At 34.2% G+C, this 130,023-nt stretch overlaps 1 protein-coding gene across 6 annotated transcripts; it reads left to right on the top strand.

The window, feature by feature from the left end:
* The first annotated feature begins 16,753 nt into the window (after positions 1-16,753).
* On the top strand, positions 16,754-80,133 carry LOC149569855 (protein EMBRYO SAC DEVELOPMENT ARREST 30-like). Of its 6 annotated transcripts, none has more exons than XM_089822567.1 (12): positions 16,754-17,002; positions 17,304-17,370; positions 18,034-18,220; positions 18,333-18,417; positions 21,734-21,804; positions 21,916-22,004; positions 22,109-22,352; positions 70,289-70,401; positions 72,699-72,789; positions 74,824-74,952; positions 78,176-78,729; positions 78,889-80,133. In XM_089822567.1, the coding sequence occupies exons 3-12, from the start codon at positions 18,038-18,040 to the stop codon at positions 79,466-79,468; spliced, it is 2,139 nt and encodes a 712-aa protein (XP_089678693.1). In that variant the 5' UTR covers positions 16,754-17,002; positions 17,304-17,370; positions 18,034-18,037; the 3' UTR covers positions 79,469-80,133. The 6 variants fall into 6 exon arrangements, with proteins under 6 accessions (XP_089678693.1, XP_089678692.1, XP_089678697.1 ...); XM_089822566.1 differs by having other exon boundaries at positions 16,756-17,002; positions 17,997-18,220; XM_089822571.1 differs by having other exon boundaries at positions 16,980-17,002; positions 17,304-17,499.
* Positions 80,134-130,023: the final 49,890 nt, after the last annotated feature.

The raw sequence follows: 130,023 nt of genomic DNA, 5'->3' as shown, positions 1-130,023 counted from the left end.
AAGCACAACGTTCCACAAATCTAGTGGCTATGCTTGAAAGGCAAAAGGAATGCCTAAAAAGTGGAAAAAATCCCTATGTGTGACCCATTTCCATTCAAACTGGTTAAGCCAAGGTGGAGTTGGCAAAAAAGACTAGTGATAACAGAGCTTTATGCCAATGAATAGCAAAGCCAGAGGCTTGACAAAAAGTGTTAAGTCAATGCAAGACATTATTAATGTTTTCTTCATCCTTCAAAAGAGTGAGAAAAGAATCATCAACAAAATGACCATTGACCAACTCGGAAGAGAATTTTGGTAAAGAAATGCCACAAACCAAACTTGAAGACATGGAGTGGGCTAGCAAGTAACCAAACCCTTTAGTAGCAAGAATATATAATGTCAAAGCCAAAGGGAAACCTTGTCTAATGGAACAAAAAAGCCCAAAGGCGTCAGATTGGGAGTTATTGATAGTAATGCAAGCATGAGCATCTCCAAAGAGTATCTCCACAAACTGTAAAAAATTGGGACCAAAACCAAGAGCCTGGAGCATAGCCAAAATGAAAGGCCATTCAATCTAATCATAGACTTTAGCAAAATCTATTTTCAAAAAAAAAGACGACTGATTGGACTTGTGAGCCCGCTCCATACCTTCCCAGACAACAATGATGTTGTCAAGAATATACTTGGATTTGATAAAGCCAGTTTGCTTGGGCTGCACAATTAAAAGAAGGAGATGGAAAATTTTAAGAGAAATTGCCTTAGAAATAATCTTATAGGACACATTAAGAAGGGTAATGGGCCACCAATTAAAAATATCCTTAGGATCGGTAGCTGTAGGTATGAATTTGATGCGTCCTTTGTTGATAATAGCTCCTATGCTTTTAGAATGATAGGCTTCAAGATAAACTTTGTGTAGATCGGGACCAATATACTCCCAGAGGTGTTTGTAAAATTCACAAGGAAACCCATCACAACAGGGGGACTTGTCATCAGCCATGGAGAAAACCATCTCTTTAAGGTCTCGAAGGGTAAGAAGTTGCTCACAGAAAGCACCTTGCACAATTGCTAGGCAGTTTGGAGTAACATAAATACACTTTTTGAGGGTTTCCTCTCAAGCAACCAAATTTCCTTGTGAAGCATACATGTTTTCATAGTGATGAACAAAAGCTTGCAAGATGTTAGGAAGACTGGAGAGAACAAAAGTGCCTTGTTTGATTTTTTTAATCCCAAAATTGGTATGATGGGCTTGGAGCTTGAAAGAACTCCTTTGAAGCTTTATCACCAACCTCCAACCAATGGAGGTGAGCTTTGATTTGGGCCCCTCGAGCAACATAATTATTTGCAACTTGTTTGTCATGGCACAGTTTGGCAAGTTGAATTTGCAAATCAACATCAAAAGGGTTAAGGGTGAGAGCCTCATAAGCTTTCTTGAGAGCAATGGTAGTGGATTCATTAGACCACCTTTTGAAAACTACCAATTACCACCCATAGATGTGTAGAAAGTGAGCGGTTTTGGTAATGACATCATTCCAACATTGAATTCACCCTGTCTGGGAATGCGAACGGGGTTCCAAATTCCAAACACGTAGGATATGAGAAATAGTGGAAGCATGCATCAACACTAATATATTGAGGAAAAAAGAGTTAAGATTATTTTGATTAATATTTATGATTATATATTTTTTCTTTTATTAATTATGATTGAGTAGGTTTCAATATTAAATCTAGTTTCTAAAATTCAAGACGGATAAATGTTAAATAAAAAAATCAAATGTGTCTTACAATGCAAATTAAATTAAAAAGATTATGATTGCATTTGTTAAAAGTAAATGAATAATTTTTTTTTTTTTTTTAAATGTAATATCTTTAATTATTTGTCATCAACATAATATAGTTGTTAATTCATTTCCTAAAATCTTGTCGAAGAAAATGAGTTATCGAGCTATCATCCAAAAAAAGGGGTCCTATAAGACAATCAAAACAACCAATCAAATTGGTGAAAATTAATTTTTGGAATAATTAAAATTCATCATCAATAAATTAAAAAACTTTAGAAACATATCAATTACATAAAATTGTCATTATATGTAATATGTTCATAGTTATATTTTTGTAATAAGCATCATAACATACATGACTATTACATGTGAGGCCTCACCTTGACCCATCATAGCTTAGCTGATACACTTATTTTGGATACATTATGATGTGATACCTCAAGGCATTATGTTGAATGGATTAGACCTTTATCAGTATTATCATGCCATGAGATGATTACTTTAGTATGATGTGATTATGATGTTATGAGGTTGTAGGCATATGCATGCAATATGATGATTATTTCAGTATTTTTATTTTAATTGATGAATATGTTATGTTATTTCAATTATGTGTATCAGGTGCATGAATGGAAAAATTATAAAGATGAGAAAATAGAATATTCAGTCAATTGATTATGCAATTTGACACACACACACACACACACACACACACACACACACACACACACACACACACACACACACACACATGTGATTTTTATTGAGCTAATGATGTTCAAATTGAGTGTGTAGGAAATTACCATGGAAATTTTTGTAGAATTAGTAACCAACCATACATTTGCAAACTGTAAAAGCCAAGGTTGAATCTAATGAAGAGATTCAAACCTCATTGTTAAGTGACTTATTTTGTAATTGTAAATTGTATGTATGTACTAGGTGAATTCACTATTAATTAGTGACATGTCAATATTGTGTAATGTTATTTTACAGTGTCACTTGACACTTGTCATGTGTATGTGTAACAACATGTCTACTAAGGTAAGCAATGTAACCCTAAACCTAATTAATCTATATGAACTAATTAAACCCCCTTTGATTGGGAGATATTTGTGAAGTCCCACTAATTAGGTTAATTGAATTCAAATTTTGGTAGTCACTTGTAGAGGCCAAAAAGGGGTTCTAGAAGCCAATTTTAATGAAAACCAAGTACCCATATGGTGGGGGTTGGGTTGGGCACCTTTTTAACACTTCTAGAACCTCCTATTGACTTTTATGACCCTCAAAATATCCCATTTTCCTTTGGTTGCGAAAATTGAGCAACTTCATGATACTTTCCAATCCTTACTCTTGCCAAAAGATTTGCATTTATGGTAGGATTGAGTTGGGAACTAAGAGACTTAGGGTCAATTATGAATTTATTTCCATTTTAGGTGGTTGAGTTTTAGAACTTATTTAGAGGCCCTTTAAGGAGTTGGAGGGTGTTCACCTACTCTCTACTTTTAGAGATGTTGGGGTTTTGGATTGAAGGAAGCAAAGGAAGGATTGTGCTCTTCTCAAGTACCATTATACTATAACACTTGTGAAGGTTGGTCTCCACCAATGCCATGTAACTTTTTTTTCTTCTTGCAAATAGATTAGTATGTATTTTCATTCTCTTGCATTTGTGATCAATGTATTTTGTGTTGTTTCTATGTAAGAGGATGGGATTTGATTTTGAATTCATGTTATCATGTTCTTCTTAATTTGAATAAAGGGTGTATGGCATTACTCACTCTTTTGGGTAAGGGAAGAAGCAGCCAATATGAGGGAAGGTGTAATGGACACCCTAGAAATGCCCAAGAACTAAACCAATTGCTGAAAGAAATCATAATGGCTTTACATAGATTTAAACCACATAACATGAACAAAAAGGAATTCATGCAAACTAAAAATTGAACTACTGTTGAAATAATATTAGTTCTCAAACTAATAAAATTAAATACATAGCAACTCACTAATTACTCCAAAATCATCAAATACATAACAAACTGTTCAACTCACTAATTACACTCAATCTGCTTGTTAATGAGTTGATAGAAATGTATTCCAAAGGCCAAACCTCAAGGGAATGATATATAGAATTTCACAAGAGAGGATGGACATCCTTTAATGCCAAGAACAAAACTGTAGATCCAAGTTCCTATCAAATGCAATTCACCATCATCCAATGCTAAACAATGAAGCTCCCACCTCTATTTATACTTTTCCTTCACCCTTCTAGAAGGAAATAAAATATTAATTAATTGCATTTACTAAAAGCTTCCCCCTTCCAATAATTAATGCATTCTCTAAAAACTCCTCCCTTGCAATACAATAATCAATTGTGCTTCTAGAAAATTAATTTACTAGAGGCTTCCCCCTTTCCAATAATTAATTCATTGTCTAGAAGCTTCTCCTTACAATACAATAATTAATTAAATTAATTAAATATAAAGTCACCTTTTAATTTTAATTTATTTAATGAATTTATAAGAAATCAATTTAATCAATTTCCCCTTATTTTTCAACTTAGTCTTTGGAGAACATGAAGGCTAAGAACTCTACTTAGTTGCTAAAAAGATGGGGACATTACAGTCCGCCCTCCTTGAAATTACTTATCCTCAAGCAATTCAACAACACAATGAACTCCAACCTCCACCTGGATCCCAAATGAAGTAGCATGTGACATCCTTGTGGACATTAAACCAATTGCAAATCAACATCATTAGGACCAACCACATGTTCTACAGCCTAGCACCCAAAACTTGTGCTGATGATGTAGAAGTCAAGATGTAATTAGAAGGAAACTTCGTAGAAGATCTATGAAATCTCTTCTTCTTTATATCCACCCACATAATATATATTGGACTGGAATCTTGATCATCACCAACATGCATTGAAAAAGATGTAGCTATGGGCGAACCATATGCATTCTTGCTAATTTTATCAACAATAGGTGTAGCCGCATCGAAATATATGGACATAGGAACACCACTAACTATTGCAACAAAAAACTAAACCGAGTCTATGGTTGATGAAAACTCATAATCAACATGTGCGCCATCAATATAACACACATCAACCACTGCATGCATACTGCTAAACTCCTCATTGGATGGTTCAACTGACACTGAAGTGGCTATTGATATGACAATATCCTCGCATTCTCCTTATCCCACTCTTGTTGCATCACCATCCCTTGATAAAGCTTCATATCTGGACTCCTGACTCTGTACACATGACTCAACGCCAGATTTTGAATCAATAATACTAGAGTGTAAACCCACATCTACTGACTCTACTAAAGTGCCCACATCACCAACATCATAGCTGGGTGGCTCTATACGTGTATCAATCCCACCTAAGGAATCAACTACCACCTGTACTAGAGCAACATACAAATCATCAATATTGATGCCCATCTGTCTAGCCATAAGTTGCAACATCATACCCATTTTCCTATTTTGCTCTTGTTGCAAATGTTGCCCTTCTTCTAATGTACCCAGTAACTGTCTGAGCATTTTGTCAAACACTTTTTCCTCTATCCAACTATTCCAAATTCCCTATAAGACCTCCATAGGATGGCAGAACTTATAGCTCTGATACCACTATAATGAGCACCCTAGAAATGCCCAAGAACTAAACCAATTACTGAAAGATATTGTAATGTCTTTGCATAGATTTAAACCACATAACATGAACAAAAATGAATTCACACAAACTAAAAATTGAACTACTGTTGAAATAATATTAGTTCTCAAACTAATAAAATTAAATACATAGCAACTCACTAATTACTCCAGCATCATCAAATACATAACAAACTATTCAACTCACTAATTACACTCAATTTGCCTATTAATGAGTTGATAGCAATGTATTCCAAAGGCCAAACCTCAAAAGAATGATGTCTAGAATGTCACAAGAGAGAATGGACATCCTCTAATGCCAAGAATAGAACTATAGATCCAAGTTCCTATCAAATGCAATTCACCATCATCCAATGCTAAACAATGAAGCTCCCACCTCTATTTATACTTTTTCTTGACTCTTCTAGAAGGAAATAAAATATTAATTATTGCATTTACTAGAAGCTTCCCCCTTCCAATAATTAATGCATTCTCTAGAAACTCCTCCCTTGCAATACAATAATCAATTGTGCTTCTAGAAAATTAAATTACTAGAGGCTTCCCCCTTTCCAATAATTAATACACTGTCTAGAAGCTTCTCCTTACAATACAATAATTAATTAAATTAATTAAATATAAAGTCACCTTTTAATTTTAATTTATTTAATGACTTTATAAGAAATTAATTTAATCAATTTCCCCTTATTTTTCCACTTAGCCTTTGGAGAATGTGAAAGCTAAGAACTCTACTTAGTTGCTAAAAAGATGGGGACATTACAGAAGGGGTTAGTTGTACACCATGATAGTTTAGAGTCTCTTCTCATGTTGAGAAGAGGGAAGAAATGCAAGGTGTATGGGCCCTTCCATGCCAATGCCATTGATCTTGCTTTGGGGGGATAAGCAGGAGAAAGTATGGAAAGTTTATGTGAATTTATAACCTTAGAAAAGGCATGTGTATTGTATGTTTTACATTGAGCAATCTCCTACTTGGTAGTCCACCTTCACCCCTATGTTAGGGGTTTGATGTGAATCCAATTGTGTGAGCCTTGGATGGGTGTTTTTGTGTTGTGTTTCATGTTGTGAGATCTGAATTGATTGTCACCCGTTGGTTGCTAGTTCTCCTAGCTTATTGGGTGGTCTCTTTTGAGACCTAGGATGGGAGGTGAGCACTCCATGGTTATTATTGTATGTTTTTGTAGATTTTGCATTTGCCTTATGATGGAGCCATTTGGAATTAGAGCATTGAAGGTGTTCTTGATGTCATAGTGTTGGAGATTTATCCATTGTATGCCATCTATTGTATTATGCATTCACATTGAAGATGAATTTGTAAGGAATGGATGAAATGTTGTAAACTCTAATATTGAAAATATAAATGTAGTTATTGTATGAAAATGAGAAAGTTATGTGATCAAATTTCATTGGATTGTAAATCGTATCTTACTTTAAAATGTATTGCTTTGCAAAAAGTTCAAGTTGGGTACTCTCTATTTCCTTCTTTGAAATCTTGGTTCAAAAACAATGTGATCAAAAGTTCATGTTATAAGATCTTGATGTAGGAATTATTTCAATTATAGTTGCAATAAGTTATCCCTAGGATCATTAGTTCAATACAATGTTCAATATTTATACATTAAATCCAATATTGCACCTTAAACTCTATCTGGGGAAATCATGATAGTTCAATGGGTTATTAACCATATTGCAAAACAAATGAAAAATTACCTATTATCAATACTCAAATAAACAATCCACTTAAGGAAATACATAAAACAATAATCCATAATACTACCACTAAAATCCAAGGAAAGAAACACCTACTAAGAAGGAGGGGCAAATAAAAATACAACCCTATGTATTTGAAAGAGCTAAAAAGGTTCTCTGAAAAGTGTATGGGAAACTTTTTAATTCTCATTTGTGACAGATAATATTATTTCAATATTCCCCTTATTAAAAGTGTCATTGGAATAATAAATCCATCATATTATCCTTTGTTAGTGTAAATCCAAATGTTAAGTAAAGGGGGGATCATAAAATTTAATACACCAATTATATTTTAAAAGTAAGTGAAGGGGTGAAAGAGACACCTCATGGGCCCTACCCCTATCTTACTAGACTGCTCTTAAAACCCCCTAAGTAAACACATGAGGTGGCATGCCTTTTTTTTTACCAAAAAGAGAAAACTCCAACTTGTAACATATTCCACTTTCCAACATATTCCACCTTTAACGTTTTTGAGGGAGCCCTCCCCATTAGGTTGCCCACCCTCCTTGTCCTTGCATGCAGACCCGTTGATGTCACCCTCCCACTTCCCTCCACCCCATCCTCCAAGGAAAGTACAAATGCATGGGAATTGGGTAAGAGCACGAGTCAACAAGTTGCAGTTATTTCAAAAGGTTAGTCACACATTCTCCCAATGCACATAACTTCCTCCTCCCATCTAATTTGGCATATTCACCTTGGGCAATGTAGTGCAAACATGGGGTAGAGTGCCCTTCATGAGTGTGACATATTTTTACTTGCTTTGGTCGCTCCACTTTATGTGGAATGTTGGGATTCGTTGGGGGGGGGGGGGGGGGAGACAAGTGGACTAGGGTAGAAGGTTAGGTTAGGTGAAGGCTTTCAGGTAGATTAGGATAAAGTAATTGGGGTTAGAGTATAGCTTAGTTATTAAATAAGTTTTGGTTAATTAGTAGTTATGTTTAGTAAAATTTGCATTTGATTTGGGGTATTTTTTAAATTCATATTGACTATGTTAGTTGATGGGAAAGACTAATCTCCACACAAAATGCACTAAAGACAAAATGAAGTCAATTGTTTTTTTCCATATTCATGAAAACATAGTGATTTTTTTATAATTCTTTTGTTGTTTTTTACTACAAACTATGTAGATCATGAAGATTAAATACTATTTTTTTTAGAAAAATCCATGGTGCTTTCAATTTTTTGAAAATTGGTCAATTGTACAGTTTGTAGGGAGGATATCGTGTCCTTAGTTGATTAGGTAAGTAATGTGTGAGGCCTCGCCCTGACCCTTCGTGGCCTTAGTTGTTACTTTATCTTTTTGTTACTCATGATTCGAGATGTCGAGACATTATCTGATGCTTAGAACATATTATATTATTTCATGTTGTGTGATGATATTTTCAGATATTTGAATTCGTCATTTAATGTTTTATGTATATGTACGTCGATGAAATTAGTAAAAGTAGGATTGATACTTTGATTTAAGAGATTTTAAATGATTAAGAATTAACTAGGATGCAAGAAACCCTGATTTATGTATGTTTTAATTTATGTGATTCCTGATACGTATATATATATACATATGTACATATGATTTTTGGGACTACTGATGTGTGCAATGAGTGTGCAGAGATTTTAACTGAGGAAACTGACAGAGGAACAAAACTAATCTCTATATGCTAATTTTGGAAACCTTGTTGTTCGTAATTCAAGTATTGTACTGTGAGATGTATGTATTTTATTTCTGTGTTCAGTGAATGTTAATGTTCGTAACTATGTTCTTTTAAGTGTCGCTTGACACTCGTGAATTGTTTATGTTCTTCAGTGTGCTGATTAGGGTTAGTTGTGTAACCTTTGGACTCAAGTTGGTTTAAGTTAGTGTTAGTTTGTTAATTGGTTCTTAATTGAGGTTAGTCATCTCTAATCCAGATTAGTGCTTAATTTGCCTTGTTAGAGTTGTTAGTTGGTCCTAATTATTTACCTAACTTTTGTTTGGCTCTAAACCCTTTTCCTAGACTTTAAAACATAAAAATTTTATACCCAAAGGGTATGGGTATGGGTTAGGGGTCTTTTCCAACCCCTAAGCCCCTTTTATTGACTTTTGAGGTCACTCAAAAAGTCTCTTTTTGCCTTTGTGCGAAAATTGACCATGGTTCCATGAGATGCCTCACCCCACCTCCTTTTAGTGTCTAACCATAGTGAGGGTAGAGTTAGGAGTTTCTAGAATTGCAAGTGGGTGGGAGAAGATATTGATCCTTTTGGGTGGTTGAGTTGAGGCTTCTTTAGAGGCCTTTTTTGGTCTAGTTGGGGTTGTTACCCAATCTCTACATTTAGAGAGGAGTTCTTGAAGGTTGAAGCAAGGAAAGGGAGACTCTACTCAAACTTGTTCATTGCCATTACCTCTTTGTGAAGGTTGGAATTCTCATCTCCCTTGTTCAGATTTCTTTCTAGTTTCATGCTTATGCTACCTTGTTGTTGTTTGAATGTTTGTATGGTTGTGGGTATGTTGGGAAGATTTGAAAACCATGGTATTTTGGATGATTTCCTTTCATGTTTATGTTTGCAATTTTGAGATTTTTCTTGCATGGGTATTTTGGTATTACTCACCCTTGGAGAGGGCAGAAGTGACCAATTTTGGGAAAGGTCTGTTTAGTCGAACTCCAACCGGTGTAGAGTCTCTTCTCAGGATGAGAAGAGGGAGAAAGGGTAGGGTGTTATGGGCCCCTACCTGTCAGCACAAACCTGGTATGATTATGGTATGTTAAAATGGAAGAACGAAGGTTCTTGGTTTATAGCCCCGATTGGGCATCTGTTTGGTGTTGTGCTTGACTTCTCCTGGTTGGAAGAATCCACCTTTCCCTAGTGTTGATTCGTTGCGAATCCTATAGTGAAAACCTTGTATAATTATGCATACTTGATTTGTTTCTTGGTCATGCTTGTTATCACCTGATCAGATTTTGTTTCCACCCTCGGTTCTTGAAATGTGCTGTAGAAATCGTCATGAATCCCTTGATGAAGGTCATGAAGAAAATTCAAGTAAATTGTTGAAATTTGAGATTGAAATCCTATGTTATTTGTATCTCAAAACTTTGATTGGATTGGCAACGAAGCCGAGTTTTCTTCCTGATTCTTTCCTGGCTGAGCCTTTGAATCAGGTTTGCCAATAAAATTGGTGTTTGAGTATAATTGGTTATCATGTAATTTATTCGTGATTTAAATTTAGATGGATGAATCTAAAAAAAAAAAGATAAGATGGAATTGATGATGTTCAATTTGGTAAAATTTCAAGATTTCCTTTATGTTGGAAACGAAAATTATATCATGGTTATAGATTCAGTTTAATTGAGCAAAATTTTCTTAGTTTTTCCTTATATGATAAATACGAAAATTTATGTTAAGGAAAGAAAAATGATTATAGTTAATAGTTCTATTTAAGATGTTTAGGAGATAAAATTAATCATGTATTTTTAAGACATAAACTATTGTATCAATGTTTAAAGCTATTCAAAAAATTACACCATGAAAAAAATATACTTGCCTTGTAATTTCTATACTTAGAAAAATTTTCATCAAAAAAAATGTGCATTGCAAGAAAGTAAAACTCTCTGCCTTTTGTATGGAAAAAGGAATTAAATGGATTTGAACAACAGAAAATATTCTTTAAATGATCCTTTTTATTTAAATTTTGAAATAAAACAAATAGAGTAAAAACATTGATATGCTTGTTAAACTTACAAAGAAGATATTTAAATATATCTAAATATCCTACCCATAAACCTTTAACAATAAATAACCTCCCCCTCTTACTTTTCCCTATGTGACAGCACTCAATAATTAGAGTTGAATTTACAACTTAAGTCCTTGTCTACCTATACCAAGACGTCAGATTTTCATGTATGGGAGTTGGAGTTTCTTAAAAAATGAAATATATATAATGAAATAAAGGGGTGAATGCTGTCTTGGTTAGCGCTTAACTTTAAAACCAAACCATTGCAATAAATGGCATCCTTTGTTTTGCTGATGGAAGTACCTATCTTCTAGGCGGCTAGGAGTTTCCTTGGGGCAACAAGTCAAGCAAATTTTATTGACTTGACATGACAACCCTCTTCCATATGTATGGGGTAGAGGAATGGTTGAAAAGACATTGCAAATCATATAAAAATCTGCCATCTCACATACCCACGTTGGGATATAAGAATATGTTAAAGGAAAACTTTAATGTTTTAAAAATATTCATCCTTTCAAAAAGCTGAGTTAACTTGCTGATTGCAATTTCTTTGGAATACGTCCACTAGGAATGACATGGCTTTGTTTTGGGGTTAGTGGTAGGTTTAGTTGTTAGTATATATGTTAGTAAATTTTATTAAGTTTTTAAGTGTAGTTTGTGTATGTTTTAGTTATTAGTTTTAAATTTAAGTTAGTTTTTTTTAGTTTAGTGTAGTTAAAATGTAAGTTTAGTTAGTTTGATATTAATGTTAATTTATTTATATTTGAAGATTATTTAATTTTGATTTTAAGGTTAGTGGAATAGTTTAAAGTTATTTAGTTTATTGATGTTATAAAATGTTAGTATAGTTAAGTTTTGCTTTTTTTTAGTTTATGTTTATAAATAAATTTATGTTTTAAATATGATAATGTTTTTTTTTGTAGTTGTTATTTTAGAGGTTTGTAATAAGTAAATGTGTTTAGATATTAATTTAGATTTGATATTAATTTAAGTAAGTAATAAAGTTAGTATATGTTAAAAAGTATCGGTAGTTAGTAATGTTAGAATTTAGTTTTAGTTTTAGTTTGATTAAGTGTAGACTTAGTTAGTATAGTTTTAATTAATTTAGTGGTTTAATTATTTTAGAAAGTTCTAATTTAATGATTAGTTAAATTTAGTTAACGTTATGAGTTAGTAAGTATTTAATTTAAGTTATTTCGATTTTCATTTTGTTTTGTCAAGATTAGTTATTCATTGTGTTGTTTAATTGTTATTTGTTTTAGGTTAATTGTTTTAAATTTTATTATATATATTTAGTCAGGATTGTTTACTATTAAGTTAGTTTTAAATTTTATCAGTTAGAATTTTGTAAGTTGTGATGATAGTTAAATTAATATAGTTTCTAAGTTAGTCTTACATTGATAATAAAATTTAAATTTTGAGTATTAAGTAGTTTTATTTTTAAAGGTTAATTGGCTATTTAAATCAAGCTTAAATGTAGATTTTATTTGATTAGATATTTTCAGATTAATCTTAACTCGAACTCTTTTAGGATGTTATTTAAATAACTTTCATATCTTGTTGTGTAGTTAATAAAATAACGTGATTTATGTTTATAACATTTTAATAACGAAAATTCAATCTTATCGATGTTTTCCTCCACAAGAGTTATAAACTTATGTTGTAATGAAGTGAATCTTTTCTTGTTATGTGATCGCAAACTTATCAACTTGAGCATTATAATAATTATTATTTAAAAAAAATAAAAAATAATTGTGTGTTTTTGCCCAAGGTTTGGGCATGACATAATGTTACTTTAGTTAGTAACTATTGGGTTAGTTTTAGGCAAGAGCCTACAACACAACGATAACTTGTGAGCCTCTCACGTGGGAGGTCTTGAGTTTGAATTCGCTTAACACATAAAAATAATAAATAACAATAATTAATCTTATACTTTTCATTACCTCAACTTATACTTATGCATGCATTGATCATTCGATATCTTAAACATATGCATATTGCTATCCTAGGTCAAAATAACTTTGTAGAAATGTAAACATGCAATACACAAAATCAATCACATATTTTGACACAAGGGTTTTACGTGGAAACCCAATTTGGGAAAAAACACTAGTAACATGCTACCAATTTTCACTCTTCTAAAGTAAGCTCTGTGAGGAGCCAACCTTGTTAAAAGTTACAATGCACACTATTGAATGTGACGTGGTTAAAGGATTTCAATCACCCTATTAGGAGTGAGTCTTGTTAGAGGACTTTAGAAAATTCCATTAGAATGTCACCATGTTAAAGGATTTACTAATGACTGTTAGGTCAACCTTAGTCCAAAGGATTTATCCTGACTAATACAATTGTTAGAGAGTAACTTTGACATGACTTGATCTGATAACAATAACAACTCACTTGTAGATTATAGATCTTACATTCAATCCTCCATTCTGCTTGGCATTCATCCTCTTCATCTCTGATAGCTTATTCACCCTTCAAGCATTCATCACCTTAAGCCTTTTTTCTTTGTATGCCAATTGCATCTACTCTTTTATTCAACCACCATAGAAGCAACACCCTAGACTTCTTATCTTTATCAGATTCTCACACATGACACCAATTGCTTCTGGCCTGCTATCTCCTTATGTAGAGAATTTAGGTCTTTTGCCACTTAACCACAAGTGTCCATTCTAGGGTTAGGTCAGATTCATTGAATCTAGCCATCTTTCCATTTTGTTCCCTTCTAGAAACTTCCTCTTCAATCCTCTTTGAATTCACCTCAAAATAGTTTACCTTGAATTTTGTGCCACCAACTCATCTTAGTTATCTTCCATATGCTTCACACAATTCAAGAAATCAAATTTGTCAGCTCAGATTCGTTAAATCTTTGATCCAACTCATTTTACTAGCACTCGGCAATAACACTTTGTTTTCTCGGCAAACATTGTCTTCTGATACCCTATCAACACTTGGTTGCTCAACATCTACTAAGTCTTTACTAGTGTCTAACACATACTAACTTTCTTCACTTGGTTTCAACTATTTTTTTGCTCAACTTGTATTAACTTTGCTCAGGTTCCACTATATGCTTAGTCAGGCTTGATAGACACATTTCTTTACTTAGCCTTCTTCTAGTATTTGCTCAAGTATCCTTTCATTATAACCTTAAGTAGATAAACAATACCTTATATCATCAATGTCTTGCTTGGTCTTAGTGCTCCTTTTGTAGACCAAATAACTCAACCTTTCTCTATGTTCTCTTGTTATCCTTTCTTTTCAAATCCTCTTCATCAATCAAACAATGATAGCATTTAGACTAAAGTAAGCAATTATTTTACCTACAAGTAAGAGGTTTGACATCAGTGACAAAATAATGATTGTTCCATGATAGGTTTCACTGATCTTCTTTACTTCAACAATCTCCTTTCAACATATTATGGGAAACTATACTATTTGATTCAGGAAACCATTTTAGCAATGTTAAAATGATTTTATGTATTTATTCAGGGGTTTAATTATTCAAAATATTAAGGTTATAGGTTTTGAAGGGCTATCAAAGGAGTCTCGTTTAAACAACTTGATAGTGGTTTAGGATTGTCTTGCAAGGTAAAATGTATGTCCTAATTGATGTAATAACGAATATTTAATGTTTTGATTTAGTTCTACATGGTTAGGTTATAATCAAGATGAAGTGTTGAGGTATTGCTAGGTCAACCTATAAATGCAATTTAGTACAACTATGGGTTTAACTTATAAAATAAATTTGACTACAAAGGTATACAATCAATCTAATCTAACTTATGTCCTCAACAAAAGTTCTCTGACCATTATGCTACATCTAAACACAAAACTATAGGTTAATCAACTGACTTATTTGACCCGACCTAGGTGTTGCTGTAGCTTTAGAACCTAGGGTTTTAGACCCATGCAGTAGGATGGAATATCGACTCTGCATCCTCCTGTGATATAACTGAACTAAACTATGTACCTAGACCTTGTAAACCAAAAACTAATTTTACCATGCTATCACCCCTCTGTAATGTACTCAATGATGGTTTACATTTTTATGTATTTACTTAGTCGAATCTACCTTTAATTTTTTTTTTCTTTTTTGTATATTTTTGCTCTAGCTTTGGGCATGACATCATAACATTCATGAAATTAATTTTAGGTTAAAAATTTGCAATATCCTTCTATTAGTAGTAGTTAGGAATAAATTCAATGTAAGATGTTCATATTTGTAGTTTTGGAATGAGCATTAAAAAAATATACACAAAATTCTAGGCTAAAAATTTGCAATATACTATTATTAGTAATAATATATATTAAAATATTCATAGTTATAGTTTTGTAAGGAGAATAAAAATATACATGAAATTTTAGGCTAAAAATTTGAAATATGGTAGCCTTCGAAAAGTGTCCCTATAACAAAAATTGCTTTCAACCAATGAAATCACAAATAAATATTTTTTTTCTATTTTGAAAATTTCAAAAATAGAAATTTAAACTTTATTAAGCTTAGAGTTATTTTGAAATATAGAGAAATCAGATGTTGTGATATTGCTATCAGGATTTAACTTGTGTGATTTTGAGTCAAACCCATTGACCTATGCTTCATGAGTAGTGATTCAACATGAATCCATCTCTCATGAGTATAAATGGAACGCTTAGCACTCATTGGATCTAGGTGATGCTCACAAGGGTGAAGCACTAGAACACTGGCACTCATTGAAATATAGAGAAATCAATAGATTGAAGTAAAGCTTTACTACAACTAAACCCAAAAATAAAAAATAAGCTCACACATATAACGACACTCAAACAAGTATATAAATATGTAAATATACATATATTTGTATATATGTATCTAATTTTGTTTTGTTTGAAAAGTTACATTACATTATTATATATTGTAAAAATCTAATATTTTATATATATGTATATTTTTTAAAAATCATTTAAAAAAATCATTTAATTTATGAATAAAATAAAAAATATGACTATTTATAAGTTTTATTTGTATTTATAATAAAATGTACATCGAATACCCTAATGCCACATAATACAATAAAGTCTCTTACAACTTATTTATGTTTTTAAATTTCTCTCCAATCAATAAATCCTCCCAATTCAACGTTTCTTAATTGAACACTTTTGTTGATCAATAGAGCTATTCATTCCATACTACCATTTTAGTTACATTTCTTAAAACAATTTTTCATATCGTATTACCCCTTATAGTTACATCTCTTACCACTATTCAATGTAAAATAATAATATTTTTTTGAAAGATATTGATGAAATATTCACTTAATTGAAAAATAAATAAAAAATAGAGATCACATATAATTCTTATTTTATTATTATTTAAAATGAAATGTACGTCTGGATACGCCATAGGGAAGCCTCCCATAACTGCATCCATTTTCGAAGCTTCATGTCTAGTTAAAGCCACTAGTAACCAATGAATTCCCCAAAACAACCTTTTTTTTCGGTCCAACCAAGTTAAATTACTAATAAAAAAAATTGTTACACTCCCCGTTTGATTTTCCACATGCCATGATACTTTGATCGAGTGGGATGTTCTCCATTTATAACATTTTTTCGAAAAACTACGTCTTACGAGTGTCCGCCGTTCAGTTTTACACCGTTTTGATCTCATATAACTATTTATGAAAATGACCTCATTCATTTTTTAAACGGATTTCCCTCGACATTATCTTCTGATTGGCTCATAAATGTAAATTACTCGTTTTCCTCTGTTCAAATCTGAACACTTGACTGTATTTTCAAAGCTGGCGGACTTTTTCCAACAACCATGGCAGAATTTTATGTCGGGAAGTGTACTGCAAAACTACAAAAAACATCTTTTGAACACTCTTTACAATACCCTTTCTTTCGTTTGTCATAACTTTGAAACTTGTTATACTGTTTTCTGTTCCCTACAAACGCGTCATATTTTTCACTAATTTCCTGTAACCATGTGGATTTCTGCACTCATCAAAACTGTTCAGGCCTACCACCTACCCAAACCTAGTTTCAATCAATCAAACTGCTCAATGTACTTGAACCCAGATCAATTATTAAGGAATTCATGCTACTTTCTCTACAAGCAATCAAAGCTTTCCAGAGCCTCGGTCAGTGCTTCTTGTGAAAACACTATATTTCTTACCAGTTTGCTTTTAGGTATTAATGTTTTAGATTTCTAGATAGCGCCATTAATGGAACATATGCAGATATAGTCAGTTTTATACAGCAGATTTTAGGTCAGTGCTTCTTGTGAAAAAAAGAATCGTAGTTCTTAGCACTGGTTTGCTTTTAGATTTGTGTGTTTCAGATTTCCAGAGGATCATATTTATGGAAAAGATTCAGATGCAGAGTTCTTTTTGTACTACAATTCAATTCTTAGCAGTTTGCTTTTACATTTTAATGTTTTAGATTTCAAGAGGACAACATTTATGGAAGATATACAGATGTAGAGTTCTTTGTGTACAGCAGTTTAAAGGTCAGTGCCTTTTGTGAATAAATCTTATTTTGAGCGTTCGCATTTACATTTTAATGTTTCAAATTCGAAGAGAACAGCATTTATGGAAGATATACAGACGCTGAGTTCCTTTTGTACAGCAGTTTAAAGGTCAGTGCCTGTTGTGAATAAATCTTATTTCTTAGCGGTTTGCTTTTACATTTTAGATACTGATAGGACAACACTCATGGAAAATATACAACTGTAGAGATCTTTTTGTACTGCAGTTTAAAGGTCTGGAAAATCTCATTTCTTAGCAGTAAGCTTTTAGATTATAATGATTTGCGATTTTAAGAGGATAGCATTTATAGAAATGTATAGTTGTGGAGTTACTTTTGTTCAAGCTAATGTTTTGGTTTCTTGCTTCTAAACGGGGTCGTTAGTTTTGGTTATGTTTAAAGTCCCCAAATCATTAGATACCAATGCTCAATTTTTAGTTCTTGGGTTTTTATTATTTTGTAATGTTTTATAATCCACACTTTTTTGAAAGGCAAATGGGCTTTTTCCTGTTTCAATATTGTCGCTGGTATGATGCATTATTTTCAGTTTTAAACTAAGTGGTTGGTGGGTTGTTTTATAATGTATAAATTTTTATTTTGTGATCCCAGATGTCCACATCAAGTCTGTGTCATATCTGTTTTGCAGAGGCATGTTGTTTAAAGCTAAAAGGAAGTGGGCAGCTACTGTTGGGCTTCTGCTATCACTGCCTTCTCTTGTCACGCATCTCTTTCTGTTTGCAAGATACTCTAGCAGAGAACTTCTTGATGACAGACCCATTGTGGAAATTCTCCGGTGGCATCCCCATTTCGATACTGTGAACTTACCTCAAGGAGTAAGAATCAAATTCTATTTTTCCTGCTTTCACTGTATAAGTACACCTCGGCATGAGCATTATGAAACTCTTGTGAATATTGCATTAATTTATATGTCTAATATCAATGTAGAGTTTCAAGTACAGAAAGCTATGGGGTCCAGTCAAATCTTTTGAGTCATTATATCCATATGCAAAACCAAGAGGTCAATTTCCTGGTAAGATTTTTCATTATTTCATGTTATAATCTAAATTAATTCAAGTGCAGTTTTGGTTCAGTTTTTAGATGGTAGAACTTGGGTATTGGGATTTAGATATGCAATCTACTTGGGACTGCACTATAACCACAATACACTCTAGACTATCACTAGAAATGCAATCTCATGGTTTTTTTTGTTTGCACTTCTTACAATAGCACACTGTACTGGACTATCACCAATGCACATTTAAATTATTTTGCAACTGACAATAATAACAGACTTTAATACCATATCAATAATTTTTAAAATTTGAGACTTTTTTGAACAGTAAAATTATAAATCTACATTCTCACTGTTCGTATTATATGGTACATGACAATATCATTAGCTATGAATCTGAATTATTATATATTTATTGTATCTGAATTATTATATATTTATTGCTGTCATACTACTTTCGTTACCATCACTGATGTTATATTGCTGGCAAAATATATCAAATAGCCTTTTTTGAATTGTCAGTCTGTAGGACTTCCTCCAACCAAGTTGGTATTGGAACTGTAATAGTTCTGTCAGCAAAGATCATTTTGGGACTTCAGGAGTTTCAGCAGTCATGCTTTTCTGGAGCTGTAGAAGCTTTAGTTATTGAAAGGTTTTACTTAGGTTTAATGCTTTCTATGGTAAATTCCATGAAAAATAGATAGGGGATTGTTGTTTGGAGCCATCAATTAATTACCCTTTGGCTCTTCTAAACGAAATGCCAGTAGCACAAGTCGAGTGGAATCAGTGAAACACGGGGACTCACACCCATCCCAAAACCTCAAAGCACCCATCCCCGAGACATCCCCGCATTGGGTACTTGGTACCCAAGTACCCCCACCTTCGCCATTTGGCAACCACACCGCAGCTGGTACGAGTACTTGAATTTCTATTTGAATTTTGAGTTTTGAATGTTACTATTTGGTATGTACTATGTTGCTATGTTAAATGTTCAATGGTTTTGGTTAGTGTTGTGATTTTGCCATGTTCAAGTATTTCAATTTGGTACGTCATACTGAAAGATCATTTCATAAGTAGCATGTCAAGTTTTACATGCATAGTATACAACACCCCCAGCCCTGTCGCCCCATGCCACTGTACCGAAATTGAAGCCCTTTGTCTGCCCGTCCTGGAAACTCGTCCCCATGTCCCGATGTACCCCAGCTTTGATGAGTTTGTGATGGCTATACCCTAGTTCTTACTCACACTTAGGGTTCAGGGGGATAATTGAGTTATTTATATCCTTAGCTCTTGAGTAGGAACCTATTGCATTTTCTGTGTATGTTTGTTTTTGGGCATGTACATGTGTGTGGGTGTGTTTCTTCAATCTTAACCATATACATGTAGAGGAAATATATGGAAAAATTGGTTGCTGGAAAAACAACTCAAGTAAACAGAGGGTTCTTTAGGGATATAAAAGCAACATTTTAAGGTTAGTTATCATTCAATACATAATGAAAAGAATGCAAATGTTGTCATCTACAGTACTTATTCAAGTACCATGATGAATGGCAAAATATAAAAAGGATACCCTTAACATGAGAGTGTCCCTACTATGTTTTAAATGCAAAATCCAGGGACACAATTTCAAATGCAAAAAGTAAGCAGCAGAACTATTGATTGTCAGATGTGCTTGTCACAGCTTTAGGATGTTGAAGTGATAACTAACAATGAACTCGAAGTTTTCTGTAGGGCATATAAACATGAATCCAAGACTGCAGTTGCAGAAAAGGCTACTGATCAAGTAGATGCTGACTTTGACATGGGTGGGTTCAGACTTTCTTCCAGTCCTGCTATATTCCATGGAGAGGCAGCATGCATATAATGTATTCAAGTTAAGCCACTTTTGTAAAACTGATAATTCTAAGAGTGAAGAAGGGATTCGTACCAAAGTTGAGTACCATCTCTCGTACCATCCCCATGATAGACAAGGAATTCAGTGGGAAAATATATTGATTTATAGAAACATCTCTTGTACCATCCCCATAAGTACCTAGAAAAATTCCGTGACATTTGATGATACAAAAATAATTCAAGGAATCACCTTTACAAAGAAGGATGAGGCTGGCCTATGATGGTCTTAGCACTCAAAGATGGGGGCTAAGAAGTCATTTAGAAAGACCTTTTTGTCTTTCACACCCAAATCAAGGCCTGCTCTAACCCATTTGTCTATATCTTACAGTGTAACCTGGGGACATGCACCCAACCCGACACCCAGGAGTACCTGGTATGGGGATGTCCCCAGAATTGGTACTTGGCGCACCCAAGCACCCCCACTGCCGCCCATACATTGCCACACCACAGCCACACCCATTGCCGCACCGTTTGGGTACTTTGGTGCTTGAGTATTTGGGTGCTTCATCCACTTTGTTAAGAGAATATATAGATTTATCTCTATGTGTGTGTATGATACTTGAGGGTCATACTGAAAAACCACATCGCCAACATATCTTGACCCGAAGCACAAACACTTCCAGACAAGCCTTTAGAGCTTCTGAATTAATCTTGATCCAAGTGGGAGACGGAGGCCGTTAAAACTCTTTTGTGTCTAGCTTTTTTATTAACCTCTCACTTGGGGGAACAGTATAATCTTTTATAAAACATGTTGATATTTCTTTATATTGGCTGAAAACATTACCATTCAGCAGCAGTACAAAATTGTAAAATTACCATGTTGATGAAGATATATTTATCCATTATTTCTGCAGACTTAATGGAAAAATAATAAATATAGATAAATCATCTGAAATATGCTCATACAAAAACTGTACCTCAAAGTATGGGTGTGGCTCCCTCTAAACTTGATGGCACAATAGCCAATTTTTTAACATAAAATTAAGAAGGAAGCCCTCCTCATTGCTGTGGTAACTGCCTCAAAGAGTAAAGGTATAGAAACATTCATAATTTATCCAATTGAAGATACATTAAGTTGGTTTGGAAATCATTAAAAAATCTCCAATATCGATCAGGAGAAATAAAAATAAATCCAACATTAAAGATGCCAGCTTTATAAATTATAAATTAATTTTGTAAACACTTCGTTGGTTTTCAGCATTAGTTAGTAGTGGAAAGCAGAATATAAAAAATTGTCTATAAGAAAATAGAATATCTCAGTAATGATTATATGTCTAACTCCAGAGGGCTAAAGGAGAGATAACTATAATCATAGATCCTATAGTTATTGCTAGATATTGCATCGGCTCTTATCTAGGTAGATTTAATAAATTTTGTCTAAGTTTACATTCTTATATGTAATTTTTTATACCTGATTGAATCTTAATATTTGTTTTGATAGCCCCAAATTGGCATAGCAATGGCTACATAATTGTCAAAATTCAAGGAGGGTTCCATGAGATCAGGTCATCGGTAGGGATTTCCTTTCGTAATAGTGAAGATGCTCTTTACTTTTTCTAGTTTATTTTTCTTTGGTCTTCATGAATGACCATAATAGTTACCTAAAGTTGCTATTGTTGGCAGATCTGTGATGTAGTTGCTGTATCTAGGCTTCTAAATGCCACTCTTGTGATTCCAGAGCTTCAAGAGACCACAAGTACTAAGGGAATCAGGTTTGTTATCCATTTCACTTCTAGGATTTACTTCTTGCTGTGTAATTGAGTTGATTATATGCTTATTTACTTCTGTCTCATCTGTGCTTGTCTGTTTATGGCAGCTCTAAATTTAAAAGCTTTGGCTACCTTTATAATGTGGATCACTTTATTGCGGCACTTGCAAATGATGTGTTGGTTGTAAAAAGCCTCCCAAAAACATTCAACAATGCTAGGAAGAAGAAAGAGATACATGTATTTACACCACACAATTCTGCCTCCCCTGACTTTTATCTGGAAGAAGTGTTGAAAGAACTAAAGATGAAAGCCGTAGTTGTGCTGTTGGTCTCTGAAGGGGGATGCTTACAGGTAAGAGGAAACACAGTTTCTCAGTTCAGCATTACCAATATTCTTTTTAATTGGCTTCATTACTGAATCTTTTTAAATTTTAGTAGGCAAGTCAATATTTTCGATTTTTGTGTTTTATTTCAAGGGAGAGGGTGACTATTTTACTAATAAAAAAAGCAAATTTCTTATAAGGAATAATTGGGCATACACATTAGAATAGTAACTAGTAAAGTAGATCATCATACACACACACACACATACAGATAAATCTATATATAGAGATATATGTGTACACAATTACTACAAATATATTGATAACTTTGGTATGTGTGTGTGTGTGTGTCTATATATATATATATATATATATATATATATGGTAAGAAAATCTCTTCGTAAAATATATGGATATTTATAAATCAGATAATCCACATACTGTAATCAGATTTATATTTATGACTTGTATCATATCTTAATTAGAGAGCATTTTGATTTTTATAATCTATGATGTGGAAGCATACTTATCAAACACTACATAAACTCAATAACAATAACCAGCCTTATGAGATTGAAGGGGCAATATGGGAGAACGGTGAGGCCTCACTAGGTACACTTCATAAAATGAGGCCAAGGGGAATGAGAGATGCTTCTCTTGGGCTTATGAAATATCCCAAATGGATATTTGCTCTGTTGCTGCTATTTGTTTAATTATATAAATTATATTTTCTTGTAGATATTTTTTTGATCTTATAGAGCTAGATAGAAGTTGCAGAAGAAGGTTGTTTCTTTTAATATTTTTTAGACTATAGGTATTACAATAAATAAATAATAATAACTGATAAAATAGAAGTGATAGAAATCATATGCAACAATGCATACTATTCTGGAAATGATTCTAAAACCGTACCAGCAGAGTCTGATTTATTTCAGAATAGTACCAATACAAATGTACTTCAAACAAGGTTGATGCCAGCTGTAGATGGAAACTAGCTATAGCCAAACAAGTTCAAATGATAGAGCCCAAGCTGCTGCAATAAAACAAGTCCAGTCTGCTGCAAATAAACACTCCAGAATTCCTCCTGTAAGCTACTATAAGGAAAAGCTAGGCTGAACCAAAGTGGCCGCCTTCCCTAAAAATCCATTCCCTGCAAAGTGTGACTGCAATACTAGAAATTGATCCTCTGCTGTGATCAAACTGTATGCATAAGAACCTTCAAATCTGATCTTGTTGAGGGCTACGTCCCAACAAATCTGCTCTCAACACTAGGGTTTGCATCCTAGGTGAGGAATGTTCGTCCAGAGCAATGGCGTCCAAAATAGGTCAACAAAATGATAAAGATACTCACCTTTAGGTTACCATCTCCTTATATCCCCTCTCGAGGGCAAATTGAACCCTAAAAGAACCCTAAAGTAGATTTCATTTGAACTTTATTCCATAACATTATTTCCCCAATAAAGGCATCCATATAGAAGGAAATTATTATTTTATTAATGACAAATAGCTCCAAGCATCAAATAAGTCCTGGCAAGTGATAATCAAATAGTAGAGACTGAGCTCTTTCCAACAAGCTATCACACATAGGCAAATCGATCCAAATGGAGCCAAAAAACTCTTTATTAATCCAAAATTGCTAAACAATTAGCCTTATTTAAATTATTAAAATGCTAACTTAGGAGAATATTTAAATATATTAAAATATTTCCCAAGTAGCCAAGGAACAACCCAAACACCTCTAAAACATGAGATTGAGTTTGTCACCTCCCTGTGACTAATGCCAAACAACCTGGGCCAACTGGTAGTCTCACCCTCAAATCTAGGGATACTCCTAAAAAATAGGGAATACACCCAAATCTCTTAAAATTGAGACCAGGGGGTGATCTCATAGAACCTCAACTCTGGAAACGTCACCACCTTCTAAAAGGTAGGAATCTCCTCCTACAATCAAGGAATTGCCTCCTAAAATCAAGTAACTGCTCTCAATTGATCTACTACTGCTTGTTATACCAAATCTGGACGCTAAAAACCCTAACTGAGTCCTTGATCACCACTGCCAGCCTATGAGACTCCATAATAGGCTAACTCTCATGTCACTGCTAGACAGAGCTAAAGAGGGGACATGAAAAATCCTCCCCTCTCGGAGATGCTTGCCCATAAGCAACTGCAAAGCTGGATGCTGTAAAATAGTCTCACCCTCTCAAGTGGCGTCCTCTATAGGGAGACCTCTCCCACGAATCAGATACTCTCGAATCACCCTGCTTCTTAGCTGGTGTTCCCTCTCTTCCAAGATTTGGAGATGGTATAATATGTTGTCCTAGTGCCTTTTTTAGATACGACATGTGGAACACATTATGAATCCTACTGCCAGATGGTAACTCAATCTTATAAGCAACCTCTCCAACACCTGATAATCCTGTATGGTCCATAAAAACAAGGTTTGAGCTTCTTAGCTCCACCCCTTTTGAGGGTGCTCTGCTGGTAAGGCTATAGTCGTAGGTACGCCATATCCCCCACCTCAAATATCCTCTCAATCTTGTGTCGATCAAGGTAGACCTTCTACTGATTTTGTGCCTGCTGAAGATTCTCTCCGAGAAATCTCATGATGTCCTGGTTGTCCTATACCCAATCTTGTGCCAAAGGAACCTTGCTATCACTAATCACCAGATCAACAAAAGATAGAGCATTGTAATCATAGAGGGCTCTAAATGGAGTCATAGTAATCGACATATGATACTTAGTATTATAACAATACTCGCCCAAGTACAACCGACGCATCCATGTCCTTTGTTGTGCTACTTTGATATAAACATCAAGATCTTCAAAGTGAAGCATCTCACCATGAATCCAGTGGAGGAATTTATTATACATCTCGATTCTTGGATTCTAAACCAATTTAAAAAAAAAATGCAACATATTCATATTGCACTTGTTTGAATAGATGTGCAAACCAATATTGCCAATGCTTCTCCGTGAGGTTCCTACTAACAATCTTTGAGCCTGATGCAATTCCGGGAAACTAACAAAATAACATGCTCAACCATAGCATGCGACCCTCCATACCTCTCAAACATACAACCAGCTATTCCATTTTGACAAAAATGCCCAACACTCCAAACCATGAAGCAATATACGGAAGTCTACGTAAAGTGATGTATCTTGCGAATCAATACCTGGGTCCCATAACAAAACATACGACGTACTGTGTGTGATGTAGAAGAATTTCATATTATCACCATCACTATTAAGTAACCCTTTGTGTATGCAAGACACGATAACAATGGGTGAGTAATATCTTGCATGATAAAAAACTATCAACAATGGCCACCCTATCTCACTGTCATAACTCTGACCAGCAACACAAGTGATATCAAACATACTATCAAACTAATTCCAATTAACAACAAACACTCCCCACTCCATCGCTAACCGATAGGGGCACCTCCCAACACTCCCATAATGTTGAAAACCTAATGTAGATAGTGAAAAGCTCGGATGAGTCATAACTTCCCCACTAGGATAGTCACTAATCCTCAATGGATTGAAGAGTATAAAGTCACCAATCAGGAAGGTTATTTTTGCCCCGTCAAGGAAACCATGAGGCCACCTCTTAATAGAAGTATATTTGCCATCCATGCGCATAAGGGACAACTCTTGAGTGGCCGGCCCACCAAGTGTATACTCAACTCCACAATCATACTCCAAGATTGAGCTCCTCGTATCATTTGTGTCATCAAGATCAAGAGCCTCCTCATCATCCAATTCAAAGAGTGGGTTATCTAAAATCAAATCAGCACTCATCTTGGAAAAAGAGTTATCAACAATGACTGAATGTATGTCATCAACTTCTTCAAGACTATAGGCAGCAAATTCATGAGAACGGGAAGTAAAATTGTTGCTATCCAAACTCAGAATTTTGGAATCCTTCTTTATACTTTCTTTGGAATCATCTTGTATATCCTTGGTATTAATGGAACTACTGGTATCACTGGATAATGTATCATCAAATGGTTCCTCTTCCACATTCACCTCATTAATAGGTTGTCTATCTAAATGGGCTGTTGCAAGAGGCAGGTTTTCTGATTGAGCTGAAGTAGAATGTAGTATACTCAGCTCTACACAATGTTCCTCCCACTGATTTTCTGATTTTGTAGGTAAAACATGGATTAAACTCAACTCCCTACTCAGTTCTTCAATCTGATTTACTTGAGAATTTCCCAAAGTTTCTCTAACCTTTAAATGTTCTTAAATAAACTGATCAATCTCCTCTTCTTTCCTCCTCAAAGCAATAGAGTAAATAACACCAAGGTCAAGAAGATGATCTCTATCTGAAAGGAAGTTTAAGTAATTATTCTTCATTGCCTCCATCGTTGTCTTAAGCACATGCAAATCAGAGATTGATGAAGCCTCTTCTTTACATTTATGTCTTCCCTCAAATTGGACCTTCCAAATGTACCTCTCTATTAACTTATGGGAACTTTCAAAATGTGACAAGGCTGCAATGGCCTTTTTTTCACTAACCTTCAGTTGGCTCTCCAAAACAAGCTTATGGACATGTGTAAATCCATAAGCAAAGGATGTGGACTACTATTGAAGAGCAGGGCTCTCTTCAATATCCTCTTTTGATACCCCCTCAAGATCTTCATTTGGTAATTCCTCTTGCTGGTTATTGTTGGTCCCTATTTCCCTTGTTGACTTATCTTCTCTTCCAATACTTTCTTTTCTATCCTTTGATTCTTCCTTCCTTCCTTGCTGTTGATATGAATCTTTTGGATACCAAATCATCCTTGGCATTTGGTATACTCATAAATTGTGTGAATGCAAGTATATCTTGTATCTTTTTAGGAAGAGAACGATACTGATGGTAGCTTCTCATTATTGCATCATTGAAAGCCTTAGCAGGAGGCATCTTATTTGTACCTGTTGACGGAGATGAAACCTTAGAGCGCCTATTTTTAATTCTAGCCATGGTATTGACCTGCAACTAACCCAACAGGCTGGTAGGTTCAATGCTCTGATACCACTGAAATATCCCAAATGGATATTTGCTTTGTTGCTGCTATTTGTTTAATTATATAAATTATATTTTCCTGTAGATATTTCTTTGATCTTATAGAGCTAGATAGAAGTTGCAGAAGAATGTTGTTTCTTTTAATATTTTTTAGAATATAGATATTACAATGAAGAAATAACAGTAATTGATAAAATAGAAGTGATAGATATCATATGTAGCAATACATACTATTCTGGAAATAATTCTAAAATTGTACCAGTAGAGTCTGATTTATTTTAGAATAGTACCAATACAGATGTACTTCAAACAAGGTTGACACCAGCTGTAGATGGGAATCATCTACAACCAAACGAGTTCAAATGATAGAGCCCAAGCTGCTGCAATAAAACAAGTCCAGTTTGCTGCAAATAAACACTCTAGAATTCCTCTTACGAGCTACTATAAGGAAAAGCTAGGCTGAACCAAAGTGGCCACCTTCCCTATAAATCCACTGCCTGCAAAGTGTGACTGCAATAGTAGAAATTGATCCTCTGCCGTGATCAAACTGTATGCATAAGAACCTTCAAATCTGATCTTGTTGAGGGCTACGTCCCAACAAATCTGCTCTCAACACTAGGGTTTGCATCCTAGGTGAGGAATGCTCTTCGAGAGCAATGGCGTCCATTATAGGTTGACAAAATGATAAAGATACTCACCTTTAGGTTACCATCTCCTTATATCCCCTCTCCAAGGCAAATCAAACCCTAAAAGAACCCTAAAGTGGATTTCATTTGAACTTTATAATATAAATTGTTTCCCCAATAAAGACGTCCATATAAAAGGAAATCATTACTTTATTAATGACAAATAGCTCCAAACATCAAATAAGTCCTGGCAAGTGATAATCAAATACTAGAGACTGAGCTCTTTCCAATGAGCTATCACACATAGGCAAATCGATCCAAATGGAGCCATAAAGCTCCTTATTACTCCAAAATGGCTAAACACTTAGCCTTGTTTAAATTATTAAAATGCTAACTTAGGAGAATATTTAAATATATTAAAATATTTCCCAAGTAGCCATGGAATAACCCAAACACCTCTAAAACATGAAATTGAGTTTGTCACCTCCCTGTGACTGATGCCGGACAACTTGGGCCAACTGGCAGTCTCACCCTCAAATCTAGGGATACTCCTAAAAAATAGTGAACACACCCAAATCTCCTAAAATTGAGACCGGGGGGTGATCTCATAGAACCTCAACTCTGGAAATGTCACCACCTCTTAAAAGGTAGGAATCTCCTCCTACAATCAAGGAACTGCCTCCTAAAATCAAGGAACTTCTCTTGAGTCTCAACTTATCTACTACTGCCTATAATACCAAATCCGGACCTTGAAAACCCTGACTGAGTCCCTGATCACCACTACTAGCCTACAAGACTCCATAATAGGCTAACTCTCATGTCATTGCTAGACAGAGCTAAAGAGGGGACAGGACAGCTTAGGGCGGTGACAAAAAGGGCGCCTCATCATGTCTTCTTATTCAGTTATTCACTATGGATGTGGCCCATAAAAGTTGAAATGCTACAAATGTTTTCTTACCATTGGCCTTAGTATATTATGATTATGTTATCTAATTGTAGGATGGATCTGCATAGCTTTTTATTTACTTACAAGATGCTAACAATATAATCAGTTGTATACATGCACTTGTTCCCTATTTGGTGATTGCAGAACCTAAATCAGGATTTACCTTATTAAAGGGCATTTGTATTAGAAAAGTTATATCTATAACCATCTTACAATTTTGATAGTAATAAATTGTGACTCAAATGCAAAAAAAAGGTCAATCACAAATAGGGTTCATTACATTTTCTTTGTATGATTCCAGAAGCCCATGAATCAGATTTTTTCAAATTGAAAATGTTTCGTTCCAATTGTTGGGAAGTCGAAGTTCTATATTGTTATAATTTTTTAAACAATTTTATAATGGAATTTGTTGTTTCTTAAGGAAAGTAATGTCATTCTTAGTAGGCCAGATCTAAGATCATAATCAGTTTAATGGTATTTTGAACTCATAATTGATTGTTATTTTTTTTGTTACACAAATTTTAGATCTTCTGCACAATGTGGGTTTTAACTTGACCTCCATTGTACTGGAGCCTTGAAGTTTTGAGTATTTATTAATTAGGAACGTTTACACATTTCATTGAACTCAGCCTCTGTTCATGATTGGATAGAAGTTAATATACAGGACTTTGTTTCAAACTTTAATGTGATATCAAATATTTTATTGGATTTTTATTTTGTTTCCAAAAATCCTATTTTGGACACGCTTTGGATGGCACTAGTAAAGGATGAAGAGGGAATGATAGCCTTGCTAATATTCATTTCTAAAAAAATTCAAATTCCCATGAACAAAATATAATATTCTTATTTTCTCAATACAAAATTTTACGATTTTTATTTATTTATTTATAAATGTTAGATATTTTAAAATTTGATATCTATTAGCTTATTTTACATAGATTTATTCCAACATTCATGCAAACGCAACAATCAAATTACATTACTTGAGATAAGAATGAAATCATCGTATCATTCCTTTTGTAATACCTAAAGTTCTGAACTACTATTCCATGGAAGCAGAAAATAAAAACCAATTACCATCTAGGGCATCAATTCATTCTAAACTATTGCTTTTTGATACCCAAGTACCATCCAAGGAATCAATACAAACAAACCACTGTTTACAAATTCCAAATATTGTCTAAGGCATCAACATAACAAAATGTCAACAATAACCAGTATCACAAGGTATATGGTTCTCCTTTAAAATACCCAACTCTCAAATAGGTAAAAGTTGGAAATTGAATAAAGATGCAACCATATTGATTAATCTTATCCCAAGCCTCATCAAACACTCTTTTGATAGACAATTGCTTATCAATTAGGCACCAAAAATGTCCAAAGAACGCATCTTCAACCCTCTTATAATGATACTATTTGTCAAAGTAATCTGATCATAATACTCCCAAACTGGAACTTGAAGATGGTTTCTTTTAGTTGAAAGTCCTCAAAAAAATCCCATTGCAGCAACAATATAGACAAGATAAGAATTCATGTAGAATGGCGCTGATGTTCCTACATTGAGTAGCTGCTCACAAAGTGCAGTGTTGATGAACTCTCCCGAAAATATATGTTTTTTATTATTAATGATTTGAAAAATGGACTTGTACATCCATGGTTCAAAATCATTGGAATCCTTGAGATCGCATATTCTGCTGAGAAGAGTAATCAAGTCTTTGGTATTTTGGCTTGAAACTGGATCTGAGTGGTTTTAGGCCATTTTTAGAAATTATTTCTCTTGGAATCCAACTAATATAAAGTAACGTATTTTTGATAATTTCCCTTGTTTTACAAAGATGCTTCTTTGGTCAAGTCTACACATTCTGCACTCTGTGGTACTTTGAAAATTTGTTCAATGACCTCAAGATCAAGACTAATAATGACATTACCATCTGCATCCTTGATTGTTTTAGACTTTGGATTGAAATGCTTTGCACATCCTAGAACAGATTCCGGTTCCAGGGCAGCCATAAGAAATGTAGACACCAAATGAATATTACTCTTTTTGATGCGTTTCATTTCATGCTTTGCAGGAGCCTCTATTCTTCGCAAGAAATCAATCATATCCACATGTCCGATCTCTGTATCTGACACACTATCAAGAATTGATGTGACATGAGATGAAGTTGTATGAGCCGATTCTTTATCATATTGATATTTCATTTTTCCTTTCGATTTTGTGGAGGAGGGCATTTCTTGTGCTTGTGCTGTACTATGAAAATTCCAAAATGTGAACACATCAACAGAGGATATCACTTCTATAAAAACGTTGATTCTTGATCAGCAACAAAGTTTTGGAGTATGGATTAGACACTTCAAAGATCTAGTGTCATGATCTTGAAAGGAGATAACATGCATATGTAAGGGTTGAAATATGGCTCGAGAAGATGGAAACATGAGGGAAAAGTTAGTGTTTATGGATATGCGTAAGGCATGAAAGACAAATGCATGGGAATGTGTTCAAATAAATTTTTTTGACTTTTAAAGAGTGACTTTATGTCAAATGGGTTCACAAAATGTCATTGCACAAAAAGTGACTTACATGTATATGTGACATGCGATTGGGAACAAAAAGTGAGATTGAATGTAAATGCAAATGGAAGGTAACTTTACATGTAATTGCATGTAGAGAATGAGATGCAATGTGCCATGACATGAAAAGTGGAATTACATGTAATTGCTCATGAAGTGTAATAATTGCATATGAAAGAAATGGATGCAATGTGCCTTGACATGTAATGGAAAATATGGAATCAAAAGATGCACTTGCATGAGATGATGGAAGGTGGAGTTAAGTGAAACATGCTCAAGTTCTTGGGAAATAACTTATAGTTTCTTCCAAATGAAGAAAAACCAAAAAGCAAGCAAACAAACACAAAAGAAACATGTACCTTTGGTATTAGAATCAAACATGTCAACAAGCAAGAAACTTCAACATGCAAACTCGAATTTGGAATTTGGGAAAAAACCAAAAGTATGAAAATGAGACTTTTCATCATTTTTAAAGAGAAAATGCACTTTTTATGGCATCTAGATCAACAAGTGTGTAACATCAAGCTAAAACATGCATCAAATCAGTAAGATAAGAATGAATTAATTACAAAATGGAAAATGTCTACTTACTTGAAGATTAATATGCCAAGAATGAAGGGGAAGAAGTTCCAACTTTGAACATTTCTCAAACAAACTTGGATCTCTTCAACCTTACAATGATGAATTCGAAAGGAGCATCCAATGAGGCTTTTTTGGATAAGAATGCCCAAAACATGCCCTACAATCCCTCAAAACTCCAAAGTTTTCAATGAATGCAAGCTTATGGGATGTTTTAAATAAAAAACGTGGTTCCAATGTACCATTACATAGATTGATTTTGGCATTGAATGTCAAAAATATGACTTCCAATAGCAATGAGATGCATCAATACCACAAAATGCCTTCCATATATGCAAAAATGTGATCCCAAAATGCCCAAATCTGGGCATTTTTTACCAAAATGTGCCCTCGAATGGAATGAAAAATGACGTTTATTGCATGGAGATTCAACATTTAATGCATGGAAATGCATTCAAATGCATAAATGACCCTAGGTAGAAGATTTCCTTGACTTGGAATGAAGAAATTTGGAGATCTCAAGCAAAAATGTGTTCTTGGAGGGCAAGCGCATGAAAATTTCCCTTCAATCTTCAAAATCGGGTTTCTTGAAGACATATGCATGCATTTGAAGACAAATTGCACCTTTTGGGTGCAATTACATGTTATAAAATCTTTGAAAATGACTCTCTATCAAAATCGTACCTTTTGGGTACAACTACATGTTTTAAAATCTCATGAAAAGAGTCTATAGGCAAAAACACACTTTTTGGGTGCAATTACATGTATGTAATGAAAGCCACAAGCAAAATCACACCTTTTAGGTGCATATGCATGTTTTAAATTTTACTCAAAAATGATCTTTTGTGCAAAATCACACTTTTTGGAGGTCACTGCATGTTTTGAAAACACACAAATATGCATGTCTCACCTTTTGGGAGTCATTGCATATTTTAAAACACATGTAATGACATGTTTTATGTGTTTTCAAATGACATTTTCATTCAAAATCACACCTTTTAGGTGCAATTGCATATTTTGATGAAAATGCTTATAGACATGTTATGCACAACTTAAGTGATGAATTAAGCACATGTCAATTTGATTTTTGAAGAAATATTATTCAAATGGGTCATAAATAATATTTACACTATATAATTAATATAGTATGTGCAAATATCATCTTAAAAGTAATATTTATTAAGATGTTTTGATTTAAAACTCGAAAGTTAAATTAAACTATATAGTTAATATAGTCACTTAAGTGAAAAATTTAAAAAATAACTCAACTTAAAAACATAACATAAAGTGCACTATAGTTACTTTAAGTGAAAAATTAAAATGATAAAGTAACTTAAAAATATAACATAAAGTGCACTATAGTTACTTTAAGTGAAAAATTAAAATGATAAAGTAACTTAAAAACATAACATAAAATGAATTTATATTATATTTTTCAAAAAGTTAATGTCAACTTCAAAATATACCATGATATTTTTAATTTGTGTAGTTGCACCTAAAAGGTCCACTTTTTGAGATAAAGTAACTTAAAAACATAACATAAAATGAATTTATATTATATTTTTCAAAAAGTTAATATCAACTTCAAAATATAACATGATATTTTTAATTTGTGTAGTTGCACCTAAAAGGTCCACTTTTTGAGCACTAAAATGGTCATATCTTTTGATTACCAACTCTGATTGAGCCCTAAAATATACCGAATTGAAGGGAAAATTGAAAGCAATATCTTGAGCAAAACCAAAGTACCAAAAACCAAGAAACACACACTCAAAAAACAAGGAAAATGATGTTGAAGACTTCAAAAATCAAGCATAGGCTCAACAAATAGAAAAACTAAAAAGACTTGATGAAAGCCTTCAGTAAATTGGTTCATTATATCAATTGGAATTGATTGGTTGATCAAAACTAACGAATTAAATAACGAACTAAACTCAGAGAAATGGGAAACTAAGTTGAAAAAGTTTCGTACGATAACTTGCATTTTGTGGTGACAAGGTCACAAAATGCAGGATAACAGAAGTAGCTTACATTTTTAAGCCCTCAATTCATTTGCTTTATATTTCAAAACCAGTTAGAATTAGTTATTGCACTCAAATCACCATACCATTCACAAGTAAGATTTATAAGTATAAGTGAACTATTGTAAGTCCCTTTGCATAATCAACATACATCAAATCAAAGAAGATCATCTCCACATTAAAGTAGCAAGTTCATAGTTAGAACCTTGTATTCCTTCTGTACAATCTTAGGATACTAGTGATTTCGATTGAGAGAGGATAGAGTGTTTTCACACTTTATGCTATGCTAGTGAGGTCATGAAACACTCATCAACAAGATCCAAAGCAATTAATTTAATAATGAAGCCGAGGTTTTTACTTAACATTAAAGGAGAAGAGGCAACCTCCTCAACATATCTAAGCAATAACCCTTCCTAAACCTGATGATGGGCTAAATAGTTATGGCTCCTATTCAGATGGCATTTCTAAGCTTTACGGTATCTTCACATCCCCTCACATTGATTATACTCTTCCCCTTGCGGGTTGGACCTCCTACATCTGATGATAAGGAAGGATTAATTTCCATCATTATTGTAAAAATTATAATAAACTATTCATAGAAATTTATATTGATAATCCACAATGAAATGCATCATAATTCTTTCCCACTAGTCCACATACATAAATTCAAATCAGCATATTCATAATATATTAATTCAAAAAAATAAAAATCACTTAACCATCTAAGTTGGCTAGAGTTCTCGGACTTGTCACGAGTTTAGTGGACTTGTCACGAGTTTAGTCAAGGATGTCGGGTTAAAATGACCTTGACTCAGACTTGGAGGAGTCAGTCATGTGATGCGCCGTAAGTCGCTGAGTAGCAAGTCACGAGTCACGACTTGACAAGTCGAGTCATGAGTTGCAGCTTGACTTGTTGAGTTCAAGCCAATTGACTCGACCAATGTCGGTGTAAAGTTAAGCATAAAATAAAAGATTTAGTTTTTTTAAAACTTTTCTTTTGTTGTTTTTCTTCCTTGCAGCCTTAAAAATATTCAATTCGAGATGCAAAAGTCACGTCGAATTCAAGTAGGTTACTATATTTTAATAACATCATCAAATAGAAGCTATATGAATGCCACCCTTCCCTGTGATAACCACAATTCCTTGAGTTCTTGTTTCTTGTTCAACAAGTAAGAGTTTTGGCAGGAAAAGATTTCAAAATTGCATTTTTGGGCTTTATTAGTACTATTTTTGGCATCTGAAGAATTCATGATGGCATTGCCCTCGACCCTGTTACTGCCCACAGACCCCTACAAGGGGCTTTGCTCCTCGATTCCATTAGGGGAACTATCCCTTGAACCATATAAGGGGTTTTGCCCCTTGACCCTTGCAAGGGTATGGTGCCCCCAAGCCCCCACAAAAGGTGTGTTGCCTCCCCGATCTTGTTGGGGGTGTTGACCCCAAACCCTAATTTTATTTTTGAAGTCCACTATAACTTTGAGTTTGCGTAGTATGAGTCATTATCTACACTCATCATTAGTCTTCCTGGATATTACTTGATGTATACTTGTCATTTGGAAGATGCCTTTCTTTTTTAGGGGAGGATGATATAGTTGGCATAAAATGCCTATTGTTGTGTTTGATAATATTGGTTATCTGTTAGTGTATTAATTATCGTCAATGTATTAATTTGCATTTGTACTTATGTAATTGATTTATATTAATTTACTGTTGTGACCATTGTTACCCATTGCTCATTTGCACGAGACCCTAGTCCTTCTCTCACCTGATGCTTTCTATTTTTTTTTTTTCTTTGTCTCTCTTAGTAGCTCTGAGTTTTGTCTACAGAAAAACAATGTCGATTCCGAATATGGGGGTAACCTCATCCATCACCTTTCACAGGGAATGCTTCCATGGTTTGAAGGTCTATAGTAGTAGTATAAAGAAGTGCAGATAGCTCGAAGGCAAGTAACAAACATGAACGTTGAGAGAGAGTTTTGGTGATGATTCAGAGAAATCAGAATTGAGAAAGCATGACATAATTTCCTCATGAAGTTAAAACAACCAAATTAGCAATTTCCCAAAAGGAAGAAGGAAACTTGTGACAAGTGGCATAAAAGCTCTTCCAAATTAGAATCTTTGAGGCCAAGTAAAGCAACTGCTTAAATTTAGCCTTTAGTCATGATGACAACTTTATGTGAGGAGATCTCTATAAGAAACCCTTTTGTTCATTCTCACGTGCAAATTTGAAAAGAAAAAATGGAGATTCCAAGAAGCTCGTGGAATTTTTTTTGAAAAGATTTGTTGGGAATTTTCTTGAAAAATGTGAAAGATTTTGAAAGAGATTGCAAACTTTCATCAAGAGATGATTTTTTTAGTAAGTTGGAGAAATGTGTGAAAATGCATCGGTTTCCTGAGAAAAGCATAGAAGGCACATTTCGAAGAGAAATCGAGGGATTCTGACAAATTAAAAAAATTCTTTTCCTTTTGGGGAAATTGTTTCTACTTTTTCTTGCATGCTCTTATGTACAACCATTTTCTATTTTACAGGAAGGAGAAATGACAGAATCTAGGAGAGAGGGCGAAACTAGAGGAGAACTGATAAAGAATGAGAAGAGAGAATTCTATCCTGAATCTAAGAATATTTCAAAATGGTCATAAGTTGGAAACACCAACCTTGGTGGCCTTGATACGAGCAAATTCAAGTGAAGGATGTTTGAACACAAAGACCATTAGTCTACGCATTTGGCTATTTAGATTGTGAATAGTGGAATTGTTCCTGCAACCGGTTTTCCTCCACCTTCCAATATTCTGAATTGACTGTGGAATGTGTAAAACATTATAGCCCCAAAAATAGAACTATCAAAGACTTAGATGGGGACACCCTTGCAGATTTCTCTTTGGCATTCGTATCTGAAGCATTTGGAATTCCGTCACCCCCAAGAATGGTGACAAAAACAAGGGAACAAACACTCAAAGTCTAAACTGTTGGGACTCTGTTTTGTGAAGAGATCATTAACAATAAATGGTTGAAAAAGAGGTCTCACCATTCAAATATTCACAAGGACTTGGTATGGCTTGACTTTCAGCGAGAATATAGTGACTTGGTTACGATGCTCAACTAGATTTTTGGGATACCCCAGTCCTATAGATTTGAAGCATAGATGTGGTATGTTGTCGAGCAAGTGGTTAGAGAGGTCAACATGATAGATTGGGCTGGACGTATTAACAATAATCTCAATGAGCAATTGATGAATTTGGAATAAACAAGGAAATTCTATACGAGCTCTTATCTCATTTATGTGCTAGAGTGAATGGTGAAATATGATGGATTAAGATGCAAAGGGCCAATAGGTAGTAGAAACAAACATTTGAAAGTTCACGAATGCTACCCACAATGGCACCTACATGCCAAAGATTACTATGTAAGAGTTAATGATGGCTTTGCCATGCGTATTGTCAAGACCCTACATAAGAGGTTGCCAATGAAGCTGGGGGAAGAGTATGGAGCCTGGTTCATTCAATTCCCTATCTTTTCATACATTTGAGTTCAAGGATTTTTTTTGGAGCCATACAAGCGTCCAAGTTATTCAACGGATAAACTATACCTATTGGAACTTACTCGACAATTCATTGTCTATGTAAGATTCATAAAGGCAAGAAGGGATTAGGATTGGATTTCCCAATTTCCGTAGATGGAAAAATTGAGATATGCCAAGTCTAAAGGCAGTGTAGAGATCATCAGATGAACTCAACTTCTTCCATTTGCCACTTTATTTAGGAAGAATTGATTTTGATCCCTACAACAAGATCAAATCACTAGTAGGATTAAGATACCAACATAGGAAGCACCTTGAGGATTTTTGGGCAAATACCACAGCTGAGTTTGAGATAAGAAAAAGAATGTAGTCAAGATTGCCTTTGAATATGATCATAACATGCAGTATATTCTAGGTACCTGATTAAATGGAGGAAGAGCCAAATGCAGTGCAAAAGGGATTCAATCTGAAAAAGGCTATTCATCCATATAACTAGCAAAAGGTCATAGATATTAACATGATGTCTAAACCAATCATGTATTTCACAAAGTGGTGGATTGATCGTTAACGTAGCAAACTAGTTGTTCCTAGGGATGGCTTCACACATCAGTTGATGGGTCATCAACCACTTAGGGATGAACGACCAAGGTAGATATCTAGGGGAAGAATAAAAGAAGGAGAAACTCCATCAGGAAGTGCAAAACACAGGAAAGGAAAAGAGGTAGCTCAAGAAAGGCAGCCAAGAAAGGCATCCAAGAAGTAGGCCAAACCTTCAGGAATCTCAACAGAAGAAGTCTTTGGTCTAAAAATGTTCCCTCTTCACCAAGGCCAACTCCCAGTGTACAAGAGATAGAGATTTTTGAGAGATAGGAAGTGGAGACAAGTGGAAGGATATTTGAGTGAGAGGAAAACTTGGCAAGGCCAGTAAAAGATAGGTTGAGTATCGATGCATATGAGAAATCTGCTTAGGGTAAAAGTAAAGATCAAGATATGGCTATCGAGGAAAGTCTTGTTACAATCTTGGAGTGAGAAATGATGGAAGATGAGGCTAATCTAGAAGAAGATGAAGTTCTTGCAGTAGTCGCAGAGATTCCAATTGTGGAGGTTGCAACTCCTAAAATAATAGTGAAGAGCCCAGGGGGTGAAGAAGAAATCAACATTTGAGTAGTACAAGGGAAAGATCAGTTGATAGTTCAAGGAGATCAAAATGTATGTATTCCAGAATGGCTAATGCCGAGGATTCAAAAAAGTCAAGAGAAGGAGGTTGACTTGTAGTTGAACTACAAGAAATTTTGAACTGAGTCAACCAATCTGAGGAAAAGGGAAAAGCTAAAATATTCACGAAGATCGTAAAGAGGAGAATATAGATTAAGGGTTCTGTAAATTGTAACTCCTACAGTCGATAAGACCAAGGATCAGATAACACCAGATGAGTACCATGGTACAAAAATTGTTAAGAGTAATAAGGTGTTTTCTTATTAACTCTATTCTATTTAAGCTAAACTTTAGGCATATAATAATTAATTCTTTTATTAATTATTATCATGCAAACTAGGTTTTACCTTTTAGGGTTTTGATCTCCTTCTATAAGGATTGATCTCTCTTTGTAATTCACACATTTACTTTTTGATTAATAAAACTTCTCTTTTGCTCATCAAGAATGTCTCTTCTATGGATCTGAGAATTCCAACCTCTATAGCTTTTGCTTCTCTTTTTCTGTAATAGATGTTTGCATGCAGGTGATTCTTGGAGATGTGGGGTTGATCTTTCATCAACTTCAACATGGTATTCAAGCTCCAAATCTTCATGCCCCTGTTTTGTTTATGAGAGGTTTGGCTTAGTTTTTAGATTTGTGTTTTTTCTTTCAAAGGGTTTCAGTTTTTAGAGGTGTTTTGGATTGGATCTTGGGGGGGGGGCTTTGTTTCTAGTAACTTTGAGCGCAAACAGACATCACCGTTGCACTCCGAGCATCCAAAATGCTTATTTCCATATAAAATACTTCCAATTTGGATGCTGTTGAAATTTGAGGCAAATTTTTTTAGCTTGGACTCGAAAAATGATGCAGCGATATTTTTTTATTAAAAAATAATATGTATCTCAAATTCTCTTTTTATTTTTATTATCAAGCAAAGGGCATTTTAAAACTTTTGGGAAAGTTTTTTCCCAAAGTATGTGCAACAGTGGATTTTTTTTTTTGGGGAACCTGTGTGTGTAGATATGCACCTAGTACCCACGACTATGCGTGGACCTTCTTTGGTCCCCACTATACCCGACTATCCATGTGGGTAGCTTTTTTAATAAATCCTCAAGCTCTTTAAGGAAGGCACATTTTTTCTCAGAGGGGTGTCTTGCGTCAGCGCCACTCGTACTCTTGGGTTCCATGCCATAGTCAACCCTTTGAGTTGAGAGCCTTTGTCTTGTACAGGCACGATTTTTGCCTCTTGGTTTGTTTGTAGTAATGGAATCAAATACTCCCTAGCTGTTGCCCTTGTCACATGATCATTTGCATTGCAGATCATTTTTCTGACTTTGGTTCTATCAAGGTCATAGATCATAGCGAGCATGAAATGAGCCAATCTTGTCCACGTGTTGCTAATGGCAATTTATAGGTTGAGTTACATATATGGGCGGCTAGTGTCAGATTTAGCTAATTGAAGGTGCACGGGTGATTTGCAGAGCTAAATTTGCTGTGTAGATGGGCACGCGAGCTTGGGCAAAGGGCCGTGATCTGCAGAAATTGGTGGAACTTTTGTTTGTTTTTATCAAACAAAAAACACAGAGACCATCGTGTTTTTAAGAAAATGCTAATTTTTTGGGGGGCCCACGCCTTCAAAGTTGCTCAACCTCCGTGTGCTTTGGGCTCCATGCCTCCATCCTCAAATATTGGGTCTTTTCAGCATCCTCTCAGGCTACCTCGGTCTACGAACCTTTGATTGCAGGTCCTCACCTTGGCCTACGCAACCATTATTGGCCCGCCACTGGTTTTTTGGTGGGTATGCACTTTCTTATGTATTCTTTTTGGGATTAGATGCATGTGTTTATTGGGCTTGTGTTATGTGGCTTTCTTGAGCCGAATTAAGGAGATTAGGAGAATTTATGCTTTTTTTTAATAAAGGCTTTATTTGCTACATGATTTTTCGGAAACCTTCTTTGGCCACCAGAGTTTTTTTCTCCAGCATGCAACATTTCTAACACGTGAAATTTCTTATCAACCACTGGATTTATTTTCCGATGCTGGCCATGTTACTTTTCTGACAAAGTGATTTTTGTTGGCATTTTTTTGCCACGACAGCCATTTGACTGTCAAATTTGGGCTTGTCATTTGTTGATGACAAGACTGCATCAGCATACCTTGCAAGCCTTTGTGGCTCATTTTGGACCTCTTTGTAGTTTTTTTTGCCATATATTGCTCATTTGAACTCTGTTTTTGGCAAACGAGATATCGCCGAAAAGCTAGTTTCAAGCTTGTTATATTGGTGCAGGTGATCTTCAGTTTTGATGCTTTTTTGATGATTTTTTTTGTTGTCAAAGTGATGAGTTTTTTTTGCACTCCGGGAGACATCTTGAACATTTGATCTCCGGTTTGGGAATTCTTTATATCGTTGGAAAGGCCTTTTAGAGCTCTCTCTAGTGATGCTAGTTGTTTATCTAGATTTTGCTCTAGGCACATTCTATTCAATCTTTTGCATTTTTTCATTCTGGTGGATATGTTGGTTGTTTCAGGTCCGAGAATTGATTTTGTTGCTTCAGATGATTCGTCATGGGTTGTACTACCTGTTGCATCAGCCTTGTCTCTTTTGGTCTTTGTAGACATTTAATACATGCATTTTTTGCAAACACATTGAGATAAAGTGCCATATTCCATCTTTATTTTCGTTTTAGTTGTTTTGCTTTGTTTTGCCTTTTGATTCGAGCAGTGTCATTTGAGGACACTCTTGCAGATTACCACATTCTCGAGATTCACCATATCTTGTGCCTTATTGTATATGCACTACTTTGATTCAAGTGCTATGGGGAGTTGATGTTTTTCCTTTGTTTACCATCTACTTTTGTCCAGTAAGTTTCCCTTCTGTGACATTAGCCTCATGACATGTCTGAGATTGATCACTTTAGTACACACATGTATTCTTTTGTACATCTTGATCGTGGTTCCTTGACATTTAGTTCTTTTGGCCCACTTTTCCAGTTACTTGTCACCTCACCCTTCTTTGCATTAGGGAGGTCTTCTGTTGGTTTTTATGCTTCCTTGGTTCGATGGAGTGAGCTATGTATTGAGTATTTGTTCCTATGTATGAGGCAGATGCAGTGGCTGGGTACCTATGCATTTCGGTGAGAAGAATCATTTACCATATAGACACTCTTCTTTTTGTTCCTACTTGTGTTTTTGCCTTCCATCTTCAATTGATCATCTCTTCAGGCTTTGGTGTTTCATGCCATCTATATCTTCGAGTTCAATTGTTTACCTCGTGTGCCTCCTGATTCAACTAGTGTCATTTGAGAGCACTCATGCAGATTATAATTTCTCTACTTGGTCAGGTTCAATTTCAGTGGAGGTTCTTCAGATCAGTAGTTACTTTTTGATAGAGCTTTGCAACTTCTACATGCTCCAGTGGCGTTCTTCATGAGCATCCTTTTTTTCCTATCTTCTGGGACATTCCCTAGTTTGGAGGCTTCTTCAGTCCTTCACTAGGTCTTTCAGTATTTTTTCCATCTCTTCTTGGAGTAGGGTTTTTTTCATGTGGTTTTCTCTATTTCAACTCTTTACAGAGATTTGGCTATGCTTGAGTACCTCAGCAAGCCTTGTTGTCAGGACCCAAATTTACTTTCGTAGTAGTTTCTAGGTTTTTAGCTACCCCCTAAGTTTATCTTAAGGGGGGGTATCAGAGTAATAAGGTGTTTTCTTATTAACTCTATTCTACTTAAGCTAAAAGTTAGGCATATAATAATTAATTCTTTTATTAATTATTATCATTCAACCTAGGTTTTACATTTTAGTGTTTTGATTTCCTTTTATAAGGATTGATCTCTATTTGTAATTCACACATTCACTTTTATATAAGTAACAATTTCTCTTTTTGCTCATCAAGAATGTCTTCTCTGTGGATTTGGGCATTCCAGCCTTCATTGCTTTTTCTTCTCTCTTTTTGTAACAGGTGTTTGCATGCGGGTGATTCCTGGGAGCTATAGCTTTTTCTTCAATAGAAATCAATCTTGGTCATGCCTCCTATTGGTTCTCAAAATCGCAGATTGGAATCCTACGAGCCTTGCCTGCTCGATGCTGGGATATCCAACCAGTTAAGGCCAACTTGACGGAACTGAACAGCAAAGTCTGAATTCCTTGCACTTCCGGCTCTGCAAAACCGAGGCGGGTGTACCTAATCTTGGACAAAACACTTAAATCCAAGACACTTAAAACAGATTGATTAGAACGCGAACACAATAAACGTTTTCCAAATGGCAAGAAATATAGGAAATCTTTAAACTTGTGATTTATGAATTGAGAATAAAAGCAAATGATTGAAATGACGTTTTAAATAAAGTATAAGTATAAATTAATGCAACAGATGAATATATTAATTTTTTCAATGGAAAGAAATGAAATAGTCACCGGCATATGGATTGTGAATTAAGAACAAGAGACCAGTGCTTAATTAGATGGGCAATAGAGTCGAAATTATTAGTTGAAACGTACAACTTTATAAAATTTAATATATTAAACTATAAATAAATTTAATGATTCAAATGCGACGGATCAATTATATGAATGCAATTCAAATTAGTCTAAAATGTACTTTAACTCCCGGAGACAAATTAGACCTAAATACGGAAACAATAAAGTATTTCACAATATTTAAGTTTATCAAATTTAAAATGGAATAACGAACCAGTCCACTTATCCGAATATTAAAATATTTACAGAAAATAATAAAAAACATTTATAAAGGACACAACTTAATAATAAGTTAAACTCCAATGCAAATAAAAATAAATGCGCTTACAGATTATGCCGAGAATAAAAATTACAAGTAGAGACACTCCTTTCGGATGATCCATCCATTGCAAATTTATCCGGACCGAATGAAATTTACTCAAAAATCCACTATCCACAGGCTTAGTTCAATAGGTCATTCTTTTGCCGATGAGAAAATATAATATATCCTAAGGCATAGGCTAGACAAAAATTTTAAAAATATGAATGAAAAATTATATCCTCTCCTCCCTTTGTATTACATATTTATAATAAGTAAAAAGGTACATAAGGAATGGACACACCCCTTCACGATACCTAATTACAACTATTTAGTAGTAAATCCAAAACAACCATCGATAATCAAAGGAGGCGGCTTTAAATAATTAATTCATGATGCTTTGGTGTCTTCCACGCAATATCCCGAACATAGAAGTTTTTATACTTCATTCTCAATCTCTGGCTATTCAAAGAAGAAACGAATCATGGCTTTCTGAATGCAATGGTGAATTGGGTGGTAAAGACATTATCATCCCATCATTGTCTTAAGTCGACTTGGCTGGATACACAAATAATTTTTCCCTCTTCTGCACGTGATGACCCCTCCTGATCTCCTTTCCTTGTGCTGCCGTGAATCGATACATCCCACGCCTCAAAATGTTCAACCCAACACCCTGTTGCCATGATGATGCTCCAACCTGCAGAAAACACCAAATAAATTTAATTATGATTGACAATGTTTCAGCGGCTTATAAGACATGGGTGTCAAAGTCTCCAAGACTCTTCTATTAATCATCAACATCTTCCGACTGACGTTAATAACACTCTCAACCTGTAGGTGGAATCAACTCCTAACTTTGAGCAAATTGTTCACAATGTTAATTTCTCTGTGATTTGTTTCGAGTGAGTAAATACAATGACAATTTGGGCAATTCTTCGCATGCGGTCAAATCCGGTCAAATCCATATACTTTGAGGATACTGCTTAATTTGCTTTCAAATAGTTCTCGCAAGCACACAGTGATTCAAACACACCCTTATTGGCTTTCCATTTCGTTTCGATGTACTCTCCTTCAATCTCAAGATTGTCATCTTTAATCTATTTGGAACGATTGCCAGGGATGCTATTTATTTGGTGTATACCTTTCCCCGCGGCATCTTTCCATTAGTGCAGTCGGTTCTAATTTTAACTCTGGAATTTGATTAGATGCAAATAGTTTGAAGTCACATGCATCATTGGACCCATGGATTGCAGAATCATCGGATTTAATTGCGTATCCACATCGACTTGACTCGATCTTATAATCAGTAGCAGGCATGACCGTAAACTCCAACTCATTCCAGCAAAGGTCATGGAAGAAGTCTAGGTCCAGGCTAGCAAACTGCAAATAGCTACACAGAGTGTTTTAATCCAATACTGTGAATCCTTTAACTAGGGTCACAAGCCCATGGTGATCAACAGGTTCCCTATTCATGATTGGGATTTCAACAAAATCGCTGTTGCTATGAAACTTTCAATAACATCTTTCTTTAATTTTCTACCAGTAAGTGTACAGAGGGTGATGTACAGAAGTAATATGCTTATTTTATGTAGCTCTGTTTATAAGAAGTTTAAAACACAGAGATAAATCCAGAAACTCTCCAATGTCTGTGCTTACTGCTGGGTGACTGGGAACCACTTCTAGATTGCTTGATGCATATTATGAGTATGTAAACTCTGCTGTATTTCTTTTTTACTGCCAGCTGTGACTGATGCAAACTGATTGCGAAGTCTGTAGTCTTCACTATCTCATATATTTAGTGAATTACAAATCTATTTGAATATGTTGTGGAAGAAGATTCCATTCATCGTGAAATGGAATTATTTTTGATGCAAAGTCTTTGAAGCCTGTATATGAAATTTGACTATTTTTGCCTTCATCATTGTTTATCTGATATAAACTTTGAGATATATTGCATGACCTTCCCAGTATTGTAACTAACATCTTCAAATTGAATGCCTGTAATATGAATTACCAATAATGAATATGCAAGAAAAGATTACTGAATAAATACTGAATAGAAACAGCAAGCCTGGATGTGTGAACATAAATCTCTGAATCCCCCCTGTTCCAAATCTCCATATCTGCTATGTCATGTTTTCTTTTTAGATGACTGGTTCACGCAACTAGAGACCTTATACTCATCATACACAGACCTCCATAAAGAAGCACCTTTGATTGTAAGGAGAGCAGAGTGAAATCTTTTCTACGAAATGGATTTTTGTATACCAAAACATGCTTTTACAATCCTTCATCAATCCCCAAACATATTTCCTAAATGGAGACTCTAAAATTAGAGTTCCATCAGTGGCTCTCGTTGGGGACGTATGCTCCCTGTGAGCATAGCGAGATCTTAGTTATCTTTGGAGGAGCAGACCGAGCACTTCTGCTGAGCATGATGCACGTGAAACTGGGTGGCGACCCAGCCACCAAAAATAAACATCACTTCTTTCCTCAATCAAATACCCGATTCTGATCCTGCAATACTTTGAACCTGCTGAATGTAATATTACATTGTTCCCTAATAAAATCTGACTGGTTAGAAAATAATAAATAATCACCACATGACATATGCACCTCTTGTTCAAGATTAAAATTTACATTCATCTTACCAATAATATCATTTGAGAAGACATAGTTTTCAACATGATTTAATCCAAAAATCTGATCTCTTGCTTTATTGAATTGATCAATATACGTAAAAGAAAATTTTTCAAAAGAAAGACAATAAAAACTTAAAAACTCCTCCCTAAGCATATGGTTAACAAATACTACCACAGGGTTTTCAAGGATACCTACCTGATCAGCATGCTGCTCATACATCTTACCTGTATCAAATGCAGCGTCCTCAAGGGCAATACTTAATATCTCTTCTTTATGAATGTAATCCTGGCATTTAACTCTCGTTTAGCGTTTGATAAATTCCTTAAGTCACGCCCTTGCTCAATCATACAAGCACTCAGATTAGTACAATTTGCTTGACCTCCATTCACTAGATGATGTTCCTCATAAGAAAGAGGCTTTGAAGAGTGTTCATATTCAGCAACTATTACTCCTTTTCTATCAAAAATCTGATCATACATGACAGCTGGAGAATTTTTAGAATTATTCTGATATGTTTGAACTTGCTGACCATAAGATGAGTCAATACATATTTCATCTTCTAGTTGCACACCCTGAGTTTTATCCACTTCAAAACTATTATCAAGCATGCCATTTTCATTATAATGCTGATATACTTGATTGCATGAAAGATATTCAAACAATGGACTGAACATAGAATGCTCGGGCACATCTCCGTGAGATCCTCCATATGAAATTTCATTATGCTGTCCTACTTCCTTTTCACAAAATATCATGTCCGGATTCTCCATTGCTTCATTGCATAAGAGATTTGAAGTAATTTTGTAATCCTTCCTAGATGCATCTTCTTCTTCGTGTATGCTCATATTTTCTTCAAAATCTAAAAATGTAAAAGGGTTATATTCTTCACTCCCTTCTGCTAGTTCATCATGTATAGGATCACAACATGTATCTAAACATATCTCCCTCTCTATACTTGGACTACAATACTCATCTTCAGCGAACATGTCATCCGTTTGAGAATTGTATGATCCTTCGGGTTCATTGGATTCCATCTCGTGAAAGGAGTATGGATTTGCAGAGAGGCCTGGACTTTCTTGTTCATTGAATACTTCAGAGGACACATCTATTATCTCATCAATATGCTTTTCTTTGTATATAGGAAGAAATTTTTTATCACCCTTTTCAACATATTTTTGATATTCCATGTCTATCAAGGTTGAAATTTCATCCACACTGAGGGAATCCTATAAATCATTTACATGTTCTTTATAGTCTAATTCCTTATCAGTCTCATCATGATCGGGTTCTTCTTCAATTTCCTCTACATTTGAATCTAAAAAATTACAATGTTCTTGCTTACCTTTGGTATCCTTTGCTTCATCTTTAATACCTTGATCCCATATCTGAAGAAGGAGTTTTACATCAGGGTCCTGTGTTGAAATTTTCAACTTGACAATTTTGTTTAGGAATTCCATGTAAGGAGGTTTGAAATTTGACAGAATCTCATGGTAGGCATTCATCACTCTCAAAAACAAATGCGCTGAAGTCTCTCCTTCATATCTCTCTATATTGAAGAAAACATCAAGTGGAGACATCTTAGGATCCTCTTCCATGTTGCAGCTTCGATTATCATATTGTTCATAGCACATCTCTTCTTCATGGCTTGGGTCATCAAATTCATATAGGAACCATCCTTCAAATTCTTTCCAAGATGCAATACATTGCGTGGGTAGTGATTCATATGCTTGTCTTGCATTATCCTTTAAAGTCCTGGCAAACAATTTCATTACCTGATCTTCCGAACAAATCTCATAATCTCCTATAAATGTGTAGAATGCATCCAAATGTCGAATTGCCGATTCATCCCATTCTCCATGGAACTTCGGTACCAGTTGTGAAAGCTTTGGAGATAACTTGTAAGTTTCATAATCAAACTTGCTGAAATCCAATGGCCTGATGCCATCTGGAATGAAGACTTTCTTTCAAATGATTGATACATTTGAAAAACCATCCACAATTTCCCTCTGAGTCTACTCCCTCAACAGAGTCACTGATGATCTAGGCATCTTTTGTTAAAGTACCAATCAAGATATAATAGAGTTGCCACCTCAAATAGAGGAAATAAATAATCTTCAAGAATTTGAATTCTTCCTTCCAGCAGAGTATATCTCACCTGTAGCAAAGACTTAAAGAAGACACACAATGCTCTACAAGATACAATCTCCACAAAGCAAATAGATTTATAAAATGATTACGAGATCAAAATCTTTTAAGAAAATTAAAATGCACAATATTAAATGTAAAAAACTTATTAATCCAGAATCAAAGTGTTTTAACAAATCAAATAAAATCTAACTCTTACTGATCTCAAAATCAAAAACTCTTAGGGTTTGTGTTGCAACTCTCCCCAGTAGAGTCGCCAATCTGTTGGTTCCCAAAACCGCAAATTGGAATCTTACGAGCCTTGCTTGCTCGATGCTGGGATATCCAACTGGTTAAGGCCAACTTGACGGAACTGAACAGCAAAGTCTGAATTCCCTGAACTTCCGGCTCTACAAAACCGAGGCGGGTGTACCTAATCTTGGACGAAACACTTAAATCCAAGACACTTAAAACAGATTGATTAGAATGCGAACACAATAAACGTTTTCCAAATGGCAAGAAATATAGGAAATCTTTAAACTTGTGATTTATGAATTGAGAATAAAAGCAAATGATTGAAATGACGTTTTAAATAAAATATAAGTATAAATTAATGCAACAGATGAACATATTAATTTTTTCAATGGAAAGAAATGAAATAGTCACCAGCATATGGATTGTGAATTAAGAACAAGAGACCAGTGCTTAATTAGTTGGGCAGTAGAGTCAAAATTATTAGTTGAAATGTACAACTTTATAAAATTTAATATATTAAACTATAAATAAATTTAATGATTCAGACGCGACGGATCAATTATATGAATGTAATTCAAATTAGTCTAAAATGTACTTTAACTCCCGCGGAGACAAATTAGACCTAAATACGGAAACAATAAAGTATTTCACAATATTTAAGTTTATCAAATTTAAAATGCAATAAAGAACCAGTCCACTTATCCGAATATTAAAATATTTATAGAAAATAATAAAAAACATTTATAAAGGACACAACTTAATAATAAGTTAAACTCCAATGCAAATAAAAATAAATGCGCTTACAGATTATGCCGGGAATAAAAATTACAAGTAGAGACACTCCTTTCGGATGATCCATCCATTGCAAATTTATTCGGACCGAATGAAATTTACTCAAAAATCCACTATCCACAGGCTTAGTTCAACAGGTCATTCTTTTGCCGATGAGAAAATATAATATATCCTAAGGCATAGGCTAGACAAAAATTTTAAAAATATTAATGAAAAATTATATCCTCTCCTCCCTTTGTATTACATATTTATAATAAGTAAAAAGGTACATAGGGAATGGACACACCCCTTCACGATACCTAATTACAACTATTTAGTAGTAAATCCAAAACAACCATCGATAATCAAAGGAGGCGGCTTTAAATAATTAATTCATGATGCTTTGGTGTCTTCCACGCAATATCCCGAACATAGAAGTTTTTATACTTCATTCTCAATCTCTGAATTCAAAGAAGAAACGAATCATGGCTTTCTGAATGCAATGGTGAATTGGGCGGTAAAGACATTATCATCCCATCATTGTCTTAAGTCGACTTGGCTGGATACACAAATAATTTTTCCCTCTTCTGCACGTGATGACTCCTCCTGATCTCCTTTCCTTGTGCTGCCGTGAATCGATACATCCCACGCCACAGAATGTTCAACCCAACACCTTGCTGCCATGATGATGCTCCAACCTGCAGAAAACACCAAATAAATTTAATTATGATTGACAATGTTTCAGCGGCTTATAAGACATGGGTGTCAAAGTCTCCAAGACTCTTCTATTAATCATCAACATCTTCCGGCTGACGTTAATAACACTCTCAACCTGTAGGCGGAATCAACTCCTAACTCTGAGCAAATTGTTCACAATGTTAATGTCTCTGTGATTTGTTTTGAGTGAGGAAATAGAATGACAATCTGGGCAATTCTTCGCATGCAGTCAAATCCATATACTTTGAGGATAAATAACGTGCTGCTTAATTTGCTTTCAAATAGTTCTCGCAAGCACACAGTGATTCAAACACACCCTTATTGGCTTTCCATTTCGTTTCGATGTACTCTCCTTCAGTCTCAAGATTGTCATCTTTAATCTATTTGGAATGACTGCCAAGGATGCTATTTATTTGGTGTATACCTTTCTCCGCGGCATCTTTCCATTAGTGCAGTCGGTTCTAATTTTAACTCTGGAATTTGATTAGATGCAAATAGACTGAAGTCACATGCATCATTGGACCCATGGATTGCAGAATCATCGGATTTAATTGCGTATCCACATTCACTTGACTCGATCTTATAATCAGTAGCAGGCATGACCGTAAACTCCAACTCATTCCAGCAAAGGTCATGGAAGAAGTCTAGGTCCAGGCTAGCAAACTGCAAATAGCTACACAGAGTGTTTTAATCCAATACTGTGAATCCTTTAACTAGGGTCACAAGCCCATGGTGATCAACAGGTTCCCTATTCATGATTGGGATTTCAACAAAATCGCTGTTGCTATGAAACTTTCAATAACGTCTTTCTTTAATTTTCTACCGGTAAGTGTACAGAGGGTGATGTACAGAAGTAATATGCTTATTTTATGTAGCTCTGTTTATAAGAAGTTTAAAACACAGAGATAAAACCAGAAACTCTCCAATGTCTGTGCTTACTGCTGGGTGACTGGGAACCACTTCTAGATTGCTTGATGCATATTATGAGTATGTAAACTCTGCTGTATTTCTTTTTTACTGCCAGCTGTGACTGATGCAAACTGATTGCGAAGTCTGTAGTCTTCACTATCTCGTATATTTAGTGAATTACAAATCTATTTGAATATGTTGTGGAAGAAGATTCCATTCATCGTGAAATGGAATTATTTTTGATGCAAAGTCTTTGAAGCCTGTATATGAAATTTGACTATTTTTGCCTTCATCATTGTTTATCTGATATAAACTTTGAGATATATTGCATGACCTTCCCAGTATTGTAACTAACATCTTCAAATTGAATGCCTGTAATATGAATTACCAATAATGAATATGCAAGAAAAGATTACTGAATGAATACTGAATAGAAACAGCAAGCCTGGATGTGTGAACATAAATCTCTGAATCCCCCCTGTTCCAAATCTCCATATCTGCTATGTCATGTTTTCTTTTTAGATGACTGGTTCACGCAACTAGAGACCTTATACTCATCATACACAGACCTCCATAAAGAAGCACCTTTGATTGTAAGGAGAGCAGAGTGAAATCTTTTCTATGAAATGGATTTTTGTATACCAAAACATGCTTTTACAATCCTTCATCAATCCCCAAACATATTTCCTAAATGGAGACTCTAAAATTAGAGTTCCATCACCTCCCTTGAACAAATAATAGATGACTTTGATGATTCCACTTAGGCTTTGAAAGAAAGGATGAAGAAGTTGGAAGAAGGGTACAGTATAAGAAGAAGGAAATGAAGACCTTGTGGAAATTCATAAACAACTTGCCTTGTCCAGCGAGAGAAGGACTGTCTTAAGTTCCCCCTGTAGGTGTTTCGGCTGAAGCAATAGATATTATTGATAGGATCAAGTGGATTGCCCAAGGTGCAAAGGTTTGGGTGAAAAGAATTCAAGAGGATGTAGAAGAATTGGTGCAAGTTCACAGTAGGGCGTTAGCTGTACTCTTCAGGATGAATCATGGGGGAGGATGAGAACATTTACTATGATGAGGTGATTGTAACATGCTAAAATTTCATACTAATTAAATAAATTGGAAATATCTAAAAATAACATTGTTGTGATATTACTATCATGATTTAACTGTGTGATTTTGAGTCAAACTCATTAACCCATGTTTCATGAGTAGTGATTCAACATGAATCCATCTCTCATAAGAATAAAATGGAATACTTAGCACTCATTGAATCTAAGTGATGCTCACGGGGGTGAAGCACCGAGACTTCCTTGGAGGTCACCCATCCTAGTACTACTCCAACCTGAGCACGCTTAACTACGGAGTTTCCTCCATGGTTAAACCCAAAGCTTACAACCCCATTTAGAAAACCTTCACCAAGTGTTGTGCCTTATGAACCATTCATTAGAAAGCCCCTTAAGCTCATCAATTGATAAGTAGGAGATAATTTCCACAGCAAGTCAAATTGTGATATTGCTATCATGATTTAACTGTGGGATTTTGAGTCAAACTCATTGACCCATGTTTCATGAGTAGTGATTCATCATGAATCCATCTCTCATGAGAATAAAATGGAACATTTAGCACTTATTGGATCTAGGTGATGCTCACCAGGGTGAAGCAAAGAGACTTCCCGGGAGGTCACCCCTAGTACTACTCCAGCCTAAGCGTGCTTAACTACAAAGTTTCCTCCATGGTTAAACCCAAAGCTTGCAACCCCATTTGCAAAACCTTCACCAAGTGTTGTGTCGTATGAACCATTCATTAGAAAGCCCCTTAAGCTCATCAATTGATAAGTAGGAGATAATTTCCACAGCAAGTCAAATTGTGATATTGCTATCAGGATTTAACTGTGCGACTTTGACTCAGGCTCATTGACCCATGTTTCATGAGTAGTGATTCGACATGAATCCATCTCCTATAAGAATAAAATGGAACACTTAGCACTCATTGGATCTAGGTGATGCTTACAGGGGTGAAGCACTGAGACTTCTCGGGAGGTCACCCATCCTAGTACTACTAAAGCTTGAGGCCGCTTAACTACAAAGTCTCCTCCATGGTTAAACCCATAGCTTGCAACCCCATTTGCAAAACCTTCACCAAGTGTTGTGCCTTATGAACCATTCATTAGTTCTTTTCAATGTAACATGAAAGGCAGTTATAACTAATTATGTATTTATCTCAGTAACATAACAAGTAAATGATTAACTGCTCTAATTGCTTTATTCTATATATAAGAAACTAGTCATTACATTTGACTATAATTCTTAATTGAAAATTTGCAAGACATTAATATAAAGTAAAATACCTGATTTACAGGGGATTGCAAATGACTTTGACCTTGAGTTGTACAAGCCTTGGCTATTAGAGGAGAGAACCATTGCCATTGGGCTTAGCCTCCCAACCATGGACCCTTAAGTATTCTCACACAATCCCTACTGAGAAAGGCCCTCCCTACCCTAGAGTCAGGCTTGGGGCACCACTGTCCAACCACTGAGCATCTTGGCACCATAGTGTCTGCTAATCAACAATAGGCCTAGGATACCTTCCATAGAGCCATGTACCAATTGCTAGCACCCTAACCTCTAGTGATCACAACAAGCATGGCACTAACCTACTTTGGCCAAGGATTGTGAGGGCACAATGTACCCGATCACCCATCGCTCGACTTGACAACAAGACTACATCAAGGACTATAATGAGCTGACAAAATTTCTTTTAATAACTTATTTTCTTGTTTGAGTTACTGATGATTTCTTCTTTTTATCATGCAGGAGTATCCTTTGTTCAATAATTTCTTCCTCACACCCTTCATCTCAACCATGTTGGTCTTCTTGGATGATTCATTGGGTAGATGTATGAGTGATGGTAATTAAAGCCAATAATTTGCCTAAATAGCCTTAGCTTAATAAAGAAAATTCTGAATTTAAAATCATATTATGCATGGCCAATTCTTTTACCATTCTGGTGTTGGCATCTCAACAGGAAATATAAAAAATGATGAAGCATTCATATAACAGCTACTATATCTGCCATTTTGGCGCTGGCAACAAAAAGATAGTTTCCTTTAATTATCTAAGTAATCAGCTATTCTGGCTTGCCATTACACATTGGTATAGAAGTTTGATCTTTTACAAATCTAAATCTTCAAGTTACATATCTCTTATCATTGGAAGTATATTGCAAATACTCCTGTATAAGTTGCATCCATGCTGCTTATATTTCAGTAAGAACTTTCTTTAAAAGAGTGGCATTACAGTTCAGCACAATCATGCCGTACATAAGGAATGAATATTGTTTCATTCATAATCAATAAAATAGCATTGGAGATCTTTAAATGGCTTCTGTCATGTCTTATGATCTATTTGCAAAATATATTTATACATAAATAGGGGTAACAACATGACTTGATTATTGGTCGGTTTGCACGGTATGAACAACACTTGCTAATGTACAAAATGCCTAGCTCCAAGAGGCTTTAATTGCAATATGGTTGACTAAGCATTGACATATGCAAACATTGAATGCAAACGCTTGTGGAGAGGTGTATCAAGTTGGAGAAAAATATTAAGAGCAGAAGCAAAGATCGAAAATGAGGTAGTGACTCGTTTTTGCCAAGAAGAAAAGATAAAATATGCGATCAAGAGCTGCCACACAAAACATAGCCTTCTCGGCTCAGTTACGAGCAAGACGCAAGGGTGGCAAGAGTTGCAAGATTCTTGGCCATCGGTTCAATGTGGCAATAATAATATTAATAATATGGCCACCCAAAATAAAATAATAAAAAGGCCGATGAGAACATTATGGAAATGTGGCCGCTCAAAGTGAAAGATATACTATTGCTTAATACCTTAGCATAACAGTGTCATTTGTCACCTACCTATACTTGTGTACGTATATACACACACACACACACGTGTGCGTGGTATATTAACAATGTATTTAACATATATGTCTTATATTAAGTGGATGCATACATACGTCTAATTCACACATACATACATACGTGTGCATATATATATGCAAGTATAAGTAGATTATATGATACTACTGTACTAAGGCATTGCAATATCACATGAAGTTTTGAGATCATCATTATCAAAAGGTATTACATTTTAATTAAATGTTTAGTGTTTTCTTAGTAGTGCATAATTATCGATCGGGTAGCTCATGGTAGTCCTTAATATACTCTTGCTTACCTAGCCATTTTACCCCTTAGCCTTGGTGGTTACATTTCATACCTGTCCACTCCTAGGTGAAGTAGTGTCCCTTGCCTAACCCCTTTCTTGGCAATGCTTCCCCCTTTCAACGTGCTCCTGCAAGAAGGAAATCCTCCACACTAATATCATATTCAAAATAATAGAAATTATTTTAACAAACTATTGATCATAAATCATAACGGCTAACTACTATTTCACTTCTCATGAAAGAATAACCAACTTCAAAATATCTCAAGATAGCATTATAACATCTTAACTGATAACTAATATGTCATCTTCACATGAAATCCTAGCGATTAACCATCTTACTATTTCACATGATCATAACTAATTTTAACTGTCAATTGACTTCACATGAAAGCACAACGACTATATTAGCAATTTTAAAATTAGGAAAAAATTGGGATGTAACATACCCTTCCCTTTGTGATTCATTGTCCTCGATGAATTGCACAAAGAAAATAAACAAAAATACCCGATTTGCATCATAATTATCATTGTATCAAATTTTAACAAAATCTGTTCATAATTCATGTTTTTGGAAATAAATGTGGAAACTTCTGTAAGATTTCATCACAATCTTCCCATGTCGCATTTTCTTTGGTTTACTAGTTCCACTGGACCTTGCATTGGGTAATATCTCGATTTCACAAGCAAAGCTTACGCACCTTGAGTATTTTGAGTGGCTCTATTTCCACCACCCTTGGCTCTTACAGTTGTTAGAGATTCCAGTCAATAACATGTTCTTGGCTAGTTACATATTTCTTAAGCTATGAAACATGAAATACATTATGCATTTTGGCAAGGGTTGGAGGTAGAGCAATTTTGTAAGCCATAGGGTTTACGACTTCCAACACCTCAAAGGGTCTCACATATCTTGGGGCTAATTTGGATTCCTACCAAATTTGATGGTACTTTTCTGGGGTTTAACTTTAGAGAGAACCTTTTCTTCTACTGAGAATTCCCTAGGTATCCTCTTCACATTTACATAGCTCTTTTGTCGGTCATTTGCCTCCTTTAGCCTTTGACGGATCTTAACTACTTGTTCCTCCATCTCTAGAAGCATTTCGGGCCTGATGATGATCCGATCCTCAATTCTATTCCAACTGACAGGGGTTCTACATTTACGCCCATATAGGGCCTCAAATGGTGCCATCTTAATAGCAGACTGGTATGAGTTGTTATAGGCAATTTCGATTAAGGGAAGATACATCTCTTACTAATACTGTCGATCCATACAATATACTCTCAAAAGGTCCTTTAACACTTGGTTTACCCTTTTTGTTTGACCATCTATCTTTAGATGGAAGGCTGAACTAATGTTTAGCTTTGTACACAAAGCGGAAAATAATGTTTGCCAGAATTTGGATGTCATCCATGCATTTTTGTTAGATATTATCTTATCTAGGACTCCGCGAAGTCAAAATATTTCCCTTACAAACTTGTGAGCTTTATGTGGTGCTCCGTCTATTAAATTTCCAAGGATGAAATGTGCTACCTTGGCTAGCTGATCCACCACTACCAGAATGGTATTATGCATGTTTCATGTCATGGGTAGCCCTTGGATAAAATCCATTGTGATAATTTGCCATTTCCATTCGAGGACTTTGTTTGGTTGTAATAATCTAGCCGAGTATCAGTGCTCTACCTTAACCCTCTAGCATTTGAGGCATCCTACCATAAATATTGTGGTTTCTTTCTTTATACCTTTTCAAAAGTACAATGGTTTTATATCAGCCAACATCTTGGTTACTCTCGAGTGTCTTGAATAAGGGGTGGCATGTGTTCCCCTAGAATCATCCTTCAAATCTCTGAATTCTTAGGTATATACATTCTATTCTTATATCTTAGGAGCCCATACCTTTCTAGTTTGTATCCTTCATATCGGGGATCTTGAGAATCCCATATGCTCGCTTGGCAAACCTTGTTGTAAAAGTCCTCTCTAGGCAAACATTGCAATACCTACTCTTTGAGCCTCGTATTTATTGCTATCATGGCTGAAATATGTCTTCATTTGCTCAAGGCATCAACCACTTTATTTTCTTTACCCTTGATATAACTAATCTCAAAATCATAATCTGCTAAGAATTCTACCCTTCTTTGATGAGCATTGAGGTTGGATTGGGTGAATAGATGCTTTAGCCCATGATGATTTGACCAAAGCTCAAATGGTTTTTAGATAAAAAAATGCCTCCACATCTATAGAGCATGGACAATAGTTGCTAGTTCCAGGTCGTGTGGTGCATATTTTTGTTCAATTGTTTTCAGCTTCTTGGATTCATAAGCGCTGACTTGGTCTTCTTGTATTAGGACACCCCATAGTCCTTCTCTTGATGTGTCTGTTATAACTACAAAATGGCCCTTAGGATTTGGTACCCTAAGTATTGGTGCATAGATTAACTTATTTTTTAAATATTCAAAAGCTGCTTCAAACTTGCCAAAATTCTTCCTCTTTCTTTGTAGGGTGGTGATAAGATGTGCTATCTAGAGAAAACCCTAATAAATTTCTAGTAAAAACTTGGTAAACCCATGAAGCTTTTGACTTCTGACACATTCCTAGGCATCGGCCATTCCTTGATTGCCTCGATCTTGGTAGGGTCTACTGCTATTCCCTTGGTTGATGTGATTTGTCCTAGATATTGGATTTCGTTCTAATAAAAGAACACTTGGATAATTTTTCGTACAAATTGTGTTCATGCAATCTTTGTAACACCACTTCAAGGTGCTTCTGATGCTCTTCTTCATTGCGGGAGTAGATGAGGATATCATCGATGAAGACCAACACAAACTTGTTTAAATAGTCTTGGATATTGCTGTTCATGAGATTCATAAAGCAACATGGGCATTAGTTAACTTGTAGGTTAGAAATGTGAACTCATAGTGCCCACGGTGAGTTTTGAAGGCGGTCTTATGGATATCTTCTTCCTTAATTCAACGTTGATGATAACCTGATCCTAGTTCAATTTTGAAAAATACTGCTACCTCTCTCATTTGATCAAATAAGCCATCTATCCTAGGGAGCGGATATCTGTTCTTAATGGTGACCTTGTTAAGCATTCTACAATTAGTGCACAATCTCATGGTTCCATCCTTCTAGACAAATAGCACTGGGCCCCCCAAGGTGATACACTCGGTTGGATAAGTTTCTTGTCTAACAATTCCTGTAATTGAACCTGTAACTCCATCAACTCTATGGTGGTCATGCGATATGGTGCTCTTGATATGGGCTTTGTGTCGGGTACCAGGTCTATGGTGAAATCAAATACCCTAGACGGGGACAGGCTAGGAAGTTCCTCTAGAGATACATCCTGGTAATCTCTAAGATATGGATAATTCTCTTCAAAAGATTTCTTCATTCTTTCTTTAATCTCCCCATCTTCAAAGATGTAGTCATCCTGATAAGTAGTTTCTAGGGGTTCTCTCAGGTTTTCTATCTTTACTGCGAAAATTTCACGCCCTTTTCTTCTGCATCTCTTAGGTTGCATAGCTAAGATTTGTCAAGGTTTCACTTTATGCATAATACCTTGGATGCTTATAGGATTTCCTTGGTCATCTAGACGCTACCATTTTTGCAAGGCAATCTATCTTTTCTCTGTGCTCACTGAGCCAATTTATTCCCATGATAATATCGTAGGACCCTAGAGGTGCTACATAAAAATTGACTCTTTAGAGAAATTTGGAACATCTACTTGTGCTTCAAGTAAACATTGATCTACTTGGGATTTTGATTGGTTTGCATATTCAACAATCCAAGATCAGGCCATAAATCCTATTCGCTTGGGAAATCTACTTAACAATTTTGGGGAGATGAAACATTCAGTAGCTCTAGTATCAATTAAAATAGAGACAGGGTTTTTGTAAATCTTACAGGGGTCGCTATGGGACCCAACTGCTGCTCTGTCTGCAGGTTATCCAAGGCCATCTGGATCTTTTGCTGGAAAATAACTTGCTGAGGAGGTAAAGGAGGTCATGATTGCTGGTTAGAAATGCCCTTATTAGGACACTGATTGGCGTAATGGTCTCTGCCACAAGTGAAACATCCTAAAGGTGGTCCTTTCCTCTCACCTCCCTTATTACCACTGCCACTGTTGGAGTTGCCTTTAAATTCTTTGTTACTGTTTCCCTTATATTGAGGTTTGTCGGGCTTAAAATGTTTGAAGCTCTTTTTATGTGACCCGGACTCCGAATTGTTGGTACTCCAATTTCCCTTCCATTTGTTGTCGCGGATGGAATCATCCCTTTTGATCTTGTGTTTCCGATGGATGGCTCTTTCAAGAGCTCCCTCCATAGTTTGTGGGGCGAGGACATCAACTGCTCCCTCGATTGTATTGTTTAACCCCATAACAAACTTCCTAACCTTCAGGTTCCTATATTGCTGATATGGGGGTACATGTTTTAGGAGACAGGTAAACTTCTCCCAGTACTTGTGTACTGTCATATCTCCTTGTACTTCTGAAAGTCCAGTAACTTCTGGTCGTAGAAGTTTTGGGGTAGCCATATATTCTTAAAAATGGAGACAAACCTGTCCTAGGTGGCATCCGTAGTCTTAAGATTCAGTTCTATTTTGGTGTTTCCCCACCATGTGGCTGCCTTCCCCAAGAGGTGGTAAATTCTCCAAACTGCTTTGGAGGTCTCAGAGAAACTCTTGATCTTAAAGTAGTGTTCCATCTCATTTAACCAAGCCTCTACGGCTTCATTGGATTCGGATCTGGAAAATTTAGGAGGTTTTATCTTTTTAATGTCAGTGGATAAATCACTGATTATATCTTGCTTCTTTTGTTTTTTCAGACTGAGCTTTAGCGGGTCTGGTTTGATGTTCACTATGAGCAGATATCTCCTGCTCTGTCCTAGGAGGGGGAGAGCAGTGGGTGTCCCTTGAACTTGCCCAAGTTGAGCTAATACGGCATTCATTCTTTTCTCCATGTTTTCTACCCTAGTTTGAGTTTCCCATAAAACTTGGACCAATAGGTCCGTGGCATTTGGAAGAGCAAAATTTTGGGGAACAAAAGTCTGTGATATGGAGTTCTAGGGAATGGTTCCACTGGACATTTCATTCTCATGTAGTTCTTGTTGTTTTCCATGATTTTTGTTTGTTTGTAAAATACAATTGGTTCTTTTAATTAATTATATGTTTTCATACATTTATACAAGAAGGGAGAAGAAAGTTTATTTATTTGCACCAAAAATGCAAAATGCCATTATTTTATTGTAATATGGAATATTTCTCTTGTTGCAATTGCAACCAAATCCTATTTACAAAATTTTCCTCTTCTGAGGATACATCAAAGTAACTCATATAGATTTTTTTAAAAGATAATTTGGACACCCTATTCTTGGGTATTCTTTCCATTTTCATTTTTAGGCATATCTTGCCCTTTACAAGGTTTACAATGAATCTTGAGTGGATCTGTTAGCTTGGCATTCCATGCCTCAATGAGTTTGGTTCTATAGATTACTTTCTTTGCTGGAGTCCATCTGACCCTTTCTCTCCTAATCCGGAGTAGAGCTTGGGCTAATGTCTCATCATCATTGGGTACAAAACAGAGAGAGTAGTCATACTTTGGCATATTTTTAATTAGATAAAAGAATACGAGGTAATGGGGTTTCTTTCGAGGAGTATTTTGCATATACATCCCGTTTCCATTTAACATTGCCATTTTCAGCTTTCTAGCTAGGATAGTGATGAGCTCGAGGTTCAGTGCTGAACCCAGTGCTCTGACACCATGTAACATGTTAAAATTTCATACTAATTAAATAAATTGGAAATATCTAAAACAACATTCTTTTCAATGTAACATGAAAGGCAATTATAACTACTTATGCATTTATCTCATTAACATAACAAGTAAATGATTAATTGATCTAACAACTTTAGTCTATATAAAAGAAACTTGTCAATACATCTAACTATAAATCTTAATTAAAAATTTGCAAGACGTTAATATAAAGCAAAATACCCAATTTATAGAGGATTGCAAATGACTTTGACCTTGAGTTGTACAAGCCTTGGCTATCAGAGGAGAGGAGAAGCATTACCATTGGGCTTAACCTCCCAACCGCGGACCCTTAAGTATCCCCACACAATCCCTATCGAGAAAGGTCCTCCCAACCCTGGGAATTAGGCTCGAGGCACCATTGTCCAACCATTGAGCATCCTGGTGTTGAGAGTGTTGGCTAATCAACCAGCTAGGCTTAGGATACCTTCCATACACCTATGTGCCAACTGCTAGCACCTTGACCTCTAGTGATCACTACTAACCTACCTTGGCCAAGGATTTGTGAGGGCATTGTGTACCCGATCACACACCACTCGATTTGACAACAAGACTACATTAAGGACTATCATGAGCTGACACGATTTCTTTTAACAACTCATTTTCTTGTTTGAGTTACTGATGATTTCTTCTTTTTATCATGTAGGAGTAGCCTTTGTTCAATAATTTCTTCCTCACATCCTTCATCTTGACCATGCTGCTCTTCTTGGATGATTCATTGGGTGGATGTATGAGTGATGGCAATCACAACCAATAATCTGCCTAACTGGCCTTGGCTTAATAAAGAAAGTTCTCAATTTAAAATCATATAACACACACACATATATCCGTGGTATATTAACAACATATTTAACATATACATCTTATATTTTGTGGACACATACATATGTCTAATTCACAACCAATAATCTGCCTAACTGGCCTTGGCTTAATAAAGAAAGTTCTGAATTTAAAATCATATAACACACACACATATATCCGTGGTATATTAACAACGTATTTAACATATACTTCTTATATTTTTTGGACACATACATATGTCTAATTCACGCATACATACATACGTGTGTGTGTATACACATAGTATGTATATATATGTACACACACAGTATGTATATATATTTATACACACACAATATGCACATATATTTATACACACACAGTATGTACATATATTTATATACACACAGAGTATGTACATACTCTGTGTATATGTACACACACGATATCTATATATATTTATACACACACACACATGTATGTATGCGTGAATTAGACATATGTATGAGTCCACAAAATATAAGAAGTATTAAATACATTGTTAATATATTTCTTAACATATTTATACTTCTTATATTTTGTGGACTCATACATATGTCTAATTCATGCATACATACATACGTGTTTGTGTGTGTGTATGTATATGAAAGTATAAGTAGATGATATAATAGTATTGTACTAAGGCATGGCAATATCACATGTAGTTCTGAGATCATCATTATCAAACGGTAATACATTTTAATTAAATATTTAGTGTTTTCTTAGTAGTGCATAATTAATCACCGAGTAGCTCAAGGTAGTCCTTAATATACTCTTGCTTGCCTAGCCATTTTATCCCTTAGCCTTGGTGGTTAGATTTCATACCTGTCAACTACTAGGTGAAGTGGTGCCCCTCACCTAACTCCTTTCTTGGCAATGCTTCTCCCCTTTGACATGCTCCTGCAAGAAGGAAATCCTCCACACTAATATCGTATTCTTCAAAATAATCAAATTTATTTTAACAAAATATTGATGATAATTCATAAGGGTTAACTACCATTTCGCTTCTTATGATAGAATAACCAACTTCCAAATATATCAAGATATCATTATAACAAAATCTTAACTGATAACTAACATGTCATCTTCACATGAAATCCTAGTGATTAACCATTTTGCTATTTCACATGATCATAACTAATTTTAACTGTCAACTGACTTCACATTAAAGCACAACTATATGAATAATTTAAAAATTAGGCAAAAATTGGGATGTAACAGTGATCTTCGATATACAAAATCTGATGGAAACTCCCAAGCAAGCATTGATCGATAGTTGAGTTGCTGGTGAAGGGGATGTCTATGACTTTCTCTAGTGGTACAATCCAATGATTGCAACCAAGGAAACATTCAAGAGCTTTACAAAGGAATCCGCTTAGTGGAGAAAGGTAGCTGACAACATCAGGCAAGGGGTTCCTAATATAGTTGTATCCTTGTTGTCACAGAGATTGGTAGAGAATGAAATAACGGTGGACAACTTGAAAGGCAAGTTGGAATTCTTTCAGCTGAATGTTTTTGAGAGAGAAGATTTTGAGAACTTTTCCATTTTCTTGAATACCATGAATAACACTCAAGACTTGTTACTAGATTGACAGGAAAGTTTAGGAAAGGCTTAAAGAGAAGTGGCAGTTGTGGAATTTAAGCAAGAATCAACACCAAGCATCTGAACCGAGGAGTTAGAGATAGTGCTAGATCGAGTCCATGCTTTCAGGTGACAAAGTCAAGGATAGACACATTTAATGCATAGTGGGTAGTGGTCATTTATGGCACCCCACTCCCTTCTAGAGCGAGCATGCATAGTGGGCATTAATCACCCACTATAGTAGTAGATTCCATGTTGCATTAATATAGATTTCATTTTCTTTTCCCTAACCCTATTTGGGGTTGATGTGGCATGATCCGGGCCATCGATTATTGTTTCGTTCGGGCCACCTATTGTAATCGAGGACCTATATAAAGGCCTCACTTCTCATTTGTAAGAGGAGGATTTTTGAGATTGTTGCTATGAGTTGCTTTGACAATAAATTTTCATTGAAGTTTGGTGAATACTTGATGTGTTTTAGTGCTTGCCTGTTTTCATAATTCCCTCATTTAGATTAAGTTTAGTTTAGATAAAGTTTGGTGATTGCAAAGAAGAATATGGTGGTGTTTTGATGAATTCCTTTGGTTTATGCTATTGATGTTTTAGGGATTCAAACTCATTGTGCAAAGTTAGCTTGAACCCCTTTCAAGCGTATGCTTAACTTCGATCATTCATCTACATTGTTCTTTATGATGGTGTTTGTGGCAATACAACAATCTTTTGCATAACCTTTGAAGATTGCACTAGTTCACGTGCAATTGTAGTATAACTTGGCAAAGTGAAGCTTGGTATTTGAGGAATTTGTCCACTAGAGTACCATCTGTTGTTGTCACTACCCTTAGAAATATAATAGAATTTCTAAACCCCATTCCCTTTCATTTCTGCGTATTTTGTAAAAATTTAAAAAAAAAACACTTCATTGCAAAACCTTTTGCTAGCTCCCACATCCAACATGACTTGAAACCTATACTCCACGGATTTTCCAGGACGGGGATGTGTTTCCGGTACAGGTATGGGTTGAAGCCAAAATGTTGGGGACGAGACCTCAGGGGACGACGATAAAAAACATAGGGGATTTTTTTAATATATAGAGACATAATTCAAATATGCATATCATAACATTGATAAATTATTCACCATAGACATTTTCGATGATCAATACATGGTAAATTATCAGATGACAAATACTAAATACTAAATGCAATCTTTCCTCATTGTTGCTGCTGCTCTATGTTTTTTTCTTCCTCTTAGCAACTATGTCAGATTTAAAAAAAAGAAGTGTTTTACTGTTTTAAATCTTTAATGGACCAAATATGGTTTGTGTATTTTTGTTAGGTCTTAAAGACAATTGCAGGCCCGTGTGAACAACAAAAATAGTAATTAAAAATTGTTTCTACTTGGCGATTTTTTTCTAGCTTGGAGCAGATTTTTCTTGCTTGGGCGAATTTTGTGGAGGCCTGATTTTTGGACAGAATTTGGCAACATTTTTGAAGGATATTGAAGGCAGATTTGAGGACATTGTTTTGTGCCCTAGATCAAGTATTTCAATGACAATTTCCAGAATTTGATCAAGTCTGATTTGGACAACATAAGGGCAGATTTTCACACATTTTTGGTGCTCTAGACAAGGAGTTTTAATAAGAATTTTCAGTATTTGCATAAGGTGGACAGAATTCCAAGGTCTTATTTCACTTGCTAGGACTTCACATTCTTGCTTGGAGGACTAAATTTTCACAAGCCGGACAAATGTCCAAAGGTGTTCTTTGTTGGTAGAAGGACAAACTTCATTCCGTGTTTGGAGGCTGCTCTAAGGGCAAGGTTTTCTCTCTCTTATTCTTGCTTGGTTTCGTTCCTCTTGTCTTGCTTGTACTTTTCATCCACCACTTCATCATCCCATCGATAGGTTGAAGGTTGGAGAGATAAGTGTAGATTCCGTGATAGGACATTTGGTGAGGCAAGAATAAGCTAGACCACCCTAGGTATTGGAGAGGGAGTCACAAGTGTAGTTCATCCTAAGGCACGGAGAGGCAAAAATAAGTGGTAGTCCCACCCCTGGGTTGAAGATTGGAGATTGATAAGTGTAGTGATAGGATTTGGCAAGGTAGAAATTAGTTAGAATCCATTGATAAAAAGAAGGTTGGAGATCGATAAGGGTAGTCCATATCACTTAGAACGACGGGGTAGAAATAAGTGTTTAGGATGGTAGATGTTAGTGCAAGCAAGAACCCTAGAGGAAAGTATATCGAAAAAGACAAGGAAGACATGATGTCAAAGACCGCTTTCTTCTTGAAATTGAAGCAAGTCTGTGACACCAACAGTGGCACTATAAACATGATACAGTTGAGAGACAAACGATGGATCAGGTTGTCAAGTTCCACCAGGATAATCAAGATGCCTACTTCACTCTCCTAAAATAGAATTGGGTACATGAAGGCAAGAAGGGAGTCCCCAAGGCGTCGAGGTTCAACTGATCAGACTTCAAATCAGAGTATGACGACCTCATTGTGCTGCTCAACTGAGTCATAGGCGTCTCACAAGGTATGAAATTCGAGAATTGGATGTATTACTTTATTGATGAAATTGTAAATGGAAAGGGCAAATTTGATTAGAATTATAAGTGAAAATCTAGAATTACAACTTAGGGCAGTGCAAAACTAGAAGCAATTCCACATGGGGTCTTAGCCCTTCTATTTGATTGCAAGCCGACAAAGGTTGAAGTGCGGGCTTTGGTAAAGAGTGAAATTGGGTGAAGGGCGAATTTGATTGAAGATTGAGATTCAAGAAGCCTCACAATTCCAAGGAAGGGTAGATTAGTAGAAGAGATTTGAAAATATTTAAGGCTAGGCAAGGCTTGGCTATTTGTGCAAGCTAGCTTAGTTGAATTCGAATGGGAAGGTTGGAAGACCAGGAAGGCAAGGATAATGGGGGAGGTTAAGTTCGATTTCAAGGTAGTGGCCAAGAGCAAGACTCTCAAGTTGCAAAGAACTTCACATCCAGGGAAGCCATCGAGGCCAAGGCAAGATTACCCCAAGTGCATGAAGACCTTATCCTTTCAGGGTCAGGACATCAAGTACAAGCAAGTTCGAGTGGTGATGAGAAAGTTTCTAAGGACAAACTCAAGCATCCAAGGCTTCACTTTATCTCAAGGACTGAATAAATTTATAAGATAAGGTTGATGAGGTGGCACTTTCACATGCATGCAATCAAATCATGCCAAGTGTCCTCTGTTCGCATTGGTTGACAAATTATTGTAATTTTCTCATTGGCCCACAAAGTTGGTGCCCTCATGTAATTGGTTGAATAATGGTAACCCTAATTAGGGTTTGTAAGATATAATCTTGGCCCTCGATTTTGCCTCTTAATCTCGGCCATTCATTGTAATTTGGAGCCTCTATATAAGGCCATTTTGCTCTCATTATTGAGAGAGTTATGTTGGAGAATTGTTGCCAAAATACTATCGAAATTGTTCTCTATTCATTGTTGTGGCTTGCATGGTGGATATACATGATCGTTTTGGTGTATTGCATGGTTCTTCTCATCTCTCAAATTAAAGTAGGATTTCATTTCATTTTGTTAGAGTAGAAGTAGATGGCTAATTGTATGGTGATGTTAGTGAATGTTTGATAGGGACCTATATTATAGGCCACTAGCATCCTAACGGCTTGTTAGGAAGCCTTGTGTGGTAATCTAGTCGAGTCGCTCCTAAGTTCTACTTGCATATCATCTTTTCGGTTGTACTTCAAGTTGGGTTGGAAGATAGGTGCCAGTGTGAAAATCCTAAGAGTATCCCTTAGAATCATTGCACCAATGGAGGTAGTGCCCGCTGGCAAGCTTTCATTTGGTTAGATCCCCGTCCATTTCCTAATTTCTCCACCCATAGGAGTAGTAGTAGAGCAATAAGCATTTAGCGGTAGGAGTAGTTGAAAGTGAAAGTGATCAAGGAGAAAAAAACAAGTCAAGCAAGCGAAGTACCACCAAGTTATCTTCGAATGAATAATGTATGCCCGCCTACATGATTACCAGCAAATCACATCGATATACTGAGTTAGTATCCATAGGTGTAAGGAACATTGGAGTTATTCTCATGTCCCCATGAGTATTAACTTTTCAAGGGAGGAATTAAGGATTTGATACCCCATATCAAATGTTCAATTGCTAATATGTTATGTAGTGGTACAAAACTGACATCAACAACCTAATGATTTTAAAGATGTTTTTAGATCAATTTTGCATTTGGTCTGCGTGTTTAAACACATTTTCTGGATATCATGTAAGGTTGGTACTTAAGCCTGCTGATCTTTGCTCTGCCAACTTAATCCTTAACTTTGGTATGACAGCCCTCATTTGTCTGGTTAATTTCCAATCTTTTAGCAAAACTAAATCTTCCTTTATAAGCCAATTCCTCTTTCCATGCCTGAAACCCCTCCACAGAATGCCTCACCTTCCAACCCTTCCCTATTTATTTCACCAGAAAGTATCATTGACACAGTTCATGGACTGGAGACAAAGTAGACAACATGCCACTATTCCAGCTGTGCTTCTGTCCTTAAATCCAGGGGCAAAAGGAAACTCAGACTCTGCTTTCAAATTGCATGAAAACTAACTAGAGTCCTTGAACTTGCTGAAGTTAAACTTCAGCATCTGCACAGACAGAAGTCATTAGCAATTTCCTTCTAATGAGAGAAACAAAAGTAGGCTTCCTCAATTCATTCAACAGAAATTACAACGACGAGGGATGAAACTACAGACGATTGACATGATTCAATGACCATACAAGCCTCTGCTCTCAAACAGGGAGCATATCTCAACTTTCAATGGGCAATCGTTTGTGGAATAGCCACAAACTAGAATGTAGCAGGGTAAACAAATCAGTATTTTCAAGCCTATAAGAAGCCACTAACCTTGGTAGGCATGAGTTTCCCACAGGCCATGTTTGATGAGCAAGTATTTCTGGAAAAAACTGGGTACGCTTTTTGAATCTCTTGCTCAGGTTACTAACCTTGTTCGTTGCTGTCTTCGTTTTCTATTAGGTCTCTTATTCTGCCCACTTATGCCTTTCTTTTTGCATTGGTGAAAGACTATAGATCTTTATGTGTCTGATTTGTACTTGCCTTTTTAAAGGTCCCGCCAAATTGGATTTTGTTCCTGTCTCACTTAAACTTTTGTATGTTGTAATTGTTGTTTTATTCATATCCTCGGTTTTTAAAAGAACTGTTATCATCAAGTATTCTTGCATACATACATGTCTATTGATGTGCCTATGTAAGTCATGAATGTCTTATGGAGTAGTACTCAGTATAAGATGTACTTCTTATTCATTCCTATTTTCCCTTGTCATGCCTATTCTTGTTCTATGGCTTAAGAATGATACAGCAAGCCTCTTCAAATTAATCAAGGCGAGAAAGTTGAAGTATGAGATTATGATAGCTATAATAAAATGATCATACCTCAAGTTCTCATCCAAAGCAATAAGTGATGATTTCCACTTCCTTCCAAGGATGACAGGGTAAAAGGTTAAAATAATATAATAAGTATCCTTCATTTCAAGGGGATTACTTAATGAATGCCAGTTTAATCTTGATTTTCATACCCAGAGTGGTTTGACTGTAAAAATGTGTTGACAGAAAGTTCAATTTGCAAATTTCATTTAAAAAAAAAATTGTAGAACGAACAAGAATATTTCACACATTCTCAATCAAAACATTTCAATGTTCAATTAATGAATGTTCAATAAATTTTTGAGGCTTTTATTTCCAATGATGCATGAGAATGTTTGAGGTAGATTACTATGCTATGAAAGGATTAAAAGACAGTGTTTTGGAGGATATATAATTGGAATTGAAAAAACAAAAAGAATATTCCATTAGAATGGCTGAAACACATAAGATGTCACAAGTTTAACAAATACAGGAGTTCAAATTATGCAGGTTACAGTAATTCTAAGCTAGACCTAAGAAGGCCATGGGCAGATGACAAAGATGAATTGAGTATCAGCGAGGATGGCTATTTTGATGCCAAGGCTTTTGTTTTAGGAGTAGAAAGGAAAGAAAGAAATAATGATAAGACCCCTGAATTATGAACATAGGTCAACAGGGCAAAAATATGATTGGTTACAACATAAAATTTCTAGGGTGAAAATGAAATCTAGGATCTGAACAAGAAACTTAACAGAAAATAATTAAAACAATGCAAACATAATCAAATGGAGTAAATCTAAAGTGGTAAGTCAGTATGATCCGTGTACAAGTATTCATAGGCATGTGAGGAAAAAATTCCCCAAGGAAACAAGGAGCTGATGAATAACAGAGGCATAGATAAGTATTATCACACGTGCAGCAAAGTTTGGAGCTGTAGGGTATCTTTTGTGTTGAATACTACTACTGGTCCCCAATCAACTACTATTCAGGCCAGCATGGATTAGTTGTCAGGCCTATTCAGTCCAAGCATTTCTAATTCAGTCCAAGCATTTCTAAGAGTTCTATTCTCCAGCAGGCATGCGTGATGCTTTTACATATGCTACTTTTGAGGATGACTATCAGCTCCTTGCTCTCTGGCATGTTTGGTGGTTGTGACAAAATCTTACTTAATAACTCCGTCTTTACTAGTTTCTTCAATTAGAATATCCTGGAATCCCCATTTGTATCTGTTGTTCTGTTTAAGTTCCCTCTATTTGGGCATTGCTATTGCTATTATTTCTTGCTAAACTACTCTAGTCACACTGAACTGATATTGTTATTTGTGGACGTTGATTTTTTCATTACCAATATTATTAGTTTTCACTCACATTGTTTGGCAGAAATTATTTATTGTAAATAGGATCATGCTTTCTAGATAAATAACTTCTAACTGTGAACTTCCATGATTGTGACAGGCCCATCTACCTCCTAGTTTGGCAGAAATTCAGAGACTAAGGTGTAGGGTCGCTTTCCATGCTCTTCATTTTCGTCTAGAGATTCAAGAACTTGGTTTTAGGATTGTACAAAGGTATTCAATTTCTTTCTTTATTTTTTTTTTGTGTTGGGTGCCCATTTTTCAAGTATATATATTCATGCATTAGTGTACTAGAATTGTAATGCAACTCAAATCAAGATGAGATAGAATGAACTGAAGCAATCAAAACAATCAACCAAGAACAGAAAAAACACGAGAATAAACTCAGAAACTGGAGTCTTTAAACGGAATAGATACATATTATATAATTAATATTTATTTGATCCATAGACAAACATTACAGCACAGGAAATAGTTACAGTCCTTTCCAATTTTAGCATCCCTCTCCTCCCTTTGCATATCCAACTCCAGTTTTAAAGCTACAATATCTTCCCTTCAAATAGTTAGCTAGCCAGTGCCCACACCTACCCATCAAGCCACTACACTAAGCCGAAGATGGACAAAGCCAAAACTGTTGATTACAAAATGGAAGCAAAAAGAATTAAAATACAGTAGAAAATAGAAACTCCCATCAGAATATGGACAGAGCAATTAAGGGAGGTGCTCTGCACCATCCTCCTCTTTTAGGAAATATGAAACTCCTGTTTCAGGGCAGTCTGAGTTGGACAACTTCAAGAGATTGCTACTATCAAAAGTTATCCATCTGACTCAAATCAAGATAAAATAGATAAAACTGGAGCAATCATTACAATCAACCAGGAATAGAAAAAATACGAGAAGAAACTTAAAAGCTGGAATCTCTAATAGAATAGATATATTACTGATATTTTCTTGATCCGTAGACAAATCATAGCATAGAAAATAGTTACAGCCATTTCCAACTTCGGACTCCCTGTCCTTTCTTTATGAATCCGATCCCACTTTTAGAGCCAAAAAAAAATTCCCTTACAATAGTTAGCTAGCTTGCTCTGGCACCTATTGCCAAGCCACACACAAAACTAGAAAAAACAATCAAAACTGCCAATTACAAAATGGAAACAATAGGAAATAAAAGACAGTTAAAAAAAGCAATTCAGATCACAATGTGGACAGATCAATAAGGGAGATGCTCTGCATCATCCTCCCCTCCTCTGAGAAATTCTGAACCTCCTGTATCAGAGGAGTCTGATTTGGACAATTTGAAGAGATTGATATCATAAGATTATCTACCTGACTTGAAGAATCAAGCCACAGTGTTCCCTTCTATCAAGTTAGATATTTAAACAAATCATCATATTTTTCCTTCGTTTGCTTCCAACCTCTAATAAGAACAAAAGATCCTCTTCCTTTGCTGATTTGTTCCTTTTCTATTTTTCTAGTCCCCCCTCCTGCGAAAATCATCATTTCTCTTTGCATCGCTCCTACTAGCTTTTATTACACCTGCACATAATCATTAAAAACATAAATAAAATAAAGGGAATAAAAATTTGATTTCCCATAAACACTTTCTCCTTATCTGCATAATGTCATCCAGGCATGCTTTCGATTTCTTGGCTCAGTGTGATGTGCTTCACAAGTGAAATACTTTTAGATATTGTCCTTTATATCATAACTGAACATATCTTTACTCTCTCCTTCAATCAGTCTTGTTCCCTCACATAAGTGTTATATTCAACTCCTTTTTCAGCACTAATGTTGTATGAGTTGACTTAAAATAAATAAAAAGTCATTTTGGTGACTTATCAAAAATAGTAATTTCGACTAGTGTATTACATGTAATTGTACGAGTCATACTTGCTAAATATAGTAAGAAGTTTGTAATTCGAACTCCACAACTCGTTTGTTATATGCAACTTAGAGTCATGATTGATTATACGGTTTGCACATTATTGTAACAGTAAAAATTCCCAAGAAATAAAATTAAGAGACGTTAGCCCGTGGTTTTTTATTGGTATACTTTTACCAGTCAAAGTAATCAGATTTCCACAATCTATTAGAAATGCATATCAGTTTTCTGGATTTGATTCTCTAAGAATTCTTAACATCAACGTTTCAGATCACACAGCGATCCATCATCAGGATGAAGGAGAGTGCAAGTGAATAGAAAAATCCAGTTTTTAACTAATTTTTTCCACATAAATTTCGAGTTATTTGTGTTTTCTCTTTGCTGCAATTTTCTGCACTCATAAAACAGAGATCTTCCCCTTAAAGTAGTTAGCCAGACATCGCCAGCACCTACCTGCCAAGCCACTACACAGAGCCAACAGAAACAGCAGGATATAAAAGACAGTTAAAAAAAGAAACTCTGATCACAACGTGGCTAGAGTAATTAAGGAAGATGCTATGCATTAAATGTTTCCCTTCTATTCAAATATTGCTTAATATTTTTTTCTGATATGAAAATGGATCAGATTGCATGCATCTGGGCGGCCCTATTTGGCTTTTCATACTGGCCTAGAGAAAGAGACATTGGCATATCATGGCTGTGCAGAACGGTTCCAGGTATCAGGCATTTAGTACTACAGTAAGCTTATTTTCACAATGACCATAGTTATTTCATTTATAGGTAGAAGTGCAAAGGTAAGATCAAATTCAATGATTTATTTACTTCTGTTGACAAAGCAGTTTTTGCAGTAAACAAGCAAAATAAAGAGGAGATAATTATGAGAAAATAGGACAAATATCAACTAATTCTGTGACTTGTGTTTTGTCATTCAATGTACTGAATTGTTTCCAATCTTCCTGTGTAGAAAACTGGTAGTCAGTTTTGACCTCAATGAAAATTCCAGTTATTTTAAAAAATTAATATAAATTTTGAATATTCATCCAAAATTTATATAAAACGTGGCGCATATGTTGATGTCTACAGAACATTAATGTAAATATAGTTTTTCTAAATGAATGAATCGTGCAGTAATGTTTATTTGACAGTTCAAACCTATCTGTGTGAAACCATAAACTGCAATTAGAGTTATTTTTTGAAAAAACTTTAAAAATGGTTTAAAGATTTTGTTATGTATCGAACCATATCTCATTATATTCCCATCTGAATCGAAATGTATTTCAAGATGTTTGGTACGAAAAAATGGGCCTATTGTTGGTTTACAGAATGTGCCTTACCGGCAAAATGTGAATTCATTATCATTCCAGCACCTTATGGCAAATTTTAATTTAAAAGCTTTGAATCTCCATTATTAAATGTCCTAAATAATTCCATGAAATGAAATTTGGATAATAATTCTCCTATTTTGCACCTTATTGCCTTTAAATAAGCACTTCATATACCGTAAACAAGAGCTCTTTGTGAGCTGGTGTCCCTGCCTTTTGGGTTAATAGTAGGGTTATAGTTGTCAGCATGTAGGTTGTTTGTAAAAATTTAATTGTAATTGACAATTTTATAATCAATTTATTTATAAAATTGATAATGATTTGCTAAGGAAACATGAAAAATTGAATAAAAAAATTACATTTATAAGTTAAATAATGAAGATAACATCATATGTACATTTTAGTTTTAATATTTACAATTTTATTTTAAAATATAAATATAAAATAAAGTGTAAAAACATTCTATTTTTTATAGTCTAAAATGATTAACGTGTAAAATAAAAAAATTAAATAGATATAAATTTTACATTTACATTTAAAATCATATTTATTTAATAAATAAAATTTAATGCTTACTCATTAGTTTTTACTTTAAAAAAAATAATATACTATGAAATTTGTGGTAAAAAATCAATTAGATAGATGAACATATAGCTAAAGTATTCTCCCCCTCACCTAATCTGGAGGAAGCGGACAAAACATCATTAAAATAGAGAAAAAGTGTAAGACTGAAAACACTGAATAAAGGCAGTAATACTTTTATAGAAATTATTAGAGGATTCTGGAAAAGATGGTTGAAGTAATTTTTAAAACAGCGGCGATCATTATCCATTCTGCATTCTTAATACATCTTTCATAATGCAACTGCAAAGGATTCTTCTACAGATGAGGAATTTCCTCTCAAATATTCTAATCTGTCTTCTACAAAACAGTCTTTCTGGGTGTGCAAAGCGTAATGGTGTATAAAAAATTCAAAGGAATCAAATCAAGCCCTCGCATTTATGGAAGGTATATTGGATCCAGTGAGACTATTGGATCTTCCACATTTCAAAATCTGCTCATCTTTTCAGTTACTGACAATTGCTGACAAGAATATTAAATACATCTTTATCCTTTTGAATTTTTTTAAAACATTTTTCAATTCAAAAAAAATTTATGGCCAGGAAAATAGTATCTGATGAATCAGAAAAAAGGATTTATGTTGTTATAAATGAATTTATAAATATACTGACCAAAACTTTAAGAATATAATTACTTTTTCGAAAAAGAAATAGCCAGGATAAAAAATAAACATTAGTTCCCTGCCTTATAAGGCAGGGACTAATAATAATGTGCCATTTTGTAGTTAAAATGCAATAGCTGTATAGTTCCTTAATTTTTTATTATGATTAGTATTTTACGAATATAGTTATAATGTAAATGTTGTAGGATATTCATGCGGAGCTTATACGGCGTAGAAGATCATGGATGATTAGACATGGGATCGTCCAAGGAGAAAGTTCGATTAATTCGGAGATGCAGCGCCAGAACGGCTCATGCCCTCTTATGCCTGAAGAGGTCTGTCTATTTTACACTCTATTAGCAACTCAAGATTTTCAGTTAAATATAGGAAAGAAGAAAGGAGTACAAAATTACAGAAGTGGTCTTGAGTGACACGAGTCTACATGTTTGTGATCTGTTTGTAACTTGCCTGAAGGACAAAAGGACCTAAAATCTTAAAACCATGACAGATTGATAATTTTTATTGCAACCCCTAGAATTATGCTATTCTATACTTCAGCCAGAAGCCTCCATGTGTCTGAGGTACACATTACATGTGGCTTGGATCTTTCTTAGCTACACTGAGATTTCCATTCATGCGTATTAAAAAAGCCATCCTGTTGCTTCTCTGCCAGGACTTTAGTTCATTTATTCTACACTCACTTAGATAATACTTCCATTAACATGACAGAAGTTCGGAAAAAGTCTTAATTAAGTGCAAAAGCTGAACAGAGTAAGCTGTTTTTCCTGTTTTGGTAAATATTTTGTGTTGCCAAGAAGGCTATAAAAGGAGACAGAAACACCTTAGAGGAGTCCCATCAAGGAGCTAGGGTCTCATTTGCTTGAAGTAAGCTCATAATTTTCTTTGCCACCAAAATTAATTCACATCCTTGATGCTTGCACTCAAAATTGAGCAGCTTTTGGTAGCCGTATATCCTCTAGCTGATTTGCTTGCAACGTTTTATGTGGACGCTTTTGGTTGAAATGCTGAGGCATATTGGCTGTGTTTAAACTTTAAACATGTTGATATTGGCTGTGTTTAAACATGTTAATATTTTCTGGTGTCCCCACTTTTCTCTTTGCGGCGAAGTCATCTGTCCACTCAAAAATCAGTCCAGGATCAATCAGACATTAGCTTTTCTGCCCACTGGATACTGTGATCCACCTAAGTATGCTTCAGCCTTTATATAAGACGGCAGTTGCTAAGTTTTCCTCGTAGAACTCTAAAGACTATTTGCGCAATGTTTTAAAGTAAAAGAACAGTGGTCAACCCAACTTTCTGTTCAAACTAGACAATATTGTTACTTCTAGCAAAGGATGGAAATTCATTTAAGAGTCTAATTCCCTCTTGATGAAGTGATGTCAAAGATCTGTCAACCTGAGGTAGAAAGCTTTGACCTGCATGCCCTAAAGGCACTGAAACCAAAAATGCTTGTACCAAAAGATGGAAGCAAAACTAAGCATTTGGTGTCTTGATGAGGCGACGATAGTATTTTTAATTTTATGTCAATATTTTCCTCATTTGCAGAAAAAATTGTCATTTTCGAAGGGGACCATTGTTTATGAATAAATCAAGGATGTTATGGACTACTAGATCTTCGATTTTGACCTGGTGGAAAAACTGCCGTACACAATCTCTGTTTGGGTTAGGTTGCACCTCCGATTCGCTGAAATCTAAGGAGAGAAGATTCTATGGAGATTTGTGTAACACCATAAGATAATATATTTTAACCTCTGATTTCACTTACAGGATTAGTGCTTGGCTATTACATAATCTGTCCTAACATTGTTCTTGAATATCTCTTTTTCGTAGGAGCCTTTATTTGCTATCAGCATGAACACAAATAAAACATATGTACTGCAGTAAGCCAGCTGCAAGTTGCGTTTCTGAGAGAACACCACAGTTAGAGCCATATTGAGCCATGGAACAGGATATTATGGAGAACTAAAACCCAGAATACGACTAAATCAAGAGGATATTTACAGGAGAGACATAGGGTTAGTCTTTCGTCATAAATAGACAGAACCAATCCTGACATAAGAGAACATTTTCAAACCCCAAATCCCTTTTCAGCTTTGGAATAGCTAGATAGTTGAGTAGAGAATGTGAGTCAATGGAATATGGAATAATTGTATCCCTCTTATACAATCATCCCTTCTACCTCCTTGAGGGAAGATAACTTCCAAGGCAAGAGAGCTTATTAATTCTGGAGGACGCAGAGGAAATGCATTGTATCGAAAGCTCTAGAGCTTGTGACCACACAAGAAGAAAGGGATGATGGCTGGAAAAAGAAATGCTTATAAATATCAGACAAAATCGGAAAACAAAGGGAAGACACTTCACCAAACTAGATCCTATAAAACTACAAAAAAAGAAAGAATGCTTGGCAGCAAGTTATTTCTTAATGAATTCTTGATATCATAAAATATCAGCGTAGCAGAACTTTTGAATAGAAGGGGTGATATCTAACTCCCCAGCAAGCTTTAGACCAATCAAGAAATGATTTACAGAAGTAGGGTATGAATATTAGTTTCCTGTACATAAATACGATGGCACTCAAAGATATATCAGAAGTTTGTCCAGAGCAAATTAACTTTTGCAAGGTTTATATCGTTTATATGAAAGAAACAAAAGCTAGCATGAAGGAAATGGAAGAAATGATCCTTTAGTTTGGAAAATAACCCGAGTGTATACATAAAATGAAGCAACGGAGCAAGGGGAATACCAATGCTCTAGAGTCATACCAAACAAGAAATAACCAAATTATCATGTCATTGATCAAGGAGAATGTTGTTTTGGGTTGTTATTAATGTCAACACACTGTTGTTGATATTCTCTAGGACATTCTGAGATGCAAGTTAATAGTATTTTGCTAGTACTATTTCCCACGTCTCTCCAACATGACTATGGTTATGCATTTTGGACAAAATTTTCTAGATCTCTGAGATATCTATCTTAAGGTTTTCATTAGTTTTGGAGCTCCAGAGAGTTCACATTATTGATCTGGTAACTCTGTCTATCAGTTACCGTCTCTCTGGAACAGGACGGTTTGTTGCCCTGCACATTTTCATATAAATGTTTTTGATTCCACAAATTTGGGACAGGAGTATGGATTGAATGAAGCATGTGCAATAAGTGGACATGATATTGGATGATTTCTTGGCCAACGTGTGGAAGCTAACTCGGGATGCATTTTGAAATGAAACGTGTGATACTCTACACCAGCTGACAGTTTGGTCCTACCATGTTAGCGGACATGAACTAAGCTTTGACTCCATATATATACATTTAGATCCATGTGTTAAAGATATATGACACAATAAAAAGGGTGCAAAGGAAAGAAGTCATAAATCTGTGAAAACTTTGGTGCAGAAGGTTGTGCGAGCAGGAAAAGGATACGAGAATAAGTAAAACATATATGTCTTTGATTGCTTACGGGTCTTCTTAATTCTCTATGAATGCATTTTATTTCTCGAATTTCTTTCGCAAGCTGTACTGAATTTAATTATTTTTGTGCAGGTTGGTATTCTTCTACGAGCTATGGGCTATCCGCATGACACTATAATATATATATCAGGTGGAGAAATCTTTGGTGGACAGCGGGTGCTGACCCCTCTTCGTGCAATGTTTAGTAACGTTGTTGATAGGATATTGCTCTCCACCAAAAGTGAAATGTTGACGATCTACGGACCAGAGGATCCTTTGGTTCCCATATCTTCACCTTCTCCACCTTTAAATAGTGAAAAAATGAGGCTTATAGCTTGGAACAAGGCTGGTCCCCGACCCAGGCCTCTTCCACCACCTGCAGAGAGGTCAAAAGTTCCCTATACTGGTGATGTTTGGTGGAGTCGGGTAGCCGAGGTTGAAAAAGAACCTGGGCCAAAAATTTGGGACTCAAGAATGCGAGCTCATAAGTTGCTCTGGGAAGCAATAGATTATATTGTCTGTGTTGAAGCAGACGCTTTCTTTCCTGGATTTGATCGTGATGGGAATGGTCGACCAAACTTCGCGAGTTTCGTAATGGGACATAGAGTTTATGAATCAGCGCCACTTAAAACATTTCGCCCTGATAGGTGAACAAAATTTGAATTCATGAAAATTTTCTATAATTTCTTCATTCTTTTGAATTCAACGTATTATGACGAGTTTGTTTTGTTTATCTACTGAAATGTGTATAATTCTATTTTTTTAACATGTTCTGATACAACTTCATAGCTTATTCAATTACACAGAAAAGTTCTTGTTAAATTCTTGGAGTATATTCAAGACCACATCTACAAGCCTAATCCTACCTGGTCAAGTTCTGTTCAAGAGCATCTGAATAAAACTACTGACGAAGAAGGCCTCAAGAAAATGTCTCAGACTTCAAAACCATTGTCTTTTCTCTCTCATCCACTACCTGAATGCTCGTGTCGAGTTCAGAGAGATTCAGATACTCCATACCATCTTAGAAGTATGGGAAGAACTTATCAGAGTAGGAAAATGTCTAGAATGGAGGATCGCTGCCCTTTATGGATGAACAATCATAGATCAGTACCATCTGAGAAAGAAACAGCCAAGGAAGAAGATTCTCAAGAAACGGAGGAAACTTCAGAAAAGTTTTCGTATGACATATTTGACGAAACAGATACAGAAAAAACAGGAAGTGAGTCTGAAGAGTTCCCATCAGAAAAAACAGGAAGTGAGTCTGAAGATTTCCTATCAGAAGAAACAGGAAGTGAGTCTGACGATTTCCTATCAGAAGAAACAGGAAGTGAGTCTGAAGATATCCAATTAATGGAACACGAAGAAGAGCTAGATGTAAATGATTAAATATCATAAAAAATCTGGACATACAGCCAAAGATTATGGGATGAGTGCAAGTCATTTGGTTTTCCCGTTCCATTATGAAGTAACTAGAAGGAAGCATGATATCATGCAGGTTGATCATGTATGTATATAAGTAATTCTTGCAATCCAGGAGTTCACTACTTTCCAATTATGTAATAGAAATGAAAATACGAAGGGCTGTAGATATATTGACACTTTACAGCCATGCAAATGGTATTGTATTGGCTTCAGATACTAAGGACTTGGACTGAGCATTCAATGCCGAGTGACATGGGCCTATATATTGTCCAATGTAGATCATGTTCTGTATTGCAACACATGTTTTTAAGGATGAACAAATGTGAAAACACAAACTCTTAAGCAGCATCACCCACTTTGGTGTTTCTGGCATGTTTTCAGCCGTTTGACATCTACAGCCCAAAGCACGTGCTAACGCATTGTTTCTTATACCTCAGGGTTTGTGATAGTAAGCAATCAAATTCCTGGTCTAATTTTCCCTTTGATGGAGGAAGCGTGTTTTGGATGGTTGCAACTTGTTTATTGATAATTATTTGAAGGTCAATCTGTCTTGATCTCCATTGTACATTAAAGTACTGAGCTCAGCTGAAATTTTATCTGTTTGAGATGAATATGATTGACTTTCTATAGCCTTGTTTGATCTCCAAAACTTATCAGCATATACTGGTCTTCTTGGCATTTTAGAGCATAATGATTCTTTACATGCAATTTTGTCTCCGCATGTTTTTCACTTATACATGTTCAACTGTAACGTGGATTGTTTGCAACAAATTTGAGGGTGATCTGAGAGTCTTGTCCCATTCTGCATCATGTACTAATACGGGCTGAACTAATTGGATTGAGAAAAAATTATTCGCCGTTTTATCTGTTTTATCTAGTTATGATCTAATTGGGAAAAAACTTATTACTGCTTAACAATTTTGGAATTTTACTATGTATGTTTAGCCGTATCTTGGGAATCCCATCTTTATTTAATTTATCATAGATCTAAGTTTTCAACACCAATTTTCTTTGGAATTCGTGACATGGCTTAATCGTTGCATGTGTTCTATAAGTTTAGTGGTTGTATGAGGCATTAGGAGGTCGATCTTTTGGTGCAACAGTAGCTTGTAAGTCCAACAGACACCAATATTTTTTTGTAAATTGTGTTTATATTTCTAATGAATGAAATGGCTTTTATCATAGCCTATCATTTTACACAAGTCTTTGAGCCAATAAAAAAGAATTGTGAGCATTGCATTGCCTATTTTTATGCAAGTACATTGAAAGGATTATTTCTAAGGGTGAAAAGTGCATGCCTTATACATTTATATATATTTATATTTATATACTATTTTGTGTGGGTTTCTTCTAGTATTTTGCTCCAACATATATACTTTTGGTTGATTTGGTGCTTTTATTGATCACAAACTTAGTTTTATGTTTGAAACAAGCTCAACCCTTGCATAGACAATGCCTGGATTTAGGTTTTTAGCTCCTTAACGAGGTCAAATCTATAGGTTTAGTTTTCACAATTTTGAAGTTAGCTCACTTTATTAAGATTTAAACATACTCTTTGGTCCAATTTGATCTATTTTCACTAAGTCTTTATTTGTCATATTTTATGCCCCAAATTTTAACTTGTGCACTCAAGACCTGTATGAAAAATCACCACCCTTAGATGAATCAATCGATCATTAATCCATAGTACATCTCTCTTTTTTCATAAAGAGTTAGCTCATAGTCATTGCTCAAACATTTACATTAGTTGTATCAATATTTTGAAACAACAAATAACAAAACAAGTCTTTTCACTATATCATTTGCCATCTATTGCATTATATTTTATTGTATTGACTTTCAAGCTATCAATTGCAATTGTTGCACATTATGCTCCACATTGAGTAGAATATTGAATGACTAAGTGAGGGTTAATTAAAATGAGAGCTGAAGGGTTATCTTACACTTCTTTGGAAATGATAAGGCCATTTTGCAAAAGAGATCAAATTTGTTGGAGAAGATCAAATCTCTAGATGCAAGAACCATGATCACAACTATAGTAGCGCATTTTTTGTTCACATAATCCCAATATTTTAAAGCATGGTCAACTCAACATTTCCATTTTTGATACACTTTAAAATTGGGGAACAATCATCCATCAAAATTTTTCTATCTCTACTTCCAAGAAACACATTTTTTTGATTCTACCATTTATTTTAAGATCAAACCAGGAATGTGTTTCTATCTCACCCTTTATATATATATATTTCATTGATTTATCTAAGGAAGAATTAATTTAATAAATGACAATATATATTTAGTTCATTGTTGATAAAGTTTGGGCACATGATTTAATAGAAGATAAACTAATCATAATACGTTTAACATGTTTAGTGGTGTGATGAGTTGGATGAGCAAGATATAGGATTTGGTGGCTATTTTTACTAAAGAAGATAAGTACCTAGAGACTATTCATATATGTAAGGAGGCTATGTAGCTTCAATATTTATTTTCAAATGATGTAATGAGACATGTTAAGTGTAAATTGATCATTGGAAGGTCGCAGGTATTAGGCCTTACTTAGGACCAATGCACTATGCATGAACTCCAATATTTGGAAAGACTAATTAGTGGGAAACATGAGCAACAATTCTATATTAAAGGTTAAAAGGCTATGTCCTTATGTATCTTAGTCAACTAGGTCCTTTATATCTTATGTTAAGGCTAACATAACACTTAAATTAGAAAGCTTCATATTGGATTAATATGTCGCTTAATTAGAGAAAATATTTATATATCAATGTAATAGTAAATGAAAAAGAGTGCACATAAAACAATGAACAAGTAAATAGAGGGAAGAGTTAGAAGCCAATAAATTTGGGCAAAATACATGGACACTCCCATGCATAACCATAAGGAGGTTAGAACTAGGATCAAGCATTAGGCTCAAAATATCAACTGTGTATCATCCAACATAGGATAACTTACACACTAGGATTAAGAGCTTAACTATAAAAATTGTACCAATTGGAAAGAGGCACATACGTTAGTATTTATAAATGAAATCCTAATCTATAATGACATCTTTCCCTCGAAAATAAAAGTTGAATCTATGGGTTGGCTAAGGGGCTAGCAATGTCTTTGAGAACTTGACACTTTGAAGTCTTCTTGTAGTGTTTAGATTTTACTATATAGGTCATGGGCACATGTCCAATTGAAGTTCATTACATTGTACAACTTAGAGCTCTATCTAGGTGGATTCTCATCAGTATTCGTCATGAAAGATAGAAGCGCACTAGTCTTGAAGGTTGGACTTTTCTACAGAGGATTTAAAATTTTGACAACTAATAAATCCTACTAAAAGTGCTCTATGATTGTGAGATAGCATATCCATTTTATGGAGAATCCACAAACTTGGAAACTATGTAGCTATGAAGCATCATCAAGGAGATTTGAAATATAATGGTCACACATTGCACAAGCGATTGTTATAGTGGTACAACAAATGACACATGTTGGTATGGTGGTACATCAGACGACACATGTTAACCTAGAGTAATACTATTATTTATCTTTCATGAAGTCTTGAGTGTTCCATATGACATTAGTTGCAACTCCAGAAATCAAACGTGTGATTGGGAAGAGTGGGGCTTCCTCAATAGATTACTGCTATGCTAGTAAAAGAAACATAACTTTCGATATGGACAAATAGTGGGGAATAAATTCTACATTTTTATTCATAGGATTGAAAAACTTCACAAACTCTAGGATCTTGATTTGCAAAGGTTCATCTAATGTGCGTACACACGTGTACGTGTTGAGATTCAAATTCTTTCCATGCCTCGTTAAAATCACCAAAACTACAAAATGAGAAGTTAGAAATAATTTGTAAAGGCATTAATTCTCATATATGAAAGACATCAAGTGTACATACTGCATATAGTGCAAGGATTAGTTATGTTTTGGTGACTCTCTAGGGTTTCTTTTGCATGGTAATATTATGCATACCTAAATCATCAATTGAGCATAATCATCAAAATATGTCAAATTACACAATTTGTTTGTTTAGGAAATACTTGTATAATGGTTGATTAAGGGAGGGCATGCATGATACTTATTCCTTTTTGTTGGGAAAATTAATCCTTTAAAGGAGATAATACCTTTTCCCTAATTCAATTGTCTGATCGTATAATATTTCTTGTTCTTGAGGAACTACTATTTACTTTAGTGTCTTGAATTTGACTAGTTACTCAAGGATAGATAACATTTCTCTAGTGGTGGATGTTGGGGTCAATCTTTTGGTGCAACAGTAGCTTGTACGTCCAACATAGACACCAATTTTTTTTTTAAAATTGTGTTTATATTTCTAATATAGAAATACACTGTTTAAATAATGAATGAAGTGGCTTTTATCATAGCCTATCATTCTACACAAGTCTTTGAGCCAATAAAAAAGAATTGTGAGCATTGCATTGCCTATTTTTATGCAAGTACATTGAAAGGATTATTTTTAAGGGTGAAAAGTGCATGCCTTATGCATTTATATATATTTATATACTATTTTGTGTGGGTTTCTTCTAGTATTTTATTCCAACATATATACTTTTGGTTGATTTGGTGCTTTTATTGATCGCAAACTTAGTTTTATGTTTGAAACAAGCTCAACCCTTGCATAGACAATCCTTGGATTTAGGTTTTTAGCTCCTTAACCAGGTCAAATCTATAGGTTTAGTTTTCACAATTTTGAAGTTAGCTCACTTTATTAAGATTTAAACATACTCTTTGGTCCAATTTGATCTATTTTCACTAAGTCTTTATTTGTCATATTTTATGCCCCAAATTTTAACTTGTGCACTCAAGACCTGTATGAAAAATCACCACCCTTAGATGAATCAATCAATCATTAATCCATAGTACATCTCTCTTTTTTCATAAAGAGTGAGCTCATAGTCATTGCTCAAACATTTACATTAGTTGTATCAATATTTTGAAACAACAAATAACAAAACAAGTCTTTTCACTATATCATTTGCCATCTATTGCATTATATTTTATTGTATCGACTTTCAAGCTATCAATTGCAATTGTTGCACATTATGCTCCGAATTGAGTAGAATATTGAATGACTAAGTGAGGGTTAATTAAAATGAGAGCTGAATGGTTATCTTACACTTCTTTGGAAATGATAAGGCCATTTTGCAAAAGAGATCAAATTTGTTGGAGAAGATCAAATCTCTAGATCATAGTTCCAAGAATCACGGCGATTCATGCGATTCACGCGATTCGGCGATTCGATTCAAGCCAAACGATTTTTTGTGAATCGGTGAATCGAATCAGCAATAAAGGGTTTATGAAATAAGTTACTCACTAAATTTCAAGGGTTTTTTAAATTTTCCGATTCATGGCCGATTCAATTCCGATTCATGGCCGATTTGATTCCGATTCATGGCCGATTCACGATTTGATTCGGCCTTGCCGATTTCGATCCTATTCCGATTCTTGTTACTTTGCTCTAGATGCAAGAACCATGATCACAGCTATAGTATTGCATTTTTTGTTCACATAATCCTAATATTTTAAAGCATGGTCAACTCAACATTTCCATTTTTGATACACTTTAAAATTGGGGAACAATCATCCATCAAAATTTTTCCATCTCTACTTCCAAGAAACACATTTTTTTGATTCTGCCATTCCATTTATTTTAAGATCAAACCAGGAATGTGTTTCTATCTCACCCTTTATATATATTTTTCATTGATTTATCTAAGGAAGAATTAATTTATTAAATGACAATATATATTTAGTTCATTGTTGATAAAGTTTGGGCACGTGATTTAATAGAAGAAAAACTAATCATAATATGTTTAACATGTTTAGTGGTGTGATGAGTTGGATGAGCAAGATATAGGATTTGGTGGCTATTTTTACTAAAGAAGATAAGTACCTAGAGACTATTCATATATGTAAGGAGGCTATGTAGCTTCAATATTTATTTTCAAATGATGTAATGAGATATGTTAAGTGTAAATCGACCATTGGAAGGTCGCAGGTATTAGGCCTTACTTAGGACCAATGCACTATGCATGAACTCCAATATTTGGAAAGACTAATTAGTGGGAAACATGAGCAACAATTCTATATTAAAGGTTAAAAGGCTATGTCCTTACGTATCTTAGTCGACTAGGTCCTTTATATCTTATGTTAAGGCTAACATAACACTTAAATTAGAAAGCTTCATATTGGATTAATATGTCGCTTAATTAGAAAAAATCTTTATATATCAGTGTAATAATAAATGAAAAAGAGTGCACATAAAACAATGAACAAATAAATAGAGGGAAGAGTTTAGAAGCCAATAAATTTGGGCAAAATACATGGACACTCCCATGCATAACCATAAGGAGGTTAGAACTAGGATCAAGCATTAGGCTCAAAATATCCACTATGTATCATCCAACATAGGATAACTTACACACTAGGATTAAGAGCTTAACTATAAAAATTGTACCAATTGGAAAGAGGCACATAGGTTAGTATTTATAAATGAAATCCCAATCTATAATGACATCTTTCCCTCGAAAATAAAATTTGAATCTAAGGGTTGGCTAAGGGGCTAGCAATGTCTTTGAGAACTTGACACTTTGAAGTCTTCTTGTAGTGTTTAGATTTTACTATATAGGTCATGGGCACATGTCCAATTGAAGTTCATTACATTGTACAACTTAGAGCTCTATCTAGGTGGATTCTCATCAGTATTTGTCATGAAAGATAGAAGCGCACTAGTCTTGAAGGTTGGACTTTTCTACAGAGGATTTAAAATTTTGACAACTAATAAATCCTACTAAAAGTGCTCTATGATTGTGAGATAGCATATCCATTTTATGGAGAATCCACAAACTTGGAAACTATGTAGCTATGAAGCATCATCAAGGAGATTTGAAATATAATGGTCACACATTGCACAAGCGATTGTTATAGTGGTACAACAAATGACACATGTTGGTATGGTGGTACATCAGACGACACATGTTAACCTAGAGTAATACTATTATTTATCTTTCATGAAGTCTTGAGTGTTCCATATGACATTAGTTGCAACTCCAGAAATCAAACATGTGATTGGGAAGAGTGGGGCTTCCTCAATAGATTACTGCTATGCTAGTAAAAGAAACATAACTTTCGATATGGACAAATAGTGGGGAATAAATTCTACATTTTTATTCATAGGATTGAAAAACTTCACAAACTCTAGGATCTTGATTTGCAAAGGTTCATCTAATGTGCGTACACACGTGTACGTGTTGAGATTCAAATTCTTTCCATGCCTCGTTAAAATCACCAAAACTACAAAATGAGAAGTTAGAAATAATTTGTAAAGGCATTAATTCTCATATATGAAAGACATCAAGTGTACATACTGCATATAGTGCAAGGATTAGTTATGTTTTGGTGACTCTCTAGGGTTTCTTTTGCATGGTAATATTATGCATACCTAAATCATCAATTGAGCATAATCATCAAAATATGTCAAATTACACAATTTGTTTGTTTAGGAAATACTTGTATAATGGTTGATTAAGGGAGGGCATGCATGATACTTATTCCTTTTTGTTGGGAAAATTAATCCTTTAAAGGAGATAATACCTTTTCCCTAATTCAATTGTCTGATCGTATAATATTTCTTGTTCTTGAGGAACTACTATTTACTTTAGTGTCTTGAATTTGACTAGTTACTCAAGGATAGATAACATTTCTCTAGTGGTGGATGTTGGGGTCAATCTTTTGGTGCAACAGTAGCTTGTACGTCCAACATAGACACCAATTTTTTTTTTAAAATTGTGTTTATATTTCTAATATAGAAATACACTGTTTAAATAATGAATGAAGTGGCTTTTATCATAGCCTATCATTCTACACAAGTCTTTGAGCCAATAAAAAAGAATTGTGAGCATTGCATTGCCTATTTTTATGCAAGTACATTGAAAGGATTATTTTTAAGGGTGAAAAGTGCATGCCTTATGCATTTATATATATTTATATACTATTTTGTGTGGGTTTCTTCTAGTATTTTATTCCAACATATATACTTTTGGTTGATTTGGTGCTTTTATTGATCGCAAACTTAGTTTTATGTTTGAAACAAGCTCAACCCTTGCAGAGACAATCCTTGGATTTAGGTTTTTAGTTCCTTAACCAGGTCAAATCTATAGGTTTAGTTTTCACAATTTTGAAGTTAGCTCACTTTATTAAGATTTAAACATACTCTTTGGTCCAATTTGATCTATTTTCACTAAGTCTTTATTTGTCATATTTTATGCCCCAAATTTTAACTTGTGCACTCAAGACCTGTATGAAAAATCACCACCCTTAGATGAATCAATCAATCATTAATCCATAGTACATCTCTCTTTTTTCATAAAGAGTGAGCTCATAGTCATTGCTCAAACATTTACATTAGTTGTATCAATATTTTGAAACAACAAATAACAAAACAAGTCTTTTCACTATATCATTTGCCATCTATTGCATTATATTTTATTGTATCGACTTTCAAGCTATCAATTGCAATTGTTGCACATTATGCTCCGAATTGAGTAGAATATTGAATGACTAAGTGAGGGTTAATTAAAATGAGAGCTGAATGGTTATCTTACACTTCTTTGGAAATGATAAGGCCATTTTGCAAAAGAGATCAAATTTGTTGGAGAAGATCAAATCTCTAGATGCAAGAACCATGATCACAACTATAGTATTGCATTTTTTGTTCACATAATCCTAATATTTTAAAGCATGGTCAACTCAACATTTCCATTTTTGATACACTTTAAAATTGGGGAACAATCATCCATCAAAATTTTTCCATCTCTACTTCCAAGAAACACATTTTTTTGATTTTGCCATTCCATTTATTTTAAGATCAAACCAGGAATGTGTTTCTATCTCACCCTTTATATATATTTTTCATTGATTTATCTAAGGAAGAATTAATTTATTAAATGACAATATATATTTAGTTCATTGTTGATAAAGTTTGGGCACGTGATTTAATAGAAGAAAAACTAATCATAATATGTTTAACATGTTTAGTGGTGTGATGAGTTGGATGAGCAAGATATAGGATTTGGTGGCTATTTTTACTAAAGAAGATAAGTACCTAGAGACTATTCATATATGTAAGGAGGCTATGTAGCTTCAATATTTATTTTCAAATGATGTAATGAGATATGTTAAGTGTAAATCGACCATTGGAAGGTCGCAGGTATTAGGCCTTACTTAGGACCAATGCACTATGCATGAACTCCAATATTTGGAAAGACTAATTAGTGGGAAACATGAGCAACAATTCTATATTAAAGGTTAAAAGGCTAGGTCCTTACGTATCTTAGTCGACTAGGTCCTTTATATCTTATGTTAAGGCTAACATAACACTTAAATTAGAAAGCTTCATATTGGATTAATATGTTGCTTAATTAGAAAAAATCTTTATATATCAGTGTTATAATAAATGAAAAAGAGTGCACATAAAACAATGAACAAATAAATAGAGGGAAGAGTTTAGAAGCCAATAAATTTGGGCAAAATACATGGACACTCCCATGCATAACCATAAGGAGGTTAGAACTAGGATCAAGCATTAGGCTCAAAATATCCACTATGTATCATCCAACATAGGATAACTTACACACTAGGATTAAGAGCTTAACTATAAAAATTGTACCAATTGGAAAGAGGCACATAGGTTAGTATTTATAAATGAAATCCCAATCTATAATGACATCTTTCCCTCGAAAATAAAATTTGAATCTAAGGGTTGGCTAAGGGGCTAGCAATGTCTTTGAGAACTTGACACTTTGAAGTCTTCTTGTAGTGTTTAGATTTTACTATATAGGTCATGGGCACATGTCCGATTGAAGTTCATTACATTGTACAACTTAGAGCTCTATCTAGGTGGATTCTCATCAGTATTCGTCATGAAAGATAGAAGCACACTAGTCTTGAAGGTTGGACTTTTCTACAGAGGATTTAAAATTTTGACAACTAATAAATCCTACTAAAAGTGCTCTATGATTGTGAGATAGCATATCCATTTTATGGAGAATCCACAAACTTGGAAACTATGTAGCTATGAAGCATCATCAAGGAGATTTGAAATATAATGGTCACACATTGCACAAGTGATTGTTATAGTGGTACAACAAATGACACATGTTGGTATGGTGGTACATCAGACGACACATGTTAACCTAGAGTAATACTATTATTTATCTTTCATGAAGTCTTAGAGTGTTCCATATGACATTAGTTGCAACTCCAGAAATTAAACATGTGTGATTGGGAAGAGTGGGGCTTCCTCAATAGATTACTGCTATGCTAGTAAAAGAAACATAACTTTCGATATGGACAAATAGTGGGGAATAAATTCTACATTTTTATTCATAGGATTGAAAAACTTCACAAAGTGTAGGATCTTGATTTGCAAAGGCTCATCTAATGTGCGTACACACGTGTACGTGTTGAGATTCAAATTCTTTCCATGCCTCATTAAAATCACCAAAACTACAAAATGAGAAGTTAGAAATCATTGGTAAAGGCATTAATTCTCATATATGAAAAACATCAAGTGTACATATTGCATATAGTGAAAGGATTAGCTATGTTTTGGTGACTCTCTAAGGTTTCTTTTGCATGGTAATATTATGCATACCTAAATCATCAATTGAGCATAATCATCAAAATATGTCAAATTACACAATTTGTTTGTCTAGGAAATACTTGTATAATGGTTGATTAAGGGAGGGCATGCATGATACTCATTCCTCTTTGTAGGGAAAATTAATCCTTTAAAGGAGATAATACCTTTTCCCTAATTCAATTGTCTAATCGTATAATATTTCTTGTTCTTAAGGAACTACTATTTACTTTAGTGTCTTGAATTTAACTAGTTACTCAAGGATATATAACATTTCTCCAGTGGTGGATGTTGGGGTCAATTCTAGCTTAAACTTATCTTGATGCATCTTTCTTATTTTATCCTAAAAATGATGTAATAACCTCAATTGGTTATAACTTAATCAAACATTAATTTCTTTCACAATTCAAGGGTTTGATGTTTCGTCAAACACTTGGTAGGCATCCTGTTGGCTTTGATTTTTTGTTTGACAATGATTTCTTATGATGATATTGATGCATATAAAAAGGAAGTTAATATGGAATTCTGAAATGAAAGTGTTTCTATCAACAGAAGGATAGATAATTAGCTCAAAAGAAATTATTCTGAAGTTTTATTAAAATCAACAGTGGCTGCAATGATGTAAATTATTACAAGAAATGAACCTGTCCAATGTATAGTTAGTAGAATGATTGCAGTAGACTTCAAATTATGCAATCTCCTTATACCGACATACCCAATTTGCAATGTGTAGATGTGTAGATTAAACACCAATAATGAGAGCATGCCTTGTAAATGTAACTGCAGTTCCTTGGAAATTCCAACTACAAATCTAAATGTTGAATGCAAACCCACCAATTGTGAATGTGGGCTATACTAGAAAAATCTCAAGCCTCAAACATGTAACTGCAACCCATAAACAAGTCAACATAGGTATAAGAGTTTATGACAGCAATCACAAATATCCAAACTGCCCCCATCACTTAATCACTTCTAAAAAATAATTAGCAATAGAAGAGAAGCTAGGGGAAATTACTATACTTCAGTAGTAATTTACAATTCCAAATCCCTGAATAATTTTTAGACTTCACATTTCTCAGCCAAATTCAAGATAATAATAAATAATGACTTCCAACAATAGTAAGAATAGTAGGAAGACAAAACAATTCCTCAAAATTAATTCACAATACCTTAGCTATGAATTATGTGGTACTTCTCCAATCCAAACCCTTATACTTCAACAAGGGCACAAACCACAAACTCAGAATTGTCACAAAGACAACAAAGGCAAATAGATAATCAGATGCTTTTCTCATCAAATGTCCTCATATTTATAATCTCCAAATGGCACCGGTTTCCCAAAAGAACTTCACTTAAGAAGCTTACTCTACACAACATTAGAATATATTAAAATGACATTAATATAATTTATTAATTGCTTTTGGCTCTAGAAAATGACCTTTTCCACCATAACTTAAAATTTTGACACATAAGGCCACTGTTTCTTGTTCCCACAATTTAAAACTTTTCGTCCTAGTTCCAATGAGCTATGATATCGAGGTGACTGAAAAAAAACACCAACAAAAATAGCAACCTCAACGAATTTAGATGAATAATAATAATTCTCCTATCTTGCAAAAAAAAATTGAAGAAGGATGAGATTAAAAATCTAACAACACCAAAGTGATCCTAATGATGAAAGATGATGAATGATCTTGACATGGTGATTTACTATAAATATACACTCCCTCCAATATTCTTGGAGCCCAAACCAGAAGCTCGAAATAAAAACCAAGAGCATCACCCAACTCCTCTAACTCAATTGAGCTCATCGAAACAAACAATTTGACTTACTATAAATAGTAAGTCCCTCAAATGGAGCCAAAAAACACCATAGGCTATTGGAAAGCCTATAACCACATAATTGAGACCCTCAAATCCTACTACCAGCTCATGAGGGTCGCGATGGTGAACTGACTTAGCCAATTGCAAGAAGCTGCTAAAAAATGGGACATTATAGTCCTCCCTCCCTAAGATTGCTTGTCCCCAAGCAATCCTATAGCAAAATGGACATCACAATCGACTTGGATCCCAAAGGTAGAACTGCATACTATCCCTGCTATGTACAAGCAACTCCTGTAGCACCAACACCCAAATAATAGACATCAACATTAGAATTATCTGAAAACTAACTCGAGGCACTGATGTAGGCAAAAACTCATCGGAACTCAACCAAATTGAAATACCAACCCTGTCCACACTTGAGTCCCCATCAAACTGATACACACACCCAACTGCACTGTGGTGATGGTAACAACCATAGGTACTCAAAACACTACCACCAACTCCAACCTCTGCCAAAATATCCTGGGTGTGTAGATACTACAAGGGGTTTAATTTGTAGCTATCAATTGCATCTGCAAAAAATGGTGCCAACAACTCATCCCATAATGGATGGTATGAAACTGGAGCCAACCCACACTGATGTGAAACCAAATCCTTTACCTGTGGGTTAAAATAAAAGTGATGAACACTCCTCACAGTGTAATGTTGATAAAAACTCCCAATCTCTATCAAGGGCTCATCAGTATCAATTTGGGAATCAGAAGATGATTCCAGTCTCTAACTCTAAACTATTGGTTGGGAAGGATCTTGGGCAATCCTCTCAGCATACCCGACCTTGAAATCCCTATGGGGAAGAATAGTAGATAGAGTCTCTACAATCTTTCCCACCAACCTCTGAATGACATGAGCCTCAGATGAGAATACCCTTAGACACTCTGTACGCATCCTCCTGCACATCTGAACTCTCCAAAATATACTCCATGAAAGACTCTGTGCAATAGAAATTATATGTGGAAGCATCAACCTTCTCCCTTGCGACCCATAATTGATCCCTCTAAAAATGTAGCAGTGCCATTTGTCCAATGGTACTAGTTGTATGAAATGAAGAAATAGATCCGCTTCTGGTAGAAGGAAGCAAATCACCATGAGAGCTCGTCTCCCCTAATGCTCTCACCTCCTCTGTACCTACTACACGCATATGTTGGATGGATGTGTCAACCACGTCATCATATTCCTAATCCCCAACTGTGGAAGAAAATTCACCACCAACCACAATATGTAACTAAACAGGGTTTGGGGCTGATGTCGACTGTACTTGCTCTAACTCCACACTAACCTCATTCAACTGTGATTGTGACTCTTGAAGAGCCAACTAATTATACTAAAGAGAGTCCACAGTCACCTCAAGCTCATGGGTAAGCTTAGCTACCTCCTCTTTCTCTAATAGTGTCTAATAACAGGTGCTAGCCCACTCTAGAAGGTAATCCCTGTTAGTAACTAACTGAGAGTAATTGTGCTTCAAGATCTTGATAGCCTCTCGAAGTGTATGAACCTCTGCTAGGGAAAGACTACTATTATCGTGCTCATCTAATACAGGACCACCCCAACTAGATGTAGCTAGCATCTGATGAATAACATCATAATGCTCAAGAGCTGATGAAATGTCACTATCACTCACCTTCAATTGACAAGTCACATGATTCTTGTGTAACCCCTGCCTCCTATGCAAACTCTCTGTCTCACTAACTACACTGTGATAGGAAACCAAATAAGAAGTGATCACCACAAGATCACTCATTTCATGTGTGCTATCGATATTGCACAACTTTGCATTTGAGATACAACTATTATGTACCTCAATCAACTCCTCATTTGAAGAAATGGAAGCCTTCACAATATCAATATCCCCACATGTCTCAGCTTCCACCTCAAAGGATAGATCCTGCAAACACTGATAATGAAACCCATCTAAAACCTCCTCGGAGTCATCAACTGATACTTGGCAAGGGATATCGTACCCGGTGCAACTCATAGCATCATCAAATGTATCATTAGATGTGTCCATGCTATTTGAATCCACATCTCCTAATAAAGCCTCAACTGCTGACACCTAATACTGCACACATGACTTATCGTCAAGTTGTGAATCAATAACACTATAGCATGAACCCAAATCTACTGACTCTGCTGTAACATACAAATCACCAACATCATAGTTGGGTGACTCCATACATGCATTGGTCCCACCTGAGGAAGCAAATGCCTCTTGTACTACAACAACACTATGATAACTCACATACAAATCTCCAATAATAATCCCCTCTTTGAGAGAGCCAAAAGTGTCATTAGTAACAACTACATCAACTGCCTTTGCACTAGCTGCAACAACTCTAGATACCTCAACTTGTTGAAGCTCAATGCCACTATCCACCAAGAGTACTGACACATCTACTGATCTCCATGAAATGAGTCCATCATCAACATTGTGGATGGGGCTAGCAGGTGCCATACTAAATATAGGTACATCAGCAGCATGGACTCCTGTCTGGGAAAACTTAAGCTTCCTTCCCTGCAACCTCCATAGCGGCCTTCTAAAGGTGGAAACCATATACCTTGCTACCCTCTCAACTGTTGCGAGACCTGACAAGCTCTTTGCTAACCTCTATTGATGAAGCTTTAGTTTCTCCAAACTCTCTTACAAGGCATTCATTTTTACGCTAACTTCCTCATTACTCCACTGAATTCTAGAACTGCTTGTCCTATGTCTGTCCATAGCTAGAGAAAATAAAGCGCTGGTCACTCTAGAAATCAGATTTGAAAATCTTGAAAGTCAACACCAAACAAAAATAAAAATTGAGCCCAATTCTTGCAGGTTGGCAGGAAACCGCTTTGATACAATTGTAATAACCCCAACCGGTTATAACTTAATCAAACATTAATTTCTTTCACAATTCAAAGGTTTGATGTTTCATCAAACACTTGGTAGGCATCCTGTTGGCTTTGATTTTTTGTTTGAAAATGATTTCTTATGATGATATTGATGCATATAAAAAGGAAGTTAATATGGAATTTTGAAATGAAAGTATTTCTCTCAACATAAGGATAGATAATTAGCTCAAAATAAATCATTCTGAAGTTTTATTAAAATAAAAAATGGTTGCAATGATGTAAATTATTACAAGAAATGAACCTGTCCAATGTATAGTTCGTAGAATGATTGCAATAGACTTCAAGTTATGCACTCTCCTTATACTAACAGACCCAATTTGCAATGTTTGGATGTGTAGATTAAACACCAATAATGAGAGCATGCCTTGTAAATCTAACTATAGTTCCTTGGAAATTCCAAATGCAAATCTAAATGTTGAATGTAGACCCTTCGACTATGAATGCGTACTATAGTAGAATAATTTCAAGTCTTAAACATGTAATCGGAACCCATAAGCAGTCAACATAGGTATAAGAGTTTATGGCAGCAGTCACATATATCCAAACCACCCCCATCACTTAATCACTTCTCAAAAACAATTAGCAATAGAAGAGAAGCTAGGGCAAATTACTATACTTCATCAGTAATTTGCAATTCCAAATCCCTGAATAATTTTCAGACTTGACAACTCTCAACCAAATTCAAGATAGTAATAAATAATGAGTTCCAACAATAGTAAGAACAGTAGGAAGACAAAAAAATTCCTCAACATTAATTCACAATACATCAGCTGTGAAGTACTTGGTACTTCTCTAATCCAGACCCTTATACTTCAACAAGGGCACAAACCACAAACTCAAAATTGTCATAAAGACAACAAAGGCAAATAGATAATTAAATAATAAGATGCTTTTCTCATCAAATGTCCTCATATTTACAATCTCCAAATGGCACTGGTTCCACAAAAGAACTCCACTTTAGAAGCTTACTCTACACAACATTAGAATATATTAAAGTACCATTAACATAATTTATTAATTACTTTTGGCTCCAGAAAATGACCTTTTCCACCATAACTTAAAATTCTAACATGCAAGGCCACTATTTCTTGTTCCCACAATTTAAAACTTTTCATCCCAGTTTCAATGAGCTATGATACCGAGGTGACCAACAAACAACACCAACAAAAATAGCAACCTTAGCAAATTTAGATGAATAATAATAATTCACCCGTCTTGCAAAAACAACTGAAGAAGCATTAGATTCAAAATCTGACAACACCAAAGTGATCTTGATGATGAAGGACGATGAATGAACCTGACGAGGTGACTTACTATAAATAGACACTCCCTCCAAGATTCTTGGAGCCCAAATCGAAAGCCTAAAATAAAAACTAAGAGCATCAGCCAACTCCTCTAACTCAACTACGCTCATCAAAATGAACAGTTTGACTTACTATAAATAGTAAGTCCCTCAAATGGAGCCAAAATACACCATAGGTATTGGAAAGCCTATAACCACATAATTGAGACCCTCAAATCCTACTGCGAGCTCATGAAGTTCGTAATGGTGAATTGACCTAGCCAACTACAGGAAGCTTCTAAAAAAGAGGGCATTACAAATGACTAGTTGGAAACATCTTGTTACCTTCAAAAAATAATGAAGGTAATCCTTACCATGTTAATAATTGTATCTAGGTTTAAATCCCTTGAACATATAGCTCTACAACCTCAAGTTTTTATATTGCTCTATCGGTTGAGCTTGTCCTTTTCTAAGATGGAAATTTTCTTCAAAGTGGTGATAGTTCTATAAGTGATTTTGAATGCTATGAAATTGACCATATTGGTTGTTTGGAGCTTTAAGTAATAGTTACATGTATCCTTTATGATAAGGGATACAATAGCCTATGTAATTGACCCGCCTTTTTACCATGTCATTTACTATCCTAGTGAACTCTACTAATTGAAGCTTTTGCACAAGGAATGCTATAAACTTTCTCGTCTCCTTCAAGTTGACTGCATTGGAGCTTTTAAGAGATCAAGGGATCTTACATATAAATTTATCTCTTTGGGATTATCATTGTAAGGAAATTAACGTAGAAAAACATCTGTCTACACTAATCTTGAGAGGAAGGTCATGTCAAACATTCTTAGATCTTTATAACAATCCTTATAGAAAATTAAATAGAAATAAAAAACATAATATGCATACCAAAAACCAATGATTTAGGTAGGGAAAACCCTTTCGGTAGAAAAACCTTACACTCAAAAAGACACCCAATATATTATTCATAAATCAAGGGAAGATTACAATATACTTGCAAAGCAAGATTCTCTTAGGAGTATCACCAGATAAAGATCTAGAGATAATTGAATAGCTATAATAATATTACACATACCTTCCATCTCACACACCTAATAAATACAAGATACAATACATGAAATCATCATATGATATTACAAAACATAGGATAAAAACCACTTATAAAATGATGCAAAATTTACCCCTATTCAAAAATTTCGTATGATGTGTCAAAAAAACACCAATACATATAAATCTCTTTTAAATCTCATTTATGTGTTGCACATGTTTTTGCATTTCCCATTTCAAGAGACCCAACTTTCCGAGGCCATAGTTTTTATACCAAGTGTCTAGTTGATGAACTATTTGAAGTTTCATAAATCTTCCAAAATGCTCTATCGCCTAATTAGCTCACTACACTAGTTATGCAAAACTTCACCCTAAATCCTTCAAAATTGCATTCATAAAATTTCATCGGTGACTTCAAAAATGATTTTTTTTGAAATTCTTCAAAATTGGGCACGATTTTACAACATGTTTTTTGTTGGCATGCCTATATTGTATGTCCACAAATTAATGAAGTGAAATTATTAATTAAGTGCTTCCAAAAATTAAATAATATTATAAAGGACTTCTTTAATTGATTAATTAAGTTATAAAATAAAAGGGGGCCAAATAATAATATCATAATGTTAGCCCATGGAAACCTTCCCGAAACTTCTTGGAGGCCTTTATAAGGAAATGGTTGGTAGCATAGGAAAGTGTCATGTTGTTTATTTGTCTTGTGTTTTTGCAATTCTAGTTGGAAATCAATTGTATATAGTTTCAGGTGCAAGACCCTCCCTATTTTGTAATCATAGTTTTGGTGGTTCACAAAAACTCTAGTTTGTCATTGGAGATGTCACTCAAATATTTCACTTTGTACTTAATTGTGGAATCTATCTCTATCCTATGAAAATGTAATTACCAATATCTAGTTCTTGGCCATTCAATGTTGTTGGTATATATTTTGTGTTAATGATTCATGCATGTATCTATCATAATCTTATTGAGGAAGGAATTATCTAGGATCCTAGATAATTCCTTCACTGGAAGTAACCTTTTTTTACATAGTTTTTTGAAGGTGCAAATTAATTTCATGTATGACAAGACCTTTGTTGTCTAAATTCGAAGAGTTCTTATACTTATTGATTGAGGGTCAAGGATATCAAATGTGCTTTTATCTCAGGTTCTTCCCTTGCATACTTCTCGTATGGTCCGTTTGGTTCTTGGAATTTAAAAAATTGGGATTTATACAAACCTTGGTTTAGCCAAATCAAGGTTTTGCAAATCTTCATTCCGATTTTTGAGATTTTACTTAAATTGTTTGTTTCACTCAGAAGATACATGTGAAGACACATTTTTATGCAGAAGCTTGGAGATGAAGCAAAATTTCAAAAAGTAGTCCAATCTATTGTTTTTACACTCCTAAAAAAACATAACCAGGTTTTGATTTTCAATTCCTACTTGTTAGTAGGAAGTTGGAAAACTTGGTTTTGAGGAAAAATTGGAAGTTCGGTATGCTAATTCCATTTTGCCAATTTTGAAACAAACACAAAAATTTTTAAATTTGGATTTTGAAAAAGCCAATTCCTATCATCTTCTAGGAACCAAACGGACCCTTACGTATTTTACTTTGAATACTTCCCTTGAGTACTTTTCCCTTGGGTACATTATAGTGGTATGAGTGATGGTCATCATTCTAGCTTGTCGGGAAGATTAAGAGTTTGGCAATTTTAATTGAATTGCAAAACCTAGTAATGGATTTGAAGATGCACCGAGGGAGCTAAGAAGAAGTCAACAAAAACTCTACTAGACCCTAGAAAGAGGACATAAGAAGATTGGTGAGACACCCAAGTGCATGGAAAATGGAAGACTCAAGGGCAACATGTTATGCACACTTTGAACCAATACCAGAGTGACAATGCTCATTTTCCCACAGAGGATCAACAAACATGAAATACATCTGATAAATTTTCCTAAGTCACTAAATAAAGTCAAGAAGAACTGGGATGATGCTAGATGGTGGACAAACATATCTCTCAAGAAATACATAGACCTTTGAATAAAATATCCATCCGTTGAGGGTAATAGGGTCTACAATAATAGTCAAAAGTGAGAGATTAACAATGAGATAAACCACACCTTGAATCCAAGACAAGATATGTCAACTTCAACAAGAAGAGAATATGGAAAAACAAGAATCAACAATTTCTCCTTCAAAAAGAGAACACTTAAACTTTTAAGAAAAACACAAGGATGAAGAAAATGTTTGCATAATTTTTTTCAAGCTAACAATAGTCATTAACTATATGAAGATGTGGACTCTTACGAATGATATTTTGAATGTGAAAAATCTACCAGTGGAGATATAGATCAATAATAGTTTGGTACCATATGACTTAGCATGAGGGACCAACCCTTGTTGAAGAAGACAAGGAAACTTCAAGGGATCATGATAATCTTATTGACAATTGGGAGTAGGACATTGATAATGTTAGAATGGAGTAGAAAAATCTTGTTAGATTTTTGTAGGTGGTGCCTACAATCATGATGTGGAATCAAGACTTAAGCAGATATGACAATCAATATTTGTGCTTGGTTTGGGGCATAGAGCTTCATAGTGGAAAAATGGCTTGATGGCAAATTGCTCCACGGTAAGAAGTCTCTGGGAGGCTTATATTAATGAAGTAAAATAAATAATTAAGTGGTCCCAAAAAATACATAATGTTAGAAAGGTCTTCTTTAAATAACTAATTTAGTTATAAAATAAAAGGAGGCCAAATAATAATATAATGATGTTAGCCCATGGTAAGCTTCTCAAAAATTCTTGGATGAATTTAGAAGGTGATGGTTGGTAGCATAGGAAAGTTTCATAAAGTTTATTTGTCCTGTGTATTTTCCATTCTAGTTGGAATTTAGTTGTATGTAGTTTTAGAGGTATAAGACTCTCCTTATTATGTAATCACAACTTTGGTGGTTCACAACCACCTTAGTTTGTTGTTAAAAATATTGCTTAGGTATTTCAGTTTGTACTCCATTTTTAGATTTGTCTCTACTATGTGGAAATATAAGTACAACTAATTCTTGGCCAATCAACATTGTTGGTGTGTACTCTGTATTGATGATTCATTCTAGTATATGCAATAATAATCTTATTGACAAAGGAATTATTTGCGATTAGATCCTTCATTGGAAGTAACATTATTGTACAAAGTGTTTGGAAGTGTGTGACCTACTTTCCTGTACAAGTCAAACTTTACCATCTAAAACTGAAGGCAGAATAAGTGTTGACAGTACTTTCCCTTAGGTCCTTCCCCCAAGTATTTTATCTCGGGTACTGGATAAGTGCACCAGATAGTGTGCAAAAAAGTGGACACCATGAAAAAATAGTCAAAATCACATATAATGCGATCATATTATTCAAACTTCTCATCAAACTTCAAATTTGGGCTTGGCTTATTACTAAGCGATAACACGATCATGTTTTTAACTTACTCAAAATGTGATTGGGTTATTACTACTATGACTATTTTTCTTTACTATGAATAACACGGTCATGTTTTGTTGAAATAAAAGCGCGATCACAGTTAGGCTGGATAATAGGCCTTTTAAATGACCCAAATGCTTGGGTTGATGTTTTCCCTCCATTTTCATTGCATTAGACATTTTCTCATCTTCAAAGAGCAATTCTTATCTTTGAATTCATCAGGTTTGCAAATGGTGAAGTGGGTATCTCTAAAATTACCACCATAATCTCACTCATTTTCTTATCTTTCTAACCATACTATTTTATTAATTTTTGGACAACATTAGCATTGTGAATTTAATTTTTCTTTATCAGTGTCTTAAAAGTCCCCTCAGACATATGTCTACCATTTTTTTAATAACTTCTTATATACTTAACCAAATAGAAAAAAGATACATATTATTCTTCTACACTTGATTCTATACACTTAAAAAAAAAGTGTTAATTTTATATTGTTTTGATGCAAGTTATTCCCAACGCATGAAGAGGTACCAGAATTTCAAGATGGGGTCACTTCAAAAATTCATAGAAAAAATCTACTTGTCAAGCAATTATGAAAATATAAACAAATTCTAGATCTCACTCTTAACTATCATCCTATCAAAGTATATTTAAAAATACTAAATATAACTATAGATTTTGTGGAGTGCGCATAAATAACTATTACGTTTTTAAAAAAAAAAAACAAGAACAATTTTTCGTGTATGCGAGTTTTGACCCTCTTAATCTTATCCATTAAAAAAAAACCTTAGTAGTTTAGAAACTAGATTCAGAGTACCACAATATTTTTTTTACATGTTTTCTAATTTTGAGTGCATGACCCTCAAATGGCTCTTCCAAGACCAGATTTACTTGATTTCAAGAAAAAGGTGTCCACTTATACCCCCCTTTTTGCACACCATCTTGGTGCACTTATCCTGCTACCCTTGTGTACTTTCTCTAGTAATTCACCCTCAAGTAATTTTTCCTTGGGTACTTTCCCTTGGGTACTTCCCTTAGGTACATTACATATATAGCCCACCCAAAGCTTTTGGAAAATTTTAGGGAAAAATCATGTTCAAATGAAAACTTATTATAAATATTAATCATTTGTAAATGCAAGGTTGAGACACATTTCCTAATGCTCTCCCAATTTTTGAATACCTTGCAGAGAAAATGAAGTTGTCATGCCCTGAATACTCGCCCCAACATTTTTTCCTTGGAAATGTTGGGTCCATCCTTTTTTTCTTCTCTTTTTGGTACTCTAGAGTTGTTCCCCCCTTTTTTGGTTCCTTCTCTAGATTCTTTAACCTTGGGATTTCATAACGCAAGAAGGGTTGTGTAAGCTCTTCAAGATATATGGGATCTTAAAGTTATGATCTTTGGCACAGTCAAGTCCATTGTTTAGTAGTAAATGGAAAGTGCATTTAAAGTACCCAACTTGATGAGCTATAAATGATTGACTTAACGCTCATTATTTTCTTACCTAGTGTTCAAATGAGACATGAGATTTAGTATGACATAGCTTTCTAGATGACTTGTTCTACTATGATTTGAAGAGCTAGTGTTGCATTTACAACTACTTTCAAATGGAATTGTGTGTTCTCTTGTCTTTGCATTTGAGAAGGTTGTGTTCACACACACACACACACACACACACACACACACACACACACACACACACACACACACACACACACACACACACACACACACACACACACACACACACACACACACACACACACACAGAGTAATGCCTACCCCTAGTTGACATTTCATGATTGGATTTCTAGATTCTTTTAGGCTAGTTTTATGATTTTGTTTTATGATAAGCAATACTTTATTAGCAGATTTGATTAGATGTTATTTCATACTCAATTGATTTATTTTATGAGCTACTTGATCCTCAGTTATTTCATGTGTTCATGATTATTTCAATGATGATACATGTATATTCATACAATGATTTTAGTTATCTCATGATGATTAGTTAGATGAATTATTTATATGCAGTTCTATGGTTACTTAGCCCATACTTGCATGTGTATGGTGTGCATGTCTGTTTTACTTTATGATTGATTTTCTTGATGTGGTTGAGGGAGGGAGTCATAGTCACCTGTTAGTCAAGATCTACACAATGCACCACTCCCTACCATTGCCTATTTAGTTTATATCCTATGTGTATGTACATGCTCAAATTTTATGCAGATTGCAAGTACTAGGCATCGACTTCTCTGAATTGCTAGGATGAGCGTGCCCTATCACAATATCTCAATGGTAAAAGTGGGGAGATGATTCTGGAGTCCAAATCCTAACCCTAAGCCGATTGTCCTAGAAAGTAGGACAAGTATCTGAGTTGTTTACCATTCCAAATTTGTCAAGTGACATGAATTCATGATTTTGACCCTAGATTTTGAATCTGTGCTTTGTCCTTCAATTGAGTTTTTGTATTTAGTCTTGTGGGTCCATTTTGATTTTTAGTTATAATTAAATCAAATTTAAAGATAATTTAATGAAAATTTTATAAAGAAAATTCAAAATTTAATTATATTTAATTAATTGAGAAATTAATTAAATAAAAAAATTAAATTTAAAAGATTTAATTAAAGTTCTAATTTTGGTGTAATTATATTTATTTAATTTAATAATAAATTATTTAGGAGTTTGATTTTTATAATAAACTCTAAATAATATTATTAGTTAAATTGATAAATATCTTATATAAAATGTCTTGTGATTTATTGAAAGAGAGAAAGGAATTGATTTAATAAAGATATTTTAATTAAATTGCAAAGATTGCACATGAAAATTAAAATATAATAAATTAATAAAGGAAAAATGATTTCACATGATTGCAAAATTGAAGCCCTAATTTGGGGAAAGCTCTTTATTAGGAAATTAGAGCTCATTTCTCCACACAGAGGTTTGGAAGAACTATCTTCCGAGAAGAGGGTTCCTGGAAGAAAAAAAAAGAATTTCTTGCGAGCTCCATGAATTTATTGTTTTAGCATCATATCCAGGTAGGACCTTGTGGGTTTTGCACAATAGTTATCATTCTTTGGTTTCTCTGTCTTCTCTGTGTTTGTGGTGGATCTGTTTTTCTTGAATTTCAATTGGGTTGAAATCCTTGCTTGTGAAATCCATTGTTCTTTGTTTTTGAAGATGTCTATGAATGAATTTCATCTTTTTGAAACCCTTATTTGTTAAATTGAGGATTCATATATGGATTGTTAAAAATTGGGTTAGAAAATAAAACCCAAATTTGTAATTTAATTTGATTGTTTATCTCGAGTTTCTATATCATATCTTATTGGGAGGATATATATATATATATATACATATATATATATATATATATACATATATATATATATATATATATATATGTATACATATATGTATATATGTATACATATATGTATATATATGTATACATATATGTATATATATGTATACATATATGTATATATATATGTATATGTATATATATGTATATATGTATATGTATATATATGTATATATGTATATGTATATATATGTATATATGTATATGTATATATATGTATATATGTATATGTATATATATGTATATATATGTATATATATATCTACACATATATGTATATATATATATATACATATATACATATATATATGTATTTATATACATATATGTATATATATGTATATATATACATATATGTATATGTATATATATGTATATATATAGATATATGTATATATATAGATATATGTATATATATGTACATATATATATATATATATGTACATATGTACATATATATATATGTACATATGTACATATATATATATGTACATATGTACATATATATATATGTACATATGTACATATATATATATGTACATATGTACATATATATATGTACATATGTATATATGTACATATATATGTATATATGTACATATATATGTACATATATATGTATATATGTACATATATATGTACATATATATGTATATATATATATATGTACATATATATGTACATATATATATATATATGTACATATATATATATATATGTACATATATATATATATATATATGTACATATATATATATATATATATATGTACATATATATATATATATATATATGTATATATATATATATATATATATATATATATATATAAAAAAGATGCTAATGAAAATTACCATTGAGTACAGATTGTGTGATTTGTTTTTTGAGAGAAGGCTTGCTATTTAAAAATAATAATAATATAATTTTGTGTTGGGCAGAGGCCACCACCTTCGCACCCCCTATTCTCTCTCCTTCTTCTCCCACGACCACAGGCCAAGGCTATCAAAGACAGTTGTAGTTGCCTTGGCAAGTCGTCAATTGCCAAAGCCTTTTAGGAAAAAAGTTTTTTTAAAGTTTTTTTTCTTTAAAAATAAATAAATATTATTTTCATTCTTTTTATTTATTATAATTCGTTTATTAAATAAATATTTTATCATTAAATATTATTAATAGTTTTTGATAAATTTTTTATCATATTATTTAAATTAGTAAGTATGGTTATTAGGAAGTTAGTATTTTTTATTGATAATTTAATATGTTATTATTTTAATAATTTTTATTAAAAGATTGGTTACAAGGTTATTCTTAAAATTCAAAAATATAATAATATTTTTAATTAGAGAATTTTAACGGATATTGGTGTTATTAAATTTATAATATTTTAAAAATAAATAAAAATAAAATGGGTTTTGTATTTAAACAACTTTAAATGGATTATTGAGTCTCTAGAGGTTCCAATGGACTTGAAAATTTTGTTAGACATGATACTATGACAATGAAAACTGAAACCCTGATTTTATATTGAACCTTTGTGTTTTGAAGACCTAAGAAACTATGAAAACAATTGTTAAAACTTTGGTGAGATGTATGATGTTTATCATGTTGGGGTTTGGGTTTGACTTAGAGTGTTGACTAATTTTGGATGTATACTAGAGGTCAGGAGCTACTATTTTGGTGATGTCATGGTGATGTTATGTATATGATCTATTATACCTGACCATGGTAATGTGTCACATGTTTGTTTGATGAGTGTTGATCTGTTGTTTATTAATGCTTTCTAGTTGCTTGTATAGAACTGAGGTGAACGGTATGATTTCCTGATATAACCTTTGAGTGTTCGATCAATTGTCTTTTGGATCCATTCTAGTTGCTTGTATAGGACTGAGGTGATTATTATGATTTGTCTTGTGGTGCTTTCGAGTTGCTTGCATAGGACTGAGGTGAATACTATGATTTGTCTTTAGGTGCTTTCTAGTTGCTTGTAAAGGACTGAGATGAATACTGTGTTTTATCTATAGGTGCATTCCAGTCACTTGTAAAGGGCTGAGGTGAAAGCTATGATTCTTTGAGTTGTACTTTTTATGAGCCTAGGGTAGGTACTCTATGTGTACATTGGGAAGTGGCTTGCAATGGAGCCTAGAGTCCAGAGTGGTTGCCTGGGTAACCCATTGTAAGTTATTTTAATAAGTGATAAATTTCCTTAGATGGGTTTTAAAATGAATTAATAAGAGTCATTATGTTTCCTTGCCCATGCCTTGAGTGCTAGTATAGGCTAGGATGAGAGTAGAGAGGATGCTTGGTTGCAACCTTTTTTCATTAGTATGTCTTGTCTGTACGAAAGGATACTAGTGCCTCATAGAGACACTAGGGGACCAAAGTCTAGAGAGGATGGCAGGGAAATCTTAGAGTTGGCTCATGCGATGACACTTGTCCACTTACATAGTATATTTCCTATGTGTCTTGTTTGCCTCTGGTCCATTAGATGATACTTGTGTCTTGGTACCCTTTGAGATAGTTTGCTTCCAAGTGTTTCCTTAACCTAGATATTAGTTTGAATTTTGAGATTGATATCCATATGGGACTTGAGGTTATCACCTTAGCACAATGGGAGTGGGCCATTTAGGTTCCACGAGGTTAGGTGGTAGTGCATTTTTCTTATACCATTGAGATCTGACTACTGGATGCTGTTGCTGGATGTACCTGTGCAATTGTTCCTTTCTATCCGATCTTGTATTTCTATTGCATGATCATATTATGTTGTATTGTATTTATTTATCAAAGATATTATGAGATGATGTACTATATTCATGATGTATATTCTTTGATATTTTCATACCCTGTGACTTGTATAGTGGATGATTAAGCATTCTGATTATGCCAAGTGGCATCCTATGTAATTGTATATTATTGAATTGGAATTGTATTGGTTATAATTCTTTGATGTGGATTTGTATGTATTGGATTTAGTATTTATAAAACTTAAATGTGATTCAACATCATGGGACCCTTAAGAGATGTAATCTATTTTGATGGTTGCATGTATGTGAGTTATTGCTTATGCTATATTTTATCTATTGTTGTTTAATTATTATCTTAAAAAAAATGTTTGACAAACTTAGTGAAACTTTAGGTTAATTTCTTTTGGGTTCCTTGGTGGGGTGTTACACACACACACAAATATTTTTTCCCCATTTAAAGTGTAGCCACCGAGGGAAAAATAATCAAGAAGAAAACCCCCAATTTATCGTGGGGTGATGATGACTTGTATACATTGGAAATATATGCACCTCATTAAATGAGGGCTTAGAAGAGCATTCTTTTTAGTATATCCTAAAATAAGGGCATAACTTTATCTTAATTTCCTTCCTAATAAAAAACCTATATTTAATTTAGTAACATATGCCTTATTCTTTGGAGGACTTAGGAGGGAATACTCTCCTTTATAGTAAGCAACACCATGTTAATTCCTTTTTTTTCTTAGCATCACAAATTTTTCCCTATTCTGACTATATGATAACATCCATCCAAGAAAAGCTCATGATTGATCTTACTACATATAAGGCTAGTCTATTGAAGTTCTTATCCATAATATTGAACCAGAGTAAGCTAAACAAAGATGAGATATAATTGATGACATTTAATGCTGAAAAAATTGTACACAATATATAGAGAAGATTAACTAAGACCTGGACAATTGTCAATCTTGTATCTCATTTAGATAGTAGATATGTAGTAATCTAAGCATATAGAGAAAATTATTGAAACTTGGTAATTCTAGATAAGAGAAAACTATTGAAAATCTCATCTTCATCAAACCTTATGCAACAAGATGACCTTATTAAGATAATCGTGGAATAGAAAAAAATCACCATAAATAATGAAAAAATGATCAAAGCCAAATTGGTAGAGAATCCTTGAGGAAACAAACCCAAAAGACATTAAATCCTAATATGTTATTAACACATGAACAATTCCCAACTAAAACATCCACTCATTAATGAATCATATACTAGAATTAGCATAGCTTATGAAATGGTTTCATGATAGAAACTGATTGATCCAAAAATATGATAGAGACCACCTATTAAAGCCTATAATAAGATTTAATTTGATGCCCATAGAAAAATACTCAAAGGATCAATTAGGAGATATCCCAATTATTGAAATGAGAGTGTTCCTTAATAACAAAAAGAAGTACACATGAATTCCACAAAGTAGACATGCAAAAACTAGATAGGTGGCAATAGGAAACCCATTATTAATTTCAATAAAAAGACCATTACATCCTCAAGATTTAGAAAAGATGAATCCCATAATTAAGAGCCAATTTAAAGCAATATCACTGATGCTATTTTATGTTATATTTCCTTTCATCCAACTACAAAATTATCTCATAAAGCTAGAGGAAATCATAAAAGAAACAACAAGGAGCAATGTTATAGGAAACCATCAAGATAAAACCACTTACAAAAGGACTGTAAGAATCACATATTACAAAAAAACCAATTTATAGAGGGAAATATATACTAAGCTAACCCCCCTCCACACACACACACACATGGATATGTATATGTGTGTGTGTATATATATATACACACATACATACATACATACATAAACACACACACACACACACACACACACACACACACACACACACACACACACACACACACACACACACACACACACACACACACACACACACACACACAACACATATATATGCATATGTGTGTGTACACACAGACACATACACACATACATAATAGATCTATCTTGTTGGAATTAATAATGGAAAAGTAAGTTATGAGAGCAGGGGGGGTGGTGAATCAACAATTAAAACTTTTAGCTCTAAAACATTTCACCATACATCCATCTCATAGCTTAACATGCAAACTGAAATATGTAACCATTCATCACATCCAAAGCATAGAATAAATCAACACATAACACATAAGGTTTTGGTTACCTAGAAACCCTCCAAGGAGAAGGTAAAACTGGGGTGGGGATAACACCCACAAATCTTCACTAGTGCAGTTGTAAAGTGTGGCCTATTATGGTTACAATGTTTTGATCATAAACTACGATCTATCTTGTGAGAGGTTTTCCCTATTAAAGACTTACAAAGACTGTTAGGTCTCACCTTTCTTAATGATTTAAACTCACAATAAAGTAAGCACTCGGTTAAGAGATTTCTAAAAGCCCATTAAGACCAATTTGTTAAGAGATTTACTCTGTATCACCTGTTATAATGATTCAACACCCAATACTTCAGTTAGCACCTTACTACTTGATGTCAGATCTCCTCTTTATTGGTTATCTCTTGATCCTCCTAATCAAATCTATCTTCTCTAACCTTTCACTGCTTGTCTCTATTCCTCTTAGATTGATTCTTCATTGCAAAAATCTATCTTATCCATATTCACCATGCTTCCTTCACACTAGATACTCTCCTTAGTATCCTCCTTCGCAACATAGGTTACCCTTAGGGTTTCCTTCTTTTATAAACATCATGGAGATGAAATTAGGTTAGAATCAATGGCTGTGGTTGATCCACATTGCCACCTAATGCTTCCCTCAATCTGATTGGATGCATGCATTGCATAGGGATGCATAATATGACTCCCTCCTTATTTATTATAATTGAAAATTCATGTTCACATTGGCCAAAAATGGTTTACATAGAAGTTTGTGCTATTACAAATATCTATGACATAAACTATTCACTCAACATCCATAATCTCTCATGCTCGGCCTTCACCATGCTATATATATTGATACTCAACTTCTAAATAGCTCGACACTCTTTGTTTTCTCAGCACCTAAATCACTCGACACACTCTATTTTCTCAGATCCTTCTATTTTCTTGGAACCTAAGTAACTTGGCATGCATTGACTGCTCAACCCATACTAGTGCTTGAGACTAATTATCATATTACTCATCATGTATTATTTGGATACTTATGCTCGGCATGATCTATTTAGTCAACTCAGTTTGTTCACTCGTTATACACTATGCATTCGGCTTGCATTGTTCTCTGCTAAATAATGACTACGTGTTTTTTCACAGTGTCAAAACCAAAATGAGATTTACAATTTACAATCTCCCCCATTGTCATGAGTGGAAAAAACACTTTGTCATGGAATATACATACTTATTTCATTCATAATTTAGACAATGCATCTTCTTTGCTCGGCTTATATGCAAAAACTTCAAAATCTCAAAATTTGCAAAATTTTTGCTATCTCACATACCTTATTACCCCACTGAGTAAATACTTCAGTTTATTTCTATGACTCCTCCTAAGTAGATATCTACCTTGATAAAATCTTCAAAATTTTTCAAGAATTGATATAATCCCCCTTTTGACACTTATGCCAGTTAAGTGGTACACTCATAGTGTATTTATCCAAAGATGGCTTGTGCACTTGCATTATGATTCTTAATACAGAATCCCAATTATCTCTTGCTGCATCTAGTGTTTGAATATGGATTTCTAGTCTGGTAGCCATATCAACTAAGCCTTCATGAGTAGAAAGATGTAGATCTTTTCGAGTCAATGCTTCTGCTTGGGCTTGTTCCTTCTGTAAAAATTCCAAGTGTGGAGTCAACGTGGACTACATGCTGATCAAAGTGGATCTAATATTTGCAACTATTTCTTGTAGCTCGACAAGCCTACTCCGTGTCAGCATCAATCTCTAAAAGTGTAATTGACTAGTTGTAAGAGATACCTATAATGAATCTCCAGTTTACTTCAACCCTCCTTGCAACTTGTCAATTGTTTGTTGAGTCTCTTGGGTAAATATATCAATATCACATAATTTTGTGTATAGAGAATAAATGTGACCCAAAACTATCTTCACACCCTCCATCTTAGTGGCTAAATAAACTTGACTAAGTGCAATAGAACTAGATATCTTATCCATAACTTTGGTGTGAAATTTCCACTTAGACCATTCCAATAACTTAACATTAGTCTCTATATCTTCATCTTTATCTTGTTAACCATATGGACAAGTTTCTATATAATAGGCTTACCAGTTAATGAATTTGAGAGACTAAAATAATCAATGAATATGTCTTTGCTTTCAAACAAAACTTTCTTTTTCTTGTGCTCTCTCCTTAAAATTTCTTGCCTTTTCTTCTTTTGTAGAGCCTCTTGAAAAAAATTCATTTCTTCAAGTGTGATTGTTGTCAGATTAAATGTTGGTAGTACAATCACCTCATCTAAGCTTACATCCTCAATTGATGAAGCATCAACACTATGTGGTGTGCTTAAACTTGGCCTTGAAATATGTAATGGAGTAGCTTGTGTACTCGGTCTCTAAAGAGTCTAGCTACTAGGAGGAGGTGTAGTGACTGCTAATGTAACCAATGTCTAAATTTCTATTTTCTCCTTTGGCCCAATAATCATATTATCCTCTTTAGTCTTCTCATCCTCTTGCCATTCTTCACCCTTTTTTCCTTCACTAGGTTTCAATGGGGCTACAGTTGGATTTTCTTCCTCATAATCTCTCTTTTCATTTCCCTCTGCATCAACTTCCATAATAGTTGGTAATATTGAATATAATAAATGTAGTAGTGTTGTTACTTGGGTATCTTCCTCCTCTTCCATCTTAATGACAACTGTTTACATTAAAGGTGGTGCTTGATTTAGCTCTTCTTTTTGTTCAAGAGTTACACTTTGATCTGTGATATTTTCTTGTGGCTGATTTTCTTTCACCTTAGCAAAACTTAATGGCACTAAAGATGTATCTTTCTATTGCTCATTCTCAATAGATGTAACCTCAACTTGTTGAGATGCATCAATCCTTACCAATACATGATTTGTGCTTAGTAGAACAATATTGGTGGATTGCTATTGTAGTTTCCTTATGTCTTTCTCACTCAATAGATTGACATTCTGTGATGAATTATCAGGTATGTCTTTAATAGTTACAAACTCTTTCTCTGGATGTGGGGGATTGGAGTTCGACACTTGAGCATCGTGCACATTTTCCTTAGCTTTGTCATCCTTTTCATCATTCTTTTCTTCTATTGTAATCCCCTTTTCTCTTACTATTGTTGTGTTTACCTTTTCTTGGTCTCCCTTCTCTTCCACAACTTTTGTGGATAACCTATAGATAAATTTCCATAGTAACTTTCTCTGGGTTACCACCTCTTTTAGTTTATTCCTCAAAATGTTAAATGCTCGGTACTTAGGAAGAAATTATCCCTTTATGTTTCTCTACAACCTTTATAATCATTCTCTTGTCAAGTTCAAGCATAATTGTGGCTAAAGTAGCCTCTCTGATTTGTTTCTCAATCTCCAAACAATACTTCCATTTTTTCTCAAATTTCTCATTTAGGCTTCTAGGAATAGAGTTAGCGATTTCTATTGGAGTGGTCTTAAAAGTGGCCATCATATCATAAATAGCCTCTTCAAGATTATGTTTATCCTCAATCCCTAAATTATCAAAATAAATCTATGAAAAATCAGATAAATCTGCATTGGTCTTTTCATTTTCACATAAATTGTAAATATCAGATGAGAGATTGTGGCTTACCACTTTGAGTTGACTTAAGTCATTTGATTCTGTCCTTTCCTCATCTGAGTCATCTTGAGGTTTGTACTTTCTCCTCAGCTTCTTAGCAGGTTGACTCGGCTCTACTGTGACACTTTCTCTTTTTCCTTTTGCCTTTTTCTCTTTGGCTTTTGTAGTGGTAGCCCTTGTGCTTGACCTTATCAAAGGTGCAACTGGTTTCTTTTCAGTTTTCTTTTTTGTTTCCTTTGGTTTCTACACTGCCTTCTGCTATGCTTTCCTCTTCTTGTTAGTTTCTTTAGTTTCCTACTTGACATCCTCTTCATCACCATCTTTGTCCTCACCTAATCCTTGAGTAAGTTCCAATGGTGTTAGGCCTACTTCTTCTTCTTCTCCTCCTCCTTCACCAAATTTTTCTTTTAGCTTCTTCACCATCTTGTTTTTCTTTCCAATGACTATGGAAATCTTCAAGTCTATGGTGATCCTTGACTTGGCTTCATCATAGCTCCCAAATTGTGTAGCATCCTTATCAACCTCTTCTGCCAATAATGTAGTAATAGCTGTTGAAGTTTCATGAACATTAATGTCAACATCAACTAGAAAATATACATCATTATAATGTTCTTCACCTAGTGACACATGAATTCTTGACCTCTGCTTCATATACTTCTTAAAGTGTTCAAAATAACTGGTCATTACTGACTCAAAATTATCACCTAATTGCTTAACGAGCTCTTCTATCTGTTGAGTAATAGATATCTTTGTCTTCCATCTAACCTTGCCAAATGTAGGAAAAGTATTTTGCACATAAAATAATATGCAAATGACAAGTGATCCAAACTTACGTGAGGCACTCTTTTCTTTCTTGACAATTTCCATATTTTCTGATAGTTGCTGAAATCGTAGCTTGGCTAAGTCATAGCTGCAATCTCTCTTCACAATATTATAACCTAGGTCAGTTGCAATCCACAACACACTATTAAGTTGGCTCGATTGGTAAAATCTATGTGCAATCACTCTTATTGCAAATGTGATAATAGGGTCCATGATGGTGTCAACTAACATTCCACATTTGTTCCACATGGATCCGATCTTCTTCTCAATAATTTCTTTTGCATCGCTCCTCAATGTCTTTGGTCAATCTAGAGTTTGATACCTTGTGACTTTGTGAACTATCCTCTTCAATATTGTGATTGGTCCACCTTCTAACCATATTTTATTGTCATGAATTCAAATTTATACAATCTTTATCCATTTAATCTTAAACATTTGCGAAAAATCTAGGGCACACGTTAACCCTTTTCACTCTACAATCTTGTTTTCTTCCCTCAACACACCATTCTCGCACAACTTTTGATAAGTTTCTCTAATTTCCAAATCTCCTTTATACGCGATCTCAGGGATGACACGTAATGGAGGTTGTCTAACATCATTGCTAATAAATTGAACATTAAAAACTTCCTTTCTTTCTTTCCTAGGTGCTACTAAGCTTGCTACCATATTGATTCTCTAGGGTTTGCAAGACATCAAATAGTGAAACTTGACACAAGTTAAATACCTTTCAAATATGTTGTATGATGTTGAGTTGTACTAGAATCTAGTTTGCAAATTCTTGAATCTCCTTTCACAAATCACCTTCATGCTCTTCAAACTTTGGTAAGTCCAAATGACTAAAAAAATTGAGTATATAGCCTTCAAAACCTTGCATCTAATGCTTAGTGCATATAAAACTATTTATTTAGTCTCTATAGGGTTTTCCAGTGTGCTTGGCTATCATAGAGAGTTTTCCTATCACTACCATACCTTCCTTGGTCGATAGTAACTACAAAACATTCAATGCTTGGAAGCAACAAAGAAGGTAAAAAAATGATTTATTTTATCTATGTTCTAATCACTTAATTGCATCTTAATAAATGTTGATAGATCCTTTACATTGCTTCAATACTTGGAACTGATGCAAGATATATCATTTTAGATGTCAGTTCCACACATGTATTTGATTACCTAGTTGGGGGTGATGTGATCACCTGATCCATTGGATGAAGTGACCTCATCTTGACTTGATGTGCTTCAATCTTGTTTCTTTTTCCATGTCTTGTTCATCTGCATCTTTTTCTTTTCAAGATCTACCTTTTCTTTACCTTTGCATAATTCATTGCTCGGTGTAGGTGACCGAGTTGGATGATATCTTTTCACATTACCAATCTTAAGACAACTAAAGCATCAACCTCATTCAACCATCTATTGTAATTGTCTCTAAAATGTTTCCTAATGCAATTTACAACAACATGACCATATTCACCACAATAATGAGAACTGTACCTTGTATTGTAATCCAAATCATAAGTGTTCCCATGATGATGTACCTTGGTTTTCTTGTTTGATGTCCACTTGGGTTTAGAATCTCACTCATATCCCTTATGTTTATACTTCTAATAGTTGTGACAATATCCTTGAAATCTCTAAGTGTTGGAGTGTTGATGGTCTTGGTCCTACATTCATGTGCTTGATGTTCTTTCTTCTTGTAGTTATGGCAACGTCTCTTGAATTTCTACTTAGCGTTTTGATTTCCAGTGTTACTCTTGCAGACATTTGTTGTGACCCAATTTTCCATAGTGATGACAAGTGGGCTTGTTGATCTTTCCTATGTAGTTCCTTTGTTCACCACTTCTAGATGATTCTCCTTTCTTAGTAGTAGAATAACCCAAGCCAATAGTGGCATTATTTGACCTTGGTGCTTCCATTAGTTTTTCAAAATACATTATGACTTCACTAGGCTTGTTAAACTTCTCCTTCTCAGTCTCTAGTTCATTATGTAGTAGGGTATTATGTGTCTCCAAAGTTGTAATCTCAATTTCTTTCCCATATAGTTCTTGATTTGTAATCATTAGCTGATTCATCAGATCCAATTGAATGCTTGATAACTTTTGCACAAATGATCACTTCTCCTCAAGTCTATTAACTAGTTTTCTTTTGTCTTCTTCAATCATGGATCTATCTTCTTTTGCTTTCTTTTTCAGTTTAGTTGTCTCACAAAACACTATTAATTGAGTTTATTATTCTATTTTCAATTTCCTAACTTCTTTACTTAGGGTATCATTCTTTTCCATTAGATATGCAATAGCTGCATAAAACTCTTTTGAATTCCTATCCTCAAACAATCCTGTAGTGTCTTCTTCTTGATATCAAGTTTCATTTTGTTGAATGACCAATTCCTTTCTTATTTTCAGTGAATGCTACAATTCATCTCTGTAGAGCAAGCTATATTTCAATCTTCTAGTTCTCAATAGTCTTTCCCAATTTGTAGACTTCCATCTTCAAGATCTTACCTCCAAAGCTATCAAAATTTCCTTTCTAGAGAACAAGGCTCTTATACCAATTTTTGGAATTAAAAATGGGAAAATAAGTTCTGAGGCGAGGGGGGGGGGGGGGGGTTTGTTCATCACATTCAAAGCATGAAATAGATCAACACATAACACATAATATTTTGGTTACCAAGAAACCTCCAAGGAGAAGGTAAAATTGGCATGGGGATGACACCCACAAATCTTCATTACTATAGTTGTAAAGTATGCCCTATTATGGCTACAATATTTTGATCATAAACTATGTTCTACCCTATGAGAGGTTTTCCCTATTAAAGGCTTACAAAGACTATTAGGTCTCACCTTGCTAAAGGATTTAAACTCATAATAATGTAAGAACTCAGTTAAGAGATTTATAAAAGCCTATTACGACTATTTCGTTAAGAGATTTACTCTGTATCGCCTGTTAGAATGATTCAACACCCAATCCTTCGGTTAACACCTTATTGCTTGATGTCATATCTCCTCTTTATATGTTATCTCTCGATCCTCCTAATTAGATGTATCTTCTCTAACCTTTCACTACTTGTCTATGTTCCTTTTTAACTAATTCTTCATTGCAAAACTCTATCTTAGCCATATTCTCCATGCTTCCTTCACACCAAATACTCTCCTTCATATCCTCCTTCGCAACATAGGTTACCCTTAGGGTTTCCTTGTCTTATAAACATCATGGAGGAAAAATTAGGGTAGAATCGATGATTGTGATTGATCCATATTTCCACCTAATGCTTCCCTCAAACTGATTGGATGCATGCATTGCATTGGGATATGTAATATGACTCCCTCCTTATTTCTTATAATAAAAAATTCACGTTCATGTTAGCCAAAAATGGTTTACATAGAAGTTTGTGCCATTACAAATATCTATGAAATAAATTGTTCACTCGATATCCATAGGCTTTGATGCTCGACCTTCACTGTGCTCTATATACTGATACTCGACTTGTGAATAGCTCAACAATCTCTATTTTCTCGGTACCTAAATCACTCGGTACACTTTATTTTCTCAACTCCTATTTTCTCAGCACCTAAGTGACTCAACATGCATTGACTTCTTGACACATACTAGTGCTTGACACTAACTGTCATATTACTCGACATGTATTGTCTGGAGAGTTATGCTCGACATGCTCTGTTCACTTGGCTCACACTAATCACATGAATCACATTGATCATTTGGCTCACACTAATCATTCGGCTCGCTCTATTCACTTGGCATGCACTATTCTCTATTGAATAATGACTAAGTGTTTTGTCACTTGTCAAAACCAAAATGAGATTAACATATCTATACATACATACATACATACATACATACATACATACATACACACACACACACACACACACACACACACACATATATATACACACACACACACACACACACACACACACACACACACATACACACACACATACATACATACATACATACATACGTATGTATGTATGTATGTATGTATGTATGTATATGTATGTATGTATGTATGTATGTATGTATGTATGTATGTATATATATATATATATATATATATATATATATATATATATACACACACACACACACACACACACATATATATAGATACATATATATATCTATATGCATATATATCTATATACATATACATATATCTACACACAAACATATATATATATGTACATATACATACATACACATATGTGTGTGTATGTATGTGCATATATGTATCTATGTAAACATATATTTATGCACACACATACACACACACACATACACACAGATAGATAGATAAATATACATATATACACATCTATCCATCTATCTATCTATCTATCTATATGTATATATGTATGTACACACACACACACAAAACACACAAAATACAAGGAAATCATTTAATCTAATAGTTACCTAACTCTGCTTGAAAGTAACATAAAACATATTAAACATAACTAATAATAGAGGCATTATACATAAAAATTCCATATAGCTTAATAATTGTCCATAATTCATCAAACATTTTAGGAGTATTTAGAAGTATCAGTCTATCGAAGTCTATGCTTAAAATATTGCATTACCAAATGTAATTCAAAAATATTTTAAAGTCTAAGCATATAAAATAACCAATAGAACCAAATTTAATCCCAATGATGGAAAGTAATGAGGTCCTCCTCTTCCTCATTCTCTTCATCTGAGTCTAGCACTACCACTTATGCCTTTGGCATGCTATGCTTGAGAAGGTTCAATATAATGACCTGATACCATTCCATGTCCAATTCTTTGAAGCCCCACAACATCTCAAACCCTTCAAATCTCAAATAATAGAACAACCACATTGTTCATTGGGTTAGAATAATTTTCCTCCACCAGATGATAAATTAATATTACATTTCATTTCCATCCAGATCACATCAAAGGTCACCTTGTCTTTGAAACTAATAATGGGTTTCCTAGTAATAACTTCTAGCTTCTCCAACATACCCACACTTGCATTCATGTATAATTTAGTGTATGGGATTTCCTAAGTTTTATTAGTACTATAAAAGACATTCTCTAGGTCACCCAATAAATGATTCTTGAAAATATTATGATAGAGACTTACTACTCACTCCTTTATGAAATGTCAGTGAATTATACAAGTTTCAAATAACCCAATGACCTCCTCATTCTACTTATATGAAAATTCATAATCAAAATGAGGAGGTTCACCTATAACTAGTTCTAGAAATCACCTAGTGAGATCATTTGTAGGCTTAAAAAGTTTTTTCCAACACTCTTGAAGCACCTTTCCTCAAAACCCATTTTCCTTGGGTTTGCTAATTAATCCCAGACTCTATGATCGCTATAACAAAAAATCCCCAAATTCTAGAATATAATGTGAAAAGGTCGATGTAAGCTACTTTAAGAAATAATGAAAAGGTTTATACTATAATTATTAAAAGTTAAGAGCTGAAATCAAAGGCAATCAATGTAGATCCATCATAGAACATTTATACATGTGATAATCTCCCAAAATCAAAACCACATAAAAAGAACCTTATTAATTATAAGTTTGTAAGGAGATTAAAACTTAGGATCCTACAATAGGATTAAGAAATGCTAAATTAGAAACCTTGCTAAAATTATCTCCCCATTAACACCTTTATTAGCTACCACATCCATTTGGCAATTACCTTCATGATAAATGTGTGATATGCTATAGTTTTGGAAATAATTTGAAAGCTCACCAATTTGACTAATTTTTGAATCTAAGACCCTATTAGGAGACTGAACCTTTCTAATAGTATCAACTATAATTTAAGAATCCCCTTCTATTGCAAAATTTTATATCTTTAGGTCAATAGCATTTTTTTAGCCTTCAAACAAAGCTTCAACTTTTGCAAGATTATTGGAAGTAAACCCTAATGGTTTAGAAAATTTGAGGATAATATTTCTATTATGATAACGAATGATACCACCAATACTAAAAATTCCAATATTACCTCTAATTGCCATTTACATTCTTCCCTTGCCAATTTACATGCTTACCCCCTTACCATAAAGACTAGTGACAATAATATCAGATAGTTTCTTCCTAATCTCTCTATCCTAGTTATTCAATGAACCCTAAAAAATGGTGAGAGTTCCTGATCCTATTATTGGTTAATTTTATGACATTACTCTCTATCTTGGCTTTAAGGTTTTCCACCTTACTAGACTTATCTTGGAAGATCCTTCTATTTATTTCTTTAAAAATTTCCATGCTACCATGGATGAGGATATTGTCCATAATAAATCATAAGAATTTCTATATTTTAACCTTGGCCATGATTTGAGATGATTAATAAAGTTATCAATTCTTGCAGAATGCTAGCCTAACGTCCTTGTTAACTGTTTCCAATTTTTTTGAGCAAAGGGGCATTCCTAAAGGAGATTATTGATAGTTTCTTCAGCCTTCTTGTAGAGAGTACATCTTGAAGGGCCTTCAAACCTAATTTTTTGAAACCAACTTGTCGTTAAGATCCTCTTCTGTACAACTACCCAAAGAAACATGCAAGCTTTAGGAAGAAAATTCTTGTTCCAGCGGAGATGAAAAGGAAGAACTAGGGATTGAGCTATACTATTTTTATGTATACATTTATACTATTCTCCAAATTTGATTTAGCCCATATTAACATGTCTTGCTTATCTTTAGGATTTGCTCTTCTACTAGCTAAACTATCTATTAGTTCTTATTTTTCCATATTATTTAATGATGTATGGTCTAAGTTCTTCCATTGTCTTGTTATACTGTTGCTGTTTAAATTACATAATGACATGAAGATAGTCACGTACCTTTGACCCCCAATGTTTTTTCAATATATCAATAGATCTTTTATTTGTGACAACTTGTTCCAACCTAGTATATCATCCCCATGAATCCTTCCAAAATAGAGCATCCTGCTCTCTCCCAATAGCCCATGTAAGATATTTTGAAACATACTATCTGCATTTTAAAATTAAATTCCATACTGTAGATCATTTTGGAAGATTTTTGGTTCTAAAAATACTTGTTTTCTCCTTAGGCTCTAGGTATTTATGAAAAAAAATTCTTGCCTAGTTTTTTATTATTTTCCTTACATAATTTCCAAACTAGTTTAGCTCCTAAAGCTAAGTTTTGACTTTGTAAGTTCTTAACTCCTACTCCTCCCTTACTTAAGGGTTAATAAATATTGTTTAACTTTATAAGGTTTAGTTTCTTTTTGTCTTCCAACCCTTTCCAGAAGAAATGTCTAAATTTCTTTTCTATCAAAGATTTGGCTTTGCTTGATAATGGGAGACATGTCATCTGGTAAGAGGGATGAGTATAGAGGACATATTTAATCATTGTTGATCTGCACACCTTGGTTAGCCATTTTCCTTTCTAGAAACCCACTTTATGATATATTTTGTTTGAAATTTGATTCCAAGAATTATTAACTTTTGTACCTTTCTCTACTGGAATGCCCAAGTACCTACAAAGAAAGGTTCCAATCTTAAATCTCAACACTTGATTGACTCTATTTGCATTGTCCTCTGAAGTATTTATAAAAAACATCTATGATTTATTTGCAATCACACTTTGACCTAAGGCACACTGATAATCTAGTAGATTTGCTAAAAGTTTCTATCTTTTGAAATACTACTCTTGCTAGGAAGAATCATGTCATCCACAAACTAATGATGAGTTATGATAGCTACACCTTTTGTGTCATTTATTCCTGAAAATTTAGCTTCTGAACTTGTCGCTTTTATATTTTTGCCAAAATCTTCCACCATTATCACAAACAAGAAGGGTGATAAGGGATCCCCTTGTCTCAATCCACAAATATCTCAAAGAAACCTTTAGGAGTGCTGTTGATGAGGAAAAAAATGTTGGGAGTAGGATGTATTTGAAAATAAAATTAATCCAACATTTGGAAAATCCAATGAGCTCCATGCATTTACAAAGAAACCTCTAATTGACTTCGCCATATGCTTTTTGATTATCTAGTTTGACTAGTATGCTTAGGTCATTAGTGTATTGAACCAAGTGAACACATTCTTGGATTATGATGATACCATCAAAGATTGATCTACCTTGAATAGAACTATTTGTTCTTCTAAAATAATTTTATGTAGGAGAGGGTTAAGCCCATTTTCCATGGCTTTAGATAACACTTTTTAGATTGTGTTGCAAAGTGCTATTGGTATAAATTTATTTGGATCCTCTACTTGGTTCTTTTGGGAACTAATGCTATGTAGGTGTTGTTGATCTTAGTTAGAATATGACCTAATTCTCTAGCATTCTCTATAGCTTCCCATAATTCAAAAACATGATAGCATTCCTAGAAAAACTAAATTCTTGAAATCCATTAGGGCTTGGGGACGTTTTCGGGTGTAGATCAAATAGAGCTTTCTCGACTTCTTCTTGAGTTAATCCTTGGTTTAAGTTCTTATGACACAAATTAGAAATGAGTTTGGGAATATGATTGAGCATTTTTCTTGGGTTGCTGAATTTGATCTATCAATTTTATTGTAATCCTATTTGAAGAAATCACTTATAATTTTCCTTACCACCTCTTGATTTTTTGATGAGGTGCTATTGCTATGTTTGAGGTGAGATATCCTATTAATCCCTCTTCTCACTTTGGCATTATGATTTGTTTTTGAGTTTCTATCACCTTCTAAATATCACATCTCTCATGATTTTTTTTTCTATTAAACCTCTTATTTTGAAAAAAAACTTCATATTTTTGGAGCAATAATTTTTCTTTGGAATAACTATCATTGTTCATACATTCTTTCATTTTTTTCAAACTCTTCTAAATCACTTTACACTACATATTTTTCTTCAGATATATATTTGAAACTTGTCTTATTCTATCCAAACATTTTTTGGTTAGATATGCTTATTTTTGACACAAAATTGTATAATTTGGAACTTTCAAATGTTATTTCCTTCTATTAAAGCATGTAGCTTCGATTTGACAATAATTGTGATCTAGATCTATATATACATGTGTATATATATACCAATATGATTTACATACTATTATATATAGACATGTAATGACAATATATGTAATTGTGCATATGATAGATATAGTTGAAACCGATGAACACACACACACACACACACACACACACACACACACACACACACACACACACACACACACACACACACACACACACACACACACACACACACACACATAGATGAGATCACATCTTAGACATGATAAAAAATTATTATGATTCCTTTGACTTAAGATCATTCTCGATCTATATATTAGTCTACATATGAATCAAGTTCATTGTGATCAGTTATACATCTTTAAGACTTGTGTTAAGTCTAACTAAAATCAGGTATGATAAAAAAATATTGAATCCGTTTAATGGTGATTGGTCATGTCTCCATTCAGATACATGCCCATTCACCCTTACACCTCTCTATGTTATATGTATATTCGATCTACTCAACATAAAAATGAATCAAAATAAATTAATGCAAGTATATCAAATGATTGATAGCATCTTAAGGTCAAGAACATCTTTGTTTTATTTGTTATTTTTTCTCTAACATATATAGATTCTGGAACAAATCAAATTCAATGACATCAGTGTTGAAACCTGCAATCAAAGTTGTGTGTCTGTCAGCCTCACATTGAAATCTAGTAAGAAAATTTACATGGTATCAAAGCCTTGTTAAGGAAAGATCTCATTAAGTGTAAGATATCAAATTTCACATTAAATTGCAGTCTCTCATTACTCTTCAAGATGAAAAACACGTTAAGATTTGAACACCACCTTACAAGTTCTATAACTTCAAATCCTATAAACTTCGTATAATGATGCTATTAAAAGAAAAAAAAAATAGAATCTTTTGTAAGAGAAGAAAAAGAAGAACCTAAAGATGATCTAGAGAAAACTCAATGGACCAAAAATAATGAGAAGGCCATGAAGATAATTGTGGATGCCGTTCAAGATCACATAGTACCTATTGTGGAAAAACATGCAACATGTCATATGTTTAACTCTCTTGAATAATATCAACACGAATAAAGGATAAAAAATGAACACCTTCTTCATGAGAATCACATAATTGAGAGATCAATTATCTTTAGTCAGTTATGAGATTGACAAAAAAGAGTTATCCCTAATAGCGTTAGGAGGACTACTGAATTCCTAGGAGTCCTTTGTACAAGGTATAAGTGAATGATCTAAAATCCAAAAAATAGAACGTTCGAGATTTGATGTCTTCAAGAAGAATCAAGATTAATGATTAAAGGAAAAAATAAAACCTTAGATGAAGACATTCATGTTCTTAACACCAAATATCATAAGAAGGGTAAGAAGAAGCACACCAAAAGGAAAAGAAACTTTCATGGAAAAGGATAGTCAAAATAGAAGAAAGACTTGTCCAAAATTCAATTTTTTAGATGTGATCAATAAGGACATTAAGCACTAAATTTTATTGATCGATCAAAACTTTAAGCATCATTTTCCAAAATTGATAAATCAATTGAACATCAAGATTATGAGAAATATGTCTTCTACTCAACATTGTCTAGTCAAATATCAACCGAGTCCAACACTTGGATAATTGATAGTGGATCTTCAAGACACATCACTGGATATAACAATAACCTAGAAAAAATACAAATAGAAACAGATGAAGAAGTTAGAATTGGGGATGATTTTTCATATTTTGTAAAAGGAATTGAGACCTGCACCATCAAATTGAAATCTTGAAAATCTATTTAGTTTTCTGGAGTTCTATATGTACCAAGTATTAAAAGGAATTTAATATCTATATCAACACTTGAAGATGATGGTTATAGAATTATATTTATGGAAGGTAAAGTACTAGCATGGGCTAAGAATTCAACTATAAAGAAGGCTCTAAGAATAGGAGTACGACAAGGACTATTATATGATCTTTACACTAAGACAAATCTAGCACTTGTTCATGAGACTTAAGGTTCAAATGAAATATGACATGGAAGATTAGGTCATATCAAATTTTATGCTCTAACATCTTAGGAGAAGTTGTTAACTAGAATGCCCAAATTAAGTCATATTCACAATGAATCCTACAAAGGTTGTGCCTTGGAGAAAAAAACTAAAAAGCCATTTCTTCATAGTTTGAGCAAAACTAAAGATGTGTTAGAACTAGTGCACTTTGACATATTTGTACCCATGTCTACAAAATCCATAGGAGGATTTTTGTACTACATGATATTTGTTGATTATTGTTTAAGGAAGACATGGATATACTTCCTTAAGTGCAAAGAATTTGAAGAGATTCTTTCTAAATTTAAAGAATTCAAAACTATCACTAAAAAATTCTCAGGAAAGAAAACTAAAATTCTCCAAATAGATAATAAGAAAGAATACACTTATGAAATATTTAAAGAATTTTGCAAACTTGTTGGGATTAAGAGGGAGTTTATATTTCCCTATAATCCTCAATAAAATGGAGTTGCTGAAAGAAAAAATAGAACCATTGTAGAAGCTTCTAGGGCTATGATATATGATCAAAACTTGAGCATGTCATTTTCGGTTGAACCATCTAATATAATAGTATATATTTAGAATAGATGTCCTCACTCAAATTTAGGCAACAAAACTCATGAAGAAGCATTTTTAGGAATGAAACCGAAAATTAGTCATTTAAGGATATTTGGATGTCCTATGTATATTCATATACCTAAGGAGAAAAGGAAAAAGTTAGAGCCTACTTAGAGAAAAGGAATTCTTATTGGTTTTAGTGAAACTGTAAAAGGGAACAAAATCTACATACCTAGATAGAAAAAAATAGAACGTTGTAGATATGTCATCTCTGAAGAAGATATTGCTTTTAAAAGAGCCAAAATCTTAGATGAACTAGATACATGTGACTTATCTTGTTCTCTAGAAGAGGCTTCTACTCCTAAGATTCAAAGGGAGTACCTCTAAAAGAATTAAAATGAAGATGAGATCCTTCATGAGACTCAATAAGAGAGTCTTGATCATAATTCTAAAAGGCCACTTTGGGCAATGAAAATTATAGAGGAAGGAGATGAATTTGTAGCACGTTCATGGACATTCAAAGAAAGAAAAAGACCTCAAAAATTAACATACAATGCATTCATGTTTAAGATTCCAAACTCTGAACCTTCTAACGTTTCAAAAGTACTTAAACATCAAGTTTGGAAATATGCAATGGTGGAAGAGTATCAATCCATACTAAAAAATGTTGTTTGGGATATAGTTCATAGACTTAAAGGAAAATATGTTGTTTCATCCAAATGGCTCTTCAAAGTTAAGTATGCTGTAAATGGTAGAATTGAAAAACATAAAACTCATTTTGTAGCTAGAGGATTCTCTCAAAAGGAAGGAATCTACTTTGAAGAAACTTTTGTACTAGTTGCCATGTATACTTTAGTTAGAACTATAATAGCTATTGCATCAACTAAAGGTTGGAAAATTCATCAAACATATGTGAAATTGATTTTCTAAATGGAATAATTGAGGAAGAAGTGTACTTGGGACAACTAGAAGGATTTGTGACTCATGATGTTGCCTCCTATGTATGTAAATGGAAAAGGACTCTATATGGACTCAAATAGGCTCCCAGATCCTAGTATGAAAGGATTGATAAATATCTTCTAAGTATTGTATTCACCAAGAATGATGTTGTTCCAAATCTTTTACTTTAAAGTAACTAAAGGTGAAATGATGTTTCTAATTCTTTATGTTGATGAAGTTTTGATTATAGGAGAAGACCCCATCTCATTAATCAATGTAAGAAAGATTTGACTTCTAAAATTGACATGAAGGACTTAGGGATTCTTCATTACTTCCTTGGATTGGAAGTTTGTTAGAAGTCTGTGAATATCTTCCTATATCAAAAGAAGTACACTGTCAATATTATGAAAAGATTCAAAATGTGGAATTGTCTACCTATGTCAACACCTATGGAAACCAACTTACACAAGCTAAAGGAAGTAAGTGTTCAATCCTAACTAGTTGATCCCACTTTATATAAATAGATAATTGGGTCTCTGATGTATCTTGTGAATACTCGACCTGATATCTACTATGTTATGAATGAATTAAGTCATTTCACGTGTGAACCTTGTGAAATACATATTTTTTCCTTGAAGCTTATATCAAGGTACCTTAAAGGAACTATTGGGTATTAACTTAAATATGAGAATACTAGCTTGGAGTTACATGGATATACTGATTCTGATTGGGTCAGAAGTGTGAAAGATCAAAAGAGCACATCAACATGTAGTTTTAGCTTAGGATTAACTATGATCTCATGGACCTATAGGAAGCAAGAAAATATACATAAGAGAAATGGTCAAGAGAAGAGTTATTCAGTTGGAATATATTAATATAGGTGATCAAATAATTGACATTCTCACCAAGGCTCTTCCTAAAGTGAAGGTTGATCATTTAAGAAAGAAACTTGGTATGGTTGAAATGTATGTTTATGAGATTGAGTCTCAACTTTGTAAATTTTTATTATTTTTAATAAATATGTTTAAAGTGTAAACTCTTTTTTCATATGTGTGACTATATGACTTATGGGCCTACCCTATGTACATTATAAAAAGGTGACAATCTTTTATAATGAAATGTTGACTCTAATATTATAAGCTAACAACTTTATAATTATTAGATTACTATCATGATGAATATCACGTGAGTTAATATTCATGGACAAGTCATGATAGTTAAATGAACATGTTGATAGATATCATGTAACGTGATATCTGTAGAAGACCAATATGTTCAATTTTATCATGGTGGATATTATGTGACATAATATCTATGGATATATCATGATCTCTTACCGAAGATATTAGGAGACTTGATATCTATGTAAACACCATAACTAGAAAGAATATTACGAGGGAGTGTTAAAGTATGTAGCTTCAGTTTGACAATAACTGTGATTTGGATACACACACACACACACATGTATACATGCATACTGGTATGATGTACATGCTATTATACATACATACATACATACATACATACATATATATAATGCCAATATATGTAATTTTGCATATGATAGATATAGTTGAAACCAATGAACATATATATTAGCTAAGATCACATCTCAGACATGATCAAAACTTATTATGAATCCTTTGATTTAAGATCATTGTCGATCTATATATCAGGCTGCATATGAATCGAGTTCATTATTATTATTTATACATGTTTAAGACTTGTGTTAAGTCTAATTAAAACTAGTTATGATAAACAAACATCGAATCAATTTAATGATGAATGGTCATGTCTCCATTTAGAGACATACCCATTCACACTTACACCTCTCTGTGTTATATGTATATTCAATCTACCCAACATAACAAGGCATTGAAATGAATTAATGAAAGTATATCAAAGGATTGATAGAATCTCAAGGTTAAGAACATCTTTGTTATCTCTGTTATTTCTGCACTAACATATATAGATTCTGAAACAAATCAAATTTAGCAACATCAATGTTCAAACCTACAATCAAATTTGTGTATCTATTAGCCTCACATTGAGATTTGGTAAGAAAATTTAGATGGTATCAAAGCCTTGTTAAGGTCTCATTACTCTTCAAGATGAAAAACATGTTAAGATTCAAACATCACCTTACAAGTGTTATAACTTTGAATCTTGGAAACTTTGTATAATAATGCTATTAAAAGAAAAAAAGAAGAAGAATCTTTTGTAAGAGAAGAAAAAGAACCTAAATATGATCTAGAGAAAACTCAATGGATTGAAAATAATGAGAAGGCCATGAAGATAATCGTGGATGCTGTTCGAGATCACATAGTGTCTATTGTGGCAAAATGTGCAACAACATATCACATATTTAAAGCTCTTGAAAATGAATTCATAGTAAATAACACCAATAGAAAAATTTCTCTTAAAAGACAAATGAATAATATCAACATGAATTAAGGAGAAATAGTGAATGCCTTCTTCATGAGAATCACAAAATTGAGAGATCAATTATCTTCAGTCAGTTATGAGATTGACAACAAAGAATGACCCCTAAAAGCATTAAGAGGACTACCGAATTTTGGGGAGTGTTTTGTACAAGGTATAAGTGCAAGATCTAAAATCCCAAAATTAGATTGATTGAGATCTAATTGTCTTCAAGAAGAATAAAAATTAATGATTAAAGGAAACCATAAAACCTTAGATGAAGACATTCATGTTCTTAACACCAACTCTCATAAGAAGGGTAAGAAGAAGAGCACCAAAAGGAAAAAAAAATTTCATGGAAAAGAACAGTCAAAAAAGAAGAAAGACCTATCCAAAATTTAATGTTTTAGATGTGATAAATATGGACATTATGTATTAAATTGTACCAGGTATTAAAAGGAAATTAATATCTATATCACTACTTGAAGATGATGGTTATAGAATTATATTTATGGAAGGTAAAGTACTAGCATGGGCTAAGAATTTAATTGGAAAGAAGGCTCTAACAATAGGAGTATGACAAGGATTATTATATGAGCTTTGCACTAAGACAAATATGGTACTTGTTCATGAAATTCATATTCAAACAAAATACAACATAGAATATTAGGTCATATGAACTTTTGTGCTCTAACATCTATGGAGAAGTTGGTAATTAGAATGCCCAAATCAAGTCATATTCACAATGAATCTTGCAAAGGTTGTGCCTTGGGGAAAAGCACTAAAAAGTCATTTCCTCATAGTTTGAGCAATACTAAAGATGTGTCAGAACTAGCGCACTCTGACCTATGTGGGCCCATGTCTACATCTTCCATAGGAGGATTTTTGTACTATGTGATATTTGTTGATGATTTGTCAAGGAAGACATTGATATACTTCCTTACGTGCAAAGAATCTAAAGAGATTCTTTGTAAATTTAAAGAATTCAATGTTAAAGTAATAAGATATTGTCTTATTAATTAAATTATTTTGATTTAATTATTATGTCACTTATTATCTCTAGTTTACTTAATCTAAACTTTAGGCATATAATAATTAATTATTTTATTCATTATTATCATGAAACCTAGTTTTTTCCTATTAGGGTTTTGATCTCCTTTATTAGGATGATCTCTCTTTGTAATTAATTAATTAATTCACTTTTGATAATAGAAATCTCTTTTTTCTCATCAATAATGTCTCATTTGTGGATTTGGGAATTCCAACCTCCATAGATTTTTCTTTTCTCTTTATGTGATAGGTGTTTGCATCCAAGTGATTCTTGGGAGTTGTGGGGTTGATCTTTTGACATAGTATAAGGTAGGAGAATCCCCCAGGGAGATGTCCAAACCCCCAACAAACAACTATGTAGTGGAAGTGCAACAAAAAAGAAACAATAATGCAAGATTTGATACCAAATCCATAGATATAACTAATTACATGCAATATGCCCAGTAGTAAGGCCTTCTAAGTTAGGGCCAAATACAAACAATAATTACAATATAAGTTCTACAAGATCCAACAAGATCCACTTACAAACTTGATTCCAACTAGTCCAGTTCC

This window comes from Cupressus sempervirens, chromosome 3 (assembly GCF_028749045.1).
Source record: "Cupressus sempervirens isolate cs-2001-9-10 chromosome 3, ASM2874904v1, whole genome shotgun sequence".
In the NCBI taxonomy this organism is placed as follows: Eukaryota; Viridiplantae; Streptophyta; class Pinopsida; order Cupressales; family Cupressaceae; genus Cupressus; species Cupressus sempervirens.
This window is presented reverse-complemented; position numbering and strand designations above follow the sequence as displayed.

Excerpts from the sequence above, each read along its gene's own strand:
- LOC149569855 (XM_089822566.1), top strand. The coding sequence starts at position 16,847 with ATGTGGATTTCTGCACTCATCAAAACTGTTCAGGCCTACCACCTACCC. Across the intron at positions 18,418-21,733 it reads ACCAAGAGGTCAATTTCCTG|CCCCAAATTGGCATAGCAAT; the intron begins GTAAGATTTTTC and ends TTGTTTTGATAG. Across the intron at positions 74,953-78,175 it reads GCCCTCTTATGCCTGAAGAG|GTTGGTATTCTTCTACGAGC; the intron begins GTCTGTCTATTT and ends ATTTTTGTGCAG.